General features: G+C 42.2%; 1 protein-coding gene, 1 non-coding gene and 1 pseudogene across 2 annotated transcripts; 1 reads left to right on the top strand and 2 right to left on the bottom strand.

Moving 5' to 3' along the window:
* Positions 1-34,047: 34,047 nt before the first annotated feature.
* Positions 34,048-105,173, top strand: LOC140690526 (DNA primase large subunit-like). The gene is made up of 5 exons (XM_072952392.1): positions 34,048-34,154; positions 71,693-71,819; positions 78,554-78,636; positions 95,774-95,842; positions 104,657-105,173. Exons 1-5 carry the CDS (start codon positions 34,053-34,055, stop codon positions 104,876-104,878), a joined length of 603 nt encoding a protein of 200 aa, XP_072808493.1. The 5' UTR covers positions 34,048-34,052; the 3' UTR covers positions 104,879-105,173.
* Positions 35,775-35,874, bottom strand: LOC140690539 (U6 spliceosomal RNA; annotated as a pseudogene).
* On the bottom strand, positions 64,076-64,148 carry TRNAT-AGU (transfer RNA threonine (anticodon AGU)). The gene has a single exon. It is a non-coding gene; the product is annotated as a tRNA-Thr (tRNA).
* Positions 105,174-144,179: the final 39,006 nt, after the last annotated feature.

Raw genomic sequence — 144,179 nt, 5'->3', positions numbered from 1 at the left:
CTCTGCAGGAAGAAGCGAGGGAGCCCAGAGCCAGCAGGGAGGCTGAGTCACAAGGCAGGGCTGAAGTACTCAGTGACCAAGTGCTCTCTGCAGCATCTGGAAACACAAACACGAGAGGATGTCGTTAGCCATCTGGGGCTGCCATTGCGGAATGAGACGTTTGGATCAGTGATTTAACGTTAAGCTGTGGAGGGAAATGGGGTTGTTTTTAATCACCTCAGGTCCTCCAAGTCTTCAGGTGCCTCCCCAAGGACCGTGTTCCATCACCCAGTGCAGCACTGTCACTGCGGCTCCAGTCACAGTCCTTGTCCACCCCTTCACTCCAGTCCTGCTGGCTCTGTCTCCACTTGCGTGCATCCGTTAAGACCAGATCAAGGGGAAAAGAGTCCTTGTATAAAGATAAAAGTACCTATGTTTTGCGTATCTCTTCACTTTGGTAGTTAAATATAACTGTGGATCCTTTGACATTAATTTCAGATTATTTAATAAATTAACTTGAGCCTGTAAGTGCAGGACAGGTTGTTTAATTTGGTGATTACTGCATTAGAAGTGGTACACCATTTGGTAGTATTTAGGAAAGAGGTAAGATCGCCAATTTAACAGGCAGCTTATGTCTGACATTTATAACAGGAAGTAGACTCAGTGGGAAGTTAAAGAATGGTGGACTCGACTATTTACAGAAGATAAAGCACATGGCTTGGGAAGGTCACTCTTCTGTCTGGGCAGACTTAAGCATTTTCTAGAAGCCCATAGACACATCTGGCAGCTCCAGTGAGTAGAGTAGAATTTATGTGCATATGTAGGAAACTTTATGAGAAGCTTCCACATAATAAGGTTCTATTGAAGAGTCATGCTTACAACAAGCAGTAAAGGAATAGTTTTATTCTGTAAAACCCAGAGAAGTGTATTTCTTACATTAAATAAGAAATTGACCAGTGTAAATTTCGGTAAAGATGGTAGAGGTGCTTTGGGAGACAAAAATGGTGAACAAAATACGATAATAATGAAGGAGGAATGTTAGAACTTCAGTTATGGCCTCATAAGTTTATGAAATGAATGAGAAACCTAGGAATTTAAATGATGTTTAGAGTCTTTGCATATAAAGATATGTGGCTAAAACAGATGTCAGTCTGGCTCTCTGTAATTGTGATAGGTGTATGAAATGACATGGGACGTGGCCAGTGAAATGTAGCAGGAGCCAGTGTCACCTCAGCCAGCCCCCCATTCCCAGATGTACCACCGGAGATGCTTCCAGGGGGCTGTAAGGGGTGGAAGTGCTGGCATGTGTTTTCCTAAAGCTGCAAGATGGCCAGATATAAGGGACTCAATGTACCAGGGAATATGCAAAGTGTACATAGCAGAACAGTGGTATAATAGTGTTTTACTTAATGGTAAAATAATTAGACATTATTTTTATAGTAAACCCAAGAAGGACATGTTCTAGAATCAAAATGCAAGTTTTGGCTACATGTTTAAGATAAGTACACGAGACTAAAAGTTTAGGGCATAAAGGTCACCTGTTCACTGGTGCCTTGGGCTGAAGGCTGTGAAACCCCGGGGTTCCTTGTGGGTAATCTCACTTTTAGAGTATATTGTGCAGACTGGAGTCTGTGTAGAACTCCTAGTGGGACTTTCTGTGTAGTAAAACCATGAGGAACGCTGGCTGTGTCCCTGCCACTCTCATTCCTGCTCCTCCAGAGCAGTCCTTTAAGAGGACAGGGGAGGGTACGGCTCAAGTGGTAGAGCGTATACTTAGCATGCACAAGGTCCTGGGTTCAATCCCCAGCACCTCCTCTAAAAATAAATAAATAAACCTAATTACTTACACCCCCAAAAACCAAACAAGCAAAACTAAGGGGACAAACAAAAAGGTGACAATTCAGTCTCTTGGGTGCCAATGGGAAAAACAATATATGTTGAATTACACTTGCCAGATCTCTGTTTCACTGGTGAGAAGTCTCACTGTGAAACTCTTTTCTGTAGTAACTTGAAAATTGGGTTCTCAAATTATCAGATATTCTAGAAGTAAAATGATTTTATGGGTGTTTTACTTGAAGGGAGAAAATTCAGCGATCCGTGCACATTTATCACCACGTGTCTCAGAACACCTCTTTTTCTTGCTCGAGCAATTGTGTTCCATGTTTAAATGATGTAGAATCAGGAAGCTGCTTTGGTTAGCCTTTGCATAACAAGCTGCTTTTCACACCATAGGTTTCATGATCAAAATTCAGCACTGGGATATCTGCTTGCACTATTCCCGGATTTACTCTCATTTCTTCATGTCATCCAGACCCCTGAACTGAAAATATCTGGTTAACGCCGCACTGTTTAATATTCTTTGGAAATTAAACTACTTGGGCATGTTTAGATCTCAGATGGAATCTATGCATTTTGCTTGTCAATGTGGTTGGTTGGTTTTTAGAGCCTCTGTATTGAAAGTCGTGTTTGCGGCCAGCTGATAGAGAAATTTCCATGTGCTGAAACATCGTACCGATGAAACCTCTTCTGGGGTGAAGTTCAAGTGAGATGAAGATGATGTGTATGAACCCAAGGAAAATCAGGAAGGACTGTGGGCATCCGAGCTCGAGGCTGTGGACTGGGGATGAGCATCTCAGCCGGCCCAGGGGTGCACGAACCCCGGGGACAAGTTGGGTTCCAGGACCTGGAGGAATATAATGTGGATCCTCACAGCCTGGGGTTGCAACTGGGATTCGCTGCTATGATGATAAACTGTATTCAAAATGACTCAGGATTTTCTGTTGTTAAAGTCAATGAAGTTAAAAGTGCAGCTGCCTGTAAAAAAGTTCATTTTACTTGACATCTGCTTTGGTCTCAGGAATAAGGAGATAGTTCTGTTGAACAACCTGTTCTCTCTAGAGATGTTTCTTTTTGTTACTATGAGGTCTCTGTTTAAATTGTTGCCTTTCAGTTTCACAGATGATTTTCTCAACCTATGAATTGCGTGTCTCTTAGAATACACACACCAGCACAGTCCATGTGTCTTCAGTTCTGTAGAAAAGGGTTGCTGGGTGTTGAGTTGCCATTCCTGGGGAGACATGAAGTGCAAGTAGGAGCCATCTCAGCTCTTATGTGAAGTGTGGAGAATGTAAAGACATTTTAGAAAAGCGTTCTCCATTTGTTTTTCATTAAAAAAAAAGCCAAAACACTTATTCGAAATGTGGCATCTGTACAAAAGCCTACACACAGATGTTTGCAGCAGCTTTATTCATAATTGCCAAAAATTTGGAAGCAACCAAGATGCCCCTCACTTGGTGAGCAGAAAAATAAAGCATGGTCCATCCAGATGACAAAGTTCTAAAAGGAAATGAGCTATTGAGCCACAGAAAGACACTGAGCCAAAGAAGTCAATCTAAAAAGGCTACATACTGTGCGATTCCAACTACATGACATTCTGGAAAAGGCAAAACTATGGAGACAGTGAAAAGATACTGGTTACCAGGAATTAGAGGGGAGGAAAGGTTGACTGAGTGGAGCTCAGAGGGGTTTTAGGGCAGTGAGACTATTCTGTATGACACTGCAGTGGTGGGTAAGTGTCATTAAATGTTTGTCTAAACCCACAGAATTAATGTACAGTAGCAAAAGTGAATCCTGTGAAACCTTATTGTAAACTCTGGACGGTGGTGATAATGATGTGTCAGTGGAGGTTCATCAGTTGTAATAAATGCACCACTTTCATGGGGGTAACAGGGCAGGCTATGCATGTGTGGGGCAGGGTGTGTAAGGGAAATCATGTGCCTTCCTCTCAATTTTGCTGTGAACGTAAAACTACACTAAAAAAAAAATTCTTTGCAAAAACAAAACAAAACAAAACAAAAACAAAAAACCCAAGCCTGGACAAAAACTACCTGCCTTTGGTATTTTGGTTATTTGTAAATCACGCGATGCCGCCACCCTCACACCCCTGGAAGGGTGCTTAGTCTGCTTCTCCGTGTAGAACAAGGTTGTATGGAGGAAAGTTCTACCGTGTGCTAATAACCTAGCTTGGATTTCTTTTAAGGTACAGCTTGGATATTACTGCACATTGTCATTCCTCTGGAGTTTGTAAGGAAGCTGGGGTGAGTGGTAGAGGGCCAAACCACCGGAGAACAAAATTGAGCAGTATTTTCCAAGTGAGCATTGTTTTCCTGTCATTTTTATGTGTTTTAATTTAGCCAGTGTTGGGTGAGTAGTTCAGAGAGAAGGGATTTATTATTTTAAAGTAAAGCCACCCTCTTGCTCTTCATTTTCAACTGATTGTCACCTTTGTTTTCCAGATGAGTGTTGAGTCTTGAAAAACCACGTTCTGTGCTCACTTACAGAGTTTAACTCCTTGTCTCTGCTCATTCCCTCCCTTCATGCCCATCCTCTGAATAAGGAAACCGTGAACTTTTTTTCTTTCCCTAGGCCCTTTTCTGAAATTATTCTCAGGAGTAACTGACCGGCAGCAGTCTGCTCTGGGATTTGCAGAGCAACAATCAGCCTCACTGCTGGCGGCCGAGTGCTTTCACCCGGGGAACATGCCTTTTAGAGGTGTTCCCTGTGTGCAGCGAAAGAGTTAAATGCAGGTTAAATCTCTCTTCCTCATCCTTCTCTTGTCTCTGTCTCTGTCTCTCTCACAAATCTGTAATTGCATAAAATCATTACTGTAGGACATCTATTCTCTCGCTCCCGCTGGGGGAGCACAGACCTGGCGGGTGTCTCTGATTTCCCGTCTGAATCCAGAGCGGAGGTTGTAATCAGTCCTCTCTCCAGGGTGGGCCTTGAACACATGCTCTGACAAACCACTGCCAGTGCATGGCAAGTGGACATCCCTGCTTTACACATGATCCCTAGGACCCCCCAGGTGGTCCATGGCTTCCTTGCTGCTTACCTACTGATAATGCCTGAATCTAAACCTTCATTTAGCTCCATACCCTCCCCCAGGCTTGAGATCCAGGTATCTTCAGTTCCATCTTGGTTATTCAAAAGCACCTCAAAGTCAGCATGCCTGGAACTAGTCATTTTCTTTCCTCTCCCCAGCCTCCTCTTCCTGTCACCACTGTATTGCAGTTACTGAAACAATCTACTCACCCGGATGTCCTCTGTAGCTTCTCCTTCTGTTTTAGGCATGAAGTTATGTAGAGGGTACCACCTTCTTATTTCCCACTTCACGTCTTCCTTTCTGTTGCTGCTGCCTTGTTCTGCCCCTTGGATCCCTGGGTCATCCTCCTCCAACACTCCTCTCACTGTCGAAAATCCATCAGCCCCCCTCACCTCCTCCCCTGAACTACTTCAGACACAAATATACACGAGGTAATACCACATACGCCCATGTACTCACCTCCAGGAACTTGATTCTAAAAATTATTTTCTCCATGCCAGTCTAGTTTAAATGGGACGTCTGAGAATTTGTTTTCCATGTTTGTCTTCCTCTTTTTTTTGAATTGAAGTATAGTCGGTTACAGTGTGTCAGTTTCTGCTGTACAGCATCATGTCCCACTCACGCACATACATGCATAAGTTCGTTTTCATATTCTTTTTCATTAAAGGTTACTACAAGATACTGCATATACTTTCCTGTGCTATACAGAAAAAATTTGTTTTTTAATCTATTTTTATATAGTTAGGTTAAAAGTTTATAGAAGGTTAAACTTTATGGTGTATGCCTTACTCTTGAAAAGATGTGAGAATTCAGCCTGCTCTTTCACCAGGCTTTCCCATCCTGGAGGAGATTCATCTTCTAATTGCTGTTTGGATTTCACTGTTTTTGCAACTATAGATCCTTTTAGGGTAGGAGTATTCTGAGATAAATATTTTGGACTCCTTTTCAAAATAACTTACCTACCAGAAACTGCAACCCATAGTATAGGGAGTAAGCAGAAATATCTCGAAAGGTATTTACCATAGTGCGTTAATTTCAGCATCATTATGTACACGACACAGGATGTTTCTCTGCATCTCAGTGAGTCTTGTTGGAGTGGAGTCACGTTTACAATGTCTGTTCCTTGTCAGTAAATTTTTTTTAATAAACTTTTAAAATTATTATTTTTATTTGTTTATTTTGGGGGCTGATGATTAGGTTCATTTATTTTTTTAATGGAGCTACTGGAAATTGAACCCAGGACCCTGTGCATGCTAAGCACACACTCGACCACTGAGCTTTATATACCCTCCCCCTCAGGGAAAATTTTTTTGGTCAGTGTTCACTGTAAAGACTTTGAACTTTGATGTATGTTTTAAATTTTTAGTGATATTGGAAAAATATTTAGTTGATATTTCTGCTTTATTTGTAGCTATTAGTTAATGAAAAGAAACCCCACAAAAAACCCCCAAAAGACATAGAGTAGAAGGAGGGAACTATGACATGATTGCTTTTGGGCAGTGCCTGGTAGAGTGCATTGGCTGCTTGAGTTTTGCTCCGTTAGTTTTGGGCTACTTGTTTCCTTTAACTAGAGACCACAGTTTCCACTCTGTTGAGGGGTGGGGCATTTGCCCCCCTTTAAAGGGAGGACTTGAGATACTCAATTCAGTTATAAGTGGAAAGATGCATGTGGCCTCATTGATAGGTCACAGTTACACATGTAAACTTGAGGGATGCAAGACCAAAAGGGCCAGTATCTCAGGCAGACTCTTCTAAACCCATGCTGCTATTGGAAGTATTGAGAGAGGGGAAGCTTTCATTCCCTCTGCAGTATTTATTGAGTGCCTGCTGCATGCCCTACCACATGCTGTTCTAAGCAGTAGGGGGAAGGTGTTGGGCACAGCAGAAAAAGTTCCTGCCCTGATGGAACTTACATTTTCATGGGGAGAGAAAGACAGAACACAAGTGAGCGAACCAGTTACTTAATATGACTTTAGAAAGTGATGAATGTTAAGAGATACCTGTGGGGAGGGGCTGCTCTGCCAGGGGTGGTTAGGGAAGGCCTCTGGGAGGGGGTTACATTTGAGCCAAATCACAAACGATATAAAGGAAGCTTCAGTGCAAAATTTGGGAATTTTCACGCCTGAGCTGAGCCTCTAGGCGGCTCACACGCACAGTGTGGGGCGGCGGGGCAGGCGCGCTGTCCCGGGTCCTGACCTCAGCGGCTCACGCGGGCTCTTGGGATGCCAGCCCCTAGTGCTTAGGCCTGGAGGCTGCTTTCCTTCGGGCAGAGTGACAAGTTGGACCTGACACCTCCAGACTTGCTGTCATCTCTCTTATGCCTTTGAATCTATGTGGTGTTTATTGTCATTAAAAGGAGAATTACTAGTCAGCAAAGTGCAGTATTAATTTTTGTACCCAAATGTGTGGCAAAATGCAAGATTTACTCAATGATAGTAATCTTTGAAATGAGATTTATTTAAGAATCAGTGGTCTGTAATATTTGCCTAAAAATGGCACAAACCTTGCATTGTTTAATTCAGTGTGCTAGATAAATTCTTAATAATGAAAAGAGATCTTAACAGGTCACCTTTGGCACGAGAGAGGTATAGCTCAGTGGTAAAGTGTGTGCTTAGCATGCACGAGGTCCTGGGTTCAATCCCCAGTGCCTGTGTTAAAAATAAATAATTATGTTTTTATTTATTTTCTTTTATTTATCTCGCCCCAGAAAAAGATGTTACCTCTGACCTCTCAGCAATGAGAAGTAAGGTGCATGCCAGGCCAACTTTCATAATGGTTTCCATGAAGCAGCCCTAACTCAGACACCCCACTGAAGTCTTTGCAGATGTGACATATGATAGATCTTCTTTCTCTTTCATATTTGTTGATTTATGTGTCAAGGACAGTGTTGTACTTTTTAGCAAAACAAACAACTATGACATATTTGGAAATCAAAGTCTATTTAAACTAGACAAACACTCATTTCAGGTTGTAGAGGAAAGTCTTTAATGCTGAACATTTGCTATGATTGTATATTGCCTTCTTGGAAGACTGACAGTTGTGACTTATTAGTTTTGATTTAGATTCAGTTTTACTCAAAGCAGAAATCTGAAAAGCTTTAACGATGAAATGTAGCTGTACGTATGCTTTTGTTTTCATCAGTTAATGGAATTATGCAGCTGCGAGTTTTTAGATTTGTTGCACATTCAGTAAATTTTTATTAAACATCTGTTATGTTGGGAATGTTAAGGAATGCGGTGCCCCTCCTAGTCCGGTGGATGTAGTACTAGTTCCCTGGGCTCAGAGAAAATTCCAGAAGAAATGATGGAGCCAGCAGTCCCTAAAGTGAAGTTTGCATTCTGTCAGCAAAAGGTTAGTAGATGGCTTTGCCACTTTGCAGAACTTTGAAGTGGCTCGGTTGCCTCATCCCCTTTGCTGTGAAGAGACATGTGCTCTTTTTGAAAATGCTATTTGTTTTACAAGTTGAAAGCAGAACCTTTGGAAAACTCCAAATCTTCCTCGAAATAATTATACTCAGAACCTTGACTGTTGTTTTAGGAATTATTCTTCTCAGTTACTCAAACTTGAAAAGAAGTCATCGGGGTGGGGAGGGGTGGGGACAGAATCAAATCGTTGAGTGTAGGTGTACTGGGAACTAAAGCCCTGATCTGCTCCTGTGTGTCTGGTGGGGTTGGCCCAGCTGCCTCTTCAGTTATCCTGTGCTGGGTTCCAGCACCCTGGTCCAAGAGAAGTGTTGTTTTTTTTTTTTAAATTGAAGTATAGTCAGTTACAGTGTCAATTTCTGGTGTACAGCATCATGTTTAGTCACACATATAAATACATATATTCATTTTCATCTTCTTTTTTATTGTAGGTTACTACAAGATATTGAATGTAGTTCCCTGTGCTATCCAGAAAAAATTTTAAATCTGTTATTATATATAATGATTAACATTGCAAGTCTTCAAACTCCCAAGTTTATCCCTTCCCACCCCCTTTCACCTTGTAACCGTAAGATTGTTTACTATGTTAGTGAGTCTGTTTTGTTTCGTAGATGAGTTCATTAGTGTCCTCTTTTTTCTTCCTTCCTCCCTTCCTTCCTTCCTCCCTTCTTTCCTGCCTTCCCTCCCTCCCTCCTTTCTTTCTTTTCTTCTTTTTCTTTCTTTCCACATATGAGTGATCTCATATGGTATTTTTCTTTCCAAGAGGAGGATTTTAAGAAGCTGTTAGATGAAAGGGTTGGTGGGATAACGTTAGCCTGAGGGAATCTTAAGTGGCTTTAACTAGGGGAGTGGGTAACTTTTATCCTTAAAATCTGACTCTGGTCTTGGTTTAGAGAATAATTAGGGAAGAGGCAGGAATGGAGGTGGACAGTACAGTGACCAGAGATGCTGTGTTTGCAGTTCAGGATGAAGGGAATGAGGGCTGGGTTTGAGAAGGGGGTGTAGTTGAGGATTTCCTGTGTGGGATGAAGAGACGTTGAGAAATATTTTGCTGTCCCCGAGGTGTTTTTGTTGGCTTGCTTTCATTTTGAAAACATGGGTTGATGACAAATCACGCCATACAGATTGACAGATGCAGCAGAAAAAGCCTAGTTTGTTTGCTCCATCTGTTTTCAGAAAATTGACGTTTGAAATATCTAGATAAATGATTTTAATTTTTTAGAGCATAGCTTTGGTTCTGAGCTATGAAATCTGTTGAACAATGAAAATGAAATTTTGTAAAGGGATTTGAATTAGCAGATATGGGGTTTATTATAGTAATTTGTTTATAAAATCTTGATGACATTTTATATGTCATGAAATACTAAACAACGTTTCTTAGGGATACTGAGAATCTTTTGAGCTAAATTTGCAGCAGACTGTCTCACTTTATTGTACTTTAAGTTAATAACTGTTCATATGTTTTGACTCACAAAATTGAGAATGTTTCTCCATTATTATTTGATATGATTTAATAAAAATGACTTAATATTTGGCATTTTGGTCCACGTTTTTTCATAAATATTACTTTTATTAGATGCTTTAAAAGTGATAGCTTGGCACAATATTGTAAACTGACTAATTCAATAAAAAAAGTGATAGCTTTATTTGCATGATGTTGAAACTTAGGTTTGATGAGTTAATTGATGAATTACTTTTAATTGACAGGATAATTAAAGAGACAGGATACCCTATACAAAAGCAAAGGATATCCTTCAGTTTGCTTTTTGTCTTGAGGAGTTTCTCTTTTGTGAATTGTCAGATGATTTACTAGCAGAATATAAGAACCATATATTTGACACAATTGAAACTAGAAGAAATCTATCATTAACTTTTGGTGTTTTATTTAGGTTACTTCAAACTGTCTAATTACTTGGAATGAATGTTTTTAATTTCTTTGGTTCAAATTCTTATAGTGTAAAAGAGCTTCTCAGGAAAAGAGAAATATAGAGCTACATATACGTATAATTGATATTATTGCAGTAAAGTGTATCAGAGGCTGGCATTTCTCCGATATACTGTCAACCTGACCCACAGTATTTAGGAATAAGACCCTGGTCTAACATTTTGTTTCCTAGACTAGTTGGGGGTCGTATTTGAATATTAAATACTTTGAGTTGCCTTGGTGTGTTTATAAGATATTCTTGGTTTCTTATGGTAACTTGGTTGTCAAAATGAGGGAACACACGTCTGTGTGTGTATGTGTGTGTGTGTGTGTGTGTGTGTGTGTGTATACACTTATGCCATTTTCACAGTAATTTCATGATAAATGAAAGTCTCTCTCCCCAGTTTCTTCGTCACCCCTGGATTCAGTGCTACAAGATTGGTTGCTATAAACTTAGAAGTTTTTCAATCTTTATTTGCAAAGATAATTATTTTCGTGACTAGAAGCTTTTTCATGAGCTCACGTGGATACTCCCCCCTTATTTATTTGTTTTTCATCCTTTTCCCTCTAAACTTAGTGGCATGCTTTACAAACCTTGTCTTAGATTCAAAAAAAAAAAAAAGCATCCTTCCATTTCAGGCACGCCCTCCCCTCCTGCTCGCCCCGTCCCCATTTTATGTAGTATTCACACGTGCTCAAGATTTGACCTTGGCTGTTCTTCCTAACCCTCCTCTCTGCTTTCAGTTAACAGCCAGGTCCTTGCTGGCTGTGCAGTCGGATGAGAGACTCCAGCCGCAGCTCAACCACCTCAGGTAAAACCAAGGCTCAGCCCCGTCATGCTGGTAAACCCCCCTGCATTAAAGTGGTTCAGGTAGACTGATGTGCTTATTAAAACTCCTCCAATTTCTAAAAACTTTACAGAGTTTTTCTTTGCTTTAATTCTGTGATTTCAGTTTGAGTTCTTAGTGCGATACGCTTGTTACTCTTGACTTTATGGTACTACAGAAAGCTCTTTCAATTCAATAAAAGTGTGTAGCGCTGGTTGATAAGCTGAAGTTAAAATGAGGAGCAATGGCTGAACACAGAAAGATCTCGAAGGAATGACCTATTTACTTAACCACGAGGCTAAGGCCAACTTTGGGAACCCGCACGTATTTTATTGGTGGTAGTAGAAATAAGTTATATTTGTTTTCTAAATACAAAAATAATATATCCTTATTATTTAAAAAAGCAAACTTAGAAAATACAGGAAAGGGAGATGGAAAACCTTTCATCCTACTCAGAAATACTTCTTTCCTATGTGCTGTTCTAAAACTCAGTGTTGAAATTATACTTTTACATAGTTGGCTATCTGTTATTTCAAAATAAACATTATAAGACTTCTGTTATAAAAATCTCTCTAAAAACATAATTTTTAGTGACTACATGATATTTTCTTATAAGATGTTTTCTTAATATGATATTTTCTTATATGACTATCCTGTGGTGCATTTATCTCCCTTTGGGGAGCATCTAGACCATTTCTTATTCTTTTCACTAGTGTGAAAAATGCTGTATTTTTTATCATTTCCTTAGCAGAGGTTTTCAGAAATGGAATCACTTTGTCAAAGCATATGAACCATTTTTAAAGATTTAAATTTTTTTTTCCAAAAATGTTACTCTACTCATACTTTCATATTATACCAGATCCCCCATGTTACTGTACCATGAACAAGACGGGGCAGCCAGAATGTTGCTGATTTGATAGGTTTATCATAGAGATATTGTTGGTGCCATGTACATTGCACTGATTATTATTAAGAATGATTTGAAAACACCTTATTATCCATTCTTATTTTGTGATGGGATTAGCTATCTGTATTGTTGTCCATTTACTGACAGCATCTCTTGATTTTATTTGATCGTGTATACTTTAGACATAAAGGATAGTAACTCTTGGTTGTATTTGATAGATTTTTCTTTCCTGAAAGGTTTTTGATAATGCTGCATCATCCAGCATACCTCCATTTTCAAGTTTTATGTAGCCAAGCACCATTACTGTTTTCCTTTATGGTTTCTTTTTATTCTTTTAAAACTCTGAATACTACTTCTCATTTGGAAGTCAGGGGAGACCTGAATCTCTCACATCCTCTAGTGGCCTTCGTTCCCCGCCTCCCTGCTCCCTCTTCTCCTCCTCCTCTCCTGTACCCCTCCTTTCCTTCCCAGATGGGTATTCCCCCCTCAACCCCTCCTGGCCTTGTTTTGTTGGGTAGGAGGCGGGGTCCAGATTAGCACTTCCTGAGGGACTGAGTTAACATAAATACTCAACCTACTTGTTGAATTTCTGAGAGCTTCGTATTCATGAGTCCTATACCTGACCTGAGACTCTCTCTCCAGCAGCCTCTTACCTGTGCCTGACTTGCCCTCTCTGAAATTTCTCACTCCCTGCTGGAGCGATTCTCTTATTCCTCAGTTTAAAACCACTCTGCCTTCCCCAGTTTCACCCGGGCTCAAGGAAGAAGCCCGTAGCCTGGCACGTGAGGTCCTTCTGGCAGGAAGGAGCCTGGCCTGCCTGCACCCTGGCGGCGCTTGCCTGGACATCCTCCTGGCCAGCACGCTCTGTGCCTCTGCCCTTGCCAGTGCTTCCCTCCCACCCAGCCTGCTCCTCTCCCCGCCTCCACTTCTGTCACTTGACTGAATGTGGCTTGTTCTTCAGAACTGAGTCTGCTGCCTCCTCTGATCTGCCTTACCTGACCCCTTAGTTCTCTGCGGCCCCTACCCGTCTCAGCCTCCTGTTTTGTGCATGTGCTCCTGTAACACCACGTACCTCCCCCACCATATTACAGAGCCGGTGATACTGCCCTCGCTGGTTTCCTTAATTCTGCTTGAGAGCTTACAGAGTCACCTTCATGAGAGGTATGCATTATGTGTTTTGCTGAGTGAAGTGGTGTTTTATACCCATGATATTTTGAGGGTTTTTTTTCTGCATGAAGTTTCTGTAATTTATAAATCGTATCATGACAGTTCTTTTCCCTATAAAACCACTGATTCACAAGATGTAAACCTAAAGGGCTGACCCTCACCCTTAGTCCACGTTTGGTTCTGGGTGATAGTGATGGATTCTCCTTCCTCCACCTCCACAGTGTGGTAATTGTCAATGAGAATTTAGATGAACTACCGACATGTTTTTGAGTCCTTGGAGCTTGCACAAACTGTGCACTCGCTCAGGGCTTTCACTCTCTGTGCAGGTCACTCGTGGCTGGTTGCTAGGCAACCAGGGATAGACGCTACATGTGATATGCACCAACTGATGTTGCTTTTTTTGTTGTTGTTATTAAACCAAATGGTTTCTCATTTTATTACCGTGTCAAAGACATCTGTATACAGGGTGGCAGGTGATGTTTGACACTTCCCATTGTATGAAGTAACCATGTGGAAGCCTTTCAGGCATAATGAATTTCCTCTTTTAGCTGCCTAATTGTAACATGTTTCTTTTGCCTTCCTTTTGCTTAGGCCCAAATAGGAGAGAATAATACTCTTTGGTTTGAAAGATTCAAATGATAATCTTGTTAGGGAGAAATAATCATCACTGATTTGCAGGAACTGTATAGTGTAAATCTTACCTAGAGGGGCCAGACAATAGGAGGCTGAAACTGAAACCATGACTAGTTCTGATTTTGTTTATTGCCTCTAATGGTCGAAGAGGAATGATGAATGATGAATGACATTTTAATTAAATTTGTCAATAAAGCTAATTTGGGAGAGGATACCAATACCTGTGAGAATTGATGGAGCAATACGGAGAAATCCCCAAGTCATTTTTACAGGACTGAGGCATTCAGAAAGAATTGGTATGACACTTTGCCAACCTAAGAATTTAGGATATTGCTTAACAGTATATAGCATTTGGAGGACGTAGAAGTGATGTGTCCAGGTTTTTTTAGTTGAACCTAGTTCTATAGTTAAAAGTTAAATTAACTGCAAGAAAAGATTTCATCAGTTTCTTACAGGAATGCAAGCTTATTTCTCATCATTAGTAGCATCCATCCACTCATCAGTAACTGAGTGCCTTTTATGTGCTTGGAATAAAAAAAGACACAATTTCTGTTCTCAAGGAATTTACAGTTTTGATTTCATTTGAGAGATAGGCACTTAAACATGTTACAACATTGGTAAACATTTTGAATGGAATTAAACACAAAGTATATAATTTTATTAATCAAACCGTGTCCCCCACTGAATTATTTGCCTTAAGTAATGGAGCCATGACTCGGTTGTTTTGGATTTCCTGCTCCTTAGCACAGAGGTGGCTCCTGGTGGCTACTCAGATTGGACCAACCTTTAATCTCACTTGGGGCGTGACATTGTCATTAACTGGGAAGGAGAATGGAGAAAGACAAGGGGGTTAGGGAGTGAATATAGCTGCTGAGATTGCAGCACGGTGGTTTCAGGTATTTTTAAAGTTGAGATGCCCATAGAGCACGTGGAGGGAATGTTTAGTAAGTGGCTGCATATAGACCTGCAGTTTAAGACTGAGATTTATATTAGAGAGTGATGTTTGCCGGTCACCACTACATAGATGGTGGTGAAAATCAGAGGAATGATTGATATCCCTCAGGAAGAGAGTGTGGAGTGATGAGAAAAGGGGAAATGGCCCTGAAGAGAACCCATAGCACATCGGGGTGTGTGTGCCTGTGATGGGCAGTGATGGAGGTAGAAGATGAGTTAAAAGAGAAACCAGTAAATAACCAAGGGAGGACCTTGAATGAAGCAGGAACACAGCAAGGGATTGTGGGGTCAGAGATGCTGAAGCAGAGAGTTCACAAAGGAAGGGTGGACACTGTTCACTGCCGTGGGACAGTTGGGTCAGAACTGCTTAATGTCAGCTGGATTAGGCACACGGGGGCCAATGGTGACCTAGCCTGCACCTTGCCATGGTGCAGGTGCACGTCTGGTTCCTGAGAGGAGTCAAGGAGGAAGTGAGGCACAGCGGGTGTAGGCTGCTCTGGGGGGAGCTGGGAGGGAGACGGGGCTGTACCCATGCGCTGCACGTTTGAAGTGAGTGTGTTATTTTCCCCATGCAACTGGAAAGTTGTGCATGTTTATAGGTTAGGGAGGAAGGAGGTTGTGGGAATGTGAGGAAGTAATTGAAGGGGCAGGTACTTACATAGGAGGAGATGAGACAGAGAAACCAAACTGGCGAGTGTACAAAGTGCTTTCCCACCTGGCTTTCGAAAGTTCATACTCAGAACAACCCAGTGAGGACGGCAGATGGTCATTTATCATTCTTCCTATTTTAAAATTTTGGGATGGGGCCTCAGGACGTTCCCATTAAATTCCAAAATGCCAGAGGGAGTTTGTGTAAATCATAATTCCTGCTCTCCTCAAACTGCACATCGTTAGGTATGTCATCCAATGGGTTCACATCTCAGTGTGATGCTGCTGTCATCCTCACACATCCCTGCGTTTTCTAGGGTGAATTATATAGTGGACTCATTTCCTCACCGGGAGATGTATGGAGGTATTGGGGTACGTTGCTATCGGCGTAGAAGGTTGTTTTAAGTACGTATCTTTGCTACCAGGATGGTGGTTCCTGTAGGGTAATATTTACAGAAATGTACTGGACTACAGCGGGTGTTCATGTTAAAAATGGTTCTTCTTGTTGATTGCATATCCCTTACAAATGTCAGGTGTAAAGAGGTGAGACCAGAGAGGAAAACTTGCAGCCTGCTTCCTACATGTGTTGGCTTTAGTTGTGTGAATACGATTTTTTGTCCTTAAAAATAGTGCCTTTCCCCACAGTGTGTGTCTTCCTCTTTGACCTCTCCATCTCAAGATATGAATATTGTTCCCATTTAATGTTTTGCTTTTAATTAAGGAATAATTTCAGGAACATGTGTTTGTTACACTGTTTTCCTCATTTTATTAGCATATTTCAGCACAACAGTAAAATAGAGATCAAAGATGAGACAAGCCAGCAGAGGGAAGTGTTACCTACAGTGAACACTTGGACTGTGTCACATAGATGAACTTGTAATGCACTCCGAGCTTTTAAGCAGATGTTTACATTGGCCTTTATTTGAAAATCTTTGGGAATAATGAAAGCATCTTCCATCAGTTAGTGCTCTTACCAGCGATTACTTTGTGATTTTTCCCCCTCTAATGCAGTTCATTTGGTTGACATGTTCATGTTTTTGTTTATTCCTCTAAAGAACATACTGTCACTGATTTTATATCAGAAAAGCGGGCTCTGTAAGAAAGCTTTTCCCAGTATCCATGGTGGACAGTTCTCAGTGTTTTCTTTTTGAACTAGTTCTCGCTTTGAAATCAGAAAATCCATGGGCATTCAGGTGGATTCTGCTGGCAGTCAGAGCTTTCTCATCCCCTGTTTGCAGGCTCTGGCGTGGCCCTGAGCTGCGCTGACTTCCTTTCCTACACGCAGTGCGTAAGCTTTTAGCTCAGTGGTTATTGTGAAGATGCTCCAGGTGCCCTGTAAGCTGTTAATGCATTAGAACTAATGTATTCTTTTCCATTATGTAATGTCTTTGGCTTATTATTGTTCACATCTGTATTAAAATTGTTTATGCCTCTTTAGAGATGTGCTTGTCAAGAGACAGCATTTTATTAAAATCAGCCCGTGGTGTTAAGGGCACTGTAGAGGACACTCTATGTACAAAGGAGCTGGCTGCTGTGGTGCCTTAAGTCGGGACGCTTCTGTATAGCCAGGGAAAGAAGACCAGTTTATACACACGTATAACCCCCCACCCCGCGCGGCTCTGCTGGAATGGTTGCTGCAGCTTAATCGAGTGAAGACAGAGGAGGTATCTGTGTGTGGATTATGTTACAAGTTTGATGTCATTTTAGTGTTTTTTTTGATAAAATTTATAATCACATTATGTAAAATTTGGAAAAATAGAAGAAATGAATCCTGCCTCAAGACTGTAACCACTGCTAGGCTTTTGTTGTAATCTCTCTGCATATTTTCATGTAATTATAATTTAAATGGTAGACTTTTAAAACTTTCTTTTTCACTTAATCTGAAATTGTATTCCATGGCTCTAATTTTAAGTGACTGTATAATGTTCAGTTGAGGACAGGCATGTCTGTTTTGACTTACCATTCCCATTTTATTGGGTATTTAAGCTTTTTTGGTTGAATAAACCTGTGATGTGGAATTACAGTGTTAGCAGCTTCTGTTCGGCCAGGTGAGGTGAAGTGGGGAGAAGAGCTGCTGTAATGGCGTCCTTAAGAAGGGATTGTAGCGCAGGAGGAGGTAGGAACGCAGAGAAGCAGCAGACTGGGTGGTGTGTAGCTTTGAAGATACAGGAGCATCCGTTACCCATGGTGGGAAAGCAGCGGAGTTCCTAACATGTGAATCAGTGACTTGAAGGAGATGGAACTCAGGAGCCTGGATTTTAAACCCTCTTAGTGCATCTAGCAATTTTTGTTGTAGCTCTAACAAAGTACCACCGATTTAATGGATTAAAACAGCACTCCTTTATTATCCTACCGCTCGATGGGTTAGAAATCTGACATGGGTCTCACTGAGCCCAAATCAGGTTGACAGCAGGGCTGTGGTTCTTACTGGACACTCCGGGGAGAGTCTCCTTCTAAGCTTGTTCAGGTTGCTGGCCAGATTTAGTTCCTCGCAGTGGTGGGTCTGAGGTCCCCATTTCCCTGCCGGCTGTCAGCCAGGGGCCCGTCTCTGCCCCTGGAGGTGGCCCACCTGCCCCTGTGCTTTCCGTGAGCCCCCGAGCCTCTCTCTGTTCTTTGCATGTGGGTCCCATCTCAGAGCCCCCGGCGGTGCCTCAGGCCCTTCTGCTTCAAACCGAGTTTCTCCTGCTGCCTCTCTGCCTCCGCCCCAGAAAGCTCTTGGCTTTTACAGGCTCATGTGGTTAGACTGGCCCATGTGGACAACAGGCTCACCTCCCCACCTCGAGGTCCTTAACCTTAATTACATCTGCACCGTCCTTTTTGCCGCATAATCTGTTTATGGGTTCTAGGGATTAGGGTGTGAGCATCTTTGGAGGCCATGTATCTGCCTGTTACTGTGAGGGTCTTCTCTCGAGGGGGTTGAAAACAACTTTTTACATCACTTTTCATCGGATTTACAACAAAACCATCACTCTTAATTTGAATAGAATACTAACTTTCCCTGGATTTTTGTAGTTCGGGTAATTCACTTTGCTAGCTTCACATGTTTTAAAGTTGAAAAAGGGGTTAACAGTGACTTTTACAGAAATATAAGTAAGTACTGATTTTCTTTTCAGTGATACAGAAAGGAGGTAGGAAAGTCTTTGCTGTCTCTTGGACTGGCTTTAGCCAGGGTGAACAGGTACCTCTGTGCCTTTGCAAATAGTGGGCTTTGTAATGAGGTGGTTTGAGTGGCTGTGACTTGTGGAGGGACTCCGGTGTGAGAGCTGTTTGGTAAATACATGGACACAGACCTTTTAGCATCCTAAGAGTTTGTTTTATTTCTTGTTAATTAAACACCATTACAGGAACCCCTAGTCAGTGCCAGACGTGGTGTTAGGTTCAGAGGTACGTGTTTATTTCTGCCCTTACAGGACTCAGTGTTGATCAGGACAGGGAGTCTTAGCTGATGTGACCGCAGCAAGTTATGATGGCTGTTAGCTCAGCAGAGGGTCGAGACTCCGTGGGCACACAGCAGTGTGTATCACAGTGTTCTTGCGGCTTGTCCCCAACTAGAAGTTTCAGATTTCTGTTCGCCCTCTGACTCCAGGGTGTCTTAGGGATTTCTGGAATGTGGATGCTATCAGTCTTCCTGAAGAGCAGTTTGTGACTTTTACATTTTGCAAGTAGTTTTATTGTTTGCGGTTATTAAATTTCCTATTCTCTACTCATTGGGTTTCTTTAGAACACTGATTGTCCTCTGGTTAAGTAATAAAGAAAGTTAGTTATTTTACACTGTGTTTGGTGTAAAGTGCTAACAAAGTACAGAATGGTGACGATGCTTTGGGGAGTAACTTTCTTAAGAAGCCAGAGAAAGCCTTGTAGTTAGTGTGATACGTTAGCAGCTAAGAAGTCTTTTGTTTGGTCCTGGGCAGTAGCATTTTCTGTGTTGTTGAAAATGTTCTGTACCTGTGCTGTTCAACTCTGTAGCCGGTAGCTAATTAGGGCTGTCGAATGCTTAAATACAGCTAGTGGGGTTGAAGAATTCAGTTGTGTGTTTGTTTCTTAATGGAGGTAACTGCGAATTGAACCCAGGACCTTGTGCAAGCTAAGCACGCCCTCTACCACCGAGCTGTACCCTCCCCTAAGGAATTCAGTTTTTACTTTTATTTTAATTAATTTAAATTTAAATAGCCTTCATAGCTGATGGTTACCAGATTGGACAGACAGCACACTTTTTTGTCTTGTTTGAAATGCATTTAGATAATCATATATTTTGTAAAGCATAATAATGGTTTGAGATTCATTTATTCTGGAGCTCCAAATCTGAGGTGGCCGTGGAAGTTGTTATGAGGGCTTGTGGCCATGCAGGGTTGTGAGGCCCCTGAGCCACGACAGCCCCGCTCTTCCTGGTGTGGCTGTCGCCTCCCTGTCCCTGAGCCATCCACCTATGCAGGTGTTGCAGGAAATCCATGGAAGGGGGCACGTGGCATTGCCCAGAGGACATGCTGGGGTTCCTATCCTGGGTCTCTCTGGGCCAACTGGTGCCACGTGTGGCCTGTGGTAATCTTGTGAGTCTAAATATTTACTTATCCTAGGAAGACTCCCTGACATCACAGACACAGTTCGCCTTCGCTCATTCAGAGGAAGAACAGAACGACGTTTGGTAGACTGGGCTGAGAAAAGACTGCTGTAATTTATAACCACTGTTTACAGAGTAGCTCCATGAAAAGATAATACAAGGTGCATAAAAAGACCGCTTGTAATTGAGTGGCCGCAGTGCTTGAAGTCGGTCATCCCCACGTCTGCGGGAGGCCACCGGGTGGGTCCCCCCAGGCTGGCTCCTGGTCGCCCAGCTCCCTGCCCACCCTCCCCAGCCCCCGGGCTCTGTGATGCTGCCTTCTCTGCGGTGCTCACAGCGGCACCACTGGCTGCAGCAATCTCTCTTGTCCGCTCATTTATTGGCTTGATGTTGGATTGTCTGCAGCGTAAGCTCCGTGGGGACAAGGAATTCACCCCCTTGTTGGTGACTCTTTCTCCATTACTGTGACAATGGCTGGACCTCAGGGACAGTCCTGAGTGAGTGAATGAATGGGAGAAAACACTCTTGGGTTTTAGAACTTTACCTCACAGTGAGATTCTTCCTAAGTTACTAAATGTTGAGACTGAATGAGATGGTAGTTTGGATGAAACCTTGGTGGATATTCTGTCACTTTCAAGAAAAAACTCTGGTAGAGAAATGCTCTTTGCCTTCGCAGAAGTTCAGCACTGGTTTTGTCTTTTGTCTGGGGGCTTGGGGCTCTATCTCCTGGAATCGGAAACTAACCGAGGAGGATGGAGGGTACTTCCTGTATCTCAGTGTGACCTCAGGAGGACCCCCTTTTTTTCCTCCCCAATGACCTATTCAAACATTGAAAACATGTATTTAAAAACAAAATGAAACTACAACTATTATGAACCTTGCTGTTTAGGTCTATGAACGAAAGCCTTAAGCACGGTCTGCCATCATTAATGGCAGTAAAGGAGTGTCTAGGAGAGTTATGTAATGTGACCTATGGGCTGTGACTTGGAGTCATAGTCCTTGCTAGTGGTCCCTTCATCTCCTTTTCTCCCCAAACCCCCAAAAGCTGTGTCCCCAGTTCTCTACTGTTACTAGGGAAAAAATGTACGAGGGTAGTCGTAGAGTGCCGTAAACTTGCGATAGCCCATCTCAGAAGCATCCCACTCTGTAAACTGCTCGTGGGGCGGAGAAGACATCCATCCATGTTCCATAGGAACTGCTGGGTGTCAACTTTATTTCACACCCACCTTACCCTCAGTTTTTCCTAGTTCACCTTTCTTTATTGTTATCATTTGACCATCCGGGATCAGAACCAAATCAAAACAGCCTGTACTTAGGGAGTCATTATATTACCAGAATATACTAACAATGTAAAGGAATATAACAAGTGTACTCATGAAAACAGAGGTATTTGTTGGGGTCTTTGAGTATGTATGGTGGAAATACAGATGTCACACTGTAGAGTGAGTATCTTATTGGAATGCATGTGTGTATTGCACTTTTTAAATCAGTTTTATTGTGGTGTAATTTACATACAATGAAATGCAGTCATTTTCAGGGTGCATTTCATTGACTTTTGAGAATTGCAAGATACAGATATTTTTGATAGAAAAATGAGATGCAACTTTCAAGTCCCTTGCAGCTCACTGGATTGTTGCAGCTTAGAAATTGAAATAAGTAGTAAAATACGTACCACGTGGAAAAAGATGAGGCCAACGTAAACAAAGAAGAGTAGCGGTCGTGCCATTTGTAGTTCTTACCTGACTCGGAAACCCATGTAATCCTGACTTTTTATCAGTATCTGAGCCTCTTGGGATCATACAGTTTCTCTCAGTTGTAGAGAAATATAGATCATCATACTGCATGTTGTCTGGTGGTAGTTTTTTGGTGAGAATTTTTCTTACTCAAACTTGAGTAAACTTCATGCTCGTGGAAAAATAATTTACAACAGAATTTTATTGATTGTGTTCTCATTTGGAATAACAGCAGGGCAGATCACCTAGGCCAGCGCAAGTTGGATCCCATTTCCTGGGGAATTAGCTATGAGAAGAAACTCATTTCAATTTCAGTGGTGACAGCTGTTGAGTGAATTTTCCTGTGATATCCTTCACAGCAAGAAATGATATATTGTAACTTGGGCTCCCTTGACTTCCTGCACACCCAGCAAGTCCAGACGGCAGGGAGTGTGCTTTCTAAATGTCTGAATAGCCTAGCTTACGGGGTCGGAGCATTTCTTTGTAACGTCTGAAGTGGGTTTAAAATTGTGATTGCAAAATTGGTTATATGGATGATACACAAAACTATTGTTTCCTTTTTTGCAATTGTTTTTTCCATTTGTGCTGTGATTATACCTGACTCTACGTTGTATTGGAACTTGGTCTACTTTTATAGACTGATGTGGGAAATTACAGTCATTTTGAAAGCTGTATTTGCTTACTTTTAAATTTAAGCAAATAAATGTTTTCTTGATGCAGAGATCAGCTTTGATTACCTGCGATGCTTTCTTCACTGCTTTTTCATTTTATGCCAGTTTTTGAAATATGGTTAAGTATAGCTGCCAGATAGAAAGGAGAAGCTCATATTAACCTCTTTCAAGAGTCCTGGGAAATACTGCTAGAGAAAGGAAATGTGTTTTCTATGTTTCTGTTTTATGAACCTCAGAATCTGTCTGTTGGGGGAATGGAAGGCATTGAGATACTCCCAGAGGCTGGGAGGTGGATTCTGTCCAGTCTGGCCCAGGGTCCTGCTGTCATCTGCACTCATGTCCTACTCAGCATGGCTTCTGACAAAGGACAGAAGAATGGACCTTGTAACTCAGTGCTGAGGTGGGCACGCAGCCCCAAAGACTTCCAAATAGAAATGTGTCACAGCTTTATCCATCCCCACTTTCAAAAAAAGATTCAAGTTACCTCCAAGCTAATCAGAATTCAAGACTGCTTCCCAAAGACTTTAAATGGCAAACTGTGGCTCAGGGTTAAAGCCTTGACTCCCGAGTACAGTGCTGAGAAAACAGGCCTACTTGCAGTAGGTTTGGGGCCCTTGCTCTTGGCCCCAATGCAGAGTGTTTTCCGCTCATGACCAGCAGAGACTGATCCTAGTGTGGTAAACAAGAGTCAGGGGAGGGCAGGTGGCTTTTCTACAGCCATCCCTGGCCCTCAGGAGAGCTGTCGATGGCCTCACACCCCTGTCCTCACCCATATGGTGAGTGACCTGTGAGAACCCAAAGAGGGGCCACAGGTTTACTTTTCAGTTACTTCAGTGCAATTCATTTTGCTAATATCTTATTTCACTCATCCCAAATATTTCAACATGCAACCAATATGAAATTTTATTAATGAAATGTTTTACATTATTTTTTCATACTAAGTCTTTGAACTCCAGTGCCTGCTCTGTATTTTGTGGACATCTCAACTCTGATGAAGCTTTATTTCCAGGGCTCAGCAGTCATGGCTGGCTAGTGGCTGCTGTGTGGGATACAGCAGCTCCACAAAGTGGGGCTCCGTTGAATCTGCAGGGTTTGAGGCTGTTTGCACCGTGCAAACTTCCTAAGAGTATAAACCTTCCAGATAATAAGGTTATTCAAAGACGTCTAAATTCTACTTCAAGATTCAGTATTTTATGTGATAGTATAAAGAAGATAGGAAAGAAATACAATTCCCCCCTGAAATTCAAGGGGAGATACTAGTACACATTAAGAGTAGAGAGAAACAACCACCAACACGTTCAAGTGTAATAAACTGAGGCTTAGATGGTGATGATGACAATTTGAGTGCAAAATACTGTGGTGGACGCCTACTGGCATCTCCTTCAATTCTCACAGCAGCCCTTTAAGATGGGTGTGTTCATGATCCCTTTTAGGGTCCCTGTGTACCAGGGAGGAAACTGAAAGTAATTAAGAGGTTTTCGCCAAGTTACATGGACAGTGATTGGAAGCAGACCCATGACCAGTGGATCCTGAAGCCAGTGCTCTCGGTCACTCTGTTCTGCTTGCTCCTTTCTGCTGTTCTGCCTCTGTGATTGCTTTTGGCCATTTGGACTTGGAAAAATGATGCATATATGGAGGAATGGCAGCCAGTTCCTAACATGTTGCAACTATTCCACTACTTCCTGCTTACCTCCCTCAATTTTCATCACTGATGGGGACAGGAGAAAATGATTGGAGAGATAATCACACCTGAAGGGCCTTTTGCCCCCCATTTTGTCCTGTGCCCTGTGGCATGGGTGTCCCCATACTGGAGCTGGCGAAGCCACTCAAGTGGAGGTTTGATGGTCTGCTCTATGCTGAGCTCACTGCCACAGCATGGAAAGACTTCCTCCTCCTTACCCAGCTCATCTGGTCGTGAGACCCACAAGTCCACTTTTGTAGAATTCCTTCTTTTTGTTTTCAGCTCTTCTTTGGCAGCTCTCAAAAACAATTCCCCAATTTTTTTTAAACACCTTTTTTTTTGTGGTATGATTCCTGTGAAGTAAACTGTACATATTTCAGATGTACACTTTGGTGAATTTTGATAGATGTACACACCCACGAACCCACCACCACAATCAAGATAGCTCACATTTCCATCACTCTCCAAGAGGTGTCATTTTTGAAAGCCCAATTTATCCCTTCCCACCCCCTTTACCCCCGGTAACCATAAGTTTGTTCTCTGCCTATAAGTCTGTTTTAGATAAGTTCATTTGTGTCCTTTTTTCTAGATTCCACATATGGGTAATATGATATGACATTTTTCTTTCTCTTTCTGGCTGACTTCACTTAGAACAACAATCTGCAGTTCCATCCATGTTGCTGCAAATGGCATTATTTTATTCTTTTTTATGGCTGAGTAGTATTCCATTGTGTATGTGTGTGTATGTGTACATCTTCTTTATCCAGTCATCTGTTGATGGACACTTGGGTTGTTTCCATGTCTTGGCTATTGTAAATAGCGCTGCTGTGAACATGATGGTGCATGTATCTTTTTGAATTATATTTTTATCTGAATATATACCCAGGAGTGGGATTACTGAATCATACAGTAAGTCTGCTTTCAGTTTTTTAAGGATCCTCCATACTGCCCTTCATGGTGGCTGCACCAGTTTATATCCCCACCAACAGTGTAGAAGGTTTCAAAAACAATTCCCTGTTGAGACCTCAGTGTTTGCATTGATATTGGTGGTGCATCTAATGGGACTTAAATGTCTCTTGTTTCTACGAAGACCTTTCATGGTCTGCCTTTCACAGATGAGATGTGTGCAGACGTCTCTGTTTCTGATTTACCTTTTTACATATCCACAGTGTTTGCATTCTGTAAGTTAGACATCTATGTGGTAAGCTGGTTCCATGAGGGTGTGATTAATTGTACCTTCCTGTCTCACTTATCCCCAGCCCTCCTCCTACCCCGCCGTGGATTGGTGTCATTGGATTGAAAGTAGAATCATGTCAAATTTAGTTACATAGACACGTGTTACAGATAATTTTGAAAGTCTCTTCTTTCAGCTTTTAATTTGTTGAAACTGTTAGCTTTACAGTGTTCTATTTACTGTGACTTTTAGCTGTGTTGGAAAAGTAACTGTGCTTACCTCTTACTGTTTAATGAGCACGATAATGTGGGAGGAAAAAGTTCCTCATATGTGACTGAGTTTTAATTAAGTTGCAGGCAGGCCTAGTAAACAAATACTACAGTGAGAAAATGCTTGTTATATTTTGTGTACCATTAGTTCTCCTACGGTAGCCTGGATGACTTAGGACCACCGGCTCAAAACAAAACAAAGGAACCAAGGACACACACCCAAGTACCTCTGTGTCAGCAAAGGGTTTGTGACACACAGCTGCAAGCTTCAGTCTTCTTAGAAAATACCGTTATGCACAAGTTGAAGTTTTTAAAGGTTTTAAATTTGACAGAGCCTCACATTTTTATTAAAATGGTGATTCAGCGCTATGTTATTGTAGACAGAGATAGGATTTGTTTTTCTTTTTATGGTTTCATGGACCTGCATTTCAGGACCTACATACCCAATTTTAGCTCTTATTTTCCCCTTTGCCTCTGTTTGACTTTTTGGACACCAAACCCAATCTCCTCCTCTAGAAACCGTGAGATTTCCTTGGCTTTGCTTATCTCTTTCTGTCTGTCCATCTGACACGTGCGAGCCCTCTGGATCCTGAGGAAAACAGCTGTTTTATTACCCCCAAAGTCAACTCCTTCTCACACTTGTATTTTTAAACCCCTCCAATAACCTCAGTAAACTCAAATCACATGCTCCTGTGAACCTGGTCAAAACTTAAGGATGTTTTAATGCGTATAAAATTACTCAAGTACAGTTGGTGAAGACATTGGAATAGCCAGGCCTGTGACTTCTCTTTGGTCATCACATCCCGCTCCTAAGCCTCCAGACGCAGCCCTTCCTTGACTGTGACCTCCTGCGCTTCCCCTTCCCCACTCCGTCCCTCATCCTCCCTGACCAGTGTCTTCCTGTCTTTCAGCCTTTTGCTGGTCCCATTGGCGTGGAAGGCTTGTCTCCTCAGCCTCAACTTCTAGTGACACCCAGGGCCCTGTGCCCTGTCCCCACACGCTCCCTCTTTGTGACATCTCAGGGCTGCCTGTGGCTCTGTCTTCCCCTTCTTGGGCAGGGCGTGCTCCCTGTGGCCTGGCCATGTCACCCAACTTTAGTCCTGCCATGGGGGCCAGACCCGGGCCCCGCCCCATGGTGTGATTCTTCCTTGGTCCCCGAGATGCTCAATGAGTGCATGCAGAGGGGTTGAGGAGCCCCACTCTTGAAAGCTTTCTTCTTTTTAGGGTGATTAGAAAAGGACAACCACTGGGATTTAGGAAAGGTCTGTTATAGAGGGTCTGACAGTCTAATGGCATTTAAAAAAATAAAGTTTTGGGAGGGTGGGAATAGCTCAGTGGTAGACAGAGCATATGATTAGCATGCACAAGGTCATGGGTTCAATCCCTGGTACCTCCATTATTAAAAAAAAATCAGAACCTTTATAAAAAAATTTTTTTTCCCTTGGTTTTGTGCATTTGTATAGTCCTGTTTGGGGAGTGAAGGTGTTTATTTTGCTTTTGGGGGGTTAGGTTTATTGATTGATTGATTGATTGATTGATTGATTGATTGAAGTCTGAGGATTGAACCCAGGACCTTGTGCATGCTCAGCCTGTGCTCTATCGCTGAGCTAGTCCCACCCTTTCTTCTGCTCTTCCAATGCGATGTAGTTGTTTCATTTTGCAAGCACACACTGTATCCCTTCACAGCTCAGTATCTTCAGACAGTCTTGTGTTATGACTGAATACGCATTGAAGCACATCTGTCATTTTCCCTGCTTTTCTGGCTTTTTGGTAACTTGAGGAAATGATAGCATTTTACCTTTAGTGCCTTTCACCTGCTACTCTGGCAAATAAAGGATGGGTTATACAGACAGTATGTGAATAAATCACTGAACTTGCTCTTCCCCGACCACCCAGGTTCACGGGGAGCAATTGACGCTGAGTTGGACTTGCCTTTTTTCTTCTTAACTTGTGGCAAATTAGTGGCTAAACGGAGAATTAGAGAAATTAAATCTCCACTTTTCAGGATTCTCTGATTAATCAAAAATTCCTTTTTATTGTTGGCAAATTTCGTGGCCCATTAAAATGTTTTTTGGGTTGCTGTACTGAAAAAAAACATGGCATTTGTGTTACATCTCAATTTCTTCTTTTATGGAAGTTTAGAAGTGGGAAAGCTTTTATGCCCACTAAATCCCCCTTGTTAAAACTGTACATCAGTGACAGTGAGTGTTTCTCCAAATAAAGCTGTGATTATTTAAATAATAATCACATGCTGAGTTTGTGTGTGTGTAACCAATTAGCAACAGTTTTTGCTGTTAAGAATTAATTTTTCTAGGGAGGGAGGATATAGCTCAAGTGGTAGAGTGCATGCTTAGCATACATGAGGTCCTGGGTTCAATCCTCTATGCCTCCATTTAAGAAAAAAAAATTAATTAATTAATTAAACTTAATTACCTCTTCCTTGACCCCCCAAAATTACTTTTTCTATGTTTCCCCAATACAGTGATTAAGAATGTTCGTTCATAACATTGATCTATTTTTTTAATTGTAAAAACAAGACTGTTTTGGCAGTTCACCGTGTCTTTTTGCTCATCAGTGTAGCGGCTGCGCTCACTTGGAAGTGGTCTGATAGCAGCGAACACCAGCTCTGAGTGTGGTAGAGGGTGCCCCCTCCCCTGTCCAGGGCGCCGCCATCAAGCTCCTCTGCTAACATCCCTTGGTGCTTCTAAAGGACAAAGGTCCAGTTTCATGAGCTAATGCGAATTGTTCCAAAGGGTTTCATTCTCTGATGGCAACACTATTTGTTTCTTTCTCCATCTGCTGCGGACTTCTACAAAAACTTCTCTTGCCTGGAATATCACAGTATCTTTCCACCTGATTTCCCATTGTTCCTTTCCCAAGCATAATCCTGATGGTGTGAATCCTTGCCCCAAATCTTTTTGTGGTTCTTTACTGCCCACAGACCATTGGATACAGTGCTTCTCATGGTTTGCCTTTCTTGTGTCTGAAAATTCTCCCCCCACGTTGGCTTCGTCTACCCCTAACTAGCTCAAATATGCATTAAATAGCTGGGCTGTACCAGCTCCTTCAGCCAAGACGTAAGTTAGCCCTTCTGGTCATGGGTGAGAGGCGGAGGAATCATATTCCCAGTTCTCATGCCTGAGCGCTTCATTTCCATCACCTTTCCTCCCAGGGGTTCTGCTCTTGTCCTGACTGGGCTGGCTGGTAGCCATCTTCCTTCTAATAATATTTTTAGAAGTATGGTGTCTGTAGTTACCTTACATCCTCCCTGTAGTTATTTATACCCAGTAAATTCTTTATTAATCATTGCTACTCTTCTATTTTTTCCTTTTTTTCTTGGAATTTAGCCCTTTTGCACGTTACTGGAGGAGGGCATTGCATGTTTGTTTGCTTTTGAGGGGAAGTAATTCAGTTTATGTATTTATTTTTATGGAAGGATTGAACCCAGGATCTCGTGCATGCTAGGTATGTGCTCTACCACTGAACTGCACCCTCCCTCTCTGTTGCATATTCTGTCAGAGCCTTGAGGAACAACCGTTTATACTGCTGCTCAGGCAAACATGTGTCCTTTTTCTGTATCTTCTCTTTGTACTAAGTCCACTGCAGCTATCTGGGCTGAGAAACCTATATGCTCAGTAACATTAGAATCATGTTTGTACATCATTTTACCATTTATAGAGGACTTCTGTGTTTGTTAATCTTGTCGAGTTGGAAGATGGTGATCAACTTCTGGCCAAAGAGGCCTAAGCTTGTAGGGGCCAGCGCCTCCCAGCTGGGAGAGGACTCCATGCTGCCACCCTTCCCTCCCTGGCCCTCCCCTCCCCCACCCCCTACACTTACTGGTCAAGACTGCAGTCGCTCTGTGTCCCGGAATGTGCTTTGCTGGTTTTAATGACCACTTCGAATGTATTATTTCATTTGGTTTCCCCAGTGTGTCTGCCAGTCAGGCAGGCCTGGCATCACTAGTGCCATTTTACAAATGAGAATAGTGCAAGCTGCCACCATTTGTCAAACTAACGATTTAAAAGACAGAAGCAAGAGCAGGCCTTCAGACTCCTCCCTACGCTGATTTCATCGCCTCATGTGTAAGAGATCCCGGCAGCTAAACAGTCGTCTGGTTGTGTCTGACATTAAAATGTAAGATATTAAAGCTAAGCGGCAGCTGTTGGTTTAACATAGTGTCAGCTCTGTGCTGCGGCACTGCCGTGATAAAAGGAGCGGGCAGAGTCCAGGGAGATGCTGCCCCAGGTCTGTGCCCAGAGCAAGAAATAACAGCAGCGTGAGAAGCCGTGCCTGGGCTGGGTCGTCCGTGTCTCTGGCATTCTGCTCATCCTGCTCCCAGTGACTCTGAGGCCCTCTTAGCCTATGGAGTGCGGGCTACAGAGAGGGAAATCTATGCTTGTGACAGCCCCCTGGCCAGCGGCTGCAGCGTCCCAAGGTAGGCCGTGGTTCCGCTTCATAATCCAGGAACCCATTGTTCAGTCAGTGACTTGACTGACTGGAAACAACAGCCTTTCTACAGAGCATCTTGAGAGCATGTGTTTTTCAGCATAAAGAATCTGTACTTCACATACCGAGCAGGCAGCAAGTGGAGCATCTGGAATTCTGTGCACCTGTAGTGGCACCTTACTCCAGAGCTCCCCTCTCACCGTGGCATCTGCGTGAACCAGGATATGGTCATGGCCTTCTGTGTGCCAGTGCGCCTGCCCTTGTCTGATCCACATCAGTACTGTTGGAGTTGGATGTGGGTGCGGAGTTGTGTCAAGGGGATGAAAATGTGCCCAGGTGGATGTATGCCATGTTTTATTTCTCATTTCTAAAGAATTAAGCAGGAAGTATATCCTCGAGGGAAGAATGGCAGGGGATGGCGAACAAACAGCAAGCTGGGAGTCAGGAAGTTTGAGTCCAGTGAGATTGTAATGTTTGGAAACAAGACACACAGTGGTGAATGGTAAGAGGGGAGAGGCTGAGTTTTTGGAGACCAGAATGAGTGGGTTGCCTTCCTGTTTGAAAAATTATCAAGTACTTGCCATTAATGTATCTAGAAAGAACAGTACGATTGCACTGCTCACCTGCTCTCTGATCTAACAGCTTCCTCATTTCTCAGATGTAAAATAAACATGCTCTCTGGGGTTGTCGTGAGGGTGTAATGAGAGGAAATAGATATGGACTCTGCACATGTAAAGGGCTGTTCCAATGTCACATGTTTTAATGAATAGTGATTACTGTATGTCAGGTCCTTTAACAAAAAATATTTCGAACCAGACATCCTGTCAGCACCGTGGAGCAGGCACTGTCATCTCCGTCTGACAGGCAGGGAGCCTGGGGTACAGAGATTCAAGGTGACCTACTCAAGGACCTACTGAGCGGTGGCCCCGGGCGTCAGCTCCAGGCTGGTCTCAGCTCAGCCGCCGTGCTGTTAATAAGGGGTCAGTGGAAGAGGCTGGACCTTCAGCACTGGTTTGCATTGTGCTTCAACTGGAACTGGGTTCCAGGAGGCCCAGATGAGTGCTGTATTTTTGTGTCATTAATACTGTATAATATCCCTTTAAAACACTTGGCTGCATTTCTCCTAAGGTTTGTATGTAAAGTGTTCTCTCATTGTGATTTTATATCAGAATGAAACATTTCCTTTGAAGTGATCAAACTATGTTTTATAGATCCTCTTTTAATATTTTGTTCTTTTTATTTTTAGTCATTCCTACACTGGTCAAGATTACGGCACCCAGGGGAATGCCAGGAAGATTTCTTTAGATCAGATTTATTCGGTAAGCACCACATCCTTTTAAACTTAGACCTCTGTTGATGGCGTCAGCACAGATTTTCTTCAATCAAAGATTATTGTGGGTGGGGAGATGGGAGAGAACCTCATTCCATTGCTTGCTGTTCATTTTTAAAGGAAATCTGGTGTGCTACATGTAGGATTTTTTTTAATCATAGGAAAACCAAACAGTGAAAATTATTTGTAGTCTGGTAGAGACAGAATTCAATTATTTTTTCAAAGGGGGATTCTTTTCAGTAATGATAGCTAAATAGTAGCTGTGTGTTTGTATTTAAATACCATATACATTTAGAAAAGGAAGAATGGGAAATACTGGGGCTATCAGCTTGCCAGGGCTGCCGTAACACAGTAACCACAGGCTGGGGGCCTTAAGCAACAGAAACTTACTTTGTCACAGTTCCGGAAGCAAGAGTTCCATGATCCAAGGCCTCTCTCCTTGGCGTCTAGGTGGCCGCCACCTCCTCCCTGCACCGTGTCCTCTGGGGTCTTTCCTCATGCTCCCACCTCCCTGGGTCTCCTCCTCTGCTCAAGGGTGCCAGGCTCACTGGACCAGGGCCGCAGCCCCGTGGCCTCACGCAGCCTTCATTTCCTCCTTTCAGGTCAGGCCCCACCTCTGAGCACAGTCACGTTCTGAGGTCGTGGGGTTGGGACTTGGGCACGGAAGCTTGGGAAGGATGCAATTCATTCCGTAACACTAGGTGCAGGCTCCCCGCCTCAGGCTGCTGCTCCATCAGTGGGCGGCGCATTTCAGCATCACTCCATGGTTCCGTAGCAGAAAGAAAGAGCGGCACACTTGACTCTGCTTCTGATTTGTAGAATTTCCCTTCGGTACGTTGTAGAATTTCTGCTTTACTCATCAGAGGGGAACTAAATAAGCCATTAATAATCTTTGTTTAGACATTTACCAAATTATTTACAATAGATTACAAATACACTGACATTAAAAAAAATACACTGAGACTTTAATGTTTGGAAGCAAGACATAACAGTGGTGAGTGAGGAGAGACCATGAGTCTTTGGAGACCGGAATGAATCGGTCACCTTCTTATCTGAATAATTATCAAGTGCTTACTGTTAATGTATCTAGAAATACCTGTAGGATTGCCCACCTTGTACACTTGGTTTGAAATTTGTTCCCGAGAATATCCCACCCTTTACTTTTTTCAAATGGTTGTTTCAGCACTTCCTCCCCACCGTATCATTCATGTTTATATTACCTGATGAATGGTTGGCGGTTGATTCTGTTCCTAGTCTTCCCAGGGTGTTTTCCCATTCACAAGCAGATGGGAATTCGGCTGGATACTGTGGGGAAACATAGAAGAATAATCACTAATTCACTCGATGAGTGTATATTGAGCCCATCAAGTACATACCAGCCACTGTGCTGTGAATGTGGAGGTGAAAAAAACTGAAAATGCCCCTACCTTCATGAGTCTTACCTGAGGGAGGCTGAAAAGATAGTGAATAGTAAATGAGCAACCTAATTTTAAAGCATGTCAGGTGCAGTGGTGACATCTCCACTCTGCCTGGGACTTTGGGCCACATGACAGACATGTGTCTGTATCTGGATGTCTTCCAAACCGTGTCCTTACTGCGTCATCCTCATGACAGCCTGTCATTAGCACACCCTTCAGCACCCTCAGTTTAGTCTCCAAATGTTCCCTCTAGATTTTTCTTCTAACTGAAATCTGGCTCCTTCAGAGACACTGTCTCCTCTGTGGCCCCTTCAAGAAGTGGCTGCTTTCCCCCCACACCCCGTGTAGTTATGTGGTGAATGTCTTCATCGGTCCACATCACCACTTCCAAACCATCTCTCTGCCTTCCGCTGCCATGCCAGCTCCCGTGAGCCCTGGTGGTCACATCCTACCACCTGGTATGTCTCCGTGGTGCTGGCACCGCCCAACCTGTCTCAGGTCGGGATCTCTGCGTGGACAATACTCCTGATGTTGTCCCTGGGCCTGGCAACGTCCCTAGGGATAACTGTGGAATGTGACTCAGCAAGACAAAAGGAGCGAGCTGTTGATACCTGCAGCAACCTTGATGAATTTTGTGGGACTGATTCTGAGTAAAAAAGCCAAAGTCAAAACATCACACACTGTATGATTTTATTTATATAACACTCTTGAAATGACAGAATTATAGAGATGGAGACAGGTTAGTGGTTGCCAAGGGTTAGGGGATGGTGAGAGGTGGCGTGCAGGGTTCAGAAGATCGAGGTTATAAAAGGGAAACACGAGGGGTTCTTGTGATGGTGGATGCATGAAACATTACATACCCAGAAATGGGCACATGAGCAGCTGAGAAAATCTAGGACTAGAGGATTGTGTCAACGTCAGTGTCTTGGTTGTGATAATATACTATGATTGTGCAAGATGTTACCTTTGGGGGAAACTCGGTACATGACATCTCTCTGTAATACTTCTTACAACTGTACAGAAATCTATAGTTATCTCAAAAGAAGAAGTTTAATTAAAAATTAAAAAAAAAGAAATAAGTGAAATGCATTTTAATTATATATTTTATTTGGCCTAATATATCTAAGTGATAATATCTAAAATGCTATCATTTCAACATGTAATCCCTATAAAAATATTAAATAGTTCATCTTTAATAACAGAGAGATGATCATACTTCCTTATGTTTTTTTTACTCCAATTAGACTGAATTTACAATTTGCAAATTAAATTGACTTTGCAACAGACTGTGTGGGGGACCTGATAAATCTCCACCTAACAAAGAATGCTTTTTCCCTTGTAGCTTTCTACCAAATCCTTCCCGCCTTGCATGCGCCAGCTGCACAAAGCCCTGCGGGAGAATCACCACCTTCATCACGGGGGCCGCATGCAGTACGGCCTCTTCCTGAAGGGCATCGGCTTGACCTTGGAACAGGCTTTGCAGTTCTGGAAGCAAGAATTTGTCAGAGGAAAGATGGATCCGGACAAGGTAATTTTGAAAAATCAGAGCAGTAGCTAAAATTGTAATTTCATCTGAAAACTAAAAGGTTTGTTTCTGGAATATGCCCCTGAAATGTCTTTGAAGGATCTAAAAGGTAAGTCTGTCTACGATTTCACTGGGGCAAAAAGAAGCTCACATATGAAGCTAATAGTTGCCACAGAAAAGATTGGAAGGCTAACTTAATTCTCAGGGTAAGATTGAAGCAGTAGCCTAAGATACAAAGTAAAGCTTGAACGAAGTCTTCTCCTCCCATAGTCGTTATAGCGGAATTGCTGTCTGCATTATATTTCTGTAGGAATGTGTGTGTGTGTCTACCTTACTGTCTGTCTGTCTGGCTCCCTGTATTTCTGTCTATATATAATATGTATACACATGTATCCAGACATGCACATATAATGTTATTTTCAGGACTAGGAAATACTGGGAACAAATGAAGTGAAGACAATTCAGGATGCATTCTGTTGTGTCATGCAGAACCTTTCACAGAGAGTTTTTAGACAGACATTTATCACTGTAAACCTGAGAGCTGTTTCTTGATCTGTTCGTCGTTCTCAGATTCCCACTCCTATTCCTTGTCTCTCTTTAAGAGTACTAGCTGATCACCTTTTATTTTGGAAATAAGGATCTCTTGTCCCTTCTATGCCATGGCACTGTGGTATGAAGTCAGTTTTTTATTGTCTATTTCTTGGTTTGCTTCTTTCCTGGGAGAAATGAATGATAGGACAGAGGATATTTACCGAGTGATCTTTATAATGACACTTTGTTATGTCTTGTATCAGTTTGCTAGGGCTGCATAACAAAGTACACGGACTGCTTATCTGAACAGCAGGACTGTGTTCCCCAGCTGTGGAGGCAGAAGTGCAGGTCCAGCTGTGGGCAGATTCAGTGTCCCCCCAGCCTCTTTCCTTCTGGGCTGTGTCCTCATGTGGCCTTTTCTCTATGTCCACTTCTCTGGTGTTTCTTCCTCTTCATTAGAAGGACATCAGTCCTGCCCACTGTTACGACCTCATTTAACTTTAAGTACCTCTCTAAAGGGCCCAATACATAGAGTTAGGGCCTCAAGATATGAATTTTAGGATGCAGTTCAGTCCATAACACAACTCTAGCTTTATACTTTTTAAAAAATAATTCAGCCTCTTTTATTTATAATATATTATAAAAAGGCTTACAGATTTTTATGGATTTGTTTTAAAACCTGTCTTCATTGATAATTAAGCCCTGTCCTCTGGGCATTGACTGCCTGATCAGTGACTGTCTCTTTCTCCCATGTCCCTTTGCTTGGTCTGTTGCAGGCTTTTATTTAGTTGTCTTTTTTTTAATATTTTGAATATTTTTCTGTCTAAGTTTATGCTTGATGTTGGAAGGGAACTTGTCTGTATTATAAAATTATCTAAAACTGTATGTGTTCATTTTTTTCACTGTCATCCAGAGTATAAATATTACGGTAGCATGTCCCTAGATATCTTTTATTAAGGAGAAGCAATTTTTGTATTACAGTCTACAAATTCTTGTGTTCTCTGATAGCCATTTTTTAAAAGTTTGTATAGTCAGTTACAGTTTGTCAGTTTCTGGTGCACAGCATCATGTTTCAGTCATCCGTGTACATACAAAAGTATGGAGCGCTTCATGAGTTTGCCTGTCACCCTTGCACAAGGGCCATGCTAATCTCTGTATTGTCTCAGCTTTAGTATCTGTGCTGCTGAAGCGAGGGCTCTGGTAGTCATTCTGGACTGGTAGTAATGTGACTGTGGAAGCAGCTGAAGTTTCTGATGCACATGTTGAGTTATTTTTTATTAGGATTTCGATGTACTAAGTCCCTCTGTGTATGTGAAAAGTAGTCATCTGTCTACAGAATGCTTCTTCAGGGCTGTTAGTTTGGATTGGTTATTTTTCTTTTCTTTCAAAACTATTTTCAGACTAGCATACAGACTCCAGGAGATGGTATTAATGATACATAGAGGTACCACCTTGTATGGCTCCTGGTTACTTGTTCACAGAGTATGCTCTTACAACTTTCGGCACTTAACTATATTTATTGTTTGGTTATGTATTTATTTATTACCTGTCACCTACAATTAGAATAAAACTATAGAGAAGCAGATAGCTTATCTTTCTTGTTCACTGCTGTGTGTGCAGGCACCTGGAACATAAACTCATAGTAGGAACTTAATAAATGTTTATTGAATGAGCTAGATCATAAGTCCCCATAAGTACACAGAAAACTAGAAAATTTGGTCAACTTTTCCCAAATTCCTTCATGAATCAGAGCACGGTACTATACGATTATTTGTTAACGTGCTGTCATTCTATTTATAGTGAACTTGAAGCTGAATTAAACCAAGAATTTTAGTATAGCTTGAAATTTGCAGAAGTTGTTGATTTCATAATTTGAAGGGGTTTCTCATCATTGACTTGCCCAGGGGCCCACGATGTAAAAGGCGGTCCTAGCAGAGGACAGGGCTTCTAGTGTGCTGTCTTATGCATGGTCCACTGTTCAGAAATTGCAGGTCTTGTTTCCCCTGCTGTATTAGGAATAGAATATACCCTGTATTGATCTACCCTCATTGAACTTGGCACATCATCTATATCACTGTTACCAGCTTGTAGTATTTTTGTTGGCACGTGTGACTTAAGAGTGACTTTTGAGCTACTTGAATGCAGGGACTAGGATTTTTCCGCTGTGGGTCCCGGGGGCTTAGCACCAGACCTGGCAGTGACTAGGTGTTTGCTGGGTATGTGGTGACTCCTGCCAAAGTTTAAACAGTGGCTTTCAGTATGAGAAAATAAATTCTTTTTTTTTCTCCTTTTTAAATAGAAGTACATTTTTGACAAACTCTAAAAATTAGTAGTTATTTTAGCAGCTGGCCAGATCTGTTGTCTTTCATGTACTTTTCTAAATCAGAATATAGGTTGGAAGAATATACAAACATGTAAGAAATGGTAACCAATTATCATCATTATTATTTAGTGAAATACAGTATTTACTTAGTTTCTAATATTTAAATAATGTATTAGTCAAATTATGATTCTTATTAAAAGTGCAGAGAAGTATGGGCACGTGTGTGTGTGTACGTGTGTACACGTACGTGCATATTCCATCAGTCAACACACTGCCCTGACTAGAGATACTGCAATAAAAGCCCAGCCCTTATTTATGAGAACTTCACAGTCTCCTGGGAAAAAACAGGTGACTAGAAATACGCAAGGTCAGTGTGATAATTGCTAGGGGAGAGGTGGTCATGGATTCTGGCAGAGCAGAGGAGGGGCTGATAAGACTAGCTGCGGAGTATGTCCCTGAGTGAGGAGGACCCACTTGTCAGGTGAACTTAGGGAGTTTGCCGGGGAGACAAGGGGATTCCACATGGAGGGGGGTGGCGTTCTGCAGGGGCCTCAGATGAGAGAGTGTGGCCCATCTTGGAGCTGGCGGGAATCTGTGTAATTACATGATTACCAAAGGCAGATGGATTAGATAAGTGGGCCAGAAGGAAGTGGTCTTGCTGAACAGATGACTGCCAGCCAGGGTCAGTGGTGGAGGCTCATTGATAACTTCAGAGATACACAGTTTCATAACCCTGAACATTTACTAGGATTGCATAGTGAATCTGGGATGTTACGGGAGTTAACTGACAGAAAGAAAGTAGTATGAACAAGATTTCCACTTACTCCATTTAAAATAGTTCAAATGAACTCAGCATGTTTAAATATAGATTTTTAATTATATGGACCAACATTAAGTTTTTAAAAGTATTTTTTAACCAAATAGATTAAAATCTGTTAAAATAATAGGGTGAATTGAGAGATAGAAGTAACTCGAAAACAGTTTACACAACAGGATGAAAAGGAGAGGTTTGGTGGGTGCCGTGGTGTCAGGATGTTGTTAGAGGGTTGTGTTAGAGGAGGTGTGCTGACTGTCAGTCTGGGATCAGGACTCGGAGGAAGTGAGGCTGTGGATTAGCAGAGAGAAGGGATGACAGCACAGGGACAGGGAGCCACGGGAAGGCAGGCAGAGCACGCCTACGCGTGATTTTATCCTCTTTCCATGACTTCTTGTGCGCACTCACCACATCTGTATTTTTGTCAGCTGGTGTGGGGGTTGTGATCATCAGTGGTTGTCATTTTTAAGTCTCTGCTTTCAGAATTCTCTGTGGACTTGACCTCATCACTATATTCAAATACCAATTTTATTTGGATACACATTGTGCTAGAGGATAAGGGATTTTAGTATTAAAATGTCAACCATTTCTGGAGAACGTTCTGTTGTTATGAATGATCTTGTAGCAGACTAATTGCTTTAGGGTATACCTTACTCCCAAAATACTAGTTTCATAATAGAGGCTTTTTATTCCTAGACTTAATTGTATCAAGTATAAATATTTATGATATATTAAAAATGTAACAGTAAAGTTTTATCGGTTAACTTTTGTCAGTGAGGGTTGGGGACATTTGAAAATTGCACTTAAGTGTCGGATAGGATTCTTTGGATTTGTTACTGATTCTATAAGAGGAATTCAAAGCTTTGAATGTCTAATTTCCTAAATAATTTCTGAGATTTCTGAAATAAATGCATCTTTGCTTTATGCAAACAAAATATATTTAATTAATCATAGTGCAATTTTATGCACGTTTTTCTTAGTTGAAGTTATTTACATGCCGGTCTACCCGAGAAAAAGCCTCACCCTGTGTACAAGAGATAAAATTAATCAAACCTCTATGGAAAGCAAGAAAAAACTTACTACTAAAGTATTCTTTCACTTGGAACTTGGATATTTAATCACTTCAGCCACGAGCTTTGTTAAGAATTAAATTGAACCAGATAATTCTTCTAATAAATTCAAAGCAATGTGTCCTCTTAGTCAGATTGCTTGTAGCATTGTTGTCCTGAATTTGTTTTGACCTGGCCCTATTAGACGTGAAACACGCCACAGATCAAGTCCGTGTTGTGTAGTTGGACTTCCTGTCCCTGGTGAGAATGTACCTGAGGCCTGCTACGTGCTCATATAATTGGGTCAAGTGGCATTTAGCGCTGTGCAAAAAGCATATCTTTTGTCCCAGAATCCAGCCAGCTAGGACCTGCATCAGTATAAATTGGCTGCCTGAGGATTGCATATTTGGCTGGTGGGCTGTGCATATACGAAGCACATTTGTCACTGGGGCTTTCTTTTAAAGACCAGCGTTTCTCCCAGGATCCAGACCAGCCATATCAGCTTCAGCATGACCTGGGAATTTGTCAGAAATGCTAACTCTCTGAATCAGGCTCCAGAGGCGGGTGGTTTCACAAGCCTTCCAAGTGAAGGTGAAACTGACTTCCACTGAAGACTGAGAGCCCGTCTTTGAGTTATTGCCCTGACAGAAATCAGCGTGGTTATTGGCATATCAAAATAACCATGGAGCATCTTCAGCTGTTTGTTCTGTCCATTTCTGTTGGTGATTTAAGTATGCTGTTGTCCTTTATCCATAAACCCCCCCCACACACATTTGAATCCCCGCAGCATGTCAGGTACTGGCCCATAGTAAATGGATACGTACAGCACAGTCCCTCTGCCAATTCACTGCTGAAGACTCCCTGTGCTCCCGGACGTCAATCCCAGGTACCCTCGAGGAAGCGAGGCTGGGCCGGGGGTTCTCCAATTAGCTGTCTTCAACTCTGAGTAGCTTCCTCCAATTCTTCTAGAGTGCCTTACAAATATCATTTCCTATGTGCTTAGTGACATGAAAAAGGTTGTAAAGAACTAATACAGAGTACAGACTTCGAGTCAGACTGAGTTCCCATGTGGTTCCTGTGTGTGCAGGCCTTGGCATAGCGCTTGCTCCGTGTGCTCACAGAGGAGGAGCAGCTTCCTGGCGTGCACGGAGGAGTTCACGTGTGATCAATACGAAGGAGGAAAAGCTGTGGAACGATTACAGTTTGACCATCTCCTACCCGCCTAGCACATGCCGGACACTGTAGTTCATCCTTTACATATACCATCTTGTGGAATCCTTAAAATAGTCCTGGGACAGGTATTATTTACTATTTATGTCTCGTTTACTGCTGAGAGAAGCTGTGTTAGACCATAAATTTGTAATCGGCTAGGTCAGCACTGTTCTCTTGCTTCCTCCAGCAATCCTTGTGGCCTTAGAACAGAAGTGGAGAGGACATAAGGTAAAATTTATCCAGGTTTAGGAACCAGCCAAGCAGATGTGCTGTTATTCAGTCCTTTCTGTGTTCCTTATTCCATTTACTCTCACAACAACCCTGTGAGATAGATACCCTCCGTTTGTAGAGTTTCATGACTTCTACGGGCAGCAGGGGTAGTTCCTGATCAGACCTGAGTCAGAACCCAGATGTGTTTTGTTCCAGACCATTTGCTGTCCCCAGTGCTCCCAAGGGGAGAACAGACAGGCATGCTGTTTAGAAGATGGGCGTGTGTGACCAGCCAGATACACCCAGGTGGGAACAGTTTAGAGTGGAGGTTTTCGGTTCCGTGTTCCATCACCAGGGCTTCCATCATATTGTCATTAAGAAGGGAACAACAGTAATGCTGACTAAAACTTTGCAAAGAAATAAGAATATACATGAAATGCTATGTAATTTGTGAAGTGCTGAACCAATGGTAGTTAATACATTTTAAAACATTGATAAATGAGTCTATAATCATTTGCATGTTTTCTCGGTATATTTGTAAACCTGTTAACTTATAGATACAAACCTTAATTAGTTTAATTGGTTACATTTTTGGCTTTTCTTTAGAAGAAAACTTGGTTTTGCCTGAATGTTCACATTAGCTGTATCCTAGGAAAGTAACTGAATGTAGCAAAAGTAGTTTCTTGTAAAAGAAGTCTAATTTTCATCCCTGTTGTTCTTGAGTTGCAGTTTTAAAGGTAGCCTTAGCTGTTACCATGTCTCTAGAATGAGTTTTTTAAAGTTTTATGCTATGACATTTCTGTTACATTCTCTCTTTTAAGTACTTTAATGTGCAATAAAGGGGTGAAGGGCCCCCCTCGTCTCTCCGTGCCTTGCATCACATTTGGGAGACAAAGTCTAGGGAGCACAGTGAAGGATTAATATTTAAACCCAGGCTTGAGCAGGATGCACTTGCTTCATGAATCATCAGGGGGCTAGCTGGTCAGATTTTCAGTTCAGTTATGTATTGTGTTAAGTCGATCATCAGAATAAAACAGGTGACGTCAGCCCTCCCTTCCAACATGATTCTGGTAAAAGTAGCTTTAGTAATAATTGCTTTTCAAGCCTCAAATTATGAAAATGAGGTAAAAGGTAGAAGACTTCCACTTGAATTTTTCATTTAGATCTGTTGTCTTATCCGCAACACCTTATGGATTATGTTGCATTAAACTGACATTGTAACCAACATTTTACAAGGCAGGCTGAATTTTTGTTGTTAGTTCGTGCAGTGCTCTCAGGAGAGAGTGACGATAAGGAGGTCCGAGATGAAGGTTCCAGGGTATACCCTGGTAGTACATTTCTCCAGATAAGTTGGGTGTATAAGCTCCAGGATGGGTCAGATTTCTGACGCGAGGGGATGTTCCCTCTGGAAGATTTATTAAACTGAAGAATCTCGAGGGGTCACAAGTGGTTTTCTTCCATGACCCACTGTGTCTTTATCACTCATTATGTTCTTGTAAATCTGTCTTGATTAATTTTTTCTTGTTTTTGCTTAAAAAATATTACTTGGCACCATCTTTCCAGTTACTTTACTTCTTGTCAAGTGGGTTTTCATTTTATTAAAAAAAAATAACCAAATAGCTATTTCGCACCTGTCCATGTGCATTTCTCTTTATAGTAAGAGACTGTAAGTTCCCACAGCTGTGGGGACCCAGAGAGTGGCTGTGTTTTAATAGTGCAATTTTGTGCTGCTCAGTCAGGAGAGGAGGAATCCTAACCAGATAAGGAACTGGAGGGATGTTTACTCAAGGGGGGGTCTCCATGATTAATGTTTTGGACCGGCAAGACTGCCAGCTTTCAAGAGGGAGCAAGGCTTTTAAGTGAGGATACAGGTTCAGAGGAAAATGAGGCGTCACTGTTTGGGTGAAAAGGTGGTGAGGGCCACATTGATGCGACCCCTGAGAGGTAGATTGCTTTTGACTTGGGAGCCTTAGAAGAGTCTTGTCCTTTTCCTTGGTGCTCTCCAGATCTGCCCAAGCCACCCGTCTTTGCCTCAGCGGCTGTGTAAGACTGTGTTTTATTTATCCATTTCACAAGTGTTCATAGAGCATCTGCTGTATCCCAGAACCTCTTCTAGATGCTAGAGGCACAGCAGTGAGCAAACAGACAGAAGTGCCAGCCCCTCTGGAGTTCATATTCTGGTGGGGGAGATACAGTAAACAAGTATATATTAGTCGATGATAAATGCTAAGGAGAAAATTTTGCAGGGAAAAGTTAGGGAGTGTAGTTTTGACTAGGGTAGTTGGGGAAGGTGACCAACAGGTGACATTTTGCCCATGACTTGCATTTTGCATGACAGTTCTGGGTTTGGCATTGTTGGCAACCGAGAACTCTCAGGCAAAACTGGTGAGATTTATCACGTCTTAGTGGGTACAGAGGAGCAAACGTCAGTCCTTGCCGTTTCAGGATGAGGAAAACTGGATGCAAGGAAAGCTGTCCAGGTTTACCCAGAAGTTGCAGACACTGGATCTTCAAGCCCTTGGCTGCGGTGACAAGGCTCTCAGTAAGCTGAGCTGCAGTGTAACCAGATCCTGCCAAAAGTTGGGGATGGATGGAGGGCCAGGTGGAGACAGCAGAGCACAGGAAATTCAGGCAGGAAGCAGGGCTGGGAGGCCAGGCAGATGTCCTGCCCGCACCAGGCCCATGGCACTTCGGGTTTCAGCCAGGGAGGCCATGCTGGACCCTTTGTTTTGGGGGGTGATGGTTTAAAGGAGGTACCGGGCTTTGAGGTCACTCTATGACTGACTGGGGCAGACTCTCTTGCCCTCAGACATCTGATCCATTCAGCCTAGAGGGATGAGCACAGTAAGGCTCAGCCACCCCTCCACACGAGGGTCCTGTGATTTAGTCAAGGTCCTAAGTGAGAGGGAGAAAAGTGATGTTCCTACTAAATTTCCTAAATCTCAAAAAAATTCCTGCCTTTCCACCCTCACTGGAAAGATACCCAAAAGAGAAATGCTTGATGCCTACAGGATGGGCTATGGCTCTTGGGCTAAATTAATCCTTTAGCTACAGTGTCCTTTATTTTTCCTTCACACCTTTGCAGCTAAAGAGGCCCTTTATATCAACTTTCTGTTTCTCTTTCTTCTTTGCTTCAGCCCCTTATACTTTCACCATTCTGCAGGTAGGTCCCTGAGTTCTAACCTCACCGTGCAGTGGGAAACAAAGCACTGGTCAGAAAGAGTGAATGTTAGGAAGTAATACAATACAGCATCATCATTAGCTGGTGGTGGCGAACACTGTTGTCCAGTTGATGCATGTGTCAAGGTAAAGTCAGAATAGTGAAGACTGACTTTTCTCTGGAAACTTGGAGATTAAAGACATGCTTAGGGTTATAAATATGATAATTTAGATATGACCGTACTTTTAAACCCACTTGAAGATGAATTTTGCTTTCCACTTTGATGTTTTTAAATTTTATCATAGATGTGATGTTTCTTTATCAACAGAGGGAAAGAATGCATGTGGATTAATTCTCTTAGATGCAAGTTTTATCACAATTATACTTCTATCTCTACTTTTGGTTTTAAATCATTAAAAAATTCCTCTTGAAAAACTATATTTAAAAAATATAAATTTAGGACATGGTCATTTTATCAGTACATTGGAATATATTATTTGCTACTGAAAATGATTTCATTCAAGTTAATTCAAGAGATCATAAAGTATTTTTCCTGTTTTCTTACTTTTCCAGAAAGTGTTGCATTCTTTATTCTTTGGAGGTGGGCATGGTTTCTTTCTTCCTAGTGCTATAGGGGCTTTGGTGGCCCTTGCTTCCTGCTTCCTGCTGTGCCTGGTGTTAGCTCACCAGCAAAGCTGTGGCTCTCCCACTTGCTTGGGGGTCTGGGTCTCCCCATCCTTCAGCGACACTGTGACAGCAGAAACACTTAGCTTGATTCTTGGAATTTCAAGGATGTCCTAACACTTAAGGCTACTTCTGGTCCCCTCTTCCTGCTTCTGTTTCCCTTTCCCAGTGTTGCCTTGGCCGCACAGAAGTTCAGGCAGATGCTTCTGCAGTTTCCAAGTTCTTACTGCAAAGGACCAGAGCCAAGAGGATTCCCGAAAAGTACCTGACATAAGGCGTTCTCCATCTCTTACTGTTTTTTTTTTTTTCAATTTATGGGCCTTCTGAAATAGCACCAAAAAAATCTGTCTTAATAATGGGCTCTTTCTGATAAGTCAACATTTAAACATTACTTTAGCACAATTATATGGTCTTTGTTGTCTGCTTTAATTATTAACGTATTGATTGTACCTTGAGGCCTTTCATACAAAGGACACAATTTGAATAATGCTGTGGTAATGCCATTTAATTCCTGTTTACAGCCATATTATGTTTCATTTCAGCCAGTAACAATAACTCCTTTTAGTGGAGCCCATGACATGTATGGTTTATAAACGTTGTTTTCAAAGCTATATTTTTGTTACATTTAGATGTTCACATTCAAGGTCATTCCTAGAACTTGGTGTGATTTTTTTTAAAGATAATTTTAGTCCATCTCTAGGTTGGATAAATTGATTGCCTGGAGAAAAGGGGGAGGCTGTACTCTCTGATGGGAGAGGTAATTCTGAAGGATCTGTGGGCAGCCGGCTAGAATTAATTTCAGTACTACTGAGGAGGAATTAGATTTGGTTTGAGCCACTGTTGGTCAGAGCCAGAGAAGCCTTCCTGTCTATATAAAAAGGCCCAGCCTCCACCCCCCCATGTTGGTTTTCTCCTAAATGTCTGAGCCAGCAGTGACCACGCCCCTCAGCACCCCTTTTAAGAATGCCAACCAGATTTTAAGTGTCCAAGTAGCAGGGACTCTACCTTACAGCGTTTATCCTCTCCCTGCCCTCATTGCAGGGACAGAAAGCTGTGTTCCCAGTCTTTCCATGATATGTATTCATTGGTTAAAAATGGTGCTCGTGTGTCAAGCTGTTCATTTCCCTCAGTAAGAGTTGCAGGCTGTGCTACTCCCCACCCCCTTCGTATTTGAACTTATCTGTAGTAATAAAGACATAGGTTTCATGTAAAGGTACAGCTGATCAGGAGCGTGTGGTCGCTGTGTTAGGGAAGCCCTCTTGTGGGTAAATTGCCCTCCTGACCTCTGCTTATCCTTAGACAAGCGGACCCTGAGTGCCAGACTGAATGGCGTGTACTGTTTTCTCTTCATGCAGATAAACCTAACCCGAAAAGAGAACATTTCCTTTACTGTCTGTAAGGTTTATCAGCAGTGAGGGGGAAAAACAGCTACCAATAAGGGATATGACATTGGAGGTTGTTGACAGAGGCATATGAAGTAAAAAAAAAAAAAGTTACTTCTTTTCTTAGGAACATGTTTAGTGCTTTAAATGGCTCTTAGAAAAGAGGACAGATGTGGTGTAAACCCGCTGTCCCCGGCATGGATCAGCTGTTTGCAGGAATTTGTTAAAGTGAGGGTTGCTACTAGCATTTAATGAGCCCTGCCATGTGCCTGGCACTTTATGTAAATGTTCTTATTTAGTCATCAGGAATTCACATGAGAGTGGGCATTGTGATTATCTGAATCTTTCAAAGAGGCACCCTGAAGCTCGGGGAATTTCCTAGTGAGTGGAAGGTCCAGGGTTCATGGGGCCCTCCTGTCTCCCGGATAGGCCGTTCTGTCAAAACTTGGAATGCTCTGATGGAGTTGTCCTCTTCATTTAGAAAGATGAAAAATAAAAAACAAATTGTATGAAACAGGAGTAGGCATTGCTGAACACCTAGGTAACTTCACTGCCCTAAATTTAGCTGAGGGGGGAGGAAGACCCCATGACCCTCATTTTTGGAATGAAATCTAATTTTATTAGTATTTAAACTCTCTGTGTATCAAAGCTTTAAAGACTGTGAGTGAAAAAATATGCCTAATACATGACTCAAGGGATACAGTCCAGACCAGACTGATACAACTTCTTTCTTATTATAACACAACCACTGGATCACCTTCTCATTAATTGTGAGTTTTATGAGGTGGGGAGACCATTTATTTTTCAGGTTTACACTCAAGAAGCATTTATTGGATACCTGGAAATCTTTCCCATACCTTAATAAATAAAACTCTAGAATCTTGAGCAGAGTAGGTCAGGAAGGGGAGGAAATGTGGTACGAGAGGGAAAACCTAGACTTTGGAGTCAGACCAGAGCTTGGACCCCATCTGCTGATGATTAGTTGTGTGGCCTGGAAAAGTGAGCATCTCTCAGCTTTGGTTTTCTCATCCATCAAATAAGGATCATGATGGAATTACGCTTGACGATACTCTTTGCCTACTGCTTATTAGCCCAGTGTCTAGTGTATAGATGATGATCAATAAAACACCCCCTTTAGTCCTCATTTAATGTGAGGCACACAGTGATAAGTACAGTGTGAGGGCAGAGTCACAAGAGAGACATTACATCCCCCAGGTGCTCAGAGAGGGCTTCATGGGAAATGGGTATTTGAATTGAACCTTGAACGGTGTGGGATTTGAGCATGTGGAGTTGGGACTTGCATTTCACAGACCATGTAGGATTTGTGTAAAGGCTGTTGCTGACCTAGTGGAGGACCTTTCCTACCACCATCTAATCTGGCTGCAGACTCAGCTTCATTTCTCAAGTGGATCAGTCTGATACCGAACCATTGTAAAAGCTGACTGAGTGCATGGTGTTATTCAGTATCAGTGAAAGTATTCTCACTTGACCCTGAGAAGTTACAGGCCAGTTTCATTGCTGTGTGGTGATCTATTAAGATCAGGGAGAGATTAGAAGATCTGAGCAAGGGGTTCCTTGATACATGACTTTGGATTCTCCTGTAGAATGTCAGATGTCCAAAGAACGTTGGTGGTGAGCGCTGAGATGAGATCTTTTCAGAGCTCAATGTTTCTAATGAGTGCTGAAATGCTAACTTTTAGGTAGTCACTTAAAATCTACCTTTTAGGCCTTGAGGTGATCCACAGATGATTGAGATCAGTGCCTCTCAGATTTTTCGTGTTTGTCATACAGGTTCGGATACTTGACTTAGGGGGGCACGCAGAGAGGATTTGGGTTGACCATGGAAGTTTTCGTGGCAGAGAGCACTTGGGTCTCCCATCAGCCTGTGTCGTCATCTCAGTAGAGCTGTTACCACCTGACTCCATGTGTCACCTCTTGTATGGAATTCAGCCTCCTTCCTCGGCCTTGCCCATGCCTCTGCTTTCAGCAATTTGTGCCTTTCCCAGAATCGTATCTGAAGTGGGAGGGTACAGCTCAGAGGTAGAACACCATGCCTAGCATGCACGAGGTCCTGGGTTCCATCCCCAGTCCCTCCATTCAATAAATAAATAAACCTAATTACCTGCCCCATCAAAAAAAAATTTGTATCCAAGGAGCTACTCAGCGCACAGCCCCATCTGGTTGATGTCACAGTAACTATCTTTCTTCTGTTGCGGCAAAGACGAATTTACCCTTTGATCAGAATTTGAAGGACTGGTTCGGAAGAGTTCGTGGGGTACTTGAAGGGCTCGATCACCGTAGACAGTCAGCGTCTCCGTGGCGGTGTTCTTCTTTTTCAGTAGTTCTGTGCCCTGGGACACAGCATAGTCTTTTTCCTTCTATCTTTTTTTAAAATCTATACTGACTCCCTAGATGAACTCATCCTTTTTGAAGGCTTCTAGTGTATCTCCCCAGGCTGTCCTTCTCCGTGAAGTCCACGTGCCTCCTTATGATGTAGATTCTAGATCATACAAATGCAATAATATTTGAATCAAAGTCTCCAGAAGTGAGCTCCTGGTCCACCAGCCTGCCCAAACCAACTGTAGCCCTTGCCACCTCAGGTGACCGCGGTTCCATTCTCCCAGTTGCTCAGATCAGAAACCTCATTGACCCTTGTTTTCTCTCGTGCCTAAGCTCTCAGCGAGTCCTTTTGTCTCAACCTTGAAAGTCTCCCATCTCACCGTCCCAGCTGCCGCAGTGCTGGTCCACACCCTCACCACCGCTCATTTGGGTTATTGCAGTGGCTTCCCAATTGCTTTTCCAGCTCTTATCTCAGAAGATTTGATCCGTGTCAATAGAGTAGGGGGAAGAAGGGCCACTATTCAGGCCAGTATTTTCTCTAAAAGCAATTTAAAATTCCTTCAAGCCCTTAGAAGGATTTCTATTAGTGCCCCATAGAGATTCATGCCCCAGATTTTAAGAGTGATTTTCCCCCCTGTGAGTTACTGACCGTAATGTAAGAGCTTCTCAGTATGGCCCCTGTGCGTGCCTGATTTTGACTTGAACAGCGTCTCGGTTGGCCGTTGCCCCGTATACGTTAAATATACGACTAATCTTAAAATAATGAGAATATTATGAAGTGTGCTCACTACCAGAAATTCACTGAACATGCTCTCATCTCCTGTTTAATGAGTTAAGATGAACTTCAGGATTTGGACCTGCTGCAGGCTGAGCATTACAGACATCACTTGTCATCACATAGTAAAGACAGTGTGGGTTAGGAGGGGCGTCCAGTTGAGTTAGTGCCAGAGAAAGCAGCCTTTTCTCTGTGATACTAAACATAGTTTATTGAATCTTTCTGGTTACTTTTTTCCCCGGGAAGTTGGGGCATAAGACCACCTACGGTATTATGGTAGTATATTTTGTTGTGGATGCGCTAACAGTGATGGGTGACTGGTGGATTTTGTGTATCACCTAAAAAAGGAAAGTTCACTAGTTGAATCGTGCAGGTATTTTGTTCAACTTGTATATGTCTTCACTTTGTAATTTTATATTTATTTCCCAGCCGTGTAGACCTGAGGCCCTTTCTGGTTTAGTGGCAGAGTGAAAGACACTAATGAGAATGTCTTTGGGACATAATTATGTAGATTTAAAGGAGTGATGTCGTTTTAATTATGCCCCTTAGCTAGTGCACTTGCATGTTAAACCCATTCCCCTCTCAGTGTATTTCCCTCTGAAACTGCTTTTCTCAGGCCTTAAATTACTAATCAGCTCATGGGTGTACCCAAAGGTTATGTAAGCTAAGTTGAAGACTGCCAAAGAATGTGTTTAAACTGTTAATCCAAAATACACAGGAGTTTACAGTTAGAAAAAGTGGCCCTTGGGCTTATAGTGCTCTTTGCTGATTCACAAGGAGAAATTCCAGCATCTTATGTGAGTGTGACTTTCCTCTTTCTTCCCTCCCTAAGTGAACAGACCCCTTCGGTTGTAATGTGTCAAAACAGGTAATATATCGTTTCCCTTGGGTTGTTTTATTAAACCCAGTGAACTTGAAGTCAAATAATAATAATATTAATAATAATAATAATAATAATAATAATAATTAATAATTTATTATTTTTTCTGTAAGTTTTTATTATAATTATTTTTTACACCTTGGTTTTTTTGGCTTGTTTGCTTTCATTATAAACTTCTAGATTTAGCAGGAAAATAACTGCCTTAAAGCTATGAAATGACTTATTCACTCATGGAACAGAAGTGTGAGGCTAGCTAAGCCCTACTTTGTGAGCAGTTTTGTTTTTATTTGTCAGAAGCTAACTTAGGGAAAATCCTGGGTAAATTTTCAGGAGAAAGGCCCCCCAAAAATCGTTCAAGGCTAAATTTCCTTTCAAAGAGATGGTGAAAATATAGAATTTAGCATAGGGGTAAGTAAACTTTGTTTACAGGGAGCGATGGTAGATATTTTTGGCTTTGTGGTGCATGTCTTTCCATTACACTTACTCTGATGTTGCGTGTAGCCTGCAAACACCCACAGACAACAGCCAAACCAATGGGTGAGATGATGTTATTATGACAAAAACAGGTGATTGTCTGGATGTGACCTGTGGTCCTGGCATAGTTTGCAGGTGCTGAAGTTAGAACATAGATTCTTTAATTTTTTTTTCTTTATTCATTTTCCAAACTCACATTCATCAGATACCTGATGGGTGTTTTAGCTACTTTGCATACTTTTAATCAATGATCATCACAGGGGCTTCTGAAACAGGTGGAGGAAGTACTTCTTAAAATTTTCACATTATGGAAAACTTCAAACATGTACAAACGCAAATCTGCACGTGCCGGGGTGCAGCCAACAAACCTGGGACCTGGCCATAGAGAGGAGGCTGTGACCAGAGCTGGAGGGGGTCTGGCCGGGGGTAAAAGCTCTGCTCCCACCTGACCAGGAAAACCAGCCAGTTTGGGGTCTCCATCTTTGCCTCTAAGTCCCGAGGCGACTTTCCCTGCAGTGTTGCTAATTAAAGAGAAAAATTTTAAGCACATAGTTTCTTGATGTGTCTCCATATTTGTCTTATTTATCCCTTTTCATTTTTTGTATTTTAGCTGGAGTATTTTAAGGCAAGTTCTAGACAGTGTCATGTGATACCTATACTTCAGTTTGTATCTCGAGAATATATGGACGTTTCTCTCACATAATTGTAGCACCATTATCTTACCACTTGGCAAAAGTAACAGCAATTTTTTTTGGATAACATCTAATATCTAGGGCACGTTCAAATTTGCCTAAAAATACATGTTTTTCACATCTGATTTATTTGAACCAGGATCTACACATGTTACACTTGGCTGTTGTCTCATTAATCTCTTCTAGTGATCCATCATTTACCTCCCCTTTTCTTTCTTTTTTCTTTCCTTTTTCTTTGTTTTATCAGTCTATAGCTTTTTGAAGAAATGAACCAGTTATTCTATAGAATGTTTCACATTCTGGATTTATTTGTTTGCTTCCTGTGGCATCATTTAATTTGTTACCATTTTTCCTGTAAATTGAAGTTAGCTGTAAAGACTTTCATAAATTGTAGGTTCAACCTTTGTGGCAAGAATCCTTCATAAGCGGTACTTTGTTTTGAATCTTGTGTCCCGTTAGGAGGTGTATCGGTAGCCTGAACCTTCTTTGTAAAGTTCCTGTAACTTCCCATCTAGTGGTTTTATCCGTTGACTGTCTATTGATTTCCCAGATTAGCTGTCTTAGTTTCACTTCTACATTTATGAGCTGGAATTCTTCTGTGAAAAATGTTCCTTCTCTGTCTTGGGTATTTGCTTTATCATGAAGGCAGTATTTTTGAATCACAATTTATAGTTTGGGATCAAATCTCAAAAAAGTTGAATGAATTGCCTAAAGTCACAAACCTACTAATGTGCATAGCTCAGAATTAGACCAAAGACCACTTCTAGTTATCTCGGACGCACCGCTAATGGGAGCCAGTGGGCCTACAGCGTAACAAGTTCTTCTTGCTTCAGAAGTTCTAGAGTGAGATTTAGGGCGACTTAGGGTAATTCCTCTTTCCTCTCTTTGTTTCCCCACCCCCTAAATAAATTTAGGAAAGAGTTAGTCTTTTTACCTGATAAACTACAGAGGTATTTTCCCAGAGCAGTTGAGTGCTTGGAAATCAGATTGCTTGGATTCATATTTCTGCTGTAGATCTGTCCACTTAGCAGCTGTAACCTGATTTTTGGCAGATTTCTTAAACTTTCCACAGTCTAATTTCCTTGTTTGTAAAATGAGGATCCTAATAGTGTCCGCCTTAAAGGACTGTTGTAGTGATTAAATGAAGTTGATGCAAGGAAAGGGCTGAGAACCGTGCCTTGCATATAATCAACACTCAGTAGCTGTCAGTTAGCTTTTTAGAGACAAAGCTGTCCCACACTTGCATTTTGAATTCTACCAGCCACCCAAACCAGATATTCAAAAACTGTAGTAACTGTTAGGAAAACAATATTATCTTGTGCTGTTGATGCTTAAAAGCAATGGTACGTCAGAATTGAGGTGGTCTCAATTATTTTGCAGACCTAAGAAATATCAACCTGAAAAATGGAAACTCTGGCTGCTGCATGTCTAGAGCAGTTGTAACTGCAGAGAAACATTGTTTTAAACTCTTACTTGCGTTAGTAGGATTATTTAGTGAATTTGTAGATAGTGGTTGAAGAGATGTATGTTATCTGAATGGTGTGCATTTTAGATATTTTATGTTTGAATTTCTTAATGTAAAGAATATTTCTTTCTGGAGTCTTAAAGCTTTTCTCTGAGCACAGTAGGAAAAGCTGTCACTTGTCATATTTTCAACAGGATGGAAAAAGCAAAATGTACACCCCCTGCTTCCATTTCCTCCTTTCTACTTGTTGGAGTTGTGGATAGCCTCACTGTGTTTAAGTTGTGTTTATAATCATATCTTATTTGTTTGGGGAGGAATTTTAAAGACTAAATTTAAAAGATCCTTTTAGCAGAGTATTTTAAATCATTTTCTCAGGCAATGGAAATCACTCTGTTTTTCAAGATGTACTGCAGTGATATCTGCTTATAACTTTATCATTGTGCATTATTTTCTTGTGATTGGCATTTTTAAGACTGGGCTGAAAGTATGTGCATGCATTTGATTTGATCATAGACTACTCCTGTTTGTTCTTAGCCATTTCTTCTGTGATTTTTCGCACAATATTATGAAAGGTTTTTCACTGTTCATTTCTTGAGTTGTCAGGTGTCTTTTGAGCCATATTGAAAAGGGACAGTTAGACTATAAGGATGTTCTCTACCTCATTCAGAGTTTCTCAGAGTACTTGAAAGTGCTTCCTGTTTGGCCACGGAGTGCAGATGGGTGCCAGGGTTCAGTTTTCTCGATGTCTGTGTAGAGATGTTTGTCCGTGACCAGTATAGTGGTTTGTTATGATGTGACAGAAATGCAGTGAGTAACTTGGTTTCATTCCTATGAAGATCCAACTGTCTTTATTGGTCTTTCCCTCATTATTTGTGTGAGCTCACATCACTCAGCCTGAAGTGGGAAAGATAGCATGCCCAGAGCTGCAGGTCTGCAGGCCTGGGTTCATATTCTGTGAAAGAAAATGCTGTTTATCCCTGAAGCCATCTTTTCAGGACTGTCTGTTTACTTCCTGCCCCAGGATGTCTATATTTGTGAGTGAAAAACCATTATGGGAAGTTCTGAGTGAGCAGAATACAGTGGGGAGCAGCATTCATAGCTTTTTAATTTTAACAGTTTTGATTTTCAAATAAAGGAAAATATATATATAAAGTTCTATTCTTGCGAAGACACTAGGGAAATAATAGTAAAGATGGTGAGCAAGGTGTGAGGCAATTTGCAGATCAGAGAGCTCTCAGTCCTCCTGGGGCTGCTCCAGCCCCCCGTCTCTGGTGCTGACACCCCTCTCATCCACCCCCGGCCAGGCATGGGCGCCTGGAGGGACGCTGGGCTGAAGGCTGAAGGTCGCACAGCCAGCCCTTGCCTCCGCCTGGGGAGCTCTGCACCTCTGTTTTTCTCTTCTACAAAAAGAAGGACAAGAATACCTGCTGTTTTGGTGAGGATCAAAGGTTAAGTAAGCGTCTTGCAGCACAAACTCTGAAGTACAGTTGCGCAGGGTCGGATTTGGGGTGAGCTGCACCAGGTGTGGGCGAGTGCGGTGATGGCTCATTGGGTTGATGAAGGTTGGCTTGGGCCGTCTCACCATCTTGCTCAAGAGAGACACCTTCCCCAAGGCTGGTCTCGTGTGTGGGGTCTGTGACCCCTAGCTTGCGTCGGCTCTGGTGAGGAGCAGCGAAGGTGTCTGCCAGGTGACCCGCACACAGCCGGCACCCGCAGGTGCTCTGAGCAGAGTGGATAAATACTCATTTTGTGCACGTCAGTCTGAAGGTAACGGAACCCTTTTGGTAGAAAGAGGATGTTGTAAATATTAACTAACACGTGGCACTGGGGGAGAGTGTCAGCTTCTAATCACTTTGTTTTTTAAGTGAATAACATTAATGAAAAATCAGTGTTGCCAAACTAAGTGAACACTATTGACTTTTCTTGCAACCAAAACATTGACGATGAAACTAAGCAAGGAAGTTCGAAGGTTAGGTTTCACTTATACTGAAAGTCTTTCCTTTCTCCCTGAATGATACCATCTGCTGTGTTCATTACTCAGACTTCTTCAAGAAAATAGAATTTGAACATAAGGTTGTAGAAGTAAAAGTATAATTGAATGAGAGAAACTTGTATGTTCAAGTTCAGTTTCTGCTTTGAGCTGTAAGGTGAATTCACAGACCTCCAGCTTTCCTGTGGTTCTCGCTCTTTGGTGGACTCCATTACATTTTAATTCTCTTTTGTGTGGATTTGTAGTATAAACCAAATGCCTTTCTTTGATCCCTTATCAGTATTGTGGAGTGGGAGATGATTTCTTACCATTTCTGTTGTGATCACTTAATTAACAAACGTCTTTAACTTCCTCTTAGGACCCGTGAACTTGAGCACATTTCCCTACTCGCTGTCAGCAATCTTGTCCATCACAGTTCCCTGCATTCTCGGCTTTCTCCCGGGACCCGTAGACAACCTTGTTTTTCTAGCAGTGAGATAATTTTTCAGATTGTGAGTGTTCTAAAATACTTGAGTTGATTCCTTCCTGGGGATTTGCATGAAAATGTATGAAGCAGCTTTCCAGGATGGCCTAGATAAGCAGCAAAGATTGCCTCAGCCTTTTGCCTATAAAACTGCAGTTTAGTTAGGAGGGAAATAAACCATGGTGTTTAACATATTTTCAGTAATTGGCTTAATTGCATGGTTGGAATTAAAGCATTGGAATTGTTGTTCAAAAGATAAAAATCCCTTGTCCTACATGGAAAGTCGGAGCTCGGTGCACCAATGTGATGCTTCATGTGCTGTGATTCACAGCAGCCACTTATCCTTTCAAACATCATATCTCAGGGTAGTTTGGGAGAATGTTGTGAAAATATTGTGGACATATCTACTAGCAAAACTGATTTGCCTTTTTATTTACATAAAGCAGGTCTAATCTTACAACTAAAAAATACCTTTTGGTGTAGTTATTACTACATATATATGTATGAACAGTATGATTTAGAAAAAAATAATTGACTATGATGTCTGCTTTTCAATCTGGTGAAATAGGAGGAATAATCTAATACCTTGAAAACATTGTTACATGCCACTTAATTTTTTTGTTTTTGTTTTTAATTGAAATCTATTTGATGTACAGTATTATTTAACTTACAGGTGTTTTTGTACATCATGATTCATAATTTTTATATTCATTTATAGTTATTATCAACCATTGCCTATATTCCCCGCATTGTGTAATAAATAGACCCTTGCAACCCATTTCATGCCTAATTGTTTGTACCTCTTAACCCCCTCCCCCCTCCTCTACTGGTAGCCACTGCTTTGTTCTCTACATCTGTGAGTCTGTTTCTTTTTTGTTATATTTACTAGTTTGCTTTATTTTTCAGATTCCACAAATAAGTTATATCATATGTGCTGGTTAAATTTTGTATTCCAGGTTTGAAACACATTTAATTTGATTAAAAAAAAAAAAACACTTTCAAAGCAAATGCTCTTGAGTTAGTCAGACCTGAATTCAGATCTGAGTTCCACCATGGACCAGCTGTGCAGGCTTTGTGAAGCAAGCTGCTTTATTTCTCTAAACCTCAGTCCCCTTATCTGTAAAATGGGACTGAAGCCTTTATCTTAGCATTGTTAGGACTTAAGCAAAATAAAATATGTGGGGAAAAAAAGTACCTAGACTGGAGTGAGTGCTCAATATGAGATAGCTCTTACTGTGGTTAGAAAATAACTTTTCTTTGCCAGAAAGTAAAGCACAAATGTTGGAATATGAATTCAAGATTATTGTTTGATTTGAGTTTTGGAATCACTGTTTCACGAGCGATGAGAAGATTTAGTTCACACTACATACTTAGTGAGAGAGTTTTTAGTGAGAGACTACGAGAGTGTGTAATGTTTCTTAACATTCAGGTTATAAAACTGAAGAGTAATTTTAATCAAAACTACTATCAAGCTGGCATCATTCCTGTGATTATTTTGCCCCCAAGATGTTTACATTGATAATTTACATGGAGAACTTTTATTGGAAAAGAAAATCTCTTTGATTTCCATAATGATAAAGCAGTAAAGAATGCTGGTCTAGTTCTCGTGTATTGAGGTATCAAAAACCCAGATCAAAGACACATGAAAAGCATTTTCTTTTCTTCTTCTTCTTCTTCTTTTTTTTTTTTACCTTTTAGTCATTTCCCTTTAGAACACCTGTCTTCCTGTCAGAAGATTTTGCATAAACTTAGACTGTTATTGTATTATTGAGTTTTAAGGTGGCAAGATTAGAAGTGACATATCTTTTTTTTTTTAATTGAAGTATAGTCAGTTATAATGTGTCAGTTTCTGGTGCACAGCATCATGTCCCAGGCATGCATATACATACATACATACATTCGTTTTCATATTTCTTCCTTAAATTATTATCAAAGTGATAGTTCCTCCATATCAATTAGGTAATAAATAAGAGTTATGGATCCTCCCCACCCCCATGATCTCCTTACCCTATTATTAGACAGAGCAAACAGCAGTGAATACATTCTTTTCTTAAGTGAGAAACACAATGAAAGTCAGCTCACAAAACCAAAACTTGTTTGTGAGATATCTGGCAAGTTTGGCAAATCCCACTTGTGATTAACTGGGGTCATAGTTCCTAAAGGCCTACAATTGTAACCCTGCCTCCTTAGGGGAGGGTGACAGTGGGTCAGGCAGGTCACCTCTGTGAGTCGCAGAGCCCTCTGGAGTTCACAAGTCACCTGTGTGCTTAACCTCCAGCCACCGCGGCCACTCCCTCTGGACCCTCCTGCCTGTGTGACCTTCCTGGCTCACCCTGTATCTGCTGACACCTCTCTGGGTGTGTCTTATCATGGATGCATATGCATCTCTAACTAGAATTTTTAAAATCCAGATTTTCTTTTGCCTTTTGTTTCCTGCCTTCTTCCTCCAGTGTCCAGTATAGGACGCTCCAGTCTATTTCTTTAAGGAAAAAAGTTTAATTAACGAACAGGATGCTGTCAGTGTGGTATAGCAAAATGCAGAGAAAAGACAGGTTAAAGCTGCTCTTAACTTCTCTCTGTTCAATCCCCAGTTGGGTGGAATTGTGCTGAGCAGCAGGCAAAGCTGTGGCAGTGGAAATTACTTGTTTCAATATTGAATGAATGCTCAGCTGAGAGAGACAAGTTTTAGGGCTGTTTATTTCCCTTTGTGGAATTAAGGTGGCTTTCCTTTGCACAGTGTGTCTCCTCAATTTAGGAGCCAAACAGCCTGTGCCTGTTGGTCAGGTCCACTTAATTCTGCAGCCTTGGCAGATGTGATGTTTTCATAACAGAAGGGAAGGGTAGGCAGCAATCCTCAGAGCCTTTAAGGAATTCAGATTTGACCATTTGTTACCCAATTATATGCGATTTTGTGTGCAGACCTATGGAATTTAATTTGTAACTTTTGAAGGCCCTCACTCTGCAGGATAGTGGGTGAAAAGTGGAGAGATGGAAAGAAACAGAAGCCCCTGCCATCACAATTCACCATCTGCATTGGATTTGATGCAGCTAAGGAAGGGAAACCTAAACCATGCGATGGGGTATGTGTGTAGCCCAGCACAGACCAGCATGTGTTGTGAAACATGAGCCATTTAGTCTTAGAAGACAAAGCACATGCTGTTTTCCACCATGGCTGATCCAAACTGCATTCCCACCAGCAGTGTAGGAGGGTTCCCTTTTCTCCACAGCCTCTCCAGCATTTGTCATTTGTGGACTTTTGAATGATGGATGTTCTGACTGGTGTGAGGTGATACCTCACTGTGGTTTTGATTTGCATTTCTCTGATAATTAGTGATACTGAGCATTTTTCATGTGCCTATTGATCATTTGTATTTCTTCCTTGGAGAATTGCTTGTTTAGGTCTTCCAGCCATTTTTGAATTGGGTTGTTTGCTTTTTTTCTTATTAAGTTGTGTGAGCTGCTTATATATTCTGGAGATCAAGCCTTTAAAAGACTAGGAATAGACTTACCATATGACCCAATAATCCCGTTCCTGGGCATATATCCAGACCCTACTTCAAAAAGACACCTGCACCCTAATGTTCATAGCAGCACTAGTTACAATAGCCAAGATATGAAAACAGCCTAAATGTCCATCGACAGATGACTGGATAAAGAAGATGTGGTATATTTATACAATGGAATACTACTCAGCCATAAAAAATGACTGCATAACGCCATTTGCAGCAACATGGATGTTCCTGGAGAATGTCATTCTAAGTGAAGTGAGCCAGAAAGAGAAAGAAAAATACCATATGACATCACTCATACCATGATATGGGAATCTAAAAAAAAAGAAAGGAAGGAAGGAAGAAAGAAAAAGATAAATGAACATAAATGCAAAACAGAAACAGACTCATAGATGTAGAATATAAGCTTGTGGTTACTGAGGGGGAGGGGGATGGGAAGGGACAGACTGAGAGTTTGAAATTTTACTGACAGGCATATGTAGAATAGATAAACAAGATTATATTGTATAGCACAGGGAAGTGTATATAAGACCTTGTGGTAGCTCACAGTGAAAAAGAATGCGACAATGAACATATGTATGTTCATGTACAACTGAAAAACTGTGCTCTACACTGGAAATTGACACAACATTGTAAACTGACTATAACTTAAAAAAAAACCACATTCTTCTGCATTGATATCACTCATCTGATGTTGCAGCTGCTTGGTGACAGCTTTCTCATTATCAGCTATTTAAATTTCAGAAGTGATACTGTGCCTTTATTTCTTTAGAAACAAATTAAGTGCACCAACCTGATTTGGGGATTATTAGCATTCAGCAAATCACTCCTTAGAGCCATGCATCAAAATATTATTATTCCTGTAATTTTACATGTGTTAACCCTCCTCATTACTGTTCTGCTCATTTGCGTGCTGCATATATAGAACCCTAGGAGCAGTTTTCGGATTTTAAAGAAAATTGATCTGTGTAGTATGTGGCTAGCAGACTTGGGATCCTAACAGTTGTCACATCAGAGCACCAGGCTTCAATGTTCACAGCTGTCTACAGCTTAATTTGTTTGGTTATTACTCTTGTTATTTAAATCATCAAGTCTGGATTAATGTTTGCTAAGAGTTCTTAGTTCAGGGATTGCTTTTCTTTATAAAGTAGAAATGGAAATAATTTCCAGTAAATGTTGAATTTATGACACGAGAAACTGAGAAAGATAGCTATGCAAGAAATTTTTTTATAGCAGTATGCTAATTTAAGGCATTATTTGTATACATATTTTAAAGATCATAAATGGAAGTGAGTGTGTGTGAGTGTGTGCACGCGCGCGTGTGTGTGTGTGTATTTCAAGAGGAAAATGTTTCACATGATAACCTACGTAGGTAAATATCCAGGCAAAAGCAATGCAGTTTTTTTTCCCTCAAAGTTTCTAAATGTGACATAGCATAGAAAAAAAGTTAAGAGAGGAAGATCCCTTAATAATTAATTGCCTGAGGGGCATGCCTGTCTATCTACATGTTTAATATTTCTGTATGGTTGGTGACAGAGACAGGTTGTAATGAAGTGAACAGAAAAGTGAACATGGCCACTTCGATTTTATTTCTGTACTCTTGCTCTGGTTTTGGAGAATTAATCCTCCTGTTAGTTCTTTTACTATAAAATAGTGATTATGGTACTGAGAAGGACATTGCAAATTATTCAAAGCCAACTGCTTATAGAACTTACAAGTGGCTGTCTTTGAACTTTCTAGTAATTACTTATAGGAAATACCAGGGAAAGGTTATTAGTGATATCAATAAATGTTTACTCAGGGCCTTTAAGGCACCAGGCAGGAGCAGGGAGCCCAAGATCCTAGAGGTCTGCAGGTCAGCAGGGACAGCCTCGGCTCCCCCACCATGCTGTCTGCCACCCTTTTTCTAGAAAGATGGCGATTTTCCTAGCTCACGCCCAGAAGAGAGACTGAAGTGAAAAGTCATTCATTTGATAAGTATTAGATGGAACAATAAGGCCAGAGGATCGTGAAGGTGTGACCTCGCCCGATGGCTCTCTCCCTCTCCGTCTGTGTCCGTCAAGATAGCAGAGCCAGTCAGTGACAGTCAGTTCTCTAGCCCCAGATGGTGATTTTTATCTGTTGAGATTTAACGTGTGCCCAGTCATGACAGTGGAGCCTGGGAGACCACTGAACACCGCTGGGATGCACTTGCCCTTCCTGCTGCTTGGGGACAGGCGGTTCTGGGTCCGGCGCTACACAGGGCAGGCAGCTGAGATGTGTTGGGTCTGGCAAGTGGGCCCAGGAGAGGGGGCCACAGCCAGACTGCAGTTTCAGACGTGCTGCCGGGGAAGTCCTTACTTGGGGTCCGTCATGGAATACAGTGAGTTAAGTGCTTCTGTGTACTTCAGTAATACAGTGGAAATACATGAACTGGTAATCACCAAGTGGCTTGAAAATTCACTCTTGATAGGTGAGAATTGTATGTAAGATATAGATACAGTAGTTTTCATATTCACAGTTTGACATAAGCTGCCTGCCTTCTGGTTTGGCTTTTTTCTTCCTTGATTAAGGTACTGTGGGCTTCACAATCTTATTTTGAACAAAGCTCAAAACATTCTGTTTTGGAATGTGGCAAGCTACCCAAGTTCACCTCGGCTCAGCAGGCCGGGGCCTCCCAGCTGCCCTGCGGACGGGACCGCGTGTGCTGCGAGGCCTCACTCACACGTGCATCTCCAAGTTCTGGTCCCGTGAGTGGATGTGTGAGATTGCTGGGCTATTTAAAGCATCTTCTAACACTTGAAAATATGTGCTTTAAAAAGTTGATGGAATTGGGGAAAAATGATGTATTTTCCTGTTTTGTCTTGGCCTTTTCTGTTAGCATGTCCCTGGTGAGTAGTTCATTGGAAAGAACAGCACAGCAAAATAAATTCAGTTTCTTAATGAGATAGCACATCTGAGTTAGAAGCAAACAGATAACCTGAAGCCATGCAGTAAGTTTACACAGCCTTCCCTTGGCAGGGCCATCTTCCTGCATTGCTGAAAACACAATCCATCAATAATTCAGTGGAGTTACATTTGGTTATAAGAAGGCAGCCAGTTGGGTTTGAGACTTTCATTCCAATCCTTTGTAATAATTCACAGGATGGAGTAACCTATCATTACCGTGGCTCGTGTCACATGTCAGTAAAGGGCCAAGAGGGACGTATTTCTCGTCCGCGGTGAACGTTTTATTATTTCTCTGACACTTCCCTTGACTTGGATATGCTGCTGCTTTGTCTTAAATAACACTTGTATGTTGCTTGTGTACGTAAACAGTGTAATGGGACCAGGGTAAAAACCCACTAAAATAAATATGAAAATTCACTTGAGTTTTCTGAGCTAGAGACCTTTTAATTGTTTAAGAAAACGCCTGTGCCTGTTAGAGGTGAATGACCCTCCTTTCTGGTACTTGGGGCTGGGAGGCGTACGGTTCTGTATAGTAATCTGTAGGGTTCTGCAAGGTTTGCTAGACGTTACAGTAAATTAAAAGGGCTTTACTTATTAGTAACACGGTCGAAACCCTTTTTTGTTTCCCTAATACCACATACTTTAAGGAAATTGAAAATTAACGCTAAGTTCTAAGAAGAGCTTCAGCTGTTGTCGACACTTAAAATTTTTTCTCTAGTTTCCGAAGAGGTCACTGTGCTTCTTGGGGGGATAAATGCATTTTCGTGTGTTTATCATAAAGTGATAGAAAGAACACGGACGTTGAGCAAGTGATAAAGTGGCTTCAGTCCCGACACAACATTGTACTGTGTGCGTTTGTACGTTCCACTTAATCGTTCCAGGCCTCAACTTTCCAGGCTGTAAGATAGAGATAACCACACCAGTTCTGCAGGGTTGTTGTGAGAATCAAATGTGACAGCCTGTTTTCACCTAGTCCATTGCCTGATATATAGACTTTTTATTTTGAAGAAATGTTAGACTTAACAGAAGAATTGTAAAAATGGTACCAGGAGTTCCCTGTGGCACTCAGCCTCCCCAATAATAACTACACAGGTATCAAAATCAGCACATTAATGCTGGTGCAGTACCATTGATGGAGACTTGATCCAGATGTCACTGGTTTCTCACAGTTGTCCCTCTGCTGTTCGAGGTTCCACCCAGCGTTGCATCTGGGACAGTTTCTGTCTTTCCTTGTCTTTCATGACCTTAGTACTTTTGAAAGGAACTGGTCAGCTTTTCATAGATTGTCTCTCACTTTGGGTTTATTCACTGCTTTCTCAGGATTAGATGGAGGTTGTCTGTTTTTGGCAGGAACACCCTCCTGACCGCATCGTGTCAAGGGGTGTGTGATGCCCACGTAACTTACCACTGGTGGTGTCAGCCATGACCGCTGGGTTTAGGTGCTGTCTGTGGGGCCTCTCCCCTGCGGGGTTCCCCTTTTCCTCTCAGAGTGTCTTGGGGGAGGCATTTTAGACTGTGCACGTATCCTGTGCCCCCACTGATTTTAGCATCCCTGGTGGACTTTGCCTGCAACTATTATTTTATGATGCTCTGATGGTTATTTTCTTTTTCTCTGTCCTCCATTTATCAGTTTCAATTTTTCTTTAAGGAAAAGCTGCCCTTTCTTCCCCTGTTTACTTATTTATTCAGTAATTTGTAACACTGTGTGCCCATGGCTACTCGATGAATTATACATTTCATTCTGTGGGTTATAATTCAGTGCTGTTGCTGTTAGTTTTATTGCTCAAGTGGTCCAGCTCTGGCCATTGGGAGACCCCTCAGGCCGGTTCCCAGGCCCTCACCAGGACTGCATCCTCTTTCTGAGTACATCCTCTCTAGCACCACAGGATGCTCTGGGCACCTGTCGTGTTTTTCCCTGCCTTGGTCCTGGAATCACCCAGTTCCCCAAAAGGCCTTGTAAACTCCCTTGAAAAATAAATTAGCCATCTGTCACTCAAAATACATTATTCTAACCCTTGATGTGATATTTTGCGTATTTCTCTTTTGGTCTCCGAATGCAGTCTTAGGGAATTGAGTCTCGGCCAGTGGGAATGACTGCTTCCCAGCCTCTAGAAGAGAAACAGAACACCTGCCTGCAACAGGCACCTACTTTTTGTCCCCAAAATTGTCAGGGAACAGTCTGGCTAGTCACTGGAAATTAAAACTTGATCGTATACCCTTTGTTCTTTCAGGGCTCAATGCATTCTGTCATTCATTGCTACCTTTTAAAGTCTAGTGTGGTTTCCTTTCATTCATCTGTTTTGTAGCCACACTTAGATGACTAGAAAATGATGTACTGTCTACTAAGTGAAATATCTACTTCTGTTATTATGACTCTGGGAAAATCAAGTTCTCCTTTTAGCCGTTACTTTGTAAAGTTCTTTTGGAGCTAATTATGATGGAAGTGAGAGTGTACTAGAGATCTTGTCTGTTTTGTAGAGTCTGGCTCATTTTGGACATTGATAGGAAAATATATATTTTAATATGCTGTGAGTAACCACTAGGGGGGCTCCTGGGTAGCCAGTTACCCACTTGCTCTTTATTCTGGATTTCCTGAGGCGGAAGGATTGAAAGCAAAGGTGGAGAGAGGAAAGCCAGCAAGTGAGATCAAAAAGAAAACTGGAGTGGCCATGTTAATATTGTACAAAATGGAGTGCAAGAAAAAAGGAACTTAACAGGAAAAACAGTTAAATTTGTATATGTTGATAAACTACACCTTTTATCTACCAGGAATATATGACAATTCTGGACCTTTGTGTACTCAGAAAGATATCACATAACTATTATTAATATATATGTAAATGTTTAAGGGTTTATTATGAGAAATAATTAGCTAGTTCCTAACATTTGTAAGATTTGGAAGATATATTTTTCCAATAATCCTGGTAACTCTTCGAAACCTTAGATTTATTGCACATTATATACACACACACATACACACACTAGATTATGAGTAGATTTTTTTTTTGGCAGGGGCAAGTAATCAGGTTTATTTATTTTTTAGAGGAGGCACTGGGGATTGAACCCAGGCCCTCATGCATACTAAGCACGTGCTCTACCACTGAGCTATACCTTCCCCCCAAGTGAGTAGTATCTTGAGACATCTTTTTAATGATAAAGCTAGAGCTTTAAAATTCCATAACAGAAGTTCAGCTCTAGGAAATATGAATACTGTGGATGAAAATACTCAGATGAGGTAATCAAGAAAAGCAGAATATAAAAAAAATTGGCAAAAACCAAATGTAGGAAGTGAGTGAACAGGATGAAACAAATCTAGCAGAATTTGAATTAATGTACATTTATTGCTACTTCAAAAAGTTGGTAAGAATCAGCACTCTGCCTGGGGAGACGAAGGAGCCCTGCCCTGGGGGGTGCAGCCCCATATCAGCTCGCACCCTGCGTGCCGGCCCGGGTGGTATTTGAGGCCTTTTCTCTGTGCCCGGGGTGGAAAACCCAGTGCAGCCCCTGCTAGAAGGCCCGACGGCAGGCTGCCTCCTCTGCTTCTCAGGGTGTCAGGCCTGGCCTTTAGCTACAGTGAGATGGAGATAAATGGGCCGCCTTTGAAGGGCTACTAAGTTTAGTCTTTTGGGCTCTGAGTCCGTGATTCAGGAAGTGCTTTTGTTTCAGAGAAGGAAGGGTTGCCTGTGGTTCCTGCCTTTGAACTTGTGATCTGAACACATCTCCCATCACTGCTGTGGCAGCCGCGTGCATAGCAGTGAGCAGTGCAGACTTTCTGGAGCCAGTGTTCTGGGCAGGATGCTGAGATTCCATCCCGAGCCTGTCCCGTCTGAGTGCCGGGCACACCAGCTGAACAGAGGGCCAAGTGACCCACTGCACAGCTCCCCCCGCCTGGCCGGTGTCTTCTTGGGGTTGGCTCGTGGAGGCCTCTGTTTAAATCGTGTGAGGCTCACCCTGGCTCCAGCTCCAAAATTCTGACTGATCAGGAAGGTACACTTGCTCAAGCTCCTGACCAAGTTGCCAGGGAGGGGCGCCCCCTCTCCTCTTCCCTGGGCTTGCCCTCCAGTTCCCCAGCATGCCCCAGATAGGGTGTCAGAGGGGAGGCCTGTCAAGAGTGCCCGGTAATTTGAAAACAGATGAAACACTATTTAGTGTTTTTTCATTTCTGATGTTTAACTTCAAATTTACCATTGTTAGTGGTTCTAAAATTCTGGCAAATTAGGAAGTAAATGAATGCTCCTTGAGTGTCTTGATGGAGTTACCATTTCTTTGAGAGGAGACAGTTTTCCCCGCTATTCAAGACATCTTTTTTCACCTGGACTCAGTGTGACTGTCAGATGTCGCTGTGCAGTTGAGTGACAGTGGGGAAGCAGCCTGCAGGGGAATGTCTGCTGTGGATAACTGACATCTCCTGCATTTTTTTTTTTATTCCCTCCACTTATAATTTTGTAGTAGTTTCCTGAAAGTAGAAGATTAAGAATTTTAACTCTATCTCTTTTCCACCAAGTAATCCAAATAACTATTCACTTGCCCTCTTGAAACCTTAGTTTGCACGGTTATGACATAGGGGTACCTAACTTCCATACCTTACAAGTAGTGAAGAGACTAAGAAGAACCACTGTGTCACTGCTGGGGACCTGTGGAAAGGAAGCCTTTATTACTGAAATGTCATCAAGCATTGCTTTGGTTTCTATTGCTAATAACAGGGCACAGTTGTCCTAAATTGCCTGTTAGGAATTTAGAAATGATGTTCTTCATTTCATAGCTGCAGATAGAATGATGGAGACATCCCCGGGGCACAGAAGACCCTCAAGTCTTGTTTTCTGAGTCTGTTTAGGGGCAGTCCCTATAGCAGAGCATGAGGAAGATGAACCCAGTAGCACCGCACCTCCAGCATCCTCGGGGGACTCGGGCAGGGTTCTGACAGAGCCACCGCTAATCTTTCTTTTTTGCTTTCTTGGCTTCCCTGAAAGTGGTCTACTTGATCAACTACCTTATAAAACTACATGGGATCATTTCATTTCATACTATTTTCTGTGGATTTCTAGCATTTCACTGTTTTTCCATTTTCTAAGAAAGCAGTGACTCAGAATTTTCACTTGACCCCGCCTCAAGGAGGAATTCGAAGGAAGGACGCTCTGCCTGTCCTGGGGTCTAGAACTGAAAATGTTCTCCGTGGCTTCAGGGGAAGGGATCAGGCTGTGAAGATGGAGAATTCACGTCCTGCTTTCCCAGATGAAACCATAGGCGAGGAATGGAACCTCCAGGGAGACTGGCCAAAGACAGACTAAAACGAACAGAGGTTCACTGACTCTTTCATCACCCATACACCCGGGATGCCCAGGGATGAGTAAGCAAAGGGGTGGTTTCAGTTTGGGCTCAGATGCTAAATAAAGGAAAAGGAGTCTGGGGCTTCTGGGCCTGGGGAGGCAAGTGTGGGAAACTGACAAGGAAAAGCATAGTAAACCTGGGTTATTTAGGGAGGTTCATCAAGAAGATTAAAGCCCACTTTCTCCATTTCTTAAGAGTTGTTGAGAGTCCTCCTTTTTCAGGAGGGAGACACCTTGGAAAACTTGTTGGCTGTTTTTAGAGTTTTTCCTACAACAGTTTCTCAGTGGCCTTTAACTCAAAATAACCCATCTGCCCAGAAGGCTTACTTTGGTGCGGTGTGCCCTGGTCCCCCTAGACTCTTCTGGTGGGTGATCCACACTCTTTCAAGTGAACTCCCAGGAGTACTTAGAGATATACTTGAATAAAACGTGGAACTTACTTTTAAAATTTCACCTTTCAAACACGGCACAAACTAGTGTATGCAAGTTTTATACAAATACTTGTAGCAAATAATCATAATATATACTTATCATTTTACAGTTTACAAAGTGCTTTTGCACAAGAGTGAAGGACAGGGCTCATGATTACAGTATGAAAAAGGGAAAAAAGAGACCGAGGTAATTTGTAATTGTCTAACGTTCCTCCAGTCGGTGGCAGGGCTAGAACCAAAGCCTGAGTTCTCTCTCTAACACCTTTGCCGCCTCACCACCTGCTGAGTTCTCACCAATGAGAAGTGAACAAACTTACAGAGCAGAAGAAATATTTAGCACACCCTAGGAGGTAGTTTACTGAATTAAAGTAACAGCAACAGTACCTTCCAGCTGCGTTACAGACATCAGCTTGCTTAGCCGATTTAAGGCCCTCTAAGAGTTAGAGGGAGTAACTAGACTTCAGGTTTTTCTGATGAGGAAGTTGGAGGCAAAATGCAGATGTAATTTAAGGAATATTAAACAATGCGCTGGGGCTGACCCACTAGTTACTAGTGCTGGCTACAAACCATCGCCCACCATCTGCTCCTACAACCAGGAAGTCGCAGTGCCGGAGGGTCCCCTTTCTCCACACCCTCTCCAGTGTTTATTACTTGTAGACCTTTTGATGATGACCATTCTCGCTGGTGTGAGGTGATACCTCCTTGTAGTTCTGATTTGCACGTCTCTGCTAATCAGCGATGCTGAGCATATTTTCATGTGCTTGTTGGCCATCTGGATGGCTTCTTTGGGGAAATGTCTATTTAGGTCTTCTGGCCACTTTTGGATTGGGTTATTTGCCTTTTTGGTATTGGTAACTCTGAAGTATATTCGATTCAAAGCTTATTCGGTGCTTGATGCTGTGCCCAGTGCTTTGTGAAGATGAGCTCTTGGCTTACCCCCACACCAACCCCACGTGTTAGGCATCACTCCTTTGTACGTGCTGTATAAGGGAACTGTTATAGAGAGGTTGAGTCACCTGTCCAAAGTCACACAGCCAGCATGTGGTAGCGACAAGATTGAAACTCAGGTATCTGACTTAAAGCCCTTGTCTTAACTATTAGCCTTGGTCTCTAGGCTCCTTCAGTGTGTTATTTGCTTAGAATATGTGTGATATTTCAGTGACCTCACTGAGTTAAACTGTGGTTAAAGTTAAGAGTTAAAGTATTTGGAATCTATAGGTGACTGATGGCAAAATTCATTTTACAGATCATAGTTAGTTGAGTAGTTTAGAAAGTAAGCATTTAAAAATGGGCTACTATGTATTCAGTGCCTATACCATGCCTTCTGGTTGTCAGCATTGTTAAGTAAAACTTTAGGGAAGTCGCACAAGAAGGGACAGTCTAAAGCTGAAGGACAGTCAGCAAGAATGGGTGTCGGCAGAGGTCGTGGGGTGATTGCACAGCCTCTCCCCATCCAGGTCCCTTTACCTGTGTGGGCCTGCTGCTGAGCTGTGAGTTCCTGTGGGCATTTATGATGATGAAACTTCTTGGATTCCAGGCATTGAAGGAGGTCCCCTGGACTTGGCAGACCCTCCCTCTGGGTGTTTTTAAATGTGTAAGTTTGGGTTCTGAATCCGTGTTAGGAAACAGCTCACCAAAAAGGGATAGAAAATGTCTTTGTCAAAACCTGTCGTATCTTTACCCTGTTCTCTGTCCCTGTGTATGTGGCTGCTTGGCTGGTGTAGGTCAAGGAGAGTTTCCTTTTTGGAATTCAGTCTCTGAAGGGTACCTGGTGGTCACCATCCTCACACTGCCATGCAAGCTGAGCCTGGCTGATGACTGGTGGTGTTTGTTGTTTTGACAGTAGGACTGATGTTTGGTCTTGGGGCCCTTCGTGGCAGGAAAGACTTTCTTCTGAGGAAGACCAGGCACTGCTCTTGGCAGTTAGAGGCTTACAGCATGGTCTCTGAGTCCATGTACTCGTGGTTTCTGAGTAGATTAGGTATAAACACTTCTCAGCATGTGACAGGATGAGATCCCTAGGCCATGGGTGGGACTAGGATGGAAGGCAGGGGCATCAGAGGGACTCTGAATGAGACGGGGCAGGGGCACAGTGAAGCTGTGCTGCCGCATCATTTAACTTGAGTTCCAGGGAAACATGGCCCAGCAAAGAATTTGCTGGTGTCTTTGGCAGTAAAACAGATTGCAGTGCCACAGCTGAGCTGTCAGGACCAACTTGGGAGGGTGCCAGCTTGCACTCCTCCACCTTCAGACCATTTCCCATCCCCGGGTGGAGTGGGATGGAGGCTCCAAGATGGAAGAGTGTGTTTTCCATTTGGTTCTCGCCACCTCTTCCCATGTCAACACTTAGAGGTGTTCCTCTGAGTGGTGGATGGGGGCGCCTAAATGTTCTCTAAACGACATCACCCAGTCAAGTTACCTCTGCACAGTATTTCAAGACTTTGCCAGTCTGAAAACTAGAGAAGATAACCTGTATGATAAATATGTGAGTAGTCGGAGAGCTTGGTGAGGTCCAAAGTTTAGATATACATAGACACGGGTGGTAAATACATTGGAAAAGAAAGCAAGGAGGAAGATGCAAATTTTAGCTTTTCTTCCTTTAGCGAGAGTAGCTTTCCATGACCTTAACAGAATGACTGATCAGAAGGCTCTTTCAGTATTTTCTGATGAACACACAGAAACCTTGTATCTAATTCAATTCAATTCATACCTAAAAGTTTGCACAAAGAGATTGATTATGGTTACTGTAACAAACAGAAGCTGTTTATAAAAGCTGTTTGCTAAACTTTTAACATTCTTGTTTTCATCAATGAAATTTAATGATATTTGGAAATCTGGGTGGGGGAAGTTTTCTTTTGTTGAAATTCCATTTGTTTTCCTGCTTGTAGAGGTAGTTAAGAAACCATAAGCTACTGATTACTGAAAATTCCAGCAGTCTTTTTGTTTTTAGTAGAAATTCTGAAATGTATGTGGCAATAAATGCAAAGACATAGAATAGCCAAAATCATATTGAAAAAAAACACAGCAGGAGGACTTGACATTATCTGAATTTGAGACTTAATGCTAAAGATTTTATAACCAAGACAGTGAGGCATTGGCAAAATGGGAGACAGACCTAGAGAGCAGTGGTCTAACCCAGCATCCGAAAGTAGACCACTCGTGCATGGTCAAACTTAACAAGGGTGCCAAAGCGATTTATTTAATAAGGAAAGGAAAATACCTTCAATAAATGGTGTTGGAAAAAGTGTTACACAGTTCACGTTGGGTGAAGGGTACTGGAATATGCCATCCCAGAATATCCCTCTTTGTTGACTGAAAAAATAGTACACAACATGAGAATCGTGATTTAAGTTTTATCTGGGGTAAAATGAGGACTATAGCTCGGGAGACAGCCTCTCAGACAGCTCTGAGGAACTGCTCTGAAGAGGTGGGGACGTCAGTATTGATGTGATTTTGGTGATGGGGACACGTGCAGTCAAGCACACGTTTTGACTGAAGGCTGCAGCCAGTCAGGAGGAGCAGGTGTCTCCATGAATGATTTCTGTGCTTCTCTAGTTGGGAGAAGATGCGAGAATTGGGGCTCGTAAAATCTTCTCTTGAAAATACCTGACCATCTGAAGGCCTGTTCAGCCAGTTTTCCCAGAGCACAGAGCGCCTCACACCTGATCTCCACCCTGAACTCCTTTCGGGGTGTGTCAAAGGTCAGAGACTGCAGTGGCTTGTGACCTTATCCTTGTAGAGACAGATGGCGAGTGACATTATGTGCTTGGCAGGAAGAGGATTATTTTGAACTAAAGAAGACAGAGAACCAGCAGATGCAGGAAAAGCTCTCTACCTCCCCTAACTGCCTTAAAATACAGTGTAAATGCCCCATTTTATAAAGGAAATTAACATTTGTGATGATATCTCCATTTCAGGAAGAAGGCTACTCCAGGTGAGTCTTATCCCCCAAGACTCTCAGCCATGGGACAAGACAACCCTATTTACCGTGTATTTCCCCCTCACCTTCTCATAACTTGCCTCCCCAATTCGAGATTCCCAAGCCGCTTTTCCTTTAACTCAGCCTAAGACGGTCCATAAGCCTCCTTGAAACTTACCTCTTTGTTAGACTGCCAAGCGTGTCCTTAGGTACACGTGTAATTAAGCTGTTTTTTCCTTGTTAATCTCTTTTATTTTTCTGTGCATTTCACTCAGTGTAAGTTATAACCATGAATGTAAAAATCTTACCCAAATAACCCACAGATTTTTTGCATTTCTTATTCTGATCCTCTGTCCTGCTTTCCTTAAAGTATCAGACAGCTTAGACCCACCAGACTGGGCCTTTCCGTAAGTGTGAGTTCCTTCTTTTCCCCTCACCCTGCCTAGTTTAAATTCTGCCGTCATCTTGCTTTACGGACATGGAGTCAGGAATCCCAGGTAGGAGGCAGTCACAGTAGCTCATTTGCTCCTCAGGCGTTTGCTGACTACTTGCTCTGTACGGTGAATGTGCAGAGGAAGGGCTTGCTTGCATTGAGAGGCTGTGCAGGAATGGAACAGGTTGGACGGGGGAACTCAGGGAAGACCCAGATAAGGGATGGACAAAATGATTTACATCCAGTGTAATCTTTGGAATCAAACCAGGAAATGGGCAAATCGATTATTCTTCTCAGGAAAGGATTATCCTCATCTTTAAACACATAAACTTAAATTTTAGCTCTCTTCATCTGAGAAATTTGTTCCTTTCAAGTTTTGCACCTTTAAAAAAGTTATTTGTGTAAAGGACCCAAGTGTCGTACATGATATAAATATACACCTGCCCACAAATGCTGAGTATATTTTAGAAAATATCCCTTTGTACCTTTGATCCCAGCTGGTGGGACCATGCTGGCTCACCTTGCCTTTTCTTCTTTTCCCTCCCATCAGTTTGATAAAGGCTACTCTTACAACATCCGTCACAGCTTCGGGAAGGAAGGCAAGAGGACAGACTGTACACCTTACAGCTGCATGAAGATTATCCTGACCAACCCCCCAGGCCAGGGGGACTACCACGGTAAGCATCTCAGCTGGGAGTGTCGTGAGGTCTAGAAACCAGAGCTCTGTGGGAACCGCTGCAATGGTGGAATGGTCTTTGCGTTCCCGACAGGAGTGGGTTAGTAGATTGTGTCCATCATCAGGGTCAAGCCAGAGCCCCATTAGCTTCTAGCAACTTGTCTTGTTACTAAGCTGGGTCAGGCGAGAGGAAGTGGTTCGGCTGGGCTGCACTTGGCTGGACCCGTCTCTTAGTCCTCTGCTCCCCCTTCACCACTGTTCTCTTCCACTGTTCTGCAGGTGTCTTAGAAGGCTGATGTGAGTTCTTCAAAGCTTTTGATGATTGAGTGCCTCGAATTTTAGGCTAGTAGATTCCTCAATTTTCAAAAACTATGGAGGAAAAGTTTTTTGTTCTCATTACTGTTTTCTGACTAACAGACAAAGATGAAGTGACAGATTTAACAAGTCATGGTGTCAAACATCTACCAATTTACCTAAGTCGTAGGTTAAAAAATCTATTTTCTGTAGATTTCTAAGTTTAAAAGCTTTTTTCTAAGATAGTTCTCTGAGCATACCTTGAAAAGCTCCCCATCTGTCTGGTACACCAGAGAATGGCTTAATAGTCAACATCAGTAAATTTTCAATATTACCAAAGCTCACTGTCAAGTATATCAGTGTTTTTTTGTTTGTTTGTTTTAGCATTAGCATCTTGAAACTCTTTTTCAAATGATCACACACTTTCAGGCTCCTAACGATCAGATAATCCCAAGTGAAATTTTATGCTTTGTGTGTCCAGGGCATTCGTGCTTAATACAGAAGGGTGCCCAGGGCTGGAGCACACGGTGCATGGTTCTCACCACTCCTTTAGACATGCAGACTCCTAGGCTCCACTCTCAGGTGGATAAAATCAGGTGGACTTGCAAGTTCCCTGGATGATTTTTATGGCTTCTAAATTTTGTAAACAACTGACAGATACTTGTGTTGAGAAAGCCTGTCGCCACTTAATCTAGTTGATTTTTATTAGCTTAAAGGCAGGATTTTGCATTTTAATTCTTGGTGTATCTTATTTATTCCAGTCTATTCTGTTTGTTTTATTTTGTTTTCAATTTAAACTCCATCCATTAGAAAATAACACACAGCTGCCTCCTGAACAGCACAGCTTTGAACTGTGTAAGTCTGTCTTACACATGGGTGTTTTCCCCAGGGAATACGTGCAGGCCTGAGAGATCCCAGGCTGGCGGAACCTGAGGATGCGGGATTAGGATATGAGGCCCATGCCCGAGGTTCCCCATCCTCAGGTTTGGCGTCTCCTGCAGGTCCTGACCCAGCCCCTGCAGACGCCGAGGGCAGCGGTACTTAGCAAACACGCAGTGAGCTCCTGCTATTTATCGGACACGCGGATCTATCCTTTTTTAAAATGAATAAGCTTTACCTTTTTGAGCAGTGTTAGGTCCGCAGCAGTGCTGAGCCCGAGCCTAGAGCCCCCACGCACCCCCTGCCCCAGACTTGCACAGCCTTCCCCAGCCTTCCCCACTGTAGGCGCCACCTGCAGCGGTGCCCTCTCCACATCGCAGGGAGGGACGCGCCGCTGGCCGCGGTCGGGTCGTGGACTCCAGTTCTGCCCTTGATTGGTGGTGCTCGTGAGTTCACCTGTATCGTTGCTGGTCCTCGGCCTGCTGGGTCCCCAGCTCTGAGGAGGCTGTGGAAGCCCCAGCAGAGAGTTCAGCAAGGCTCCTTGACTTTCTGCCAGGTTTGCCGCGTGTGCTTTGGTGCTCTGCTGCCTTGTGCAGATGCAGCACTGGTGGTGATCCTCTTGGGGTATTCACCCTTGTGTCACTGTGTGATGCCCCCTTTTTATCTTGGATAAACTTCCTTGTTCTGAAGTCGGCTCTGTCTGAAACTAATGTAGCTGCTCCCACTTCTTTGATTTGTGTTTCTCTGTATCTTTAATTTCAATCCATATGTCTCTGTATTTTAAGTGGCTCTCTCATATACAACATAGAGCTGGGTCTGGTCCTTCGATCCACTCTGACAATCTTTATTTTTAATAGGTGTTTTTAACTGGTGACCACTGACATTTCAAGTAGTCATGGATATAGTTGGGTTAACATCTAACATATTTGTGGCTGTTTTCTATTTGTTGACCATATTCTTCTATCTTTTGTCTTCCACACTTTTTCTGTCTTGTGGTTTTTAATTGAGCATTTTTTGATTCCATTTTTTCTCCTTTCATAGCATATCCATTATGATTCTTTTTGTCACTTTTTAAAAATTGGTTTTACTTTTAAAGAGACTAATCCCAAGTCTTTTTTCAAATTGCCGCATTAGGTACTGTGAGTAACTTAAAATAGCGAATATTTCTAATTCCATTTTATCATTCTGTCATTCATTTCAGTTACATATGAGAATACGTAAACACACAGATGTGTATGTAAACATACATAATAGAATACATTGTTCCCATTATTTTGAACAAACTTATTTGTTAGATCAATTAGGAATGAGAAAAATAAAAGTTTTTATATTACTTTTCCTTATCATTCTCTGACATTGAGATTTTCTTTAGGTAAATCTGAGGTTCTGGTTCATATCATTTTACTTCTCTTTGAAGAACTTTTATCATGTACTGCCCTGCAGGTCTGGCAACAGATTACCTCAGTTTTTGTTTGTCTGAGAAAGTCCTGATTTCTGGTTTTTTGAAGGAGAATTTTGCAGGGTATGGATTTCTAGGTTTGTGCGATTTTTTTTTTCAGCCCACTGTCTTCTTACTTGCATAATTTCTGAGGATAAGTTAGATGTAATTGTTTTCTTTGCTCCTCCATAGGTAAGATGTCTTCCTCTCTGGCTTCTTTCAAGACTTCTTTACTTTTGATCTTCTGACGTGTGCATATGTATGCCTAGCTGTCCTGCTGAGTGTTCTGTGCACTTCCTGGATCTGCAGTTTGGTGTCTGACATTAATTAGGGGGAGAGTCTTTGTCATTACTGCCTCTCCTCCTTTTTCTCTCTCCTCCTTCTCATATTCCTGTTCTCATATCTAACACCATAGTTGTGCATAGTTCTTGAATATTCTGTTCTTGTTTTTCTTCAGTGGTTTTTCTTTCTGTTTTCTTGATTTTGGAAGTTTCTGCTGACATATCTTCAAGCTCAGGGTTTCTTTCCTCAGCTGTGCCTGTAATAAGCCCATCAAAGGCATCCTCCATTTCTGTTACAGAGTGTGATGCCTGGCATCTCTTTTTGATTCTTTCTTAGAATTCCCAATCCTCTTACATCACCCATCTGTTCTTGCATGTTGTCTGCTTTTTCCAGGAGAGCCCTCAGCATGTTGATCATAGTAAATTTAAATTCTGTCTGAAAGTTCCAACAGCCCTGCCATGTCTGGCTCTAGTTCAGATACTCATTCAGTCTCTTCACACTGTATTTTTTTCCTTTTCATATGCTTTGTAATTTTTTTTTTAAAGGAAGACGTGATATCCAGGGTGTGAAGAACACCAGGAAACAGGCCCTCAGGAGTGCGATGGGAAGTGGGGGGTGTGTTCGCTAGTCCTGTGATAGGTCTTGGTTTTCCAGTGAGTCTGTAGCTGTGGGCTGTGACCTCAACAGTGATTCTCAGTCTCCCCTGTTGGGTGGGACAGGATGGCTGGAAGAGGCCGTGGCTGGGTGTTTCCCTTCCCCAGGTGGGTTAGGCTCTGGTAAAAGCCCAGCAGTTTAGATGGTGGTAAAATAATTTCTCCTTTGGGCAGCCTGGCTGAGAACAGACGGCTGTAGGGTATTCAAAAATGGTAACTTTTTGTATCCCCAGGCCAGAAGCAAGAGGGGCTTTCTGTGTCACTAACTGTGAGCGCCTGGTAGAGCTCCTGGAGGTTAAGCTTACAAAGTCTGGGGCCCCTGCTATTACTGGGCCTCCCTGGAGTTTTTAGCTCACAGGCATGACCATGATGAGACTAGAAATTTATCAATTACAGGTTAGGTTTTTCCTGCCCCAGCACTGATCCCATGGAGATTGCTGCCCCGGGATGTCTTGATTCTCTGTATCTGCTTCTCTCTCAGATTTGGGGGGGAGTAGTAGTTTGCCCTGTGACCCCATTTCTCTGACAGAGTCTGAGAAAAGTTGTTGATTCTTCAGCCTGTTGAGCTATTTACTTGTCAGGATGGAACGACAGCCTCTAAGCTCTTTATGTGCCAGACTGGAAACCAGAAGCCTCTATCCTTTTGGGTTCATGTAATTTGCAAAACCTACATAATCCCAGAGGTTGACGTTGTTTCATTAACCTGCAATACCTGGAGTAACCAGTCCTGAGTCCGTGTGGGTTTATCTGTGTTCCAGGCTGTGGTCATCCTTCTCTTCCACAAGCATGTGCTGGGAGGGTCTGTTACATGCTTGGTGGAATCAGTGTTAGCTCTGTCTGTGTTCACTTCACTTTCAGTTACCTTGTGAGTTCAACCCTTCCCAGGTTCAAAGATCATGCTCTTTGATGTAGAGGACAGAAACCAAGTAGGAGTTGTTTTCCCCTTGTTGTGAGCACAGCTTTGAAAGATTTTTTGTCATCTTTGGTTTGTTGGTCAGTCTTCAGTTTCTTCTTGGCTTTGCCCTTTCTGACCATTTTCACCCATGTATAGCCATTAGTTCAGATGTAATTTGGCCAATTCAATTAGTCTGTCTCTTTTCTGGTGTCCTTTAATCATTCTGGGCTTCACCAAGCCTCATTTCTCTCTCATTGGAATCCTTTGCGATTCCCTTGTCAGGCTTTTTTTAGCATCAAAATGTTAGCTAGCACATGTTCAGGGCTTAATGTGTGCCAGGAGCGGATAAGAGCTTCTCTTCCATTCACGGGGCTGTGTGAGTGATTATCCTACATTTCCCGGGTGAGGCTAAGTCAACAGCCAGGCACAGGCTCTGCCCCAGGTCTCCCCATACTCAGTGGGGAGCTGGGTCCAGGCTGAGGTGGTACAGTTCCCGGCTCCCAGCTACGCACTACACGGCTTCTTGCCACGCTTCCTCGCACTGAAAAGTAGTACAGTTTTCATCTTAATAAACTGTGCTCTGTGACTTTTGTAATTTGTAGGAATCCAGTGTTATCATGGGTGGTTTTATTCATTGTCAAGACTTTCAGTAAGATGTTTATTTAGCAACAAGGCTCTTTTCTATTATTTTTTCTGCAAACAATTTTCCATTTTTTTTAAATTGAAGTATGGTCAATCACAATGTGTCAATTTCTGGTGTGCAGCACAATGTCCCAGTCTTGCATATAGATACATATATTCATTTTCATATTTTTTCCATTAAAGGTTATTACAAGATATTGAGCATAGTTCCCTGTGCTGTACAAAAGAAACTTTTTTTAAAAATCTATTTTTATATATAGTGGCTAACATTTGTAAACTGACTATAACTCAATAAAAAAAGTGTTAAAAAAAGAGAAAAAGAATTTGGAGTACTCTGAACTCTGTTTTTCATTTTCCAGTAATTTCTATTGTCCATTCACAGCAAAACAGACAAATCACATGTCTATGTGAATCATCATCAAGTCAGTTTAGTAAAAGTCTAACTATGTATAAAATGAAAAACTACAAGGATATATTGTATGGAAAAGGGTATATAACCAGTATTTTATAATAACTCTAAATGGAATATAACCTTTAAAAATTGTAAGTCACTATGTTGTACACCTGAAACTTATACAATATTGTAAATCAACTCTACCTCAATAAAAAAATTAGTAAAATTAAAAAAAGTTTATAAATATCAAACTCCCAAATTTATCCCCTCCCACCTCCTTTCCCCGGTAACCATAAGATTGTGTACTATGTCTGTGAGTCTGTTTCTGTTTTGTAGATGAGTTCATAGTGTCTTTTTTTTTTAAGATTCTACATGTGAATGATACCATATTGATTTTCCATTGATATATACTGCACAATTGTTTCTAATTAACTTACAGGGTCATCATTTTATGACTAAAAAAATGATCTAACTTCCTGTATTAAATTTTAAAATAAGTATTTTTGACTTATTGCAGTTTCTTATTAAAATACCTAGAATTTTCTAGATTTTGGCCTAATATAGTTTTTACATTTCAATTCTTCTGTGTTCTTGTTTATGCAAATATTTTTAGTAGTCCATCTTTCCTTCTCTCATGAAATAATACAGAGATGACATGCACAGGCTATGAGTTGTTTTTCTATGAAAGTGTTTCCTGTTTGTTCATCTCATTCCCATCCGTGATTCCTCTAAATTTACATGGATTCTGCTCTGTGGGAAATAGGCATAAAGTTAACATCTGCAAGTGAAGTGATGTGAGATTTTTATATTTTTTAGAGTTTGCACTTTTTTCTTTTTGTTTACTTCCTTCTCCCGTATGCCTTTCTGTGGTTTTGTTTTTTTAAGCTAGAAAACAATGTGAGATTATATAAATAAAGTTTTCAGAGAACCCGTTCCGTAGCCACTCCGTGATTATCTCTGCTTGGTAGCAAGTAGCGTGATTAAAACTGGTTCCTCCTCGCGGTCAAGGGCACCTCAGCCTGAGAACGTGCTGGCCCTTTATGGAGCTCTTGAACCTGTGTTCCCCGACAGCCGTGCAGCCAAGTCGTCATTTAGGTAAAACAAGAGAGGAAAGCGGTTGCACCCACGGGCAACTGACTTTTTTTTTTTTATTAATAAGCTGTTAGACGGTGCAGAGGAGCAGAGGCAGCCTCTCGGGGGTGGTACCGCGCCAAGTCCTGTGAAGTAACCTCGTGTGCGCCTTGTTTTCCGTCGTCAGGGTGCCCGTTCCGTCACAGCGACCCGGAGCTGCTGAGGCAGAAGCTGGAGTCGTACAGAGTCTCTCCTGCGGGGATGGACCAGGTAGGCCAGCCCGCCCTGCCCGCGGGCCCCCGGTGGCCGCGGCCGCCCTCCGTTCCGCTTGCTGGTCTCTGCGCGGCACCGGCCGCTCCTTGTCGGGCCTCACGCCAGGCAGCCTATCTTCCCGGTGAATTAAGCTAACGCTTTGGCTTTTAGAAAATTCTACTTCTGCTTGCTAGGCTGCATTTTTATTTTTCTTAGTAATAAGGGAAGCAGAAAACCTTTAAAAAATTTTTTCTCTCTCTCTCAATTTGTTTTATTATCTCAATTGAGGACATTTAACAAATTTTTGGAGGACTGCATTGAACCTTATCAGTGAAGCTGAAAGGTAATGACATCGTGTTTCCTTTTGGAAAGTCGCTTTCTGTGCCACGTGCGGGTTAATAAGGGAGGCAGCGCCGCGTGTGTCGCTCAGGGTTCCAGCATCGCCCATGGCTCTGTCAGATCTGCACTCTGACGCTAGTTCATTCGGTCCAGCAGTTTGTCAGGATGCTTTGTCTTGTAAACAACTTGGATAGAAAAAGAAATACTCAAATGTAAAACCACATATTTAAGAGCCTATCTTTTTATAAATAAAAAGCTCATGACCTCGCAAAGATGCCATCTCCAGTGTGCTCTGCGAATTGGCTTGGATGTTGAAGGGGTTTAAGAGGAACTTTTACTTCCTTAGCTTAAGAATATCTGTTTTAGAGCCAGAACAGCTAAGTCGGTATGTTTCCTTATTTTTTTCTTGAAGAAAATAATTACTCTAGGAAACTCTGCTGCTTCTACTGTATCCAGAGTTTAGATTGCGTTTAGTTAACTCAGTTCAAATCTTATGGTTGTTCGGTCCTCTGGGTAAGGCAGTGTCAAGATGCTGTTTGCAGAGGCAGAGAAGGATCAGGCATATACCCAACTCCTACAGAACCGGAGTCTGGAGGGAAACATGCCAAGGAAGTGTCATGAGAGAGGACATACAGGATGTGCTGGTTCTTCAGAAAGTGGGGGTGGTAGTCAAATGGGAAGGCCAAAGAGCACTTTCTGGAAGAGACGCTTTTTGAATTAGTGTGAATCAAGGGTGGAAAGGTTATTAGGAAGAGAGAAAGCATGAATAAAAGGCTGCAAGTGCATAGGATTATTAGATTTCAAGTTTAAAATATTGGTGGCACTAGTGCATAAACATGAGTAGGCGGCTTAAAAGAAGTTGTTGGTTTGAGAGATTGGGTTTAGAGCTGGGACATTTAAATGGCACACAGAATGAGGATTTGTAGTGCACTAGTGACGTTACAACTGGAAATTTAATATTCTTTCAGTTTAGGATTGTAGATTTGTTAGTTTAGAAGGAACGGGAGAGGGTGCAGCTCAGTGGTAGAGCATGTGCTTAGCGTGCATGAGGTCCTGTGTTCAATCCCCATTACCTCCTCCAAGAATAAATAAATAAATAAATAAATAAATAAATAAATAAATAAATAAATAAATAAACCTAATCACTTCCCCTACCAAAAAAAAAAAAAAAAGGGAACATTAGAAAGCTCTTCACTTTTATGGAGTTGTAGGGTGTTACCTGCCCACGGGTGCACAGCTATTAAGTCAGTGGAACCAGAGACTAAAGCCAGGCCTTCTGGCTGGATTTTTCTCTCAAGTCCAGTCTCTGTTAGTGCTATCTTGAGTTTTCTGTGGGAGAAGGGGGAGCACCTACCAGGGAGGCAGTGCAGGGAGTCAAAGCCACAACTCAAAACGGAGTCTTGGCTCATCCTCCCCTTTTTCAGGCAGTGGAAGGAAGTGGAATCCATGCAGACTGGACAGGAGAGGGAGGAGGTCCATTAGGAAATTGAAGTGTTAGCAAAACTGAAGAGAGAATTTTGAGAAGAGGGTGTGGTCCACAGGGTCCCCGTTGCAGAGAGGCTGGAGATCAAGACTGAGAAGAGGTGGTGAGTGGGCTGTGGGGTTTCGCCCCTTCCACCTGGTGAGAGGAGTCAGCATATTGCTGGCAGCCAGAGCACGGTCACCATCACTTACCAGGCGAACGAAGAAAAGACAGTGGATTGGGTTTGCAGACACCGAGCATGTTTCAAAAACCGTGCTGGTGAAGGGGTGGCAGCGATACTAGCTTAAGCCCGTGGAGTGGTTTATTTGTGTGTTTTAGGCTAGAGGAGGCCTCGGCCCGTTTGTAGGAAGAGAAGAGAAGAACCCATCATTGAGGGTGGGCTTCATAAAGATATAAAAAAAGATAATCCATCTCTAACCAAGCAGAATTAAGATCTCTTTCCATTACAACACAACTGTAGAGATAAGTGAACACCCATCTCATATAGATAAGAAATTTTAAAAATCAAATGGTAGTGACATTTGTACATTCTTAGCTTTTGAGTCCATTGCATTTCTCCACTTACTACGCTCAGTCCACAAGTAGATCCCTCACTTAGCGGGAGCTGGATGGTAATTCCCACATCATCCTTTGGCCTTGCATTGTAACATTTCATCCAAGATGGACACAGATGTATAGTGCATGTGGGGAAGCTGGAAGGAATGTTTTGCTTTCATTTAATGTCTTTATTGAGTGGATCTCAGTAGAGTGAAGCAGCTGGGGGACTATGTTCTAAAGGGCAGAAAGTTGATGAATGAAAAGTCCATGTAAAACAGTTTGATAAATGCTTGATTGCAGGTTGGCATAAGTGCAAAGTAGATCTTAAAAACTCCATGCGCATGTTAAATGTTGAAAGAAAGTCAAGAAAAATATCATTTAAATGCATGTAAGGTAAAACTCAGTGGAGCTACTTTTATTTCAGAGAAAAACCACTTCAAAAAGGTACTTTCAACATTAAGAAATCCTTAGATCTTAATAAGCAGAATTTTGATGGTCAAAAGAGTGATCATTGTGACTTAACTGGCATTACCTACTTTTTTAAAAAAATACATATTTATGGGATCACATTTCATCATTCTTTTTTGAATGAGCTTGGTTTCCAGCTTAGGAAGACTGGAACTGAACAACAGAATAAAGCCAGAGAGAATGGGCAGCCCTGCGTTCGTTCCTCATCCCTCCCCCAAAAGAGAGAGACATGGAGGTCAGGCCACCAGCAAGACACCAAAATCCTGGATGTCTGTACCCCAACAACGTAGCTTAAAATACATGAAGTAGAAACAGAGAGGTCGAGACACACCCACAGTCACACTGCAGACGTCAGCAGTTCCTTTCCTCTTTGAGTAATTGCTGGAACACGGAGACAGAGAGTCAGTAGGGACTGAGAAGACTTGGGCAACACTGTCAACCATTTTGACCTATGACGTCCATAAAACTTACTGCCCAACAACAGGGGATACACATTTATCTTTCATGTTTACATAAAACATTAACCCAGGTAGATCACATCTACTCTGCCTGTGCTCTATACACAGAACAGTCAATATATATATACAGGGGTACAACCGTTTCTGTTTCACATTGATAGACAGCTGTCCCAGCACCATTTACTGAAAAGACCATCGTAATGAATGGTTTGACACCCTTGTCACAACTTAGTTGGGCGGAGGCATATGGGTTTATTTCTGGACTCTTGATTCTACCATGTTGGGTCAATATGTCTATCTTTTTGCCAATATGACACTTTTTGGATTACTTTAGCATTGGAGTAGGTTTTGAAATCAGAAAGCTTGACTTCTCTGACTTTGTTCTCCTTTTTCAATATTGTTTTGGCCATTTGGAGTCCCTTCCAATTTCCATATGACCTTGAGGATTGACTTTTCCATCTGCAGAAAAAGCCATGGGAACTTTCATAGTAATTGCATTGGGTAGTGTTGCTTTGGGTGATGCTGATAATCTGCACAATATGATCATTCAATCTGTGAACAAGGGATTCCTTGCTGTTTGTTTAGGTCTTTAATTCAAAAGCATTTTGCAGTTTTCAGCATACATGTCTTTCACCTCCTGAGCTAAATTTACTCTTAGGTATGTTATTTTTTTGAATGCTGTTGTAAATGGAACATTTTCCTCATTTCCTTTTCTGATTGCTAGTTTTAGAACTGGGGGTGATTTCTGTTTTGTTCTTGTATCCAGCAACTTTGGTGAGTTCGTTTTTAGTTTTAATAGTTTTTTAAATGGATTCATTAGGATTTGTGTGCTTGTCAGACCCCCATCATCACCCCCATCATCTGGGAGTAGGTTTAGTTTTGCCTTTTTGTTTCTGTTTGGGTGCATTTCTGTCTTGCCTGATTGCTCTGACTAGGACTTCCCTACATTGTGGAACAGCAGTGGTGAAAGCGGGCGTCCTCGTCTTGCTCCTGATCTCAGGGGGAAGACTTTCAGTCTTTCACCATGAGTATGGTGTTGGCTATGGGTTGTTTGTAAATGCCCTGTTGTGTTAAGGAAGTTTCCTTCTATTCTGTGTGTGCGTTTAGTCATGAAAGTGTGTTGGATGTTTTCAGATTTTTTTTGGCTGTAATGATCCTGTGGCTTTTGTCCTTCATTCTATTAATGTGGTGTATTACATTGATTCATATTCATATGTTGACCACCCTGGCATCACTGGGATAAATCCCACTTTGTCATGGTTTGTGATACTTTTAATGTGCTGCTGGATTTGTTTTGCCAGAATTTTGCTGAGAATCTTTTCCACTCTATATTCATAAGGGATATTGGTCCGTAATTTTCTTTGTTTGGCTTTGCTGTCAAGGTAATGCTGACCTCACAGAATGAGTTAGGAAATGTTGACTCTTTTTTTTTGAGGAATTTGATAAGCATTTGCACTAATTTTTCAAGTGTTTGGTGGCCGTCTATCCTGGGCTCTTCCTTGTTGGGAGCTTTAAAATATTCTCTCATTCTCTTTGCCTGTAACAGGTTTGTTCAGATTTTCTATGTCTTCTCTTTTTTTATGTCTTCTTTTTTCTATGTCAGTTTTGGTAATTTACATGTTTTTAGGAATTTGTCCATTTCATCAATGTTGTTGGTGTGAAGTTGCTCACAGTATTCCCTTTATAATCCCTTTCATTTCAGTGAAGTCCTTAGTAATGTCTCTACTTCCATTTCTGATTTTAGACATTTGAGTCTTCTCTCATTGTTTTTCTTAGTTAATGTTTACCAGTTTTGTTGATTCTTTCAAAAAATCAACCTTAAATTTTTTTTTTCTCTATTGTATTTCCCTTCTCTATTTTGTTTATCTCGACTCTGACCTTTTTTCCTTTGGCTTTGGGTTTAGTTTGCTCTCCTTTTTCTAATTACTAAAGTATAAAGTGAGGTTATTGATGAGAGATCTTTTTCTTTTTTACTGTAGTATTTACAACTAGAAATGTCCCCATGAGCACTGCTTACTCTATATTCTATAAGGTTTGGTGTCTTTTATTTTTGTATTCGCTTGTCTCAGAGAATTTCCCAATTTCCATTTTGGTTTTCTTCTCCTTGACCCATTGGTTGTTTATGAATGAGTTGTTTAATTGTTACATATTTTTTAATTTTCCAATTTTCTTTTTGTAATTTCTTATTTTATCCCATTGGGGTCAGAGAAGATGTCTTCTAGAATTTCAGTGTTTTTAAATATATTAAGACTCACTTTGTCACCTAGCATACGGTCCATCCTGGAGAATGTTCCCTGTGCACTGGAGAAGAATGCGTATTTGTCTGTTTAGTTGGCTGTAGTGTTGTTCCTTGTAGCTTGTCTGTCTAGTTGTTCTGCCTGTTTACTGAAGTGGGGAATACAGTTTCCAGCTGTGACTATAGAACTGTTACCACCTTCAGCTCTTTCAGTTTTTGGTCCTACATTCTGGGTCTCTGTTTTTCAGCATGCTTGAGTTTATAATTGTTACATCTTTCCCCCATTGACCCTTTTATCAGTGCATAGTGTCCTTTTTTGTCTCTTGCAACATTTTTTGACTTAAAACCTGTACGGCCTGATGTTAGTACAGCCATCCCAGCTCTCTTTCGATTACTGTTTTCATGGAACATCTTTCCATTCTTTCACTTTCAACCTGTTTTTGTCTTTGGGTCTAAAGTGAGTCTCTTGCAGAGAGCAGACAGTTTTGTTATGTAACTTTGTCTATTTTTTCCACTCTCTGAGATGGGAGAGTTTAATCTATTTACACTTAAAATAATTACTGATAAAAAAGGATTTGCTTTTTTTCCCCTGTATGTCTTATATCATTTTTGTCCCTCAATTCCTCCATTCCTGCCTTCTTTTGCATTTGATATTTTTGCAGTGTACTTTTTGATTCTCTTCATTTCATTTTCTAAATATATATGTATATATGTTGTTTTCTTAATGATTAACCTGGGGATTGCAATTAACCTCTTAAATTTACGATGATTAATATGAACCTAACCTCTGTAAGATACAAAAACCCTGCTTCTATATAGTTCTTTCCCTCCCCTATTGTGTTGTTGTCACAGATTACAGCTTTATACATTGTGTGCTCATTAACATCACTTTATAATTATTGTTTTATGCATTTGTCTTTTAAATCTTATTGGAAGAAAAAGAGGACTTACATATCAAAAATGCAATAATGCTAGCTCTTATATATCCCTGTGTAGTTACGTGTACCAGTGTTCTTTATTTTCATCTGGCTTTGAGTACCTGTGACCTTTCACCTCTGCCTGAAAGACTCTCCCTTGCATTTCTTGTAGGGCAGGTCTACTAGCAACCAGCTCCCTTCAGCTCTTGTTTATCTGGGAATATGGTAATTTCTCCTTCATTATTGAAGGATGGTTTTGTCAGACATACAAATCTTGGTTGACAGTTTTGCTCTGTGAGTGGAATATGTTACCCCACTGCTCTGCGGCCTCCGTGGGTTCTGCTGAGAGGTCAGCTGTCACTCCTGCTCTCGTGTGTGTGACGAGCAGTTCCTCTTGCTCCTGCCAGAATTCTCTTTTGTCTTTGTCTCTTCGTGGTTTTTTTTTATAATGTGTTTCTGTGTGGTTCTGTTCATGTTGGTCCTTCTAGGAGTTTGTTGAGCTACTTTGAAGCGTAGGTGTACATCTTGTATCAAGTGTGGGAGATGTCCAGCTGTTTTTCCTTCAGCTATTCTCTGTACCCCTTTCTGTCTCTATTCCTTCTCAGTGTCCCACGTGAAGTTGTTGGTGTACCAGATGGTGTCCTACGTGTCTCTTTGGCTCTATTCATGTTTCTTTATCCTTTATTCTTTCTAGTCTTCAGACTGGATCTCAACAGTCCTACTTCCAAGTTTGCTGATCCTTTTTCTGCCTGCTGAAATTGGCTGTCTTTCTTTCATCTTAGTTACAAGTTTCAGCTCCAGAATTTCTCTCTGGTTCTTTTTTTTTTTTCCATAGTCTTATTCTATTTATTGCTATTTTCTGTTTGTTAAGACAGCATTATTCCAGTTTCCTTTAGCTTTTGGTCTGTAATTTCATTTAGCTTTTTGAGGATATTTAAGAAAACTGATTTAAAGTCTTTGTCTGGTAAGTCCAGTGCCTGTGCTTCTCTGGGGACAGTTTGTATTAATTTCCTCTATAAATGGACCCTACTTTCTTGTTTCTTTCCATGCTTTGTGATAATTTCTAGAAAACTGGACATTTCAAATACAACAAGTTGCCAGTTCTGGAAGTCTGACTCTCTCTGTATGCCTGGTCTGCACTGTCCAGTGCAGAAGCCACCAGCTACATGTAGAGACTGTTTAGCACATGAAGTGTGGGTGGTCCACACTGAGATGTGCTGAAAACAGTGGTGTATAGGTTAACAAGCACTCTGGGGAAAAAAGCCCTGATATATGTCATTTGCTGATACCTGTTATGTAAGTGCTCCTACTATGACTGATGTCAAACTACCAGTGTGACGTTACAGACCCTGCCTTGGGAAGAGATGTGCACAGTCAACTCTCACAAGCTGGTTGGAGTCAGCTCCAGCACACTGCCTGCTTTAAGTGTAAAACATGCCAGTTTGAAAGGAATTAGTATGAAAATGCATTGTAAAAGTTCTTAGTGATGACATTTTTATATTGATTACACATTGAAGTGGTAATAAACAATATTTAAATAAGATGGATTGTTAAAATTAATGTCATGTTTCTTTTTACCTTTTTAATTATAACTGTAGAAATTTTTAAATTACAGATGTTACTCATTGTAAATCCATTGGAGTGTATTGCTCTAAAAGGTTGAGACTATTGAGTGTTCGAGTTATTAGGTTCTATTTCCGTATCATATTTTAATATTTGCTTCTAGCATCCAGTTGTATTTGACCTGTTACAGCGAATATTTGCTTTTATATGTTCACCCATAAATGAGTATGAATAAGGGTACTCATTTTTCAAGTTTTTTGGTTGAAATGATGCATTATTTACAAAGGTATTTCTGTACTAATATTGTTTAAACTGTCTTTTTTATTTCTCATTTTAGTGTTTTTTTTTTAAAGAGAGGAAGAAAACATGTTTAAGAGTTTTTCTCAGCATAACCATTAATGATCATTTTAACATCAAATCTAATTGGTGCTTCCAAGAAAATTAATTGTGATATTAAAACCTTGAAATATGGAAAAATGTATGCTCACTATACTTTTCGAGAGTTTGGTTAATCTCTCTTTTTCGCAGTCCTGAAATTCTCAAGAAGTTAGTGACCATATTAAATCTAAAACTGGCAAATGCCTTTTAATGAAGAAATCTTTCAAAATGGACAGTTTAAAAGACTTAAAAGTAACACTGTGTCAAGACGATTTTATGGCAAAGATAAATCTCAATGACTCCTTACTCAGTGTTCATATAAATCTGAACTCCCCAGAATGCCTGTGGTTTTTTGATAAGGAGTGTTCATCATAGGTGATGGTATCAGCCTGTCCATTATTTGTGAACAGTCACTGCTTTCAAGAGCAGCTTTTCTGACCATTCCACCTCCACAAGCATCTCTTCTGATTTAGGGGAATTGCTGCACTTAGCTTTGCTTTCTCCGTTTGTAGTTGAAAATGTGTACATTGTTCTCGGTAAATCTTAGAAGTGCATTAAGGAAAAGATGGGAAGTCGAGTATTAGAATTGGTGTCAGGAGGATGTGGTTCTATTATTGGCTTTATCATAAAAATCACTGAACATCTAACTCGATCAAACATCATTTAATAGGCTGAAGATAAGTGGTCATTCAGAGATTATTTAATATTATTCAAGGTGGTTCAGAGAAGAATCACTTTGAAAGTCAAATAACGGATGTCATTTGTTAGCCAAAGCAATTCAAGTTTGCTTTCATTAAAGTTGCATTAAAGTGGAAAACATAGTCTTTAATAAAAGAAATACTCTGTTTACAGTTAAGTGTCTTTCTATAATTATTTTATTATTTATTCATTACCTGAGAAATGGCTGGTATCTATAGAGGAATTTCCTTCAGTAACATGTGGTACTGTCACTTATGATATAATAAAATCCAGCCTGCCCACCTCAGGATATAAAACATTCTCCTACTACCTTAGTTCTTTTTCATGATCAGTTTTATAGAGTATTCTCCCAGAGACCACCCTGCCCCCATTTTTGGAGAAGGATACTTAAAGTATCCAGAAAATTAAGTAGTTAATCTTTTTTCATAAAGCTAGTGTTTCATATTCTTAGTCTGCTTCGCATTAAGCCATTTCAGACTTCTTGGAAGTAGTTAGCATCAATTTACAATGTATTTCTTGTTAGACAAAGTTTCTGTTTCTAAATATATATAAAAAATCTATTAGTATGTAAAGCTATGTATCTATTTATATGTAAACATATATGTATATGTAATTATTTCTCTCTTGATTGTCTATTCCTTGGAAAAAAAAACCTTTAAATGACAGATTTTAAGTTTAGTTTATTGAAGTTCAAGTTTCTGTTTCAATAGCGTGCCTGATATGATGCATCTTTTTTTATAAGTAAGATCTTTGAAAATAATTATTAAACTAGAATAAATCTTTTTCATCATTTCCATAAAGATCATAGGACATAGTGATTCTGAAGTGGTTTGCTTTTATATTAGGCAAAAAACAAAACAAAGCAAAACCAAAAACAGGACACTGGAAGCAGTTATGATCAATGACTAACCGTGGGGAGAGGTCTGGCCATATCCTTCTATCTCTCCAGGTGGATGGAAGTAAGGAAAGATGTTTATTTTATGGCTTGGTAAACATTTCCTGAGCACTCTACATGCTACTGAATTTCCAGTGTGTTCGAATCTGGGAACAGAAAAATGACTACCAAACTCTGTTAGAGCTCTTAGTCTGGCAGAGTTCAAAGGTGTAATTAACCATAATACAATGTAGTTAACCATAATACAATGTAATTAACCATAATACAGCGTGGTAAGTGTCTAAAAGTTCATTCTGAGTGCTAGTTGTAGTCAGAGGGGAAGGATCTGCTTAGGAGAGGGAGGTGTGACTCCAGGGAGCTCTTCACGTGTGATGTGACATTTGAGCTGGGTTGGAAAGTGGGGTAGGATTCCCCATCGCAGGGACATCAGACTCATCAGGAAGAGGAATGGCTCCACCCAAGATCAGTACATCATAGTCGAGTGAGGACTGTCTTCCAGTTAATGTGACCCTAGAGACAAACTAAAGTGACAAGACCTGCACAGAATGAGATTCGAAGAAGGTGGCAGGGATGAACACGTTTGGATAAGGTGGTGGTGGTGGTGTTTTGTGGAACCCTGGTCCTGGGAGGGCCCTGCAGACAGGTTCTGCAGACAAACTAGTTGAGAAACACCACCCAGATAAGTCCTGCCCTAAAGAAACGTAGGTAATTCTGGACTAAACCCAGTTAAATAATGCATCAGACAGGAGAAACCTCTGAGTCATTACTCAGGTTTTGTGAGCTAAAATTCCAAAGACCCCTGCTGTGGGAGAAGCTGGAGTAGAGAGTGAGGACCCCAGTGGCCAGGTGGGGTAGGAGGATGTCCTGAGAGAGATACTGTGGCCTGATGGTCATGGCCTTTGGAACCAGCCGGGGTTAGACTTGGACTTGAGAAAAATTACAAGGGTGGCAATTTGGAAGTTGTCTTAAGTGAGGAAGGGATAAATCAAGAGACTTTGCAATAAAAGGAGAGTGATGAGGACCTGAGCAATGGAGAAGGAAAAAAAACGGTTTTAAAGACTTTCAGAGGTAGAATCAATTCAATTGGATAACTGTGTTTATAGACAGTGAAGAGTGAGTCAGAAACATCCTTGGCATATAATGTTTAAACAAATGCAAGTACATCTTCAAGACGGGGAACTTGCCCTGACCCACCAGTAGGTGAATGTCATAGCAGGGTGGTCAGGAGGCAGCCACTAAGCTCTGCTGAGTGTGGGAGAAACAGAAACAAAGTAATAAGATCAAAAGTGTTCCAGACTCAGGGGAAGGTATAGCTCAAGTGGTACAGTGTGTGCTTAGCATGCACGAGGTCCTGGGTTCAATCCCCAGTGCCTCCATCAGAGGGAAAAAAAATTTAAATAAGTAAACCTAATTACCTCCCCACCCCTGCAAAAAAAAAAAAAAAGGAAGTGAAAGTGTTCCAGACATCATCTCCACTGCATCTTCTCTCCCCTTTGAAATGAAGGAGGGGCTAGAAATGGAGCTGAAAAATACCAGCAGATTTCTACCCTTGAAAGGTTGAGCTTTCTGAAGAAGAAATAAGCTTGTTGTTACTGTGAAATAAAACCAAATGTTAGAGACAGATGAGCCGCGTGTCTGGTTGGCGAGTGCAGCAGCCCTAGCTGCTCTGCTCTGCTCACTGCGGCCAAGGTCGGGCAGGTGGGTGTGTTCCACCGCCAGGCAGTCATCTGGGCCTCACCGGCAGGCAGCGAAACAAAGGCAGATGACAGGGAGCATGAGCACTGGGGAGGGAGAGGGCAGTGTGGCTCAAAGTTATAAAATGTTGCCTGTATTTCTATCGTACGTAGGTGTATATGTGTATCCATATAAATACAGCGTTGCTTATCAGTGCTGTGTATCACATACGTTTGTCAGCTGGCTCTGATCAGTCATCAGTGAAACAGGAAAAATATGGCCTTATTTGCTCCCTGTGCAGCCCCCCCACCACGTAAGGATATTGTGGTTAGCCACTTGATTAGGATTCAAGCAAAACAGTAATTTGCCTTAAGGGTGAAATAGTAGATGAAGTGTAATGAAGGTTTTCACCCAGCTCAGCAAACACAAATCTGACGAATGTTTTCTGGTAAAGATGACAAGCTGCATTGCTTTAAAAAAAAAATCTGATGTTCTTCTTGGTGGACTTTGGTCAGCTGATAAAGTAGTTTAAAATTTAGAGAGAAAAAAGTTAAAGACTATAGGTTAAGAAAATATAAGTGTTTGATATCACTCCTCTGCTTGATTTTCTTAGCCTCTTGGCTATAGGTGTATTACATTAGAACGATAAATGGATTGTTACGCTTGACATTCTGTACTTCTGTCTGGAAATATTGGCATTAAAAACCAAACTCAGATTGCCACTTGAGCAATATTCTTAGATCATCATAGGAATTTTCACTTTAAATAGTAAGCTTGTGTTTTCAAATAAGCCTTTATTTGCTGCGATGTTCAAATTGTTTGTCTTTCTCTAAAGCAGAATTAGGATGCTTGTAGCCATGCGCCAGAACTGGCAGTTGAGTTGGTTTTCCCCTGAAGGAACTGTTCTTTAGGCATTGATGCTGCATCCAGGAGGAAGCAGTGGTGTGCTCTGGTTCTTCCAGAACAGGATGCGGACACTGGAGGACAGGGTTCAGGCTGGTGATGCGCAGTGGTGAGCTGTGGGCGCACGCTGACTATCACAGGCCGTGGGCTGCATCTCACTGACCACGCTTCTCTGGGTTCCTGGTTTCCTCCCACCTAGCTCTTGGCTCTTCCTACTTATCTTCTCTTGTCTCCTTACATCCCTTCCAGCTCTGTGTAGGCTGTGTTTCCAGCCCTCACCCTGGCCAGTCCTGCCCACAAGCCCCCTGCTGGGGAACCGGCCCCCCTCAAAGCTCGACTCTGAATGCACTGTCCAGAAAACACTGTTGCCTGACCACACCTTAACCCTGGCTTCTCCACAGAATTGTTTTTCTTTGAAAAAAATTTTGATATCATATTTGCCATATGACTAACACACACAAAATATATAAATATAAACAAGCACGTTATGAACTAACTGGCTAGACTCCCCCCACTCCTAAAAGCATATTAAAAAAAAACAGGTTAGGTAGGTGAGTTCAGAATTAACACACTGCAAAATCCGCATCCAGTATCTCTTCATTCTTGAGATAACATAAAAGAAGAATTTCTGTTTCAAAGACAAGTGCACCGCTTCTGCTGGAACGTGATCTCTCTCTCAATCAAGTTCACAATGTCTAATTCAGGCATATCTGTCCACAGCCCAGGGACGTGGACTCTTCTATTAAAACTTAGTACTTTAAAAAAGGTTACCTGAATGATGCCTACACAAAAAATTTAAAATCTAACGGAGACCAACTATTCCCAAGACCCTGACTTCAGTGAGGATGGCTGAGGCAGTCATCACGGGCACCTGCATTTCAGTCCTTACTGGAGAACCATCCCTGTACAGCCTTACAGTCAGCGGTAATCCTTCTCAGCGCCCCGGCATTTTAGCATCTTCCTTAGACCTCAATTCTCCTTCTTTTCCTTTGATTTTTAGCTTTGTGTTTCCCAATGGGAGTCATCCTGCCCATCAGCAAATTGCACCAGCAGCATCCTCAATGGAAACAGACCTGCAGGATGTCTTAGTACAGTGTTTGCCAGGGATGTTTAGATCAGAACATTCAAGAAGGCACAGAGATGGTGTCCAGTTGTGCCCTACAGACAAACAGTAGGGCAGGAGAATCACTTGTGAAAACTGTGACATCTGCAAAGAGCAGGGCACCTGCGCCTTGAGGTGGCCCCCTCGTGTGTTCCGCATGAAGAACGTCTGTTAGTCATATCACTTAGTGACTAGTAAGTGGTTCTTGTGGTATTTTGCATATATTTTATATGATGAGTCATATACATTGGCATTTTACTGAGTTTCACAATTAGTTTTATTTAGGAAATCAGTAGGGGCGGGGGTAAGAGGAGTGGGTGGTAGGTGATGCTTTACTCCAGAGCACCGGGGAGCAGGCTCTGGTTGAGTACGTTCATGTACAACAGGTGTTTTTCAAGAACAGTTCATGGCCATTAGGTGGGAAATGCTTCTGTCTCGTCTGCCCACTTCTCACCAGCAGGCCTGTCAGCTCCTGGTCCAGGCCTCCCTCCTCTGTTCCCTGGGGTCTGGGGATGGGCTCACGCTTCCCACCCCACCCCTGGTCTGCTGCCAGCACCGCAGAGTGTCCGGCTGAAGATGACAGTCACCCCGTTACAGAACACGGCAGGGCCGCCCCGCCCACTCGGAGAGAAGCCACGCTTCCACGAGACCCTTCTCTTTTCTTTTTGCCTTTTCCTGTATTTCTGTAATGTCGATCATAAGGTGAAATGAAAGTATATATTTTTATTAGTTGTTGGATTTTTTAAAAAGTAATGTTTCACATTTTTTAACTTACTTTAAAATGTGTCTTTTTTTAAGGAGAAAATCTCTCTCTTAAGGACAAAATCATTGCATCACATATGAGCTTTCAATTTTTGATCCTTTCCACAGTTCAGTGGTCCTCTCTTGACAGACCCTCCCCCCATTTTAAGAGGATGTGTGTCTTCATCTCTGAAGGGACCCCGTGTCCTCAGAGCAGTCCCGCTGCACCGCCTCCCCTGCTGGCTCGCTCCCTGTCTCCCTGGTCCTTTAGCTGCTGTCCGGGGCCTTCCTGCTTCTCCTTAGGCCTGAGTTTCTCTCTCTCTCTGAATAGCTTTTCCAGACAGTGAAAAATACCTTATTGCCTTTTCCCCCCATTATGCCTTTACGTATGTGCTGTGTGACATGATCGGTAAACTTGCTTATGGATAGATGGGCAAATGATTTATTTATGGATTTGCAAGGAAGCTTCAACTAAAAATTCTTTCTAGAAAGATGAAGTTAAAAGTCAGAGGAAAAGTAAGTGATTTGCGGTAAGTGCCTCATCTGTGGAATGGAGTGGGGATTGTTGTGTGATGCAGCTAAATTTAATTTTTGATGGAATCTAAAATTTCAAGATATATCAGCTTTTCTCACATTCTGTGGCTTATATGTCAATTTCCCATAATTTAAAAAATATGTGTATGTCACCCAAATAGGTATTTTTATTAATACCTTTCCTGTAAGTGTTTCTTTATAGCATGTTTCCCAAATATATATGTATATTAGGTTTTATGTATATAAAATACATATTTACTTTGCAAGGAAGATACTTAAATGTATCATATATATAAACAAGAAATTTATATACATAGAATAAGATGTTAGATTTATTATTTTGTTTTTACATAAAGGGAATTTATTATATATCACACAGTTGAGATATTTGCTTTTCTGTGACTTTATTTTCTCTTCAGGTAGTTTATGGCATCATTTAAATTTAAGTTTATTATTTACAAAGCAAACAGACTCAGACAGAAAACTAACTACAGTCACTAAAGGGGAAAGTGGGGGGATAAAAAATTAGGAGTTTGGGATTTAACATATACACACTACTGTATATAAAACAGATAAACAACAAAGACCTTCTGTGTAGTACAGGGGATATATTCAATACCTTGTAATATATTCGATATATATTCAATACCTTGTAATAACCTGTAATGAAAAAGAATATACATATGTATATGTATAATTGAATCACCATGCTGTGCACCAAAAACTGATGCAACATTGTAAATCAAATATATTTCAATTAAAAAAATAGATCAACTACAAAGATAAATTTATGTTTGAAGTCTTTGCATCTCCAGAATTGTCATTCACAGATTTCATATATTGGTATCATTGCTGTTTGCCAGTAAGTAATTGCAAGTTCATCTCAACACAGATTGAATTATCTGTGTGTAAAATCATTGGCGAATATGAGCTCAGAATGCTAGAATTACTTGAAAAACTTTGTGTCTTCCTTCGTTTTAAACATTTATAGTCATTCATTTAAAATTGGTTTATTTCTCATTTTTGCTCTAATAATTCAAGAAAAGTGGATGGGCCAAGTAGGCAGACAGGTGGGATCCTGGGTGCTGTGAATGGCTGGCAGCTGCATCGGTCTTTCATGTGTAGGATTGAAAAAAAAGTGACCTGAAATTTAGAAATATAATCTAGAAGACAATCAGAAAGTTCTTGTAAGCATAAACTTGCCAAGTTACGTGGCGCCGGTTCTGCACTGCTGTGCTGTGGCTTGCGTGTGCGTCTGTCAGATGGCGCGAGCTGTATTCAGCAGTGAGAGTGGCAGGGGTTCATGTACATTTCTTCTTGTTGTAGGAAGGTCGGTCTTTTGAAACGGGCTAGAAATGAACATTTCTCCAGAATTACATTTTCCTTCATTTCAGGCTCTCTCTTCATGCCAGCATTTTACTTCGTTTTATAAATAGGCCAAATACACATTTTATTTATTTGTCAAGAGAGGTGATGAAACCTTACAAATTTCAACTGGATTTGCACTCTGCTGATAAGAACAGGAGTCTGCAGCGCTCTGAAGAGATTACACGGAGTAGAAATGAAAAGCAAATTGTATTTACGAAAGATAGGATGGTGTTCCTAACAGGGCTTCAGAATAGACCATTCACCCTCATATTCTGCTGAGCTTAACTAGAAATAACTTGCAAAGAAAGGGAAAATCTTATTGGAGGCAGAAGTGTCCCCTCTCCACAGATTCTCATCTGGAGGGTTTACTCTGAGTCGCCCTGATGGGCGCACAGCTGTATTTCGTGCTCTATCTGTATAAACTACTAATGTGGAAAATAAAAATCTGAATAGTATCCTTGATTGCTTCACATGACAACCATTTAGATTACGAGATTTATATCTACAATTTTGGAAGAGACATTGCAGTGTGATACCCTGACAGTAACTGTCAAAGTCATAGTACTGGGATCTGTTCTCATCTTGTTGTCAAGGTCAGGTTATTGAAATTCACAGTTGGTGGGTCAGAAACATCTCTTACTATCTCTTGTCATCTGTGGTTTAATGCTGACCTAAACAGCTCCTGTATAATGTCAAAATTATCACAGCGTCCAGACTGCAGCGGCACCACATGCTCCATGATTTAATGCGTTTCCTGTCTGGAATGAAGATTATGAGGAGACCAGCAACCAGGAGCTACGGTGGTTTTGAAGAACCTTAATTTCTAACTTTTCTTTCTCTTTTTTTCCCCTTCATTGTAGATTTTGGATTTAGTGAAAGGGACACAATACCAGGTAGCCTGTCAGAAGTACTTCGAGATGACACATAATGTAAGTACCTTTTTGAGCTTTGTCACCCAAATTCTTCGTCTTTTGTTACACTGTGTTTCACTTAGGGTTTTCAGCTGCAGCATCATAAACCACTCCAGCTGCTTTGAGTAAAAAGGGATTTATTACACGGGATTCGGTAGCTTAGAAAATGGATGGAAGGGCTAGAGAATTAGGCTTGGAGGCTGCAGAACCAGGAATATTGTAACTGGGAGGCCCCCCATCCTTACTGTCCTGCAACTGCACCCAGCACCCTGCTTCCAGGGGTGAGGTCGGGCGCAGCAGCCTCTTTCCGTAAAGGGCCAGATCCTGAAAGTCTTAGCTCTGTGGTCCACGTGGCCTCTGTCATAGCTGCTCCCCACTGCAGTTGCCGCACCCAGCAGCCCCAGACAGTACGAAAGGAGCGGGTGTGCTTGTGCCCCCATATCCCTTTATTTACAAAAGAAATTCTGCACCAGGCTGGACCCACAGGCCTTAGGTAGCCCATCCCCAGAGTAGGACCTGAACACTGGCTGCCGCTGTTCAGCAGAACCAACGGCTCTTGCCACCTTCCATGCAGAACATCTAGTGCTCTTACTTATGCCTGCCACCTCCTGATCCCCTAATCTCTCTGTCAAGTCTCGTGGTCGTGTTTACCTGCATGGCGGAACCTGGGTACCCTGGCGGACACCTAGCGGCAGGGGGGTCAGGGAAATGAGTCTGGTTGTTATCTTTTCAGCCTCCTTAGCACCAAAGGCCTACCAGTAGGTTCTGAGAGCTGTAAGCATAGGTCACAAAGTCAAAGTCCTGCGGGGGTCAGGCATATAACCCAAAAAATAATGCTGGCTGACATGAACACCGGACAAAACTCATGCTATTAGAGGCATTCATGCTGACAAGTTTTAGGACCCTGGGCAGGGCATCAGGACACATCTGCAGGAGGCTTTAGCCCACAGACTCCTAGTTTGCAACCACTGATCTGGACCATGGCTTGCTTATGTAGGACAGATGTCCAGGAATGAACTCAGAGGTCCATGCACCTCTCGAAACATTTTTCCTGTAAGTACACATGTGCCTTTTCTGGAGTCTGGTATTAGTCAGGCTTCAAAGGGATCTGTGACCCTCCCAAAAAACGTGTTTCATTTATTGAACTCATTGTCAGCTACCATGCTGTGCTAAGTTAGTCATTTTTAATTTTACTGGTTTTCATGAAATATTTCTTTTTTAAAAATAAATTTTTTGTAGACGGTGTTTTTCAGGAGGAGGTAATTAGATGTATTTATCTCCAGAGACAGTACTGGGGATTGCACCCTAGACCTCAGGCATGCTAGGCATGCGCTCTACCACTGAGCTGTACATCCTCCCCACTTCTGCTGTGGTTATATAATTGTGGAATTTCATACTTGGTATTTCATAGAAAAAATATATCCTAGAACATCACTGATCGTAATGGGAGTAATTATGGTAACATCAGCCAGATCTACAGAACCCATAACGCATTCCTGGCACAGGAGTTGGTGCTCCAGCCACGCTGGCCCTTTGGGTCCACACTACAGCACCCGGCTCAGACAGGCGGGCACGGCCTGCTCCTGCGCATGCGGCGCGGAGCCTGGATCTGGACCGGGCTGCCAGGGAGCTCGTCTGAAGCTTGTGAACTGAACCGTGACTGCCCCTCTGTAGGACCTGACTGTGTCTGTAAAAACAAGTGTGGACTCATTAGCACTTCCATTCTAGACTCATGATCCAACCTTTATAGTTTACTTAAAAACAAAACAAAACAAAACAAAACAAAAACCAGGCTTAGCATTCTGCCTGACTTGCCCCGGGTCCCCCAGCTGGCAGTGGGAGACAGAGCCGGACCCTTGTCTGCTGGGGACATGGGTCTAGTTCTCTTCCTGTTACACCTAACTGTTGAAAACAGCCTTCTTTTTGAAAAACATAAAAATGGTATTTTTTTTTACAAAATGTAAAGGACTAACCCTCAGTAAAGCCGCAAACAACAGATTCTCATCAGTTTTATCAGAATAGGCGTCTGCCCAGATGACCCACGTCTGTTTGGTATTTTCAGCTCCAGCTTTGCACTCCTCTTTCCCTTGTCGGCTGTGTCCCTTGATTTGCTTGCTCAGCTTGAAAGTTTTAATTTAATATATGTTTTTAATTGTCTGCTGACCCTTTTAATTAAGAAGCCTCTACTTTCACAAATTGAGGCTTAGTATTCAACCTCTTTCTTTTAAAATTAAAAAAATTAAAAAAATTTTAAATCCCCCCTTTTAAAATAAGATACAAAAATTAGATGTAAATACTGAATTTGTGACATAATCACTAGCAAGTAAGAAGTGTTTTTTCTCAAATTTGTTTTGTGGCATCTCTCCCATTGCTCATTCCTACATGAATATTACTAGTATTGTCAACTTTTAAAACTTGCCTTAGATTTAAAGAAGATATTAAACAGACATGCATCCAAATCGTCCCACATACAGAAGTAGTCCACCTTAAACCACATATAAATTGATGGAATAAAAAGGCTGTTTGCATTCACTGGAAGGCACACTATAGATTTTTCATTGTGAATATCTCTCTTTGTGTATTATTTTTCTGATTTAATTTAAAAGCAGAATCTATTTTTATTGTCAGGTTGCTGCCATCCCGCCTGCCACCCCCGCCCAAAAAAAAACAAAACAAAACAAAAAAAACCCTGTGTTTATTTTCTTGAGGCCTCTGTGATCAAACTCACTTTAATGAGAGCTTTGAAAATGAACCAGTTAGCTGATAGCATTTACAGCAGCACAATGATAGTTCCATATGGCTTTTTCGGTAATGCCAGCTGCCGCATTATAAGCTGTCATTGCAAAACCTCTTGATTAAAACCCAAACATCCCATAGGTAAAACAATATTGCTTCAGTCTCTCAAAATCCACATTTTGAGTGGCAGAAATAGGAGACCTACGCTTGTGTGAAGGTCACTGTGTGCAAAACGTGTTGATTCCAAGCAAATGTTTGGGAGAGATTCACTTAATAGGTGTCAAAAGCTGGCCTGCTTGAAATCTGTTCTCTTCAATGTTTTTAGGGAGCAGTGTTTTATATTGTAATTTTTGTTGTTGTTTTGGCATACTCCATGTGTAAATGAAAACACTAGGCCTTGTGTGGATTAATCTCTGGATTTTAATTGAAAATAGCTGCTTCAGAAATACACCTCTTTAGGCACTGCGTCATTCTGGTACTTATTTTCCAAATAGCTGAGTGTAATTTTCTTCCGCTATAGGAATCTCTACAAAAATCTTGTTAAAATCTATCACACATTTTCCTCCAGTCTTAAACAGGATATACCAACTACAGTTAAGCTTTTTTATAACTACTCAGGATCATTATGGATGTCAGTTACAGTGCTGGGCTGGAAGCCACCAGCATCTCTCACTTGGACCAGGGCGGGAGCTGCCTGACTCACTTCCCAGTGTCTACGGCTCATTCCAGTTCTTTCTCCTCCACGCAGCTGCTGGGAGGTTCTTGAGAACAGAGAAATCTGGTCATCTCAGTCACCTGCTTTTTTTTTAAACACCTTTTTTGTGGTATGACTCCTGTACAGTAAACTACACATATTTCAGGCGTTCACTGGATGAATTGTGATAGATGTATATGCCCATGAAACCACCACCACAATCAAGACAGCTGACATTTCCATCACTCCCCAAGAGGTGCAATTTTCGAATTCCCAGTTTATCCCTTCATACCCTCTTCCCCCTCTGGTAACTGTAAGTTTGTTTTCTATGTGAGTCTTTCTGTTTTGTAGATAATTTCCTCTGTGTTCTCCAGATGTCCTTGTGGTCCCCTCCTCCCAGTGCCATCCTGGGCTGGGGAGCCTGACTTGGGGCCCAGAACTCTCGCTCCTGAGGGAGGGCCTCTGCAATGTAATTTTTCTTCAGCGTGTGGGTTGCCCCCAGCGGGTATGAGGCCCGATTATATCTCGAACACGCCCCTCCTGCCGTCCTGCTGTGGCTCCCTCTTTGTGTGTCCAGTTGAAGATCTTCCTTGTAGGTTCCAGTCTTATTTTCCTCAATGGTTGTTTAGCAGTCAGTTGTGGTTTTGTTGTGGTGGTGAGAGATCTGAGCCCGTGGTCCTACTACTCCACCATCCTGACCGGAAATCCCAAAAGATATATTCTCTCAGTAACCTGCTTTTAAAAAAATTGTAAAAGGCATTCCCATCACTCTTAAGATGAAATCCAAAATTTATAGTGTAGACTAGGAAGGCCTCCAACCCACCTCTTCCTTCTAGACTCCAGATCTGCTGGCCTTGCTGTAGAGGCCTTACCGTACTTTGGAACTTCCAAGGGAATGTGACCAAATACAGATGCATCACAGAATTCCCTTCTTCCAGTAGTTAACAAAATGTACAAAACATTAGAGAAATAAAATCATCAACTACAAAGGAACACATCACCAATAGCAATTAATGAAGGAAAAAAAGCAAGGAAAGAAACAGAACATTCACCACAGATAAAATTGTGACAACTCTCATTTAATATCTCCAAATCCAGAATGAAGCAAACTGTGTTCCTTTTTTTTTTTTTTTAATGAGTAAAGGAAACAGCTGCCTGACTCTTAAGCAGAAATAAGTGAAATGAGATATTTGAATGTGGACAAATCTCTTTCCTACTCTTTTTACTAATTTGATTTTAAAGTAAATCTATTTTCATTCTACTTGGTTTATGCTTCTCCCCTTCCTCCCTAAAAGTCCCCAGTTTTACTTTCCTGAGCAAGATGAAAGGAAACTGAATGACAACAATAGACCCTTCCTGCCAAAAATAAAAGTGAAAGGAAGAAAATATTGAAAAGACAAAGGCCCCACCTAGAAGAAATACAATCCAGGAAACAGAGGGAAATGTCATAATTTCATCACACTACCAGGCCTCTTAACAGATGTTCAGTAAAATGAGCTTATTTAACAAAATGAGATAAGAAAGGGCGATTGTAGGCCTGAGAGAGAAAGTTGGGAGACATAACATCACACGGAACCATGGCACAGGCCCTCAGTTCAAGACTGTCAACGCTGTTTTAGTTGGTGAATAAAAATATTAATTAAAACAGGAATTTATAAAAAAATGTATTCTTTATACATTCCATTTTAAAGTTAGGGAAAACACTGAAATGTCATATATTTGCTAATCTTTTTGATCTAAAGGCAAGGCCTTTTATTTGAATATAGTTTTTGGATTGGAATTTGATTTCATCTTTTTTCACAAACCATACACATAATACACCATCCCCAATTTCTAGTTTGGGTTTCTTTCAAGTGGAAAAGGAACTTAATGATAATACAAAGCAATATGGTTTTTCTCCATAGCTTTTTGGGAATTCAAGTTTTTTTTTTTAAGTAACTTGCTTTTTTTGAATATTTCCAAAAGCATTTAATTTAGATTTCATGGAACCAACAACTCTTTCTTTTTGGTTTTCCTCATAGTAACCCTATGACAGCCAGCATTATTATCTCCATTTCATCAGTGAGGAAACTGAGGCTTATTATAAAGATGACTGTATTTTATTTGATCCACACTGAAGTCTAATCATTCAGTTTAATCCAGAGAGTTATATTCTGTGAGAACAGATATACTGAAAATTTTAACAACTTGAAGCAAGGTATAGAAAATACCCAATGTGTAATTAATATTCACACAAGGTGCTAGGTTCTCTTTGCAAGAAATGACACCACTAAGTTCTCATAATCATTATAGTCAAGTTAAGCTCTAGAAGCAATATTCATAATGATTATAAGTTTACTTGACTGGGCGTAAAACCTCTTAAAATCATATATATGTATAACTGAATCACTGTGCTGTACAGTTGAAACACAACATTGTAAATCAACCATATTTCAATTCAGAAAATAAGCATTTCAGAGTAACTAAGTGGTCCAGTCAAAAGGCCCGAATTCTAATTCAGACACAACTGGTTACTACTTCTGTGACTTTGCATAAACTGTGTAATGTCTTTGGGCCCCAGTTTCCTAGTCTGAACATGGAGGAGATTCAATTTAGAGGAGTCCCTAGGTCTTTCCTATCTCTGATATTCTCTGTTTATAAAAAAAAAAAAAGGTAAAATAAAGCCCTCTGATTGAAATGTGCTAGACAAAAAATTTACTTTTCATGGAACCCTTTGTAAAATGCGAACTTCATATTGGATCTCCCAGTTCATAATAAATTAGGTAAAAAACCCAATATAATAATAGATGAAAAATATGTAATATAATAATATATGAATGTAATAAAGAAGTTCACAAATGACTCCAATATTAATAAAAATTATATCAAACATTTTGAAATTAAGCAGCAAAGTAGTAGGCAAAAGTTTGTTCTTAACTTAAATCAGCCTTACTCAATCACTTTGCTGTACACTGAATATTATAAAATTACTGGTCCAACACGTATCAACCACTGACCAAGAGAATCAGAAACTCCAGAACATCTAGAGTCAGTGTTACCAGAAAGGACCTTGTGTCTGTTTATTGGCCCACCTGTGAGGAAGGTTCATTCTACACCATGATAGCAGCTTCTAACCTGTTGCTCACCCATTTTACTCCACCTTAAGATTATCCATAGCTTTCATCCCTTCACCTCCCTCTTAAGAAATTTTAATGATTCCCTGATGCCAGCAAAATTAGGCCCAGGCTACTTAGCCGGCTTTTCAAGGCTCTCCCATGTCTGGTTCCAGCCTGTGTTTCCCACCTCACTTCCAGTGCCCATCAGGCCAGGCCCTCCACACTGCTCCCCAGCCAGCTCTCTTTGCCTCCGCCTCCACCTCCTTCTCTAACATGGGGAGTAATACGCCTTCTCCCAGGACCCTTGCCACTTCGCTCTTCTTGTTTTTGGTTTTTGAATTCTTTCTTTTTTGACTTTTTTTTTAATTTCACATTTTAATTTATTTTTTATTTAGGGGGTGGTAATTAGGTTTTTATTTACTTATTTTAGTGGAGGTACTGGGGACCTTGTGCATGCTAAGCACACGCTCTACCACTGAGCTGTACCCTCCCCCCTTCACCCTTGATAGAGGTTTTTAAGTACCTGACTTACTAGGCTAGAGGTTTCTTTAGAGTTAGTCTCAGTCCAGTGCATTTGTATGCTGGAAAATTACTGCCTCGTAACATGGCCTCGTGCATAGTGAGTCTTCAGTTAATATGTGAAAGTACAGGACTGGTACACATTGGTTAGTTCTGGCCTCAATTCACCAAATATTTATTAGATACATACTGTGTACAAGTCGCTTCAGGACAGAGAGCGAGATATAAAAGCAGATGACCAAAACAATTGTAATGGTGTCTCAGTTTAGTAAAAATATGAAGTGAAAATGCTCCCTAACCAAAAACCCACAGTAACTAACTGAAGCGAAATGGTAATGGTCTGGTGGTCGACTCCAGCTGCAGAGTCAGCGAGGACAGGGGTTTGAGTCCAGCTGAGCAGAAGCGAGTCACGCAGGAGGCGCACAGTATCAAACTCCCTTGTAAGTGTTACCTTGCTCCTGGGTCGTGCCCCAGTAGAAAACATAACTAATGAACTCATCTACAGAACAGAAACAGACTCCCAGACATAGTCAACAATCTTATGGTTACGGGGGAAAGAGGGTGAGAAAGGGATAAATTTGGGAGTTCGAAATTTGCAAATGTTAACCACTATATGTAAAATCAGATAAAAAACAAATTTCTTCTGTATAGCACAGAGAACTATATTCAATATCATGTAATAACCTTTAATGAAAATGAATATATGTATGTGTGTACATGACTGGGACGTTGTGCTGTACATCTCAAACTGGCACATTATAACTGACTGTACTTCAGTTAAAAAAAAGAAAAGGGTAGTGAGTTCCGTGTTTTAAGGAGTGAATACAAGGTGAAGTTGCTGCTCTTGGTACAAGCATGCAGCAGCAGAAAGTCCTGGTCGGACTCCGCCAACTCTCGTCCCAGCTCCAGCCCTGCCGGTGTGTGGTGGTGGGCAAGTCGCTGAACCTCTTTCATTCTCAGATGCCTCAGCCGAAAAGCCGGGAAAATAACTGCTAACCTGCCTCCAGAAGGCCCTCCTGGGAGTTAACTGAGTGTGTGCATGTGCGTGAATGAGTGTGTGTGTGTGTGCCACTTGGAATAACACAAGCCTGGCACACAGCAGGCACTAAATAAGTGCTTGCTCCTGTTAAGGAATATATTTTTCTTCACCATTAGTACATCTTTAGAACCAAAATGTAGAAAAAGGAGTGCTTGCTGAATCTTCAAATACAAAAAGTATTAGTACTTTAAAGGCTCATTGAGTATTAAAGGCAGAGTAATGCATAATTTGAAATGATAGTCAGATTTTAATTTAAAGTTTAGTGATAGTATTTGAAAAAAGAAATAGCATAAAACCCGGACCCTAGTCATGTTTGCGTTAAGCCACAATGAAAATTACAAAAAGAAAAAGACTGTATATAAAAAGTAAGACCAGAAAAGCCCAAGATTGGAATGAAGAAATCTCATTAAATGAGGCTGCTTTTTCAGAGTTTGCATTAAACTCCATGGGATTAAATATGGCAGACTTATAAACAGGCTGTAAAATACGGGTGGCATCGGGGAGCAGTGTCAGAGTGGCGCCTGTGTTTATATCCATTCCCCGTGATTCTGGAATGTTTAAAGATCCAACCCCTCTCCCCCTTTTTCCTTTTTTTTTTCTTTAAATAAATGGTCATTAACTGACTGCACGCCAGGCAGTTTGCTTGGAGCTGCCTTTGAGCTGTCTGAGCTGTTGAGGGGGCGTCGATGGGGAAGTGGTTCCTGGCCCTATATAGTATTAACTCGATGCGCATTTACTCCCCTGGGCAGGTGGACGATTGTGGCTTTTCCTTGAGTCATCCAAATCAGTTCTTCTTTGAGAGCCAATGGATTCTCAGTGGTGGTAAAGACCTCAAGAAGGAATCCAGCCAGCCAGACACTCCCCAGGCCAAGCCGGGTGTCCAGAAAACCAAGGACAAGTCGTCCACTCTGGCCTCGATGAACTCCTCTCTGGAGGTGGACGTGGAGGAGCTCGAGGAACTACTTCAGTGAACGATGCTCGGGCCGTGGGCTTTTATTTCCTGCTTTTGTGATTTTGCCTTTTTCTGTCTCCCTTCTCCCTCCCCCCGACCCCAGCTTAATCCCCTCAAGTGTGCCCGCATTTCTCAGGAGAGCAGGCCTGCACGTAAAAACAAGGACATCCTCCCTGTTTTGCTTTGGCAAAAGAGAAGAATTTGTTTTGAAATTCAGCACTTGACGGTGTCAGTTCAGTCCTGTTTTAAGAGCTAACAGCTTTCTATGGTGACAGCTGGTTACAATCTTCTTGAAACAGTACCCCCGGGGCACAGCTTTTAACCCTCCTCACTGTCATTTTGACCCAGTCCTTCTCTGGACTATCTTTGTTAATAAAATAATGAAATGTTTAATGAGTGTGTCTTGTAAATGGCAGGAGTCACGTCGTAACACGCTAGGCATCACCTCAGGGTTTAAAGTGATATTTTGGCATATCCAACACTCTTGCCAAATCACCAGTGAAGGTTTTGAACTGCTTTTCTCTTTTTTCTTTTTTCTCTCGAGTTGGTTGTTTGTGGCTCTCCCACATCAGCCGGGAGAACTTTTGCCCCTTTGACTGGTAGCAGCTCTCCTGAAATGAGTCGTGACTTGGGAATCAGAGAAACCGAGGGTGGACAGTCAGTTACATGACGTGAGGTGATGGCCTCACCCGCTGTCATCTGCGTCCGCTCTGGGGAGGACACTCTGAAGTGTTTTTTCATCCCCCACTCTGGTGTCCCTGCCTTCTTGCTTCTGGGGTTGCTGTGAATTGCCAAGTTGGTTTGGTAAATTTGTTAACTTCATTTTTAAATATTTTTAAATTTTTTATTTATTTTTATTTTATTTTTTAAGTTAAAACAATTTTTTTCCATTAACTTCAGTAACATGTTCTGATGTTTATGGTCAGGCCTCTTTTCAGCGCTGGCAGTGGGGGTTGGTGAACGCTGTGGATGGTTTCGGATGCACTCGGTGAGCACCTCCCTCTGACACACACGTGTGCACTGTGGGACTTGGGGAGGCCCTGGTCTGACATATTTCCTCCCCGTGGTCTTTGCTCGAGGGTCAGGCTCTTAGCAGGGAGACCCAGGTTGAAACATACCCCTGCCTCACCAATGACCTTGGTTTACGTAAAAACATGTTTCTATTTCAGTCCTCTTTTCCTGGGCCAGAGGGCACTTCCCCTGTACCCTCCTGAATCACACCAGATACCGACTACACTGAAAAGATGGCACGGCATTCGGAAAGCTGGACTGTTAGAAGCCACTCCTTCCACGTCCTGTGGGTGCAGCCCTGTGGGAGGGGTTTCAACAGGATCAGATCATCAGAACCTAAAAATCTCAGCCACTCAACTTTCTCTTTGAGGCTGCTGAGCAAAGATTTCTTGGAATATTTAGTAATGTACAATTAAATGAGATACTCTCTGAACCGTTACTTGTCTTGGAGAATTATTATTACCTCGTTGAGAAAAACAGCTTTATTCCACCACTCGTGACCTCCAGCAGTCTGTCCCTTCTGACACCATCCACTATTCCTTTTGTCATTCAGTTCCCAGCAGGAGTTGGATGGCTGCTGACAGCTTCATCCATGAACTGCAAACCCCCCCTTTTTTTAATGTTAAGAACAAGTGTTAGTGTGGCCCTTTTAACCACAGGATGAAGTAAGCGACAGAAAGCCAGGCACAGGTGAGTCAGTCTCTGCTGTATTAAAAGAAGGCAAACTGACTGCAGTGGTTCAGCAAGAAATCTTAGGACGAGATACTTCATGTCCTGCATCATTTGCATGACTTTTAATTTTGTTTTTTAATTTTTAAAAACTTAATTTTTTTTTAATTTTTGAAGGGAAAGTAATTAGGTTTATTTATTTATTTTATTTATTTTTGGGAGGAAGGCAAATGAGGCTTATTTATTTATCAATTTCATTTTTTTTTTAATGGAGGTCCTGGGAATTGAACCCAGGACCTTGTGTATGCTAAGCATGTCCTCTACCACTGAGCTGTATACATACCCTCCGCCTTGCACAACTAGCTTTTCTCACTGCCTCCTGTTCCCCCTGAGGCTGGTGCCCACTGGCAGACAGACCAGATGCCATCCACAGCACAGCTCATGTGTCTCAGTTGACTATCTTATCCTGGCAGACTCAAGAATTTGAATGTTTTATGGGAGTCTAGTCAAACTCCAAAATCACACTTGTTTACATATTAGCTGTATTACCAGTTCAGTTTCTTTGCCATAAGTCTCGTTCCCCTGTTGTGCATTATCCAGAGGAATATAAATATTTTGTGAAGTGTGTACATTAGAAGATGGGGGTAGAGGTTTATAGAAGATCGACATGAATGCCTTTCTGGTGCCTTTTTGGAGTTGGAAAAAGCAATTTATTTTTCATGCTTCACAGGTCTTGACAATTTTGATTTGTTTTCTCTGAAAGACCTGTTGGAATTGGATGATGTAGGAAAAACCCTGGAAGAAAAAAAATCAAAAGCCAACAGCCTCTTTTCAAAAGAAGATGAGTCTTTCAGATCTTTTAGCTTCTGGTCTTTTATTACCTCTTCAAGGAGGAGAAGCTGTATGATGTTCAGACAGGAGAAGAGACAACAGAAGCCAGAGACCAGGCTGGAAATTTGCCGCTGGAGGAAGTACCAGCCTTGTTCGTGGAGGTTCTGTGCTGTTCTTTCATCCTGTTTCTCCGTAATGTTGCTCACTCCGCACAGACAGTATGAAACTCTTAACTGCAATGTACACAGAAGAGAAGATTTAAAGTAAACTTTTTTAGGACTGCTTATAAAATTATAGTCATGACAATGAATCGTTCTAGACTTTGAATGAGAGGGAGCAAAATCAAGCCACGTGAAATGCTTTATTGTGAATTAAAGACCTTTACTTCCCATGGAATTTTAAGGTGAGGAATTTATTCTCTCACTCAAAGCATCCAGACCGTTTTGCTTGTTACCCTTTGCTGCCTCGCTGATGCTCAGGGTCTTTGCAAACCAACTCCTGTAATTCTCTGCAAAGAAGAAAACTTCTGGGATTTTAGCTGGAAAGGCGAAATGAGACAACTCTGAAATTCTGGTTCGCGGAGAGACTGTTTGCAAATTTAATCAAGGTCTTCCAAGAGGTGTCAGCTTGACATGAAATTTAAGTGCCTATTAAAGTGAGAGCTGACAGCAGCTCCACACAGGATGCTCAGCCAGAGGACATCTTTACGGCTGGAAGGGAAAGAAAGTTAAGAAGCCTCAAACCACCGTGCTAATTAGATCCATTTGTTACCTTCTTTTCTAATGCTGGCAAAGGAGGGGGAGAGAAGGATGGCGGGGAGGTGGGGGGCTGAAGTCGGGAAGGGGTCCGGTGCCCCCTGTAGAAATTGGGCAGACAACACGGCGGTCGTCCCCCTCTGACAAACGGCTCTGTCTTGAGTCTCTTTCAACGCACAGATGGAGCCACCGTGTCTGAAAGCTGCATTTGAAACAGGTGTGCCTGTGGGTTGTCAGGCCCTGGGGAAGCTACACAGCCTTACCTGGGGGTGGGCTTCCCAGATATGTGAGTCAGGGTTGCTCACAAGGGTCTCTTGACTTACACCCAAGTAATCACTTATTTACCCAAAGCATCTGGCCTTCTTTTCAATACTGACTTCCTCTTGGACAGGTAGCTGTTGGCCTTGTCCTAGGCTTTTCACCACAATTGGCATTATAGGCAATTAGCTTTGTGACTCTATGGAAGTCTTGTCACCTGGAGGATAGTAACTTCCCGCTTCTTCTCCCCTTCCTGCCAAAAGTATCCTGTTTCCTATTTATGGATTTGCTTTCTACTCCATAAGTGATTTTTATCCATTGCTTCATAACATTTTATTTTCTCCCAGAATTACCACTGTAGAACCTTAAAGCTAAAGAATCCGTCTGTACCTCGAGCTTCTGTATTTCCCCTGAGCCCCCAGTTGCCGGCCTGTTTCTGGATGTGGATGACAAGGTAGGGAAGCAGCACTGCCAATAAATGCATGATGGGGTCTCCAGTTCCGCCCCATGTGTCTAGGTCCTCATGCACCATCACAGAACCATGGCACTATTTAAAGGGTTTGGGGTTTTTGAATTTTAGCACTGAAAGCATGGAGGGGAAATAAATTCAGCAAATAATGCATTTAGTTTAGGAATCTATAATAAAACTAAGCTTCTCTTGAAAAATTTTCCTGATCTCACCCTTCTTTTATATATAAAAATTTTTTGTTGAGTTATAGTACATTCATTGCCACATTCTCTTTTGCTGTGAGCCACCACAAGATCCCGTATATATTTCCCTGTGCTACACAGTACAATCTTGTTTATCTATTCTACATTTTGAAATCCCAGTCCCTTCCCACCCCCCTGTCCCCCTGGCAACCGCAAGTTTGTATTCTATGTCTGAGTCTGTTTCTGTTTTGCTTTTTTTTTTTTTTAAGATTCCACATATGAGCAGTCTCATATGGTATTTTTCTTTCTGTTTCTGGCTTACTTCACTTAGAATGACATTCTCCAGGAACTTCCATGTTGCTGCAAATGGCATTATGTGTTCAGTTTTTATGGCTGAATAGTATTCCATTGTATAAATATACCATTTCTTCTTTTTCCAGTCATCTGTTGATGGACATTTAGGCTGTTTCCATGTCTTGGCTATTGTAAATAGTGCTGCTATGAACATTGGGGTGCAGGTGTCATCCTGAAGTAGGGTTCCTTCTGGATATAAGCCCAGGAGTGGGATTCCTGGGTCATACTGTAAGTCTATTCCTAGTCTTTTGAGGAATCTCCATACTGTTTTCCACAGTGGCTGCACCAAACTGCATTCCCACCAGCAGTGAAGGAGGGTTCCCTTTTCCCCACAGCCTCTCCAGCATTTGTCATTCATGGACTTTTGAATGACGGCCATTCTGACTGGTGTGAGTTGATACTTCATTGTTGTTTTGATTTGCATTTCTCTGATAATTGGTGATATTGAGCATTTTCTCATGTGGCTATTGATCACTTGTATTTCTTCCTAGGAGAATTGCTTGTTTAGGTCTTCTGCCTATTTTTGGATTTGTTTGTTTTTTTCTTATTAAGTCATGTGAGCTGCTTATATATTCTGGAGATCAAGCCTTTGTTGGTTTCATTTGCAAAAATTTTCTCCCATTTCATAGATTGTCATTTTGTTTTACTTATAACCATAATTTATAAGTTTGCTGTGCAGAAGCTTGTACGTTTCATTAGGTCCCATTTGTTTATTCTTGCTTTTATTTCTTTTGCTTAGGTAGACTGCCCTAGGAGAGCATTTTTGAGATATATGTCAGATAATGTTTTGCCTATATTTTCCTCTAGGAGGTTTATTATATCTTGTCTTATGTTTAAGTCTTTGATCTGTTTTGAATTTATTTTTGTGTATGGATTAAGGGAATGCTCTAGCTTTACTGATTTATGTGCTGTTGTCCAGTTTTCCCAGCATCAACTTTTTTTTTTTTTAATTATAGCTTCCACTTGGGTCGTAGAAGAGAGCAAGATCTTCATTAATGATTAAAAAAAAAAGATCACGGTGCTATGTGCTTCTCTTTTCAATAAATTTTATTTTTTTTATTATTCTTGATAAGGGGAGGTAATTAGGTTTATTTACTTATTTATTTAACTCGGGCTCTGGGGATTGAACCCAGGGCCTTGTGTGTGCTAGGCATGAGCTTTCCCACTGAGCTGTACCCTCCCCACCACGTGCCTCATTCATCTTCCTTTTCAGTGTAGAAAATCAGTGACTTAATCCTCCTCCACCACCCTTAGCACTTGGTTCTCTCCGTAGTTCTAGCCTATCCTCTTCTCACTCATGAATCTCCTGAGATCTCAGCCATCTCTACGAAGATGACCCCCAAATCTGCATCTCCAGCTGAGATCCCCCTCTGAGCCCAGACCCATCCATCCAGTCGCCGCTGGGGCCTCTCTGTGCAGATGTCCCAAAAGCACCTCTGACGAGTCCCCACTGAGCCTGTTCTTTCTCCCCGGGAGTTTGTCGCTGCAGAAGTTCTGACGTTCACCTTGACTGTTCTCTCACTTTTTGCACACGTCCAAGTCCAGTTGATTCTGTTTTAATACCATCATTATCTGAACCAGTGGATTTCAAGTGGGGACCACTGTGCCCATGGAAGACATTTGATAATGTCTGGAGACATTTCTGGATGTCACGGCTAGAGGGGTCCTGCTGCTGGCATCTAGTGAGACAGGCCCCTCCCTACTCATGGGACAGCCCCACACCCACCCCGACACAATGCACAGGTTCTACAAGAAAGAAATGTCTGGCTCAGGACATCATTGGTGCCGAGTCAGGGAGCCTCAGCAGACCCTGTCCCGTCTCCTGCCCCACACGGCAGGGCACCCAGTTCCCTCCCCACGGGTGTCATCACCTCAATGGTCTTATTCCCCTGGTCACCACTTTCTACATCCTTCGAAATGTAACCCGAGTACTTTTCCCCTAAAGTGTTTATCTCCTTAGTCATGGCTCCCCCTTCCTGACCCAGAGGCCCTGGTGGCGGGACCCCGCCCTCCGGCCCAGCCCTCCAGCGGCCTCTGCAGCATCCTCTCATCCAGCCCCGCCGGGCGGCGCCGCACGCGTGCACCCTGCTGACTCCTCCCAGGTCCTGTGCGCTTCCCGCCGGGGACACCGCCCACTCCCGGCCCTGCAGACCCACTTCCCCGCTTGGGTGAGGTCAGGTGCACGCCGTGCATCCTGCGCTGGTGACCCCAGCCTGGATCTGCGGCCTCTGCTAGGCCGGCGAACGGATTCCTGCCGCAGGCTCACTGCGGTTTATAACCATCCATTTACTTAGCTCCACTTCACTGGACGGTAAGGTCCTTTCGGGCCGGGACTGTATCACTTCCGTATTTGAACCCCCATTTTTTTTTTTAGTGTCTATAAGTATTTTTCATACAAGGTGCCACTGTAGGTAACCGTCAGAGGACATGCTGTTTTCGCATATGCAAAACCGAAAAGAAGCATTTCAGCGTGCCGCCCGACGGGACGGAGAAAGCCGGTGAGCATCCCTGGAGGCCAAGACTAGGAGCTAACCAGGGGGGCGCCCCGTGGCAAGGGGTGTATGAGCCACTCAGCAGTCCGCAGAGGCTTCTACCCGTCGCTCGGGCAGCCTCGGGGCCATTCTGAAGTGCAGGTGTCGCGACGTTACAACAGGCAAGCAAGAGACAAGTCCCATTCCAAAGGGAGACAGGTTTGGAGCCTGGCTTGGCGCAGTTTAAGAGCTGATACGGGGGGACGGTATAGCTCAGTGGTCGGGAGCGTGTGTAGTGTGCCATTTTAACAGCTTCAGATCGAGTTTCCCTCGCCACCTAAGCTGGCAATCAGCATAACTGAGAGTTTCTGAGCTGCATAGTTGTAGTGCTGTCTGTAGAACACAGTTGCTGTTTAACTCCTTTGTCAGGGTCTCACCAGTTGTCCTGCAGAAACCTCCCATGGGCTGAATCACCAACCACCTGATGATGTTGGCGCTGGGACTCTGGCCCATGTCACTTCCTACCCCATTTCTGGTTTTCAAAGGGGCGGAGGGTCCGGGACCAGCCTCCGTGGTTGAGCAGCCCAGATTAGTGCCCCAGATGGACCAGCTCTTGTCCATTGTCTTTGGCGAGTTTACTAACCCTCCTGCTTCAATTTCCTCCTCTGTAAGTTTGGGATAGTCATATCACCTGCCTGCGTTTCAGGGTCAGTGTGAGATCAAATGAGATAACTTCTAATGAAATGCTTTGCAAGTGGTCTGACACGTGGTGAACATTAAACACGTGTTAGCTGTTTTTATATAGGGGTCCTATTCAGTTTTATTTGAAGAACGTGTTTACCCAAACTAAAATTTTGCAACTACAATACTAGAATATTTTTTGTATTAAAGGAGAATTCTAATTTTGCTCTACAGAATAAAAATTCCATATTTATTCCTTAGTTCTTCAGATAGAATCAAACCACAGACTCCCAACATTATAAGAAGTTTATACTACCAGGATAAGCTATGGCTTTTCAAACTCTGGTTTCTTTGAGATCATAGAATTATCTAGAAAAAGTAGGACCAGAAAATCATGAAAGGTTTTATAAGCCTTGTGTTGTCTGTTGGCTTCTCAAAGCAGAGTTAACAAACCACCTTGTGCCTTGGTTGGAGGACTGCACCTTAATGCCTTTGTCTCAGCCACGGCATCGTCCCGGCCATCTCCATCCAGACACCCTTCCCAAAGCATTAAAGGAATGAGAGAGAAACTTTGGGTTTTTCTCTTTTGATATCCCATCTGGGCCCCAGGGTTATGATGACAGATGTCCCCCAACAGTACCATTAAGAAGCCGGAAGCTTTGGGGCGCACCCAACTTCTTGGTACTAATAACACCACTTAAATCTGTGCATAACTTAATAACTGGATGTGTACAACAAAATAAAATCAGCGCCAGAGTCACAGCTTCCCTCTAGACTCAACTTGCAGGTGCAAAAAGCACCAAGGTGACAGGGGGTCCATCCCGCCTCCGTGTGGCCCTGCTCTCATGTTAGGAAAAACAGCCTGTCTGTGAAGGTGTTGTTTGTTATTTAGAAAGACAAGCAGATTCCTGACACTTAGGCTGGGGGATACAGCCACCCCAAGTCTGGGTGTTTTGTCCTTTGAAGCCTGCCTAAGAGCAGGCTTAGTAGAGGTGCCCTAATTCAACCTCTAACTCGATCTAGTAAATGTTTTCCTCTCGTGGGTCCTGTGGTCTCTGTTGCAACTACTCCACTGCAAAAGCCACCGAAGGCAACATAGGAATAAACAGTTGTTGCTGGACTTGCCTGAAGCCTGCTCCAGGCTGCAGCTCCAGGACCAGTGAGCAGGCCAAGTTCACAGGAGTCCTGGGGTAGGGCACTTCTGTCTGCTCTCTGCGCTGTGCTTGGGGTGGTAGCCGACCAAAATTTGTCACTTAGATGGTTTTAGTCCCAAGGAACCCAGGACACCCCAAGGGCATCCCTGGATGGCAGCCAAAAACCTGGACCCCCAAAGGGAAAAACCAGGTCACCAAAGGCATGGACAGCCTTCCCTCCCAGAAATACCAGAGCTCTGGAGATGGCAGGGGGAGCGTAAAATTAGCCCTGCCCTCTGATTGGAAGAATTCATATTGTTAAGATGTTTGTACTACCCAAAGCAATGTCCAGAGTCAATGTTATCCCTATAAAATCCCAAGGCATTTTTCACAGAAACAGGACATTCTTAACATTTTTATGGAGCCACCAAAGTCCCCAAACAGCCAAAGCAACCTTGATGAGGAATAAAGCTGAAGGCATTGTGTTGCTTGATTTCAAATCATATTACAAAGCTATCCTACTCAAACGGGTGTGGCATTGGCAGAAAAACACACAGATCAATGGAACAGAACAGGGAGTCCAGAAATAAACCCACACAATTAACTTAAGACAAAGAAGCCAAGAACAGTGAGGAAAGGACAGTCCCTTTAATAAATGGTGGTAGGAAAACTGGAAGGCCATGTGCAAAAGAATGAAACTGGACAACTAACATGATACGCAAAAACTGTCTCAGAACAGAGTAAAGGCTTGAATGGAAGTCCTGAAACCACAGCACTCCTAGAAGCAAACATCAGTGGTAAGACCTTTGACATTGGTCTTGGCAGTGATTTTTAGATTTCACAGCAAAAAACAAAGGCAACAAAAAAAAATTTAAGACATGGGATGACATCAAACCAAAGAGCTTCTGTACAGCAAAGAAAACCATCCACAAAAATGGAAAGGCAGCCTACTGAATGATAGAAAGCAGTTGCAAATCATATATCTGATAAGGGGTTAATATTCAATATATATAAAGAACTCATACAACTCAACAGCAAAAAAAAAAAAGAGAGATCTGATTAAAAAAATGGGCAGAGGTTCTGAACAGATATTTTTCTAAAGAAGACACACGGATGGCCAACAGGCACATGGAAAGGTGCTCAGCATCACTGCTCGTCAGAGAAATGCCAATCAGGACCACAGTGAGCGGTCGCCTCGCACCTGTCAGAATGGTTAACGTCTGAAGACAAGCCGACCAAGAAGCAGTCCTTCAAGGGCTCCGCGCACAGACTCACCCACCTCAGGGCCCAGCGCAGAGGCGGCCCGGGACAAGCTCCCACACCCTCTTTGAAAGAGGCTCACCTGTTGATCTCAAAGTGTCAGCCCGAGGGCCAGGCCCCTGATTTCACGCACACCTAGGAACCCACGGAAACGCTCTCCAGGGACAGCCTGCCGGCTTCTCCTGGGAAGGGGCTTGGGTGCTCACCTCACACCCTGAGCTCTGCGGCTGCTCCCCTGGGACCCCCCACATCCCCTGGGTCTGGTGGTCAGCGGGGCTTCCACTCAGGCCTCCCCAGGCCTGTAACGGGGAAAGGTTCCCAACTGGCCACCAGCCCAGGGCACAGTCTCTGTGTGAAAGGCCTGTCCTGTGTCTGGGGCCCTGGTTTCTGTGGCTGCTGCCCAGGTGACAACCATCCATCACCTCCTCCCGTGGCCAGTGTAGCCGACATCCATGGGTCCCCGGGATGGTGAAAAACAGGCCATTCTCAGGCACAGTGTAGACAGGCCACACTGGCCACAGGCCACTGGTGCTACTGAACGCACACTGGGCTTCTAAAATCCCTGCTCCTTAAGTTACAGGGCAGGAGATGGACTCCTGAGTGGACCTCCCGGCTGCCAGAGGCACTGACAGCTTTAAACACTGGGCCGTGTGGCCACCGCCCTCCTCCCAACCCCTGGGCTTGCCGCCCCGCTGCCTGTGATCCTTGTCAGGGACAGCCTGGCACCTTCGTCTTAGGGGATGATATTATTTACACTTCCCCTGACAGTTCTGAGTTCCCTTACAGATTTTTTTTATAAACTCTAATCCTATATTTATTTCTATTTTTATTTTTTGTTTTGTTTATTTGTGGGGTTTTTTTTTTGCTGTGTGTGTGGGGGTAACTAGGTTTATTTTTTTATTTAAGTGGAGGTAGTGGGGCTTGAACCCAGGACCTCATGCGTGCTAAGCACAAGCTTCACCATTGGGCTCTACCCCCCGGCCCCTTACAGCCATCTCGCCTTGGCTGCCTGAGCCGGGACGGGTGGGTGGTGAGCTATGATCACCGGCCACAGATAGCCCTGGCTCTTTGGAGGAACACGGACCCACCAAGAGGCCACTGGACCTTCCCTTACCTGCTTGATATGAAAATTCCTGCTGAAATTCCAAAGTGTAGGAGGTCCTGGGTTCCATCCCCAGTGCCTCCATCCATCCATCCCGAAATCAATCAATCAGTCAATGCATCAATCACCCAGACCCACCCAGGGAGCAGTGTGGGTCTGCAGGGTGGAAGGAGGCCATCAGCTTGGTTGGTACCGGCAACAGTGGACAATGACACTGTGGTGACAGGCTCCCCGCACTTGGCCCCACCCCGCTTGGAGGCGGCCACCAGGGAGCTGCTGACTCCTGGGTCATCAGTGGTGGGGGGGTGAGAATCTATGAAATGCAGGTGCTTTTCTCTGTGCCTTTGTGGCTTCTGGGTCAGGGGGCTTCTCCTCCACCTCAGAGAGGCGGCTCTAGGAAGATGTTGGAATCGCACAGCACACCCTGGGGGTGCAGGGGGAGGCGTGGGTTGCAAGTCAGCCCAAGGGAGGCTGCACCCACAGCGCCACCAGGCTGGGTGACTGCAGCCCTCAATCTTAAATGGGACAAATGACACAAGTGCTAAAGGCCGCCAGCCCTACCCGAGCAGTGCCTGACACCCCAGGCTCCGGGCACGGGCCAGGACGCCCTCATTCAGCCCTAATGGATGGAGAGCTTTATGCAGTTCAGACCCACCTCTGGTAACACAGGACCAAAGCAAACATTAGCCTGTCAGGGTTGTGTGACTGCATCTACTTTAAACCAAGGCTACACACGTGCCTCCAACCTTTGCTGTTTATGTTTGGGGACCTCATGCCTCTACCACTGAGCTACACCTTCCCCACCTTTCCTATGTCTTTAACCAAATATCCACCTTAACCCTGCCCAAGGGCTTTGACTTGTTTCTTGGCTGGAAACCAGCAAACAGAAGGGATGGTTACGGACAGGACTTTAGAATATCGTTTGTCTTCTGGTGTTGCTGATTGGCATTTTGTTTTTGCTCAGATGTTTCATACACTGGGTGACAAAACCTTGCCAGTAGTTTTAAAAATCTCCACCATCCAGACAGTGCACATGATTTTTCCTAAACACTAAAGACTAGTCATCTTGGGGTCAGTGGTGACGAGAAAACAGCAATTCCGAGTGGGCACCTAGGCGTTTGCCATGTGAAAGCCCAGCTCACACCCGGAGTCTGGACATTGAGATAAGAACCTGTGCTTAGAATTCCTGCCACAATTTCCTGTTTTGCTTTTCCTGAGACACATTTGAAAATAACCACTTAGAACTGAGCTCACAAAAATTCAGTGACTGCTGCCCCAACCGCATTATAAAGGGGTTACACCCCTTTTGCTGAATCTTGCTTGCTCGTGACCTGGAATGGAGGACCGCCCATCCCCCAGCTCATCGTGCCCCTTCCCCCAGCTTGGGATCTGGAGGTAATACATCTTGTGAATTCACTCCTTAGCATGAGTGTCTTGGCATTGTGCCTTCAATCAAAATGGTGCTGGGATCTTCACATCCCCAAAGTGGGGGCTGGGATGCAGAGGGGGCTCTCTGCTGCCCCCTGTGGGTGGCTTGTACCTCCTCAGTCAGCAGGTCAAATCTACATAATTATAACTTGGTACACTGGCCACCGGTCTCCCAACACAATCCAAGCACTGACTCCCAAAAAACTCTATGCATGCTCTTCTTCATTGCAGCATTCTTCACAATGGCCAAGACATGGAAGCAACCTGTGTCCATTGATGAATGAAAGGAGATATATATATACACACACACTCACACACACACACATATATATATAACATGTTATATTATAGGTGTAGTTCTATATATAACTACTCAAGATAATTAGTAAAAATGTGAGGAAATGACTGCTAATTCAAATATGGAAACAGCAATGGAAAACTCCAAGGAATATGAAGACTTAAAGAAACATGTCATGACCAAAAGACAATGATAATCCTCTAGTAACCAAATTCAGTGACATGGAATTTAGTGATCTAGCTGATGAAGAGTTCAAAGTAGTGATTTTGATGAAATTCAGTGAGCTATAAGAAAACACAGAGAGACAATTCAACAAAATCATGAAAACAATACATGAACCAAATGAAAAGATTAACAAAGAGAAATCATTAAAAAAAAAACAACAGATATTCTGGAGCTAAATAATTCAATGAATGAAATGAAAAATGCAGTAGAGAGCATTTATAGCAGAATACAACAAATGAAAGAATCAGTGAGCTGAAGTTAGGTATTTGGAAATAACTCAAAGGAGAACAAACAAACAAAAAAGGAATGAGAAAAAGCAAAGAAAGCTTACATGATCTATAGGGAACCATCAAATATGCAAATATTAGAATAATAAATGTTGGAGAAGGTGTGGAGAAAAGGGAACCCTCCTACGCTGTTAATGGGAATGTAGTTTGGTGTTTTCCCATTAGGGAAAACAGTATGGAGTTTCCTCAAAAGACTGAAAATAGACTTACCATATGATCGAGCAATTCCACACCTGGGCATATTTCTGGAGGGAATTCTCATTTGAATAGATACACGTACCCCAATGTTCATAGCAGCACCTTATACAATAGTCAAGACATGCAAACAACCAAAATGTCCATCAACAGATGACTGGATAAGGAAGATGTGGTATATTTATACAATGGAATACCACTCAGCAATAAAAAAGAATAAAATCATGCCATTTGCAGCAACATGGATGGACTTGGAGATCGTCATTCTAAGTGAAGTAAGCTAGAAAGAGAAAGAAAAATACCATATGATACCACTTATATGTGGAATCTAAAAAAAGAAAAAAGAAGACACTAATGAACTCATCTACAAAGCAGAAACAGATTCATAAACATAGTAAACAATCTTATAGTTACCAGGGAAAGGGGGTGGGGAGGGATAGAGTTGGGAGTTTGAGATTTGCAAATATTAACTACCATACATAAAAATAGTTAAGAAACAAATTTCTTCTGTAGAGCACAGGCAATCATATTCAATATTTTGTAATAACTTTTAATGAAAAAGAACATGAAAATGAATATATGTGTGTGTATATATGTATATATGGGACATGATGCTGCACACCAGAAACTGACATGTTGTAACTCACTATATTTCAATAAAAGAGTAGATGAACTAGAAAAAGTATACAAATCACAACAATGTACACTTTAAATATCTTGTAATTTTGTTTATCAATTATACCTCAATGAAGTAGAAAAAAATAATAAAATATAAGAGAAACCAGGGCAGGGCAAGGCTAGGTCTTTGTGACAATTGGCCTTTTTTGTTTTATTTATCCTTAACAATAAATAACAAGATATGACTTCTAAAATATAATTTTGGGATACTTCTTTCGGTAAGTTGGAGAGTATTTTATCCATAGATTAGGGGTACAGGGATCTGACTGTGGGCAAAACACTTTTTCAAATTGAAGTACAGTCAGTTACAATGTGTCAATTTCTGGTGTATAGCACAATGTCCCGGTCATGCACATACATGCATATACTCGCAAAACACATTATAAAAGTGCTTAGGAAGCCAGATTAAGAAAGCAGGACATATAAAGATGATTATATAACCATAACACTACTAGCCGGCATTTACTGGGTGAACCAAAATTCTTGGATCCATTCAGTTCTGTTCTTCCTCTCACATCCTACACTCAATCACTCTGGATGCTCCTAGAGAATGTCATTCTAAGTGAAATAAGCCAGAAAGAGAAAGAAAAATACCATATGAGATTGCTCATATGTGGAATCTAAAAAACAAAAACAAACAAACAAACAAAAACAAAGCATAAATACAGGACAGAAATAGACTCATGGACAGAGAATACAGACTTGTGGTTACGGGGCGGGTAGAGGGTGGGAAGGGTTAGACTGGGATTTCAAAATTGTAGAACAGATAAACAAGATTACACTGTATAGCACAGGGAAATATATACAAAATGTTATGATAAATCACAGAGAAAAAAATGTGACAATGAGTGGGTATATGTCCAAAAAAAAAAAATCACTCTGCAAATCCTGTGTCTATGTGTATATATATCACCAAAACATTCCCATAATGTGACCATTTCCCACCACCTCTACTGTCCCCACCCTGTTTGAAGGTCTTATCAATTCTAACCTGAATTATTGCAATGACCATTAACTGCTATAAATTAAATTGTTATTCTTAAATTTGTTGAACATTTAGTTACAGTTTGAGAAAAGACTATTTTTTAAACTTGCTTATGAACGGCAAGTTGAGTAAAATTGACAGCTGTTTTTCTAAGCTTTTACATGGTGAAGGGGAGAGCTATTGGGGGCAGAGATAAGGAAAGGCAAATGATGGTCAGCCAGGCGAAACCTTGCTGCGTGTTTTTGTAAATAAAGTTTTATTGGCACACAACGACGCCCACTCGGTGCATAGTGTATATATGGCTGTCCACCCTGCAATGGCCGGGTCGAGCCGTGCAAACAGAGACCACGTTATCTGCAAGGCTTAAAATATTTACCATTTGAAATAAAACCACACCAAACTCATAGAAAAAGAGATCAGATATGTGGCTACCAGAGACAGGGTGTGCAGGGATGAGGTATTGGGGGAAAGTGGTCCAAAGGCACAAACTTCTGGTTATGAGAATAAATAGCCCTTAGGATGTAATGTACAACATGATGACACAGTCACCCCTGCGTTAACGATGTGGCAAATAGGGACGTTGTTAAGAGAGTAAAAGCGACGGGCTCTCATCACAAGGACAGGTTTTCTTCTTGTCTTTTTGTTTTTTTTTTTTTTTTGATGTCTATATGAAATGACGGATGTTAACTCAATCTACCGTGGTCACCCTAAGAAGCATCATGAGAGCAGCATAATCCTTCTTCCCAAACCAGCCTCCAGCCCTGGTGGTCTTCACTTTCCCTTCAGAGTCTCCTTGGCTGGTAAGAGCCCTCGGAGGTAAGGCACGGATGAGAATCTCCACCTGCGTGAGCTCCCTGGTGCCCGACATTGTCCTCTGGGCTCATCCACAGTCCCCGGCGCTCGTCCACTCACTCAGCAGAGTGACCCAGAATCATTTGCGTTTTGCGTTGACAGACGGGTCATTAACATAAAGCCACTGCGTGACTTTCCAAAGGAGGGATGGGGATGTTCACGGGCAGCTGAACTGTGAATTTCATAGAGAATTTAAATTATTCAAAGTTAAACTTCTGGGTCTCGTATCGTGCCCCTTGTTTTAACTGTGAAAAACCAGTTGGACAAGCGAGCCCCGTTAAATGACTCAGTTTCAAAACTGCCAGAGAAGGGAACCCAGATTTTTCAGGTAGGGAGTTACTTACTGAGGCTGAACCTCCGGTGAGGCAGCCTGAGGAAATGCAATCCACTGGGAGACATTTGTTCATGTGTTTTATTCTTTATTCTTTCATCAAGTGTTTCTTTAGGAACTACAAACTGCAGGGAATATTCTGGATACTGTGTACACAGAAGCGAACAAGATGGATGAAGTCTGTCCTGTTATGAGGCTTGCATTGGGTGATCATTTCATAATATATGTATATTTAATCAAACCATCATGCTGCACACCTTCAACTTATAAGGTGATGTACGTCGATTATTTCTCAATAAAAATGGAAAAAAACCTGTTTGGCATTTAATGGAAATGCTTGCCAGTCCTTGAGCTGTATCATCTCTCTCATGTTCTTGGAAAACCACAATGAAAGGGCTTGCTGTGTCCACTTTTCTTAAGTCTAGCCAATACATTTCTAGATATACTATTCTCAAATTTCCAGAACATTTCTGTAAAGACATTTTGTTAAAAAATCAAGTCCAGAAAAATTTGCCTTCCCTAATGCAACCCTAGATGTGTTTTCAAGAAGTATAAAGCTCGGCTCCAGTGAGCTGGAGCCCAGTATTCTGTCAATTGAAGTAATTAAAATCCTCAGGCCGCCACAATTTAAAATTAGTGCTGTGGCCAAACGGCAACAAATGCTCTCGGTGGTTGCATTTATGAGTTGGATTCAACTCTGTTTTTCACTAGAGCAGACCAGTTTTTGGAAGAAATCATTCCGTTCAGGAAGCTTCTTGTGATGTTCATTTATTGTGTGATACGGGATGCTCTTGGGGAGCTATCTATGTCACTCCCACATTGTGTCATCCAGACCCAAGGCTTTAAATATCCAATATAAACTCTATGTTCTTGTGGTTCTCCAGTCACACTGCTGCCTTCACCTTACCCCATCTTACATTTGTTCATAAACTCTCCATGTCAACCCCTCTCCCCCACAAAGCCATTTCGCTTCAGTCCCCAACTAGCCTCAGTAACTCCATCCTTCCAGCGACTCAGGCTGTGACTCCTCCTCCGCCCTCTCACTTCCCTATGCTAGATCTGCACTGACAGATAATCTCATCAGCTTCACACTATACCCAGAATCTCGTCACTTCTCATCGTCTCCCTGGTACCACTGCAGTCCCATCTCCCCTTTGATGAATTGGTATCCTCCCAGCTGGTCTCCAAACGCAGCAGCCAGAGTGATTCCACCAACCTTGAGTCTGATCAGGCCTCTCCCCTGCTCCAGACCCTCCCATGAAAGTCAGCTCAGAAGTCCCTGCAGCAGCCGAGAGGTCTAGGTCCCCGTGGCCTCCCTGGCCCCCATCTCCTTACCTGCTCTGCCCGTCCTGCTGTGGCTATAAGGACCTCTTCCTTAACTGGGGACATGCCAAGCACACCCCGCTTTGTGCTGTCTCTTCTCTCCTGCTGGATCATCCACATAGCTCCCTTCCTCCCGCAATTCTCGTCTCTGCTCGGGTGTCCCTTTGTCCCTGACCGCTCTCTTCCCCACCGTCACTCTCCTAGAATATCCACACCTTGATTATATCCCCACCACCTGCCTTGTGCTTTTCACTTTTAGGGTCTCAGACTAGGGGCTTTGTTCACGGCCATAGACCCAGTACCTGGTGTAGGGCCTGACATATGAGAGGTTTTTAATTCGTATTTTTGAATGAATGAATCGGCGCTCGACTCTGTTCCAGGTTCTGTGTTAAATATTTTACATACACTTTCTTACCGAATCCTCGAGGCAAAAGATGAACCCACGTTGTCCCAGCCTTCTGATGCTGGTGAGGGATTTTTCCCAAAGTCACACAGACAGTAAGTACACCAAGATGTGTTGGCTTCAAATCGCTAACCATTATCATCACTTCTACTGCTTCTTAGGAGATGCTCACGAGAAACTTACATACAGATCACCAATGTTCTTAGATGCGAAAATTGAACCACGGGTAATTCTCGGACTCAGAGCAGATTTGTGTTAGCAGTGAGAGGAGTTCAGTTTCCACCTCCCATTCTAAACTCCGCAACACCTGCAAATCTGATGAATAAAAACTAGTTTCCTGACCGTTAGCCATGCTTTCACAGTGAGGTAGTAAAAGGGTTCGATCGGCCAAGGAATTGGAGGAGAGGAGGGGTTTCCTCAGAGAGACTTAGTATCTGCCATCGTAGGGGTGGAGAGATTTTCCTGCTAGCTAATGTGAAAGTTTAATAAAGGACTGTGAACCAAGGTGCAGGAAGGATGCTTGGAAACCACCAGGTGTACTGCAGAAGCCCAGCAGTGGAGAACAGAGCTGGGGGCTTGAAAGGAGAATCCAGCACAGCAGAGAAAGCTGAAGCTTGGGTTTTCCAAACATTCGGGTAGATTCTTTAAGACCTAGTGGCTATGGTATATATACTTCTATATTATTCAACACTATACACAAAGCCAAGACATGGAAACAACGTAAATGTCCATCAAAAGATGACTGGATAAAGAAGATGTGGTATATTAAACACAATGGAATACTACTGAGCCATAAAAAAGAATAAAACAATGCTATTTGCAGCAACATGGATGGACCTGGAGACCGTCATTCTAAGTGAAGGAAGCCAGAAAGAAAAAGAAAAATACCATATGATATCACTCATATGTGGAATCTAAAAAAAAGAAGAAGAAAAAGAAGAAACTAATGAACTCATCTACAAAACAGAAGGAGACTCACAGATAGGGTAAACAATCTTATGGTTACCAGGGGTAAGCGATATGGGAAGGGATAAATTTGGCAGTTTGAGATTTGCAAATGTCAACCACTATATATAAAAATAGATAAAAAACAAATTTCTTCAGTACAGCACAGGGAACTATGTTCAATATCTTGTAATAACTTTTAATGAAAAATAATATGAAAACAAATATATGTATGTATGTGCATGACTGGGACATGATGCTGTACACCAGAAATTGCCACACTGTAACTGACTATACTCCAACAACAACAACAACAAAAAGACCTAGTGGCAGCCACTCTGAACTCTGGCCTCAGGAAGAAGCGTGGACACTTACAGAACAGGCTGAAAGTGTCAGCAGAAGGGACACCCCAGAACCACCCTGAACCAGGGGCAGACGTGAGTTAGTGACAGCCATCCGGGCTCCCTTTGTCCCTAGCAGGATGGCTCCCAGTCCCCGGCAGGTAGAGCCCGGTGGCCTCCAGCAGTGACTCACTCATCAGAGCACCATCTAGTGGCATCTCTCCCTTTCCTGCCCCCTCCCTCAGTCTCCCACTGGTGTTTCTTGGGATCACATCCCAAATAAACTGCCAGCCCTCAAATCCTAGTCTCAAGATTGACTTCTGGGAACCTAACCTAAAGGAAATGTCAAAAATCTACGATCTGTGATGGGCTGGAGTTCAGAAAGAGTTGACACTGGTGTCCAAATGGAATCATGCCATTAGGCCACTGGTATAATTCTGAAACCAATAAAGAAAGGGTACATTTTCTTGCTGACTGGCTCACCTTCCCCAAAAATTTGGGGAGCAAAGTGGAGAGGGAGCCTTACAACCATAGGCTCCATGTCCCTAGGGCCTCTGAGTGACACAGGGGAGGGGGTGGGAGGATGCAGAAGGAGTGCTCCCAGCCCTGGGTTCACCAGGGGCAGAGTCAGCGGGCATCTGAGGGAAGGACAGGCAGGCCCCGCCCGGCCCCTGTGTTCTCACTCACCAGGCGGAGGGCAGGACCGGAGGAGTGAGGAGCTGCACTGTGCCAGAGCAGAGTCCCTTCATGTGGTCCGCGATCACTGATCGGCCATGAGGAGATGCCAGGTAGATGCTGACAAGGATGTGAGTGGTACCCACTAACACACCTTAGAAGGTGACCACAGGAGAACTCGGTCCAAATGTGACAAGACTAGAAAGTGACCCCACTCAACCACCTGTCCTCTAGGACCCTTCCGAACGACACGGTTCAGAGGAACTGCAGGCTCTAAGGCCATTCTGCACATTGAAGATGAAAACAATTTTATGATTCCTTAGAGATGGTATAAATGGATACTATTTTAAGTTAAAATTTCTCCTTATTCAAATTCTATCAGTCTGCAAAGTGATTTTGTAAGGGCCAGAAATCTCTCTCTATATGACACTTTTACTTAGAGTTCACTTGTCAGATATCTCTTGGTCTCTGTTAGTCATGTGTTCATCTTCCTACCTTATTTTCTGGTTAAAAAAACAATCCAAAAAACCTTCAGCCTGGTTCTTAAAATTCTAAACCATCTTTCTTTTCCAACCTTAGCATTCACGGTTCAATAATACATTGTACCTAACCTAGTACAGACATTTCATGTGCAGACGACTGATTCTTAAGAACATGTTAACATCCCCTCTTAGATTTCCCATTGTAAGCACTCTGCCTCATTTGAAGAAATTAGCATTCTTCTCCACCATGCATTTCTTTACTCCCTGAGCAACCTACCTACCATTTGTCAATATATTTCTCTTATTTTGGAAAAACATCTTAGGGGTAGGGTACAGCTCAAGTGGTGGAGCGCGTGCTTAGCATGCATGAAGTCCTGGGTTCAATCCCCAGCACCCCCTCTAAAAATAAATAAATCTGATTACCTATCCCCTGCCAAAATAAAATAAACAATACAATAAAATAAAAAATAAATGGAAATACATTTTAAAGCACATTTTCCATAATGATGTAATTTAAATAATCTGTTAAAATATACACATACATTTTTCCTCATAGAGGGTCAGTCCACTACTATGGCATTAAAGCTTTTGTATATTAAATACCATGAGGTACAGTATTGAGTCTCACGCTAGATCTTCAGTGGGTTTACTGATACATAACCATCCTATTTTGCCTCTTAAATTTCATTGCTTTACATATATGTATGAAATATATATATTTATAAATACATACACATAGTATATATTATATACTTACGTCAAAGTATTATGAAATATGTAAATATATGTTATATATAAATATAAATACCATATTAATATGTGTACTATAGATTTTATACACATATATACTTATCTCACATAACGCATATAATGTACACATATATGTCATATATATTACATGTCTGTTTTACACCCACATCTGTGAATTCAGTTTCAGCTGTTTCACTTTCTCTCTCTCTTGTTCATTCCTTAAAAGTCCTCTCCTTCCTCACCTCACCTCCGTCTTGGGGGCAGGAGCACTTTACTTTGGGGTATGACCCCTTCAGTGACATTTGCAGGGCTGCTGTGACGTGGAATGTGTTATCCTAGTCCATTTAGAGAGTAATCAGGTCCCATCCATCCGGGGAGGCTGACTGGTCCTCGGGGGGCAGATGTGGGTCACCTGGGAGAGGCAGCAGCCTCTGCCGTGCTCATTCCCATCCTGGAATATGGTTCACTCTGGGTTTTAGCTAAGTTACTTCAACTTTGCTTGAACGTACAGAGCTGCTTGATAGTAGCTGAGGGCACATAACTGAGTTTCTAGTTTTTGCCCCTGGAACTGACCTTGGGCAGGCAGCTGAAAACATCTACTTTGTGTTGTCAGTGTGAGAAATGAGAACAATAATGCTGCCCACTTTACAAGGGGCGCCTTAATGAGCTTTAATTTCACAGAGCGTTACGTGAGCCTGAGGAACGGGGTGCTGGAGGGGCCGCCTGCGGTGGAAATCGACCAGTGCCTGTCATTTGGTATTTCAGAGGGACCCTCCCAGGGTTACAGCAGTGTCACGCCATCGGGTTTTTGAGTTATTGTTAAGAGTAGGAAGTGGAATCTCATAGGAAAAAATTGGAATCTTGAGTTAAATGTTCATATTTGCTCCAGACTTGTGTTTTTTTGTGTGTAACTATGTGATTTTATGAAATTAATTAGCTTGGAGAGTCCCTGTAAAAATGAAAACAAAAACGAAGCCTGGAAATATCCATCACAAGCCTCCACACCCAGATGTCCACAGTCGAGGCAAGGCCAGCAGTGAGGGAAGAGGGTGACGTTGGTGCAATGAGCATCCATTCTAGGAGCCGCCCTCTTGGATGTGGGTGGTGACAGGGACAGCAGCATCCTATGAATCTCTGCAGTAAACTGTATCATAAGAAATAGCATGGTCTTATTTCTGTAATGAGACTGTCACTCTTGGTCTAGAGATTTGGTGTATTCTCACTGTGACTTCAAGAAAGTCTTTCTGCTCCTCTGTTTCTGCAGCTGATTGTACCAGATGGATGTGCAAATACATTTTAGACTCCGTGTTGCAAATGGCAAGTGGTGTGAGCAAGAGCAGCTGGTCCTCTGCTCTGCCGGAGCCCCCTCCATGGTCTGCCTCCCACCAGCCCATCCTCATCCCCTCCACGCTTGCTGCCATCTTCCTCCTCCAAACAAATCCAAGCCTCCCTACCTCCTGCTTGAAACCCTCCCCCACAACAACCGGGCTGTTGCCTAAACCTATAGTCTAGCTTTAGTACATTTTCCTGCATTTCTTAAACAAATATATGTATATACATGCATGACAGGGACATGATGCTGTACACCAGAAATCGACACATTGTAACTGATTATACTTCAGCGAAAAACAAAATGAAACAAAAAAGCAGCGCCCTTCACTCTGCCTTTCTCCAAACGGTTCCTTTTGCTGGAAAACTCTCTTTGCTCATTACTATCCTACAAACGCTCCTGCCTCGAAGGCTGCACAGCATTCCCGGAAAGCTCTCCCCACCTGCAGGGAGCGCACCCCTCCGCCTGCCTCCTCAGCCCTGCCTGGCATCCCCTCTGCCGCTCCCAGGGCACACGCCGTCGCTGCCATCTAGAGGTAAGGGCCACACCTTTCATGTTCAGGTCCCCAGCTCCAGCGGGAGCCTGGCATCAGGTCTGCAACACAGAGGCGTGTTGTTAAGCCTTGTGGGAGATGCAGCGTCCTCTGCCGAGCTCGGGTTGATCTTGTTTTAGGCGACAGCTTTAGATGAAACACTGGGCTGCCCCGAGGTCCCCCTGCTACACTCAGGCAAGGTCCCACAGGAAGGAAGTGCCCCGGATCCCCCCCAGGGCCGTCTCTGTTCAGCAAGGCTCGGGTCAGGCGAGGAGCAACACGTGTAACCGCAGGTGTTCCAGCTGGAGGGGGTCGTATTGGGTTCACTTGTTTCATCCCAAGGAAACTGAGGCCAGGAAGGTTGGGCAGAGCTCCAACAAGCTTGTATCAATACCTGAATTTGGAGCCCGGAATCCCCCGCCCCCACTGCGGGCGACTCATTGCTTTCCCATCCGGCCCTGGCCCCTCCCAGGCACTTTCTCTGCTTCTCAGCAATTATGGGGAGTGGGCGTGGGGGGGCGTGCAGGCAGAGGGGTCGGTGTTCAAATTCTCTTCCTTCAGAGGACAGCAACTGGACCTGGAAGGCAATTGGGCGATTTTTTTAAAACTGGGGGTCTGTCTAGCAGCGACTCCTGCTTCTCCTCGTGGCCAGTCCCCTGTACATCTTCTCAGGCGGAGGGTGGGGGTGGGGCCGGGAGGACACGGGGCTGGGCTCTGCCTCTGCCCCTCCTCCAGTGACCCTGCACCCCCAGATCCCACCCGTGCCTTCTATGGTTTTGCCTTGTCCCCATTCCACAGCCCTCGGTGCTCCTTGGCATGCAGGTCTCTCAGAATCAAATATTTGATGTGCTTTTTCTAATGTTGACTCAAGAAAGGTCATTGCCTTAGAGATTTAAGGAGGAAAGACACAAAGGAAAACACATCATGTGTAATGAGCACATCCCGTGTAACTTTCAAAGTGGATGTTCCTGCACAAACGTTTGTACGCGTGGGAAGTTTCAAATAGAGGCGTCCGTCCACGCCAGTAAATGAGGCAAATAAAACTAGGATGGGGACACTGCTGAACGAGACGACGTCTAAAGATATTTCCAGGGAAAACCTCTGTGATTCTTTCAAGTGATGGAATCCAGCGAGGAAGAAGCCTGAAAGCTTCCACTCGAGCTATTTGCTTCTTCTCATGAGCAAATAGGAAATAAAATCTAAGCCAAACTCATTTAACCTTCCTTTGATGCCCGTCAGGTCGTGCCCGCTGGGCTCGCTCAGGTTGCTTGTACGTGCACCCTACGGTCATTCGTTAGATGTTATAAATGCCTTTGGTGAGGAGCTCGCCCTCCGGTCCTGCCACTGAGAGGCCCCTGCAGATCCTCACATGGTGGGAACACACGTCACATCCCCTGTGGTCCTAGCTTCTCTGCCTTGCGCCTCATCAGGACCCACATGATGGGCGAGTGAACACATTTCAGAGGGCGGATTTCAACGTTCAAAAGCAGTGTCCTACTGAATTTACTTTGGTGATAAGATCAAATGGTACAGTATATATAATAACGGATTAGAATTGAATGTATATAATCTGTCCAAACAAACTGGCTAATAAGTGTTTAAAGGGTTCAAAAGGAAACTAGAAACGAATTCAACTATAAGGTCATTATAAAAGAGTCCCATAATTTACATAAGATTACAAATTTGATAAACACAGAAATTAGAAATATCCTTTGAATATTGAAAATATTTTTTTAAAGGTTTCATATTAGCTCTAGGAAAGAACTTACATGGGAAATGGTAAAATTTTTCTTACAGTTCCAGGGGAGGATGTAGCTCAGGGGTAGAGTGGGTGCTTAGCATGCAGACATCCTGGGTTCAATCCCCAATACCGCAGTTAAAATAAATAAACTTACTTATCCTCCCAGCAAAAAGCCTAAAAAGAAGAATTTAAGAGGAAAAAATGTTAAGAATAATTCTGTCTTAGGTCACTAAGTTTGTGGTAATATCTTATACACATAAATAGAGAAATATTTACACAGTAAATAGAAACTAATATAGTGGTCTTCAAATATTTTTGCCCACATAACTCTCAAATAAATTTTTAAAAACTAGGTATCTCATCACATATTTTCATGCAAATATCTAAAAATTTTCATCATAAGTTTAAATAGTTGAAAAGGATGTAATTTCTGCTGCACATAAATATCTCATCTAAATGTTACATCAATTCATATAAACAAGGAAATCTGAATTTCATAATGATTTGATATTCACCATTATCTATTAAAAATGCATATATGAGCTCTTCTTTTACAGATGAAACATTTCCATTAATATCTTTTCTCCTTGAAATATTTTCATCCCGATTTCCCCATAGAATTGTATCATAATATAATTTTATGCTTAAATTATTAGGTATCATTCTATCCAACCTCTCTGCAATAAATATATGTATATAAATGGAAATTTTAATATTTTTCTCAGAGACAAGGCTGTGTGTCTTAGCATGAGTTATAATGATTTTACATACATGATTAACAAATCAATATAGGCATTAAAGATCTTGATGATTATTTAATCTAGAAAGTAAAATTTTATGGGAACTGCATTGCTTTGTGAGCTGAATAGTTTTTTTTCTCTAATTAAGTATCCATAAATGAGTACGACTTATTGCTAGAATGGGACAGGATTCAGCATTAATTATATTCCAATTTCTTGTGTGTTAAATTAGAAATATTGTTTACATGTTAAATAGAAGAAAATTGAGTAATTTTTTTATAACATCACTCAATTCTTAGGAATTCACTATATACTCAGATTCATGGTGATGTAGCAAAAATAATATTTTATAATCTAGCTTTTGACTACTGTTATACCTACTTTTAATTTTGTTGAAGGCAAAAAATAGAAAAGTGCTGACTTTGTCAAAGTGTTTTCTACTTAGCTTTTAGAATTATTAACTATCTCATTTCATGAGAAATACACCCAGAGGTCTTCATCAAGGCTTATCAAATGCCCCTTAATTATGCCTTTTTTCTTTCATTTAGAGACTCCTGTGTATGGAGCTAAGTAAGACTAGATGATGACTGAGTAAATACCAAACCCGCAAACTAGAAAGTGTATATTTTAAGATTTTTTCCCATTGGCTGTGAAAGGAGACCTGTATATTCATCTAAATTTTAATTTTCTATGTCATCTCAAACTGCCTCAAAAATACATGGAGATCAGAGAGAGTCACACGGTTCAGTGTCATACATACATAGGTTGGCAATTTCATTTCAAGTTGAAGATAATTATCTTTACACAATGAGAGAATTAAACAGTGTCTCTGTTTCAGAGAAGGATAAATTAATATTAATTAGAATAGTTTTTCTAAATTTTGGGAGCTTTGCATCCTAGACTGATTTGGGAAATGTTTTATCCCATTTCCATTCACCAGGAATTACCTTGCTTTACAGGTGCAGATTAACCTGGTTTGTGGAAATTTATAGCAGAGAGAAAAGAAGATATTGGGCCAGTGGTTAATGTGGGGCTTGTCAGAGATCAATGAATGATTAATAACATTATTTACAGTGAAATCAATAACATATTTCTCTTAAGTTAATCTAAATTTAATATATGCATACTAGCAATGACTAAATGAGCAGACAAGTGATTGACAAGGGACAGCAAATAGGAGGCTGGCATCTAAGAAAAAAATACATAAGAATTCAGTAATATTTTAGTCCAAGTTAATGCAATTGTTTCTCCTACACATCCGGATAAACGGTGAAGATGCTACAAGATGCTAACTCACCTACACGAATGTTCTTTCACCTGAAGCTGTAACACTGACTGGCTGGGGAACTTTTTCATTTCCTCCTCCAGATGGTGAAGGCACACATCTGAATCTCACCAAATGCTGTTCATGGAAACGTGCAGAGATGGTAAGCCCGAGGCTGGCTGGATTTCCCTGTGTGCCTTCCTGCAGCTCAGATACTCTCAGTCAGACAGAAGGAAGGACAGACAGAAGGGTCAGAGCATTGCGTTGAATCTGTCACCTGGCAAGACAAGGCACTGAGGCTGGTGTGCTTTTCCCTGTTCTGTTATCTCCTTCAGGGGATGGGCCTTTTGGTAATTGTCCATGGATGGAAGACAGGAAGTTGTCAAATGTCAAAAGTGAAGGAGTCAGAAAGAGAAAGAAAAATACCATAGGGTATCACTTATATGTGGAATCTTAAAAAAAAAAGACACAAATAAACTTATTTACAAAACAGAAACAGACTCACAGACATAGAAAGCAAACTGATGATGGGAAAGGGGTGGGAAGGGATAAATTGTGAGTTCGAGATTTGCAGATACCCTACTATACATAAAATAGATAAACAAAAAGGCCCTGCTGTACAGCACGGGGAGCTACATTTGATATCTTGTAATGGCCTATAATGCAAAAGAACATGAAAAGAAATATATATATACGTGTGTGTGTGTGTATAACTGAATCACTATGCTGTACACCAGAAACTAACGCAACATTGCCAATCAACTAGACTTCAATTTAAAATAATTATTTTAAAAAAGTGGATTTGAAGATAAGGTCAGATGAAATTTTCTTCACCCTTCTTCTCCACCTGACAAAATATCTGAATTCAGAACATCCCAACTGGGTTCCTGGGTTCCCCCCACCATGGGGCCTGACACAAAGGCTTGCCTGCTGGGACCAGTGCATCGGGAGGAGGGAGGCCAATAAGGGGGCTTCAGCAGGCGGCCATGGCTCCAGAAGCCTGGCTGCTGTAAAGTGTGTGTCAGGGCCACCTCTCTGTGAATATGAGCGGGGCAACCTTTATCTGCCTGTGTCACGGCTCCAGGGTCGCTCAGAGGGTCACCTCCCTTATCTGTGGAGTTTCACTCTGTGTGAGTTCCCCCCACCACCCAGAGAAGCTGGGGCCAGGAGTTTCTAGGCTGTCCCTGCAGCAAGCTGGTCAAAGCCTATGTGGAACGGAGCATGGTGATGCGAGGGGGGATGGAGAAGACTGGAAGTGGTCACAAAAGTGGATGCAGAACCCAGGGTGCTGGAGCCACGCTGAGCTCCTCCCAGAAATAGGCAGGCTGGGTGAACACACGGCCCAACTGATTCAAGAAGGTGTTGTTGAGACTAAATTCTTCTGTTGTCTCTTTGGCTCTTTGGAGGTTTTTATACCCTATGGAAATGTATCCAAATACAATTAAGAATGGGTGAGGAGAATGCCTTTCTTTCTTTCTTTTTTTAAAAAATTGAAGTTTAGTCAGTTACAATGTGTCAATTTCTGATGTAAGCACAATGTTCCAGTCATGCACATGCATACAGATATCCGTCCTCATATTCTTTCTCATAGGTTACTATGAGATATTGAATATAGTTCCCTGTGCTATACAGTATAAACATGTTGTTTATCTATTTCATACATAGTAGTTAGGATCTGCAAATCTTGAGCTCCCAGTTTATCCCTTCCCAACCCTTTCCCCTCAGTAACCACAGGTTTGTATTCTATGTCTGTGAGTCTGTTTCTGTTTTATAAATAAGTTCATTTGTGTTCCTTTTTTTAGAGTCCACATATAAGTGATATCATATGGTATTTTTCTTTCTCTTTCTGGCTGACTTCACTTAGAATGACCATCCCCAGGTCCACCCATTTTGTTGCAAATGGCATTATTTTATTCTCTTTTATGGATGAGTAGTATTCCGTTATATGCATATGTATGTGTGTACATGTATATATGTGTGTGGTATATATACATATACATACATACAGACACACATATACATATACATATACATATACATATACATATACATATATATATATATACCACAGCTTCTTTATCCATTCATCTGTCAATGGACATTTAGGTTGCTTCCATGTCTTGGCTATTGTAAGCAGTGCTGCTATGAACATTGGGGTGCATGTGTCTTTGGAATTAGAGTTCCTTCCAGATATGCCCAGGAGTGGAATTGCTGGATCACATGGTAAGTCTATTTTTAGTTTTTTAAGGAATCTCCACACCGTTTTCCATAATGGCTGCGCCAATTTGCCTTCCCACCAGCAGTGTAGGAGGGTTCCCTTTTCTCCACAGCCTCTCCCATGAAAGTGTTCACTGACTTTTGAATAGTGGCCATCCTGACTCGTGGGAGGTGATAACTCATTGTAGTTTTGATTTGCATTTCTCTGATAATTAGTGATATTGAGCATTTTTTTCATGTGCCTACTGAGAATGCCTTTCTTTTGTGAAGAGGAAAGAAAATAACTGTGGATGGGTAAATGGGAAAGTATTTGTCTAATGCCAAAGTATATTCCTAGGCAGGTCATGAAGAGGGGTCACATGGAATTTGAGGATCTGGAAATTGACCCCCTTAAGACTTTTCTTGACAACGTATCTAATGTTTTTCATGGGTTTTCATATCTACTTTTTAAAATAATTTTTAAAATTGAAATAGAGTTGCTTTACAATGCTGTGTTAGTTTCTGGTGTACAGCATAGTGATTCAATTATATATATATATGTAAGTATATCTATGCTTTCTCATTATAGGTTATTACTAGATGTTGAATGTAGTTCCCTGTGCCATACAGTGGGATCTTGTTGTTTATCTATTTTATACATAGTAGTGTGCATCTGCTAATCCCAAACTCCCAGTTTATCCCTTCCCAGCCTCTTTCCCCTTTGGTCACCATGAATTTGTTTTCTATGTCTGTGAGTCTGTTTCTGTTTTATAAATGAGTTCGTTTGTCATTTTTTCTAAGACTCCACATATGAGTGATATCATATGGTATTTTTCTTTCTCTTTCTGGCTGACTTCACTTAGTGCACACACGCTTTTAAGTCACCCAAAGCCCAGGTGGAGAAATTCATTTTCAAAAGGACGAGCTGGGTCTCAGCCACTCAGATGCCAGATAGGGAGGGCTTATGCTGACCATTCCAGCTCTCAGGCTTCGTGGCATGCAGTTTCCTTCCATGATCACTGGATTCTTCCTGCACACTCCCACCCATTTCTACTCAGTCTTCTCCACGGGATCCTCTTTGGCGTCTCCCTTCCAGCGCGTGATCTCAGAGTTCCTTCATTCTCGTCTCTCCTTAATCTCTAGTCTCCATCTTCTCCAGACAGCTCTCACCGCTTCCATGGATGGACACTAAAGATTTATCTTTAGCTCTGAATATTCTCCCAGAGCTGCAGACCCGGTGATACACCTGCTTCCTGGACATCCTCCCCAGTGATGTCTCACCGATGGCTGGAATTCAACATGGATGAAGCCCTGGTCTCCCCCGTTGCTCCCAAATCTGCACTTACCACGAGCTCACTGTGCTAGTGGTTGCAATCATCACCCATGCATTCCAGCAAGCCGGAAACTTGTAAGGCACCCTGGACGTGTCCTCCTGCACTGTGTCCATCAGAGTCCTGTTGACTTAATTTCCCAAATACTTTACCATTTGTCTGCTTTCCACCATCCCCATGCGATTCACAGTCCATGACTGCCTTCTCTGTCACCTGGATCATTGTAAAAACCTCCAAACTGGTCTAATCACCTCCAGTCACTTCACTCCTCCTTTCACTCCCCCAAATTTCTCCCCAAGAGTGAGCTCACTAAAGTGTAAATCGAATCATTTTACTCCCTGGCTTAAAATTCAATGACCTTCTGTTAGGGGAACGGCATAGCTCAGTGGTAGGGCACATGCTTAGTGTGCATGAGGTCCTGGGTTCAATCCTCAGTACCTCCATTTAAAAAATAAGTAAATAAACTTAATTACTGTCCCCTCAAATAAAAAAAAAGTCAAAATTCAATGACCTTCTGTTGCCAACAGAATAAAATTCTAATTGCTTAACATGACTTAAAAGAAATTCCTTGCTGATTTAATTGTGACGACTCATGTTACCCCAGATAAGCAATTATGCAAACACAATTTTCTCCACCTAGAATGCCCTTGTAAATAAAATCAAGCTTCATGGACACCACCCTGGGTTAAGGGGGCCGTTGATCTGGTTTTTGCTACTTTGGGGAACAAAATTCTTTCTATTAGGAAATATTTCAAGCACATAGGGGAGCAGGGATAAATAATGAAAAACAGTCCCAGGCACTGGAGCATCTTAAAAGCGTGACACATTTCCTTCAGAAATCTTTCCTTTGTGAAGAAGTCGCTGCAGGTACAGTTAAGACCTTCGTCTCCCTCCTCCCATCCCACCCCATCCAGAGGTAGCCCCCTTCCTGAATTTGGTGTTTGTCATTTTATACTTTTACCCTGCTGTTTTTGTCTCCATAAATTCTCTCTTGTATTGTGTCACACGATTTTCAGCCTTATAAAGTGAGGGGTGTTCCATGGTATGTCTCCCGCAACTTGCTCATTTGCTTAACATTGCTTTTGAGATTTCTCCAAGTGGATGAATAAGGCTGTAACTCTGAAGGCTACTTAGTAACCTGCAGCATGAAAATCCCACGGTCTATACGTCCGTTCTCCTAAATATGGTGGCTATTTAGTTTGTTTCCAATTTCCCTCTACTACAAAAATGCTGCAGTGAACACTTTGCATTCACTTCTCCTTGTAAACACATGGTACACTAGGCTATATGCCTACTGTAGGAATCTAGGTTATATGCGTAGAATGGAATTCCAGGTGGAAAGGCATATACATCTTAAATTTGAGTACCTATTTTTCTCCAAAAATTCTTCAAGAAACGTTCATATCAATTTTTCTCCAGAGGCAGTAGAAACTTGAGTTTACTATTCTGATAATGTCCAAGCATGCATCTGGTCCAAGTGCAAAATATAAGAACACGTAAGATGAGATCCTGAAACTAGCAGCTTTATAAAGTTTATCAGGGGACCTTATAAATGACTGCAGCTGTATTCAGTTATGAGAATTCCAGTACCTACTGTGTGTGTGTTTTGTCTGTAGAAGTAAGAAAGGAATTGTGTCTCCAGCTCTTCTGTGTCTTCTCTCTGGAGGAACCGGTATGGATGGTGTTCTGAAAAGCTGCTTTTTTCTGAGTGTGCAGGTCTAAGAACTATTTCTGTTTATTCACGTAGTCATTTCAATAATACATTTTTACTGGATTCCCACTATACAGCTTGTACCATTCTGAGAGCTGGGGGTACACCAGTGAACACAAGAGACAAAGCTTTGGCCCTCACAGAACTTATATTCTGGTGGAGGTAGACAGGGCAATAAATACACACAATAACATATACTATGTTATCTGGTAATAAATGCAATTTAGGAAAAGCAGGGAGGGGGAGAGGAGATGCTGGAGTAAGGGGGTGGAGTTGCTCTCTTACACAAAGTGGTTGTGGAAGACCTTGCTGCAAAGGTGGTATTTAAGTAGGTTCTAAAGAAAGCAGGAATGTGAGTCATGTGATTCTGGGAAGGAAGAGCTTTAGAAGCAGAGGGGAGAGTCAGTACAAAGGCTCCGAAGCGGGAGGATGCTCTGTGTGCTTGAGGACCAGCAAGGCAACCTGAATGGCTGAGATGGAGCCATCAGGGAGCAGGTGGAAGCAACGGGGGCAAGGCGAGGGCAGCAGTGTTAGGAGGAAAGGGCCCACTTCACTCTGACTTGGGTGGGAAGCCACTGGAGGGACTGGAACAGGGAACACCATGATCTGATTAAAGCTTTTGAACAATCATTCTGATCACAAGCACAGAAGCAGGGAGGGCCATTGTGGATGGCATTACAATATTCCCAGTGAGGGGTGATTTGGGCTTGGACCACGATTTGAGCAGTGGGGGTGCTGAGAAGAGATCAGACTCTGGATGAATTTTGAGAGATTTTTTTGTTGCCTTGGATGTGGGATGTAAGAGAAAGAAAAGAATCATGGGTGATACCAAGATTTCTGCCACGAACAAAGGAAGAATGGAGATACTAGTAACTAAGATGGGTGAGATCGGAGCAGTGACAGGTCGGGGGAGGAGTAAGAGGCTTCTTTTGGGCTGAGGTAAGGCTGAGTTTTCTATGAGGTTCCCATGAGAAGTGTAAATGTTTACTAGGCAGTGAGTTATTTGAACTTGGAGTCCATGGTGGAGGTCTAGGCTGGAGGTATAGACGTGGGCATCATCAGCGTTGCTTTTGAAAAGTGTGAGACCGAGTGAGCTATCCTGGGAATCTAGTTTGACTAGAGCCAAGAGGTCTGAGGGTGAGTTCCGGGGCTCTCCGACACTTAGAGTGCAGGGAAATGAGAAAGGAGCCACCAAGGAGATGGAGAACAGGTCTCTGAGGTTGGAGGGGAGTTGAAGGACTCGTTTCCCAGAAGCCATAGGAAGAAAGTGTTTCCAGAAAGAAGATGTGGTAATTCTATTAAATGCTGTTGGTAGATCAAACTTTTAAGGGTTGGAAAGTGACTATGGCTTCAGCAACATGAAGATGACTGGTGACCTTGGCAAGAGCTATTTTAGTAGAGCGGTGGAGCCCAGTGCCTCTTTGGAAAAGGTTCAAGGGAAAATGAAGAAAGGAATGAGAGGGGGTGGAGAGGGTATAGTTTAAGTGGTAGAGCACATGTTTAGCTTGCATGAGGTCCTGGGTTCAATTCCCAGTACCTCCACTGAAAAACCAAAGAAATAGATAAACTTAATTACCTCCTCCCTGGAAATAAAAAAAGGAATGAAAAAAAAAAGAAAATTGTAACTCTTTCAAGGGGAGATTTTATTGGAGAGTCTCTATTATTGTGGAGGGTCTAAACTTAAAGGACACCCACAGTTGGAGAGCACCCTGACCCTTGCTGAAGGATGCCCTAAGTGTCCTTTGGAATAGCAACCTGGATTTTTCACATCAATGGCTTCCTTCTCAGGCTCAGGTGGGCATACCCTCCTCTGCCTTAGCTCATGGTGAACTCACGTTCATGCTGTAACATCGCCCTTAGGCGTTGCCATATCTGTGAGTTCTCTCGATGGAAAAAATCATTTGGACTGTATGTGTGTTTTGAGTGTAATCACATTATAGTCTTATAATTTATCCCCCAGTAGGCAGTGACTTATGAAAATAAGGATTGTGACTCACAGGGTCCTCAGTGCCAAGGACGGTGTGTGCCTAGTACATAGTAGTGTTCAGTTAGTGTTGGTTGAACTAAACAGAATTATTTTAAAGAACTGTAGGGTTCAGGCTTCCCTTCCCTTTACAAGAGGACAGCAGGACAACCCATTATTTCTGTCGGGAAAGATGCAATAGTTACTAATAGCTCCCTCCATTCTTCCGTTGTTCATGGCAGAAACCTTGGTATCACCTGTGACTCTCTTTCTCTTATATCCCACATCCACGCAAACACAAAATGTCCTTCAAAATCCTCAGGGGAACTTCAAACAGGATGCTGGTGGAGAGTTTGATGAAGCTCTGTTTTTTGTTTTTTTGTCCTTACCCCAAGTACTTCCAGGTGGTGGGGGAGGGTATAACTCAGAGTGCATACTTAGCATGCACAAGATCCTGGGTTCAATCCTCAGTACCTCCATTAAGAAAATAATTAAAATAAATAAATAAACCTAATCCCCCCCAATAAACAAGCCAAGAATTTCCAGTTGAAGTCAAGGGGCCTCACTGACGTGCTTCACCAAGGATGTGTGCCCCCTCATGGCGATGTGAGGTGGTGCATCCCTGTGGGACGCTGGGAGATGCCTTCCCCACACTCCGTGAGGCCAGCCGGAGGGCTCTGTTAATTTTTTACCCAAGCAACTGTCTTTTCCTGATGTGCCTTGACCACGTGCTGAAGTCATTTCATTACCAGAATCATTTCAATCAGACTTCGAATGGTCTTCTATTGCCCTTTGGAAGTCTTTTGAGATGACAGATTTTTTTTCATTCAATCTGCTGTTCTTGTCTTTTTTCCACTTCCTCATGGCTGAAAGCCCCGTGTGCTTTGTTTTGCATGTTATTTCGCCAGCTGGGAGTTGTCTGAAATATAGTTGGACACCATTCCTAACGAATGCTATCCTATTGCATTTGTTCTCTCTGGTTATTCTTTGGCTTCTACTATTAATTAGTGAATTCATTTCCTGATGGCCACAGTGAGGTTAGAATAAATGTACCGAGCTAGGGATTCAGCAAAGCCCAATGTATTCAGAGTGGTAACAGGAGACTAAATCTATTCTGATAAACACCATTAAAAGGAACCGATAAATCAAATCTTATTGCCGTACTCAGCAAGTTTTACTCTGCGAAAGGAATCTAGGCTGCACCGCAGCTGTCATGTGGAGCCTTGGCTCAGAGTGACTGCTTTGTGTTTTTCTCAAGGGTGGGAAAAGTCAAATCTGTATTCTGCTGGTCAGGCACACCGTAAACACTGCCCCCTTCACCTGGGTTGTCGGGAAGGCCCATAAGTCTTGGTAACTTGGTGGATTTCGATGCACAGCCATGGGTTCCCCAGGGCATTAATTCTGCTCCATTGCTTGTCCCTTTGAAATAAAAAGTAATGGTGAATACATTACACGTGGGGACCTCTAAATCCCTCTTTAGTTTGCTGTCATTCTTAAGGTCACTGATCTCCTTTGCTATCATAATTTATGCATCCAGAGCACATTTGAAGTTTGCTCTTATTGTGTCTTTTTTTTTTTGCTTGTATCTCTGACAACTGTATCAGTGCTTCCTCTTGAGGAAATTAACATTGCCTTTGTTCACAGAGCAAGATTATTTGGAAATGTCAATGGATAGAGCACATTGCTATTTTTCTAGAGAGTATATTTCTAGAGAGACATGCCCTGGGTTAAGCGTCTAAGTTATTTAGGGTGAATAGCCATGTAGAAATGATCATCATAAATTCATTTGTAATTTGAAAGAAACTAATTTCATTTAGAAGATTTTATGAGTGGCTCTATTAGAGAAAATAGAACCAAACCAGTTTCTACAAAATTAGCTCCATGGGAAGGATAACTTCCATCCAGTTACCCTCAGGGAAATTTCCTTTTTTCTTTTTTAAAAAATATTTTATTTATTTGTTTATTTATTTATTTATTTACCTTTTAATTGAAGTACAGTCAGTTACCATGTGTCAGTTTCTGGTGTCCAGCATCGTGTGCCAGTCATGCATTTACACACATAGATTTGCTTTCCTGTTCTTCTCAGGAACCATTTCTTGAGTGGGAAGGTCCGTGGTTACCTACTTTCAGCCCATTTAGGGAGCTTGATAAATACTCTTCTCACTTTTGTTAGGTATTTCTGTTTCAGTGACTTGGGTTACACAGTGGTAGATCTACTATATTTCCACCTACTTTTTTGTAATAGTGGACATTCTCTCATATCATTGATTCTACCAATGTTTAGGCCAGAATACAAACTGTAAAGGATGGAATTTTTACCTAGAACAAGTGAACAACATATGTCAGTTAATTCTTGAGGATAAATAGAGGTATATAGAAATGAAACTGGGGGAGGGGTTTGAAAAGTGGGAAACTGGGAGTTCGAGATTTGGAGATGCTGACTGGCATACATAAAATAGAAAAAATGTTTATACTGTACAGCACGGGGAAGTATATTCAATATCTTGTAGTAGTTCACGGTGAAAAAGAATAAGAGAATGAATATGTGTGTGTTCATGTATGACTGAAACATTGTGCTGTACACCAGAAACTGGCACAGCATTGTAAAATGACTATAGCTCGATAAAAAACAAATCAAAACAAAACAAAAACAAACAGACAAAAAAGAAATGAAACTGGAGGTTGTAAGAAATCATTTTTTCAACAAGAAGCATCTGAATTACAGCGGTAGGAGACCACCTGATCAGAAGTTCATATGGGTAAAGAGGTACGCCTGTCTTTTATTGAGAACAATGTTGTGTCAAGAAGGGTGCAGGCTTGGCATATGAATAACAGATGTAAACCAAGTGTATAGGTATTATTAATAGTTGCTCATTTTCATTTGGCCAGGAAGCCTTTCTAATACTCCAGTTACATGACATGATTTTAGGGGAATTAAATGTAACTGCTCTGACTTACAGAATTGATTGCATTCAGCCTTAGTTCCAATTGCTGGAACTGCAACAGTTTGGCCTTTTAGGATTGAGTGGCATGGTGAATTGGCTAGATCATGAGTGCCAGCTCGGGAGTGGAAGATTCCTTCAGTGATGCTCTGAGTAAAAGCTGATCTTCATTTGGTCTACAAACAATTTTGTAAGTAATTAGGGGTGCCCTTAGTGATTAAATTAGGACATAGGCAATCCCATGTGGTCAGAGATTTTCTTAGAAATGACATGGCTTTAAAATACATCTGTTGCTGTGAAAACATTTTCTTCTTGGATCAGTTTTAACAGAGAACTGAATTCACCCGACACAGGCTTGACCCCAGAAGAGTAACTTTATTGTAGAAAATTCTGGGAAAGTTTTATCTGGGAACAATAAATGTTGAGCTGTGAAAAGGAACATTTACTTCGGTTTTATCCTGATGGATGTAAGTGTGAGCCCTACTAAGCCAGATTGGAAAACACAGACTATTTCTCCTGGTTAGCAGGACAGTGACTCCGAATGTGTCACCAAGGGCGGTGGCAAGTGGTGGCCCACTGGTGGACGAGGAGGTCCTGGGGTCTGTGGCTACAGGGCTCTGGGGGTCCTGGAGCTGGCACCAGCCTGCTGGTGAGTAGGCTGGAAGTCCTGTATGGTACAGGGGCTGGTATCTACCCACTGATGGGTGGGGCTGGGTGCTGGGTGTCTGGCTGTGGGACCAGGGGGCCTGGAGCGGGTGCTGCCTGGCTGGCAGGAGGCACCAGGGCCTTTCTGGTGGTCAGGGCTGGGCGGGGCAGCTGGAGGCTCAGGGGGCTCTGTGCAGCTGGCTTGCTGGTGGATGTGGCTGTGTCCCTGCTTGACCTGTGGCATCCTAGGACTGGTGCCAGCAGTCTTGTGGGTGGGCCTGGGTCCCAGCACTAACAGGCTAGAGGGAAGACTCCGAGATAGTGCTTGCCAGCACCAGTGTCCTTGTGGTGGGAGGAGCTCCCCAAAATGGCTGTACCAATGTCTGCATCCGCAGGGGGAGCGGCAGTGACCTCCTGCCTCTCCAGAAGGCTCTCCAAGATCAGCAGGTGGATCTGACCCAGGCTCCTTTCAAATGACTGTTTCTGCCCTGGGTCGCCCCGTATGTGAGGCTGTGAGAATCCTGTAAGAGTGGCATCTCTATTTCCCGCAGCCCTCTGTCTCTCCTGAAAGCCCCACTGGCCTTCAAAGCCAGATGTCCTTAGGGCTCATCCTCTGGTTGCAGGTCGTGGGCTGGGGAGCCCGACGCAGGGCTCAGACCCCTCGGTCCATGGGGAGAACCTCTACAATTGTGATTATCTGCCCATTTTTGGGTCACCCACCGGGTGTCTCCGCCACTCCTGCCCATTTCATCGTGGTTCCTTCTTTATATCTTCAGTCATAGAAGATCTCTTCTGCTGGACTTTGGGTCATTCTCATCACTAGTTGCTCTGTATATAGTTGTAATCTTGGTGCGCCCGTGGGAGGAGGTGAGCTCAGGGTCTCCCTGCTCCACCTTGGCCACTCTCCCCTTTTTTGTCTCTTATGAGTGATGCTCCCATGAATGTGGGAGGGCAGATATCTCTTTGATATCCTGATTTGTTTTCCTTTGGATAGATCCCCAGAAGGGGGATTGCTGGATCGTATAGTAGTTCTATTTTTATTTTTCTTGAGGACTCTCCATGCTGTTTTCCATCATTGCTGTACCAATTTCCATTTCCCCCAACAGTGTACCCTTTTCCCCGCATCATTGCCAACACTTGTTATCTTTTGTCTTTTTGATAATAGCTATTTTAGTGCCCATGTGGCGATATCTCACTTTGGTTTTGATTTTCATTTTCCTGATGATAGTGATGCTGAGAATTTTTTTGTATACCTGCTGGCCATCTGTATGTCTTCTTTTGAGAATGTCTATTCAGACCCTTTGCTCATTTTTTTTTAACAGAAGTACTGGGGATTGAACCCAAGAACTTGTGCATGCTAAGCACATGCTCTACCACTGAGCTATACCTTCCCCCCAATTTATTTTTGGGGGGCAGAGGCCGTTAGATCAATTTATTTATTTATTATTCTTTTTTTTTTTAATGGAGGTACTGGGGACTGAACCCAGGACCTCGTGCATGCTAAGCAGGCACTCTGCCATTTGAGCCATACCCTCCCCCTACTTTTAGTTT

Source organism: Vicugna pacos, chromosome 30 (genome assembly GCF_048564905.1).
Source record: "Vicugna pacos chromosome 30, VicPac4, whole genome shotgun sequence".
Lineage (NCBI taxonomy): Eukaryota > Metazoa > Chordata > Mammalia > Artiodactyla > Camelidae > Vicugna > Vicugna pacos.
Note: the sequence above shows the minus strand (reverse complement) of the source record. Positions and strands in the feature narration are given on the sequence as shown.

Excerpts from the sequence above, each read along its gene's own strand:
- LOC140690526 (XM_072952392.1), top strand. The coding sequence starts at position 34,053 with ATGCAGTACGGCCTCTTCCTGAAGGGCATCGGCTTGACCTTGGAACAG. Across the intron at positions 71,820-78,553 it reads AGGCCAGGGGGACTACCACG|GGTGCCCGTTCCGTCACAGC; the intron begins GTAAGCATCTCA and ends TTCCGTCGTCAG. Across the intron at positions 95,843-104,656 it reads ACTTCGAGATGACACATAAT|GTGGACGATTGTGGCTTTTC; the intron begins GTAAGTACCTTT and ends TCCCCTGGGCAG.